The 109032-nt window shown below is 49.5% G+C and overlaps 1 protein-coding gene across 1 annotated transcript; it reads right to left on the reverse strand.

Moving 5' to 3' along the window:
- Window positions 1-4993: 4993 nt before the first annotated feature.
- LOC133097265 (multivesicular body subunit 12B-like) lies at window positions 4994-92670 on the reverse strand. The gene is made up of 5 exons (XM_061199167.1): window positions 92579-92670; window positions 81836-81930; window positions 29001-29056; window positions 26384-26443; window positions 4994-5430 (listed from the first exon to the last, which is right to left on the reverse strand). Exons 1-5 carry the CDS (start codon window positions 92668-92670, stop codon window positions 5344-5346), a joined length of 390 nt encoding a protein of 129 aa, XP_061055150.1. The 3' UTR covers window positions 4994-5343.
- Window positions 92671-109032: the final 16362 nt, after the last annotated feature.

Below are 109032 nucleotides of genomic sequence, written 5' to 3' on the forward strand. Positions count from 1 at the left end.
GAGAGTAGGAGAGACATGGCTGGGGGGTGTGTGTGTGGGGTGGAGTGGGATGGGCTAGACCGTCGGCTTCACGAGGACAGGGACGTCAGTGGTGTCAGTCATTGCTGAGTCCCCAGTGCCCGGCTCCGGGCCTGCATGTGGAAGGTGCTCATACAACACGGCTTGGACGGTCGGGTGGATGTGTGGATGGACGAATGGTGCTCCACCCACCTCACTGTCCTCCCCCCTCGTCACAGAGTGGTGGAGGGCTCCTCCATCTCTCCAGGGAGGTGTCCCACCCCTCTGCCTACAGCCTCACCCCCCCCTCTGTAGCAGATGCCTCTAGAGGGTCTAAACCTACACCTGCTCCAGATGCCTTGTGATCACACGCTCCCCCTTCCACCAGGGCCAGAGCTGCTAGGGGCAGAAGGGGGTCACCTGACCCAGGCAGCCAATCAGAGTCTGTCTTGGGACTCTTGTCTCTGGGTCTTGTGAACTGAGAACGTGCGAACTTGGGTGGCCATGTGAGCGTGCGTGTGCCACATATGCTGGTGCACAGAGCACGGGAGAGGGAGGGCCAGGGTGTGAGAGAACGAGAAGCAAGAAGACGCCCAGACAGAGACAGACGAGGCAGTGTGGGTGAGACAGAGGAGAAACAGGTGTTGCCTGCTCTGGCCCCTTTGAGGCTAGGCTGTGTTCTGCTTTGGGGTCCGAGTGTCCTTTGGGTCTGGCCACTAAGCCCACCCTGGCCCAGGCTGTAGAGTGTGGACTTCAATTTCTTGCTGCCCAAAGGCCCGTGTGTGAGATGCTTCCCTCCAGCGACCCCCGAGCAGTGCTTGAGGCCTCCAGCAAATAGATGCTGTGTCTTGGATGTCAAAGGCTACTACGTGTACTTCCTTGGTGACCCGGCACTAGGAGGGACTCTTCAAACTCCATGTCGAGTGTTCTTCATGGGTTTCTCGTAGAATTCTCTGGGCTGTTCTCCCTCTCCCACTGTGGGGAAAATGACCTGAGGGATGCCAGAGGTGGGGGCCTGGGCTGGAGGTGCCAGTACCCTTTTGGGGACTTTCATGGTCCTAATGAGATGAGAGCTAAGGGTCACCCGATTCTCGCCTGAGTCTGGCATGAACAGGCCTGGAGGCAGTGATGGCTCAGACTCGGGTGTCCAGCCCCAAAATGCAAAGTCACTTATGAAGAAGGTAAAGAGCTATGGTGGTGAAACCTGACCAGTCGTGTGCTCACAAGGAGCCTGTGTGCGTCCAGGGCTGGCAGCCCCTCCCTGGCATTTGGGGTGGCATATTGCCAGCAGGTGAGCAGTGGAGACAGGACAAAACCACCAGCGCTGAAGCCACGTGGTTGCATGTCCCCCGACTCCCGGCAGCCAGACGGCCCCGGCCCGGCACAGACAAGGGTCGGGGCGAGCCGGAGATGGAAGCGCCCCTCTGCATTCCTTGCTGGCGACCCGTTAAAATGCACGCGTTTCACATGCTTTTATGGAAACTGGTGTTTTCTCCCTCCAGAAGCATTCCAGAGGGCTGTTGCCAGAGAATGGCAGGGCTTTCTTCGCTCCTCTTGGATCCTTCTGGCTTGTCACCAGGTCATCTAAGCTAAATGGGGGCAAAGAAACCCACCAGCTCTTTCTAGAAGGCTGGAAGGCCAGGGTGCTGGCCAATCCAGCCAGCAGCCGGGATGAGCTGGAGAGAGAGCTGGAGCCCAGAGCATCCCCTGAGGGACGCCGATCTTGGTGCCTCAGAGACAGCAGCGAGCTGGGGAAAGGTTAAAACAAACGTTTATTTAACAAATTATATTAAGAAGACAATCACACAGTGAAACTTCCCTTTGCCAAGTACTAGAGTCACCTCAAATAAATACACGCGGTAGGACATTGTTCCTAAGCTAGTGACATAGCCACCTGCCTGAGGCCTGTCTTCTGGTGGTGACAGGCCCCGCCAGAACGGTCGCAACAGGTGAAGAAAGCTGGCCACCCCGGGGGCGTGGTGAGAGTGGGCACCCGGCCCCTCCAGGCCCTGGGGAGGCGAGCTCGGCTTTTGTGAGCCCGGCAGGCACGGGGCTGCCATCAAGGCCTCTCTGTGTCCTCACCCTTGGGCTCACCAGCTCTCAGGGGAGCTGCGGGCTGGGACCCCTGTAAACGGTGATGGGCAGCCCACAGCCCCGGGACTGCACCCAGCTCTCGCCCCATGCTCGGCGAGACACTGTCACACCAGCAGGTCCAGTGACAGCTGGGAACCCATTACTGGACTGGAGGCAGGTGCTCGTGATGGGACAGCTGGCACCGGGGGCTCTGGGGCCAGATCCTGCCTCTGCCACTTACCAGCTTTGCGCCTGCGGACATGTCTCAGCTTCTTCATCTGGAACCAGGAGCAAACAGCATATGCTTCAGAGTATTTGTTTTTTTGGTGGGGGGAGGGGTGGTGACAGGAGAAAATGTGCTTCAAGTGCCAGCCTAGCGCCTGGCAAAGAGTAGGTGCTTTGTACGTGTTGGTCCTCCTCGTCCCCCGCCTTCTGAAGGACACGGGGGCAGGTGGTGGCCATCAGAGCCTCCCAGCAGGGTGGCCCTCTGGGGAGCTAGGGCGGGGGCCTAACCTGCTATTTCTCCCTGCCACCGGGGTGCTCATCCCTCCGAGTGGAGGCTGTGGCTGGTATCAGTTCCCAGACTTGGGTGGAAAAAGCCTTGTTATAAATTTGCAAGTGAACTTGGAGTCAACTGCTTGCTCCTTATCACCGTTGTGCTGTTTCCAAGGCCTTTGGAGAGAGACTTGGAACGTTCAGGGGGAAAGAGAAGGCAGCAGGGGATGCTGTGCTCTGGTCAGTCCTTCCAGGAAGGATGGAGGCTGCTGCCCTTCACGTCTCCGAGAGAACCCCTGCCTTCCCTCCCCACGTGGCCAGAGGGTTTGTGAAAAAAAGCACCGTCCCAGAAAGAAACAGAGGTGGCTCGGTCCCGAGGTGAGCGAGCTCCACGTCCACACGGGGCAGGCGGGGCGCGTGGGCACCCACCTCAGAAGGAAAGATGCAGAGTTTGGAGCAGCCTAAAATCTACCACGGACGCCAACTTCTCCTTAACACTGTCACTGCTTCATTGTCTTAAGCTGCCGTCATGGCGATGTTCACAGTCACTGTTAGACCCAGACCAAGTCTGGAACATTGTGGAGGCCTCTCCAGCTTGCCTGAGTCCACAGAGGTTTGCCCTCTTCCCGGAGGCCTTGCAGCCCTGCCTTGCTCTGCCTGTCCCAGAACTGCAGGATGGCCCAGGGCTGGCGGGGGGCTGGCGGCTCCTCTCCCCAACCCCACCCTCACTGCCCTCTTGCTCCCTGACAGGGGATCCCACGTGGCTGTCTTTGGACCTCCTAGGGCCCATCGGAGCTGCCAAAGTGCTTGGTTCTCAGTCAAGGGAGAAAGGCTGTGGGGTGTTACCTGTTGGAGACGATCCCACAGCTGGGGTGTGAGGAGAGGTGCAAGGACAGAGCCCGCGAGCCAACACAGCCGGACAGAGGTGAGCGGAGACGTCACCCCTCTGCTGGTTTCAGACCAGCCACGCCCGTCCAAACGGCAGCAGCAGACACAGGTTCTCTGGGCCCCACGGGGCTCCCCCAATTCCCCAGAAACAGCCCGCTCATTTCAGTGGGTACAATTGAGACCGGTTCATCGGCTCTGTCCTGGGTAAGCACCGATCCCAAAGGGTCCTCGCGGGGACTTTCCATCCCGTGCCTCCCGGGCCCTGGCGGGTTCCACCAACTAACTGCCTTTTCCTACCACCTGGCCACGTGGGAAGGCCAGCCCCACCGGGGATGTCCTCAGGTCTCGGGGACAGTGGGGAGAGGTGAGTACATCTCTAACGCACAGAAATCAGGAGGTATCGAAATGAAGATCAAGGGGCAGCCGTGGGGGAAGAGGGGAGGGCCTGGGGATGGTGGGGCTGATGCAGGTATGTGAGGGACGTTTTGCCCCGGCCTCACTTCTCAGCCAGAGGCGGCGGCTCCTAACTGCTGGCCAGTTCCTGCTGCGCCCCAGCCAGCCCTGTGCCACCCTAGGAACTGCAGGGAGGAGGGGCTGTCCCTGGCTGGGCAGTGGCTCTCCTAGGCTGCCTTCCTACGCCAGCGACCAGACACACATCGAACCTCACGTCCAAAGCGCCAACCATCTGGTGACCCCCCCAAGATGTGAGATACCAAGTTCTGGGGAGTTAGGACAAATTCTAACGGCCAGACAAGGCAGCCACAGGGTGAGGACCGAGCCTCCAGGGAGGACAGCGGCCCCGTTCCCATGGCACCCATGGGACTGGCACCCAGTCCCAGCCGGCACTGTGGGGAATGCCAGCAAGGCCACTGGCCACTCGCGGCAGCAATGTCAGTTCTGGCCCCAGTTTGGTGACCTGGGTCAGAGGGACTTTTCAAAACAACTGTTCCTGTTAGCAGAGGCCACCAAGACACAGCCTGGCTCTGAGAAGCTGGGTGACCGCGTGTCCACGTCCCTGGGCACGGGCTCACAGAGCCTCTTCACCCACGGCCTGGTCACGGTCAGAGCACCGGGCCGGGCAGTTGGAGCTGTTGTTGGCACGTGGGCACTGCAGAGATGAGCCCTTTGTGGGGATGAAGGTGTGAGGTGGGTGAGCCCAGCGTCCTGGCAGCAAAACTCACATCCAAGCAAGCACCTGGCCACACGGCCGTCTCACCGGGAAGGCAAGTCCTCTCTGGGCCAGTGGCTGGGGGATGGCTGTCCCTGACCTCAGGGCATCCAGTGTGTGAATTGAGGGGCGAGTCCGAGGTTGTCCACAGCGGGCAGGGAGGCGGGCCCGGGTCCACGTGGGGACCCACTGGCGTCCTCCTCCCATGTTTCCTTAGGGTCCCTGTGAAATTCTCGGGCACTTGATGCCGTTGGCATGAGCGATGTGTCCCATGGGTCTGGGGCGGTCCGCCAGCCCTGGAGGGCCCTGTGCGAAGCCGCCAGCCCCTCAGGGTCTTCTGGGAGGAAGCAGTGGCTTAGTGGTGGCGACAGTCCGGAAAGCAGGGAGCCGGTGGCGTCACTGGGCGGCCAGAACAACTGTCCAGGGCCCTCGGGGTGACTCCCGTGGTGGGTAGGGTTGTTCGCAGGACAACTGGTCATCACATAGACATGGTAGGAGCCACTGGTCACTACAGCACACACAAATTAGTTGAGATTATGAACAGCATCCCCAGGGGAGCGGGGTGTCACATCAGGCACGCCGATGACCGAGGAGGTAACAGCTCAGCTGCCCAGAGTCTCCCAGAAGCGCCAAGCGGGGCAGTGTGGGTGGGCGGCGGGAGGGACCGGGCGAGGGGGCGCTCAGTAGTCTGGGCAATGCATCTTCTCCCCGCAGGCGGCCCCTCAGGACTGGGGGATCTGCTGGCACCGGGTGGGGCTGGGCGGGAGCCGGGCGGCGGCGCTCTGCTCCGTGCGGAAGCTGTACTCGTACTGCAGGGGGAGGAGGCAGAGCAGCACAGTCAGGGCGCGAGGACAGCAGAGAAGACCCCCCCCCCCCACGGCCTCGGACAGGCAGGCGGAGGCCCCGAGGACACGAGAAGGGCGGCCCTCTGCACGTGCACACGTACCGCAGGCGTGAGCTGTGCACGTGCATGGCGGGCGGGGGGAGACGCCTTTGGTGCTGCAGGTGGCTGTCTAGTTTGTGACAGCTGGTGCCTTCCGGTCCCTGCCCACCCCCTGAAAGGTGAGGTCTCGGCACCAGTAGCACCCAAAGCCGCGGTGCCTGCGGCGGACACACACAGCTGCCCGCATGCGCCCTGCCGCCCCCCGGGGGATGGTCCCCACGCTCCTGCTGCTGGAGGAGTCCCACGGATGGGAAGGGACAGAGCTGGGGCTCCATCCCAGACCTGACCTGGGCTAGCCGCAGCCACCAGGCTTGGGGGACCCCTGGACTTGCTGCTTTGCTCAGCGCTTCCTGACCTGAAGACAAACACCGGCTGACATGGGATGCAGGGAAGGGGCGCCACCCCACAGCCCGAAGCGCGCTCCGCACTGAGCTCCCAGGCACTTCCTCGCATGTGATGGACCTGGGGCTCCATGAGCCTGGGCCAGGGCGGGCGCTGGCAGAGTGTACCTACCTGTGCCCAGCCCGCCCTGCTGCCGGCCCGAACCTGAGCTCAACCCTCCCGCTTGAGACCCGAGCCTACCTACCTGACCCTGGCTCACGGAAATGACAGAAGGTTGGTTCCGAGTCTGGCGGAAATTTAGAGAAGGGGTGGGGACACCTGTGGTTCACCTTGAGGCCAGGCAGGGTTTCAACATCCAAATGTTGGGCAGGGCATGCCAGGCAGAAGAGGGGGCGCAGGTGAGGAGTGCCCGCCGGGCAGAAGGGCCAGGCCTGAGGCTGTGGGGCTGGGTAGCAGGGCTGCAGGAATGGCCTGGACACCACGCAGGGCAGCTACTTGGGTCCATGGGTCTTAGAAATGAGTTGCTTAGATTAGGTCAGTGGTCGTTAAACATTTAAAATATATTTTAAAACTTTTTAGCAGTAGAATTGCCATAAAACAGGCTTCCCTACATAAAGCAAAGTTGAGCTGCCTGACTGAACTCAGCCACTACCTGAAGCTGTCGCCTCGGGGACGCCAGCAGGGGGCTGCCAGGAAGGTGACGTGGAACCGTCCCAGCAGGAGGGTGACCGCTGGGTGCCCACCCAGTAGGGTGCAGACCCTAGCCGCAGCCGTGGGCTCCAAATGCTCTCCCAACCCCCAAAGTGAGCTGCCTGCGGCAAGGAGGCAGTTCTGAGGGCCACGCAGAGCAAGGAGCACAGCTATGGGCTGAGGGGCTTTAGGGATCGTTCTAGGAATGAGGGGAAGCAGAGCTTCTGGAGGGTTTTACTCCTCCCAAGGGGAAATGGTGGGGAGGCCGAGGCAGCCAGCAGACTACCACTGCAGCACTGCGTCCTCAGCCACCCTGCCAGTGGTCCCGGAGGCCGACCCAGGACAGACACAGATCCAGGCTGCCGCTGGGTGAGGGGGCGAGGCCTGGGCTGGCCCTGGCTGGCCCGTGCGAGCAGCAGAGGTGAGCAGCCTTGAGCAGCTACAGGGACCAGGTGACACTGGTGATAGGACTGTGGTCCCTACAAACAGAAGGGGCGTCAAGACGTTGCAGAGTGACCTCAGGCAGGTCTTTCCTCCTCTGAGCCTCAGTGAACTCATCTCTAAAGAGGGGTCACATCAAGAAATAAGTGTTGGCGAGGATGTGGAGAAAAGGGAACCCTCGTGCACTGTTGGTGGGAATGTAAATTGGTACAGTCACTATGGAGAACAGTATGGAGGTTCCTCAAAAAACTAAAAATAGAACTGTCATATGATTCACTTCTGGGAATTTACCTCAAGAAAAGGAAAACACTAATTCAAAAAGTTCTACGTACCCCCGTGTTCACAGCAGCATTATTTACAATAGTCAAGATATGGACCAACCTAAGTGTCCATCGATGGATGAATGGATAAAGAAAATGTGGTACATATACAGTAGAATATTCCTCAGCGATTTAAAAAAAAAAGAATGAAATCTTCAATGAAACTAAAAGCTGGTTCTTTGAAGAATGAAGCAAAATTGATAAGCCTTTAGCCAGACTCATCAAGAAAAAAAGGGAGAGGGCCCAAATCAATAAAATCAGAAATGAAAAAAGAGAAGTAACAACTGACACAGAAATACAAAGGCCCATAAGAGACTACTACAAGCAACTATATGCCAGTAAAATGGACAACCTGGAAGAAATGGACAAATTCTTAGAAAGGTACAACTTCCCAAGACTGATCCAGGAAGAAACAAAATATGAACAGACCAATTTACAAGTACTGAAATTGAATCTGTGATTAAAAAACTCCCAACAAACAAAAGTCCAGGACCAGATGTCTTCACAGGCGAATTCTATCAAACATTTAGAGAAGAGTTGACACCTGTCCTTCTCAAACTATTCCAAAAAAATTGCAGAGGAAGGAACACTTCTGAACTCATTCTATGATGCCACCATCATCCTGATATCAAAACCAGACAAAGATACCACAAAAAAAGAAAATTACAATATCACTGATGAACACAGATGCAAAAATCCTCAACAAAATACCAGCAAATTGACTCCAACAATACATTAAAACGATCATACACCATGATCAAGTGGGATTTATCCCAGGGATGCAAGGATTTTTCAACATCTGTAAGTCAATCAATCAATGTGATACACCACATTAACAAATTGAAGGATAAAAGCCATATGATCATCTCAATAGATGCAGGGAAAACTTTTGATAAAATTCAACATCCGTTTGTGATAAAAACTCTCCAGAAAGTGGGCATAGAGGGAACCTATCTCAACATAATAAAGGCCCTATACGACAAACCCACAGCTAACATCATACTCAATGGTGAAAAGCTGAAAGCATTTCCTCTAAGATCAGGAACAAAACAAGGATGTCCACTCTCGTCACTTTTATTCAATATAGTTTTGGAAGTCCTAGCCACAGCAATCAGAGAAGAAAAAGAAATAAAAAGAATCCAAACTGGAAAAGAAGTAAACCTATCGTTGTTTGCAGATGACATGATACTATACATAGAAAATCCTGAAGACGCTACCAGAAAAGTACTAGAGCTCATCAATGAATTCAGTAAAGTTGCAGGATACAAAATTAACACACAGAAATCTGTTGCATTTCTACACACTAACAATGAAAGATCAGGAAGAGAAATTAAGGAAACAATCCCATTTACCATCGCATCAAAAAGAATAAAACACCTAGGAATAAAATTACCTAAGGAGGCAAAAGATCCGTACTCCAAAAACTATAAGATGCTGATGAAAGAAATTGAAGATGACAGAAACAGATGGAAAGATACACTGTGTTCTTGGATTGGAAGAATCAATATTGTCAAAATAACTACACTACCCAAGGCAATCTACAGATTCAGTGTAGTCCCTATCAAATTACCAACAGCATTTTCACAGAACTAGAACAAGAAAAATCCTTAAAATTTGTATGGAAACACAAAAGACTCTGCATAGCCAAAGCAATCTTGAGAAAGAAAAATGAAGCTGGAGGAATCAGGCTCCCTGACTTCAGACTATACTACAAAGCTACAGTAATTAAAACAGTATGGTACTGGCACAAAAAAAGATATATAGATCAATGGAACAGGATAGAAAGCCCAGAAATAAACCCATGCAATTATGGTCAATCAATCTACAACAAAGGAGGCAAGAACATACAACAGAGAAAAGACAGTCTCTTCAATAAGCGGTGCTGGGAAAACTAGACAGCTACATGTAAAAGAATGAAATTAGAACATTCTCTAACATCATACACAAAAATAAACTCAAAGTGGATTAAAGACCTAGCTGTAAAACCAGATACTATAAAACTCCTATAGGAAAACATAGGCAGAACACTCTCTGACATAAATCGTAGCAATATCTTTTTGGATCCATCTCCTAGAGTAATGGAAATAAGAACAAAAATAAATAACTGGGACCTCATTAAACTTAAAAGTTTTTGCACAGCAAAGGAAACCATAAACAACATATGGAATGGGAGAATATACTCGCAAATGATGTGACTGACAAGGGATTAATCTCCAAAACATGCAAACAGCTCATACAGCTCAATATCAAAAAAGCCCAAACAACCCAATCAAAAAATGGGCAGAAGATCTAAATAGACATTTCTCCAAAGAAGACATAACAGATGGCCAAAAGGCACATGAAAAGATGCTCAACATCGTTAATACAGAAATGCGGATCTAAACTACAATGAGGTATCACCTCACACTGGTCAGAATGGCCATCATCAAAAAGTCTATGAATAATAAGTGCTGGAGAGGCTGTGGAGAAAAAGGAACCCTCCTACAGTGTTGGTGGGAATGTAAACTGGTGTAACCACTATGGAGAACAGTACGGAGGTTCCTTAAAAAACTAAGAATAGGACTTCCCTGGTGGCACAGTGGTTAAGAATCCGCCTGCCAATGCAGGGGACATGGGTTCGAGCCCTGATCTGGGAAGATTCCACATGCCACGGAGCAACTAAGCCTGTGTGCCATGACTACTGAGCCTGTGCTCTGGAGCCCGCGAGCCACAACTACTGAGCCCGCGTGCCACAACTACTGAAGCCCGTGCGCCTAGAGCCCGTGCTCCACAACAAGAAAAGCCACGACAATGAGAAGCCCGTGCACCACAACGAAGAGTAGGCTCCGCTCGCCACAACTAGAGAAAGCCCGCGTGCAGCAACAAAGACCCAACGCAGCCATAAATAAATAAATAAATAAATTTTAAAAAAAGAAACCAAAAAAACCCACTAAGAATAGAGCTACTATATGATCCTGCAATCCCACTCCTGGGCATATATCTGGAGAAAACCATAATTTGGAAAGATACATGCACCCCAAATGTTCACTGTAGCACTATTTACAATAGCCAAGACATGGAAGCAACCTAAACGTCCATCAACAGAGGAATGAATGAAGAAGATGTGAGATGTATATATATATATATACACACACACACACACACACACACACACACACACACACACACACACAATAGAATACTACTCAGCCATAAAAAGGAATGAAATAATGCCATTTGCAGCAACATGGATGGAGCTAGAGATGATCATACTAAGTGAAGTAAATCCGACAGAGAAAGACAAATATCATATGATATCGCTTACATGTGGAATCTAAAAAAAATGATACAAATGAACTTATATACAAAACAAATAGACCCACAGACATAGAAAACAGATTTATGGTTACCAAAGGAAAAGCAGGGGGGAGGGATAAACTAGGAGTTTGGGATTAACATATACACACTGCTATATATAATATAGATAACCAACAAGGACCTACTGTATAGCACAGCAAAATATACTCAATATTTTGTAATAACCTATAAGAGAAAAGAATCTGAAAAAGAATATATGTATGTATGTGTATATATACACACATACATAACTGAATCCCTTTCCTGTACACCTGAAACACAACATTGTAAATCAACTATACTTCAATAAAAATTTTTTTAAAATAAATAAAAAATAAAAGAATGAAATCTTGCCTTTGTGACAACACGGATGGACCTTGAGGGCATTATGCTAAATGAAATAAGTCAGACAGAGAAAGACAAACACCGTCTGATCTCACTTACATGCGGACTCTAAAACACAGCAACAACAGCAACTACAAAACCAAGCTCACCGTGCAGAGAGCAGATGGGTGGTTGCCACAGGCAGCGGTGGGGTGGGGTGCGCGAAACGGGTGAAGGGAGTCAAAAGGCACAAACTTCTAGTCACGAAATAATTACGCCATGCGGGGGGGACATACAGCCTAGTGACTACAGTTATTAATACTGTATTGCATCTTTGACAGTTGCTAAATCTTAAAAGTTCTCATCAGAAGTCAAAAAATTGATACTGTGTATGATGAGGGATATTAACCACACTTATGATGATGATCACTTTGCAATATATACAAATACTGAAACATGTTGTACACCCACAACTAATACAATGTTATATGTCAATTATACCTCGATAAAAAAGGTGGCGTGATGATCTCTACTCCCGGGGCCTATTGTGAAGGTAGGACGAGGTGCGGCAGGTTAAAGGCCCGCCTGCCCCAGCACCAGGCAAGCACTCACTGCACATCTGTTGGCTACGTGGGGGAGCCCATTAAAGTAGCCCCACTTTCCCGCTAATGACCATGGCCTGGGGACTCCAGCTCCCAGGAGGATGGAGGAGCAGTGCAGCCCCGGACCAGGCCTTCGGGCAAAGTTTGGGACAATACCGCCACCTGGTGGCTGCTCAGGCGCATCACGGCTCCATCGGCACCCATCACATTCCCTGCCCCCGTGCTGGCCGCTGGGGCCAGGTGAGAGCCCTACAAGAGTGGCAGGGGATGGACATAGGCACACCGGGGCCTTTAACCCAAGTGGGCAACACAGGACGAAAGCAGCTTGGGGGAGAGAGCATAAGAGCATTTCTGCCAATGGCCGAGGATGGTCCCTGAGGAGCACCCAGGGGTGCCACAAGCCCGGCTGGAGACATATGGAACCAGGAATAAAGGGATGGGAAGTGGAAGCACTTGGGGGGCAGGGTATCTGGAGTTACAGGTGTGGAGCTGTTTTGAGAAAAGCACCCAGGGTCGGAAGACAAGAGGATGGGCCTGGCACTTGGGGCCAGCAAGGGAGGAGGAAACCAGCCCTGACGATGGACCCAGGGGCCAGGGAGGAGGGCAGCAGTGCCTGAGCTGCACAGGCTGGGGGCACGGTAGTTAAAACCACATGGTGATCTTAGCAGGGGCAGTTCTGGGTGGGCAAAGGTTCAAGAGAGCAGTGCTGACGTGGACAGGCGAGTGTGGTCTCTCTCAGGCGTGGGGAGAGGGTGGCACCCTGCTCTGAAGAGGCTGTTAACAGCAGGCTGATCAGCCTTTAACACACGCAGGTCCTGACTCAGTAGGTCTGGGGTGGGGCCTGAGATTCTGCACCGTCAACCAGCTCCCAGGTGACCTGATGCTGTGGGTCGGTTCCGTGGCCCAATCAGTGAGATGCGGGAGCAGATGTGGATGGCAGTGAGCAGAGAGGAGACCAGAGGCATCAGGGCTGAGGGGCTGCTGAAGAGGGGCTGGGGAAGAGGGTGGGGAGGAGGCTGGTGGGGGGGCCTCGCTTTGGCTGCTTTGAGGCCTTGCCTGGGAGACGCCCACCTGGGGCCGCAGCAGAGGTGAGGGAGCGAGCCCAGCGCCAGGCGCCCTGCAGGGGCCCCGTCACGCGCTGGGGAGACAGCTGTGGGCTGTGCCACCTCTGCTCTTCCAGAGTGTTTGCTGTGTCCGGCTCCCAGGGTGGCGGGGTCGCCCAGGGCAGCGAGGCCTCCTTGTTTAGTTGGGGTCTGGCCACAGAGAGCGTGTGGAGGGAGACGGAAGCCCGCGCTCCCAGACGTCCAGAGCCGGCCTGGAACGGGGCCGCAGACCTGGACGCTGCCGGCGTGGGCCCGGAAAGGGCGCTCCCGATGGCGGGACAGCGGGGGGACGAGGGGGCGCAGGTGGGCAGGCCAGGGTGGAAGGGCCCTGGTGGGGGGTCGGAGGCCAGTCTTTGTGGCCAGGGGTAGGGACACGGTCACTGCGGGGTGGGGGGTATAGAAGGGTCTTCAAGGACAAACTGCTAAACTCCTGTTTCTCTCACCCTCGGGGGCGGGGGGAGAATCAGGAGTACACACGGCGCCTCCTCCTGACTCAGGGCCCCGAGTTCGTCGCCACCCCAGGAGGGGGCCAGGGACCCGCCGCACAGATTGCTGTCCGCCCGCCCCTGCCCTTGAGATTCTTCCCTTTGTAGGTTATCTTGGCTGGAGAAAAGCACCTCTTGTTTTCTCTAACTCCCCAAATGAAATTTCAACATATGTCCCCCGTCATAATCCCCCTTAGGCCGTGGATAACCCTTCCCACAGACGCTGTCCTCTGCCTGGGATTGCTGGCCCCAAAGTGTTTGCCCAAGAGACTAGGGCTGCTTCTGGAAGCCCTTTCACTCCCTTGGGCAAACACTGAGTACCTTTGAAGGTGGATTTGGGCCCGGATCTGTTGACTCAGGACATTAGCCTCCTGCATGAGGAAAACCTGCACTCGCGTACAAACAGCAAATCCTTTTTGAATTAAAAAAATTTTCAATTAAAAAGCATTTTGGTTCGCAGAGCTGAGCCCAGCCGAGCGGCGCCCGGCCCTGGCCACAGCGCCCTCTGGTGGGCATAGGCCATTATCACAGCAGCAGGAAGTCCAGGAAAGAGACGTCGCTGTCAGGGGGCTCTGCGGGGCTTCCCTGGGCTAGGGATGGTGGGCCCCTGGCAGAAGACCCTGCCACCAACGTATCAGACCTCTCGAGCCACGGCACGCGATTCCCAGATTCCAAGAGCCTTTTGTCACGGTGAGGCCAGCATCCGGGCGGTGGGAGATGCCGACCTTGGTTTCCAGCTGCACTGGGGAGGCCAAGTCACTCTAGCCCCAGCCTCATGGCAGAAAGAGGGTGATCAAACCCCCCACCCACTCTTGAGAGTGAAAAAGCAATCCTCCGTGTGCATCAGAATCAAGGGTTTGAACCAAAGCCAGTGCTGCCTGGGCCCTGCCTGGGGTTGGGGTGGGGTGAGGGCAGGGCAGGCATCAGCATTTCTTAAAAGCATCCAACAGACTTTAATGGTTAAGCAGATAGAGAACCACTACCTGAAACCTTTTGCTAAATAAAATAGAGGGGAAAGAAGTAAAGGCAAGCATACACCCTCCCACCCTTCCCTCCCTGGGTCTTGCAACTATCAAATCAACAAGAGGGCTCCAGACAAGAAACAGCAGTAAGGGATTGTTTTTAGAACTCGAATTTTGAGATGTGGAAGCTGAGGCTCAGGGAAGGATCAAACTTCCCAAGGTCCCCGAGGGCTGGATGAGGCCCACAGTGGAGCGAGGGGCGGGGACAGGCACAATGCTGGTGGGGCAACCAGCCTCAGGACCGGTGTCTACACGCACCTCTCATACGGGTGGAATTCCGAAATGGGGGGCAGGTGGGGTCACAGAAGGGCCTGGAAGGATGTGGCAAGAGCGGGTCTGAAGGAGCCCAGGCTGGGCCTCAGGGCCCTGGCCAGGTGAGGACAGGTAGGGGGAAGTAAAGGAACAAGACACCAGCCAACTTGAAGTCTGGCTCAGGGCTGGAGTGACAGTCACGGCGGCTCCCCAGGGCAGACGGGCGGTGGGTGAGGTTCTGAGCAGTGGCCCCGGCCGTCCCCACAGCCTGCCTTTCCCAAGCCTGTCCTGGTATCTGTCCTGGCCCCATGGGCCATGCCATGACACCTGCTGTGTCACCCCGGGTTCATCCCCTCTGGGAATTTCAGCTCCGGGAAGCTTCCTCTCCTCACACGAGGACTCTGTGTCCTCCCATCTGCCTGGCTGCTGGATCTCGGGTACCCCTGGAGAGGAAAGGGGCAGGTGCCACTGTGAGGAGTGGGCCCTAAGGGGCCCCCCGTGCCACGGCGCAGGCCTCCTCCGTGTGCTGGGAGGGCCCGTCCAGCTGATTTGAATACTCCACCCCTTCAAGCTATCAAAAGGGCCACTGAGGACCAGAGGGGCAGGGACGAGCCTGAGGAGGGGACACTCTGTGGTCTGAGTCTCCTCATTTCTTCCCACAGGAGTGCTCGTTTCATACTTGGATCATGGTTCCACAGAGACATCCAAAAAACTGGATGAAATGGGGAGGCCCTGGGGTTGACAAGCCCGTACAAGGGCTCTGTCCAGAGAAGGGCTGTCACGTGCAGACTGGGGCCCGGGGGATGAAGGGAAGCCAGGACAGCCCCCCAGACCTGGGGCGGGGGGTCCTGAAATACCCCCGAGCTGGGGAGATGCCTTGTTCATCCCCTCACTTGCTGAGAGCCCACAGCTGGGCCTGGAGGTCAGGGCTCCTGGACTACAGCCCATGAGCCCTGTGGTCACTAATAAGGGGACAGGAGGGGCAGGAGCCGCCAAGTCCCAAGCCAGGGTCGGGGACAGAATCCTCACGCCCAGTGAAGCTGGTACTGCTGTCCTTCCCACGCGAGCACAGCGGGGCTCAGAGAGGGGAGTAGCCTGACCGAGGCCACCGGGGTCGGGAAGCAGGAGGGTCCCACAACAAGCCCACAGCGGGGTCGGTGCGACCCTCCCGGGAAGCCTCTTCTGTGTTTCCCTTCCGGCTTTCCCGTTGGGCTCCTCAGCTCTGACCCGAGAGCAGCAACCCCCGAGTCAGAACCCCTGAGCCCCGCCCGGTCCCACTGCTCAGTCCCACCCTAAATGAGGGGCTGAAAAAGGACCCCTCACGACCCACCTGCTCCAGGAGCAGGCACCGCGTCTGTCTGGGCACGGGGCACGGCTGCCGGATGAATGCATGGACCACGTGCCGATTCAGGCCTTACCTCTTTTGACTCCGGGGCACCCAGGTCATTTTCATCAACCCTCATCAGCACCCCCTCCCCCTTTCCTGCTCTAAGCCGGGGACTCCCGGGGGGGATGGTGACACCCACTAGCACCCTATACGGCCTGCTGCCCTGGGCTCAGCGCCGCGAGAGCCCCCCACTCTCAGGGCACCCTCAGTTCAGGAGCACCTCCACCTAGGAACCGACAGAGCATCAAAGAGCGGTGAAGTGACTCCCACGTCCCCACCCGGGCGGAGCCCCAGCCCCTGCTCTGAGAGTGAGGCGTCAAAGGTTTCTGCACAGACCTTTCCCCACACATGGCTTCTCAGATCTCCCCTCCCTCTTCCTGTCAAGCACCACACCTTTGTGCCTTTCCGAATGCTACTCCCTCTGGGACATTCGTCCTCCTCCAGGGAGGATTAATCACTAGCTTCCAGAGCCCCACATCACTTTCCATTTCCTCCTTAAGTGCAGGGTCGGGACGGGGCCTCAGACATTTCTGTAGCTTCAGAGGCTCGTAGAGGCTGTGGCCCAGAATAGATGAATAAATGAATGAATGAATGATGGATGGATGGACGGATGGTACAGGATGTGGGGAGGGGGGAGGTGAATGGGTGGATGAATGAGTGGATGGAGACACAGGTGGATGGATGGACGGGTGGATGGATAGGTGAGTGAAGGGACAGATCAGGCTCTGGGGACAGCTCAATGCAAAGGAGAGAAGACAGCTAGCTTAGGGACTCAGTTCTCAGGCAGGGGGAGGTCATTCTGGTCTTCAGTGTTTGGAAGCAGCAGTGTGTCGGTCCAGCCCTGGGTCCTCTGAATTACCACAGCCTCTGAGCGTGATGGTGTGATGGCCCCTAATCAGTGGTATTTAACTCATGAAGGCAAAGTGCTGACCCCAGGGCTTGTCCACATCACGCCTGTGAATGGTGAAATTATGAGTCAACATGTGATCTGTGTTTGTATCTCCATGCACAGACATGGGCAAGCTAGAGGTTCACACACTGGTGGCCTATGTGGTGTTTAAATATAGTTATAAACATTGAAAAGTTGAAGAGACCTTGCATACAATGCCAACATTTTTCCAGATTTTATAAAACAAATAGGGGGCTATGGCAATTTTGGACCTTCATTCTTGCACCCCAACCCTTAGCCTCACACAGGTGAATGGAGGCTGCTTCCTTTAGAGAGAGGCGTGCTTTCCAGTTTGCCGCAGTCCCCACCATTCCCTACGAACTGCCCAACCAGAGTGTCAACTGCCATTTTATCACTGTGAGTGCATTTTGTGTGGGCACATGGGGACAAAGCAAGAAAGTGAAATATTTCTTGCACCCATGACTCTTAAAAGTAGAAACATGGAAGACAGAGAAGGCCAAGCATTTTAAGGAAAATGGGGGAAAGCACATTCTGTGGTGGCACCAGGACTGCTGCGTGATTAATAACAAGCTTACTTCTCCTGGCCCCTCCCAAGCTGCAAGGCTGGGGGCCCAGCGGGTACCTGCGGGTCCAGCCAGTGGTGTCGGCATGGGGCTCTGGGCAGGGCTGGGGGCTGACGGACGCCTTTGCGGCTGAATAAACACTGGTTCTGTTGGCAAAGAGCCATGGGGGCTCACCCCTCAGTGAGTCAGCATGTCAGAATTCATCTGAATGTCACCTAAAAAATGGATATTTGTATTTTCCCTCTCCTAGGTTATTTGTGGATAATATTTCAAACAATGCTGCATTCTGGCACTGATTTCTGAGCGGAAAAGGAGAAGCCGTGGGGTCACTCTGGGAAGGTGCCCTACCCATTCTTTATCTTTCTGCTCATTTTTTTACCTACATGCCAGGCAACCTTCTAAGAGTTCAACTGGTGGGGGGGGGGTGGTATTACTTTCAAACTTGGGGGATGAGAGTTCCCAAAAGGACAGAAAATGACAGAAAAATCCTTTTATGATGGACTTCAAAAGACCGAATATTCATCTTGACCTCAGTTCTGCATACCCCGGTTTACAACTCATGACAGTATCCAGGGCAGGTAATTCTGTCCACCCAACATCAGCTCTGGCTCAGCCTGGCTCCCTCATTTATATGATGAACGCCCTGGGCCGCTGCAGGAGCGACCTGGTGACCTGGGTGGCGGCTGCTGCTTGGCGACACCGCTGCCGACAGAACCAAAGAGGGTGGGGGGGGGAGGGGGAACGCAGACTCTCAGAATTAGGAACTCTATTAATGTAATCTACTGTATTAATATTCCTGCAGAGGAAAAATATGATCATCTCAATGGATGATTAACAGACATTTATCAAAAGCTACCATCTAATCCTGATAAAAACATTTAGGAAAATAGAAATAGATGGCTAATTCTTTAACATGATAATAAAAAAAAAGATATGTCTATATGCAGCAGGCCAAAATGCAGCATTATGGGTTAGTATAGAAACTAGAAACTTCCGTCCAGACAAAGCGGCCCAGTGACCTGACCGAGCTGGCCGCAGTGCCAGGCGAAGGCACAGGAAGAGGGACAGGAGGAGGCGGTGTTGGTATTTGCAGATGACATAAACTCCGGCCTGCAAAACTGAAGAAAAGCAACTGAAAAACCGTCCGAAACAATAGAAGAAGTCAGTGGGAGAGCCAGCCCACAAAATGATGCAAAAGTCAACAGCTCTTTGATACATAAATGACAGAAAATATAATGGAAGAAAAGATCCTGTTCACGAGAGCCATGAAAACATCAAACACCTAGGAATAACCTACAAAGAAGGGTGCAAGCTCTCCACAAAGAACGCCCTTCCACTCTGCTGAGCGACAGAAACAAAGACCTGGGTGGAGGCTTTTCACCAATTGTTCCTCTATTAATCTATATGCTCAGTGCAGTCACAATAAACATCTAGAACGGAGTTTCTCCCCCTGAAAAGATTCTCAAGTTCAGCTGGAAGAATAATCATGTGAATATAATTAGAAAAATTGAGGTGGGGCAGACGGGAGAACTAACCTTATCATATAATAAAGTTGATTATAAAGCTATCAGATTCAAAGCAGTGTGGCAATCATATAAAAAGAACAGAGATGAACAGAGTCAAGAAAAATGTCCATTGATCCACTTACAGATGGAACTGTCCGATAAGAGTAACACTGAAAACTCACTGAAGAAAGTAAACACCGTTGTGAAAACTGGCTAACACTTTAGGATAAAATAAAGCTGGTTCTAGATCTTACCTTCTAATAAACTTCAGATGGATTCAGTAGTTGAAAAGTATTTAATATTTTAATATATTAAAACAAAGGGTATGAAAAAATATGCGCGAATATTTTTATAATCTTCTAAGTAGGACATGAAGTCAAAAATAAAACATTAAAACAAAGACAAAATTGCCCATGAAAAAATTAAAAACCATTGTATAGCAGAACACATCTTTAACAAGCTGAAAAGCCACTGGTTGAGTGTGTGTGTGTGTTTGAAAACAGGACAGAAAGAAGGTTGTTGCAAAGAACATAAAGAACTCAAAAATGAATGAAAGAAGCTAAATAAGCCAATAGAAAAAACTGGGCAAAGGGCACAAACAGAAGAGATTCACAAAAGAAATACAAATGGCCAATAAACATATGAAAAGATGTTCACCTTTAAATACCAGTGATGCTTAGCTATAGTGAGGATGTGGGAAACAGGTACCCCCTCACACACCACAGGATGGGGGAGGGGAGGTTTAAATGGGCACACTCTTTTTGGAAGGCAAAATGGTAATACCATGCATTCTTCTAAAGAAACACCCAGGGAGCAAAGACACACGTACAAGGAAATATACACTGCACCGGTGTAATAGCAAATAATTGGAAACAACTCAAAAGTCAATCAATAGTGGATTGCTTAAATAAATTATGACATAATCATAAAAGGGAACCACATGTAGTCATTAAAAAGAATGAGGTAGATCTGTGTGAAATGACATGGGAGGTTGTGCAAGATACACCGGTCTGTGTGAAAGCAAAATACAGAATATTATGTCCAGTGTTGAACTCCTGTGATCTTTGTTTCACACGTGTGTGTGTATGTGTGTCTCTCCCAGGAGTGGACCACGGGGGACTCTCATCTTTGACATGTTTCTGTAATGTTTGCATTTTAATAAACACGCACAACCTTTGCACTCGGAAAGAAAACACTAAATATTAAAAAATCGATTCTGATCGGCAGGGTAGCTGCTTAAGATGACAAACTGCCCAGGATGTCTGCCACAATTTATGGGGAGAGAACTAATCTCGTCTGTGGCATCAAATAGTGGTTCCCAAGCTGTGGTCAGACTCCTGAAGAGTCCAAGAAGTGGAGGTCCCCAGGCTACTTCCCACATTTCAAAAGAAGCCTAACACTTCTTTTATGCGCTTGGAATGGCTATCCATTAAACTAATTCATTAGGTTCCTTTGTTTTTGGCTGAAATTATCTCAACTCAGTTTGATAGCTCTGTAAGAATTTGGTGGCAGCTCTATGTCTTTGAACAATATAAAAAAGGGGAGCGGAACAATATATAAGAAAGGTTAACTTCTATTTAATTAACTAACTTTTATTTAATAAATGAAGTAAGCAAATTTCTTTCCCGAAACATATCAGCTTCCTGACTGCAAAAGAAAGAAGAAAACATTCTGGGTGTTGAAAACACTAAGTCTCACAGATAGAAAACACCTTATTTCCTGTTGCAGTTTAAGACCTGACCACTAGATGGTGCAAAGAGATCACACATTTTGCAACATCTCCCTCTACAAAATTCTTTTTAACATTGATAAGCACAATGAAAGCTTTCCAAAAGTAGAAAGAATGAACAATTGTGCTGGGATATGAACATTTTGCTTTTATAAAATTGGACTCTGCCATTTCATTACTGATACAAAAATCTTCTGCCTCACTTTCCTCCTGCACAATGCAGATCCCAAATCCACTCTAATCTCATATATTGGAAGGGCTTGCAGAAGTCCATGCAAAGTGGATGTACAGAAGTTGGATTCAAAAATTCTTTTTACCTCGCAATGCCAAATGTGTTTCCATTAATTTCACCTCAATGTCGTGACGTAAATGCTAGTGTAATCTGCCCCAAGCTAAATAAGCAATAAGCCCCATTTTTCAATACACAAACACATAAAGATGTCAGCTCAAACTGTTTACTAATTAACACTTAAAAAGACACAAATTAGATATGCGTGGCTAAGAGCAATTATAATCAAGACGAATTTCTCCAGTCATTTGGGAACTGAAAAAAATGCCTAATTGCTGGAACCAATGTTTTAAAAACTGAAATCACGCCAGTTAGCAAATATGTTCATTTAAAGAACATTCCACGTGACTACACTCTTGAGGATTGACTACAAACATAAGAACAAGGAAAATATTTAGGTATAAAATTAAAATTTTAAGCTCCTTTAGATTTATAATTTCTTCATTAAATACGTCTGCAAACAGCAGCCCATAAAAACCTGTAGCAATTAAGTGGTTAAATGAACTGCCTCCCTTGTCAGTTTTAAAGGAGTGATTAATATCAGATCGTCCCTTTACTAATTAGACTCTCCCTTGTCTTTCAGCCTTAAAGTCGAGTGAAAATGGAGGCTGTTTGCTCCACCAGGAAGTGTGGTGGGCTAATGACGCTCCCTTGCCACGTTTTTGAGTGTGGTGCCCACAGAAGGCAGGGTGAGCATTGTGGTTTTCCATGGAAGGTCGGCAGCAGGTGGGGAAAGGGCTTTGTGTGCGGGTCTGGAAGGCACTCTGGATGCCGTTTCAATCACAGGAATTGTCGGCTCCTATTTTTAGAGGCTTGCAGTGTTATGCACGCGGCATGGAATCTACAGTCGAGGCCACTGTCTCCTGGCCACCACTCGTGAGACAAGGGACAGGGCAGTCTGTGAGGGAGGCGAGGCTGGGGATGGACGGGCCACGAGGGACGGTGGGGTAGTGGGCGGGGAGGGAGGATAAACAGGCTGCAGGAAAGGTAACCGAGACACAGGAATTATTTTAGAAGCTGCTGCCCGAACTGAGGAGCTGGGGAGCTCTCACCCTGGCTGCAATGGGGCATCCATCAGATGGAGAAATAGGGTGACTGCTTACAAGGGAAATAAAGAGCGGCAGAGACAGAGAATATCTATATGCCCATCTTCTCACTCCGAGAGAAGATGCTTCATCACGGGGTCGGCTGCGAAATAACACTTTTCCTGACTCTTGAACAGAGAGAACCTTTTGTTTGGGCAACAGGGAGGACAATAAGGGCTTCACTGGGACACAGCCCTCTGGGGTCACGGTCACCCTCCTGCAGAGCCAGACGGCTGCTCCCCAGGGCAAGGGGGCCAGGTCAGGGCCAGAAAGCACCCCCCGGCCTTTGCTGCCGACAGCTGCCACTGGCTGCTCCCCGGTCGCCTCCCAGGGCGGAGGAGAGGTGAGCAAACACACACTCTCCTGCCTCGGGGTAATGTACACGGCAAAGCCCCTGCTCTGAGCCTCGGAAGGACATGGATGGCAGGGGATGTGGCTGCTAGAGGGCGGGGTCGGGCAGCAAGGAGGCTGGGCTCAGCGCTGGGGACCAGGAGAGGGACAGCTTCACAGCGGAAATTGGTTTACAACCTTGGCTTTTTCGCTTCAACAGCCCATGCCACCTGAGCGCGTCTGAAGAATTTTTTCCCCCAAATCTGCCGGACGGCATGGGCACTGATTTTAATCATGACCTTCCTTGGGGGCCTTTCAGGAAATGTAACTAGGTGCTGCGTACACGACTGCCGGGGCCTCCCGTCAGTGCCACAGCAGCAGCCTTGGGACCAGCGCTCCGGCCAGGGTGGGATCCCTGGGCCTGCACGCCAACCTGAGGAGGGGGAGGCCAGGGGACTTGCCCCAGGGTCCAGCCTAGGTGGCACATTTGGCATGCTACCCCGGGGGTCTCGACTTGGAAACTGTGTCCCTCCACTATGCCGTGTTGCCTCCACTGTCTACACTGTCCACAAACATCCCCGCGGACACCCGGTATCTACACACCCACGCGGCAGGCGGCTCCGGCCCACACCGCCAGCGAGCCTCGTCCCACCTTCCGGCTGGCGGGCCGAGCGGCACACTCCTGCTTGAGCTCGTCAGATTCTCGGGCTGGCGGGCTGGAGGTGCACTGTCACCCACCGGGGGGAGGCGGCACCTCATCTCTTTGCATCTGTTACTCAGTTCACGGCGGGTCCGCGCTGTGATGAGGGCCGCTGGGGCAGCACTCCTGGGCTGGCTGTTGGTGATCCCTCGGGTCCCTAATCACCAAGCTCAAGGCTGATGGGGTGATGGGGCTTGTTCAGGGGGTGACCTGTCCGGAGGCTAGATGGTGGTGACAAGGTGCACGCAGGCTAAAATTCAGAAGCATCCCCCAGGCAGGGCAGGGTGAGTAACGTTCAAGTTGGCAGGAGAGCGAGCCCACGCCAGTCCTGGACGGGAGGCAGCATGCTGCCTTCAGGGGCGAGCACTCTCACTTCCTTTACAGCCGGGGTCACCCAAGCCCAGGTTTCTGCTGTGAGCTGGGGTGACACCACCTCTCCCAGGGGGCATGGACGGATAAGGGAGGGGAGCGCCTGCCCCAGACAAAGCAGCCCCCACTGATGCTGGGCTCTCCCAGCTGCTTGGGAATCCCAGGTGAGATCCAAGGGGGTGTTCAGGATGGGCAACGGGACAGTGCAGGTCATGGGCAGCCCTGAAGTCTCCCGCCTTCTTGGGGGAGGGCGCTTGGCTTGATAGTGTAAATGTGAGCAAAGCAAACCCCCAGTGGAGCACCCCTGCCCCAAGACCCCTCCCCAAGCACATCCCCCCGCCCCCACCAGGGCAGCCAGACTGGGAATGGAAAGGGGCAAAATCATCCCGACTAGGGGGACCCCCAGCTGCTCAGGGCCAACCCACGGAGTCCGAGTGTGAGGCCAGGGGGCCGTGGGCAAAGCTTCTCCTCGGCCTCCAACCCTTGGAGCTATGCTGAGTTCAGCGGCTAAAAGGGGCAAGTTCCAGTTTATTTACGGAGAAAATCCTCTGACCTTGTTGCAGAAGGAGGAGCCCATTCACCAAAGTGTGTAGATGTCAATATACTAATCACCATTAAATGCACGTGGATGGCTGGTGGAAGTAACTTTTAAATCCTCAGATTAAATGAAAATCTCCACAGCATCCTTGACTGCAGTGGTATTTGTGATGGTTTTACACCCTATTTAGCGTTTCTAACCTCTCCCCGTTTCCCTACATTTTCTTTAACTCTAATTTCTTTCAACAGAGAACACAGACATGTGTTTTTAACTCATCACTGAAAACAAGGAAGCAAGCCAAGCTTGGTCAACGGGGCTGTCTCTGCTCCGCCACCAGCAAGAGGGCAGCTCGCCAGGCTGCAACAGGACAGACTTACACCGACTCTCCCCGCTTCCTGTGGACCAGGGGAACAGTAGTAACAATGACCATGACGGCAGCCGTTGATAGCTAACCGGGTAGTAGCCACAGCAGGTGCTGCTCTAAGCCACTTCCATGACTGTCTCGGTCAAACCCATAAATGCTGCAGGGCACTTTTATTACTATCCTGATTTTACAGAAGGGGAAACTGAGGCTCAGAAAGGTTAAGTGGAGGAACTGAGGATTCTGCCCCGCCAGGCTCTGTTCAGAGCACCTGACATCAAGACGACGCATTCAAACCAAACACATTTTTGGCCCTTTAGTGGGGAAGAGAATTAAGAGAACTTAGGGTGGTTTCCACCACAGGTACTGGCTCTGCACTGGGCTCTCTCCTATTTCACCGCGTCCTGGTAGCCTGAAGGCCCGGCTGGGGTCAGAACCCAGGTCGACGGGCCTCCCAGGTACCACTGTCACCATCAGCCCCATCAGAGGACAGGGAGCAACAGACTTTACGTCGTAACGGGGCGGATTTGGAGTATGACACGCTAGATCTCAATCTTGTCTTGGGTATTATTATTATTACTATTTCACCGCTCAGTCTCAACTTCTGCCCCATGAAATGGGGAGGAACAATGCCACCTGGTCAACTTGGGGTGAGAATCGGTGATGACGGAGGTAAAGCCCAGGCCCAGAGAGGAGCATGTAGCAGGTGCTTAAATGAACGGGGCTCTGGTTACAGCCCAAGAGGATGGGCGGGGAGAGAAGGGGCGACATTCACAGCTGCCCCGCCTCTGGCACTCACCACCCACCCCGCCTACCCAGGGCGATGAGCAATTGCTGTCCGCAGTGCTTCACACATCTATCCATTTACTGTTCGTGAGACAGCTTCTACTGTTATCCTGGCTTTAAGCAGAGAGGGGGCGTGACCACCGGACCCCCAAGTGCGCCCCTTAAGGTCTGTGTGACCTTGTCCATCCTGAAAGGTCACAGGCCACGCGTGGCCCTGCTTCACTGCCTGCAGCCAGAGCAGGTCCCGGCAAAGGCGTTCCACATAGGCTCGCTGGCGCCACTCTGTGTGGGACCCCAAGCAAAGGCAGTCTGTAAGCGGATGGCCGCCTCAATTTTGAGCAGGGCTGACCTGGGGCTCCATGCACATGTATATTTCTGGTGTGGTAGCCAGACATTCTTTTTCCTAAGTTTACCCCCACCCCCCAAAATCTATAGATGACAATCACGTTGGTTTTTATCATTTACTGAAAATCAAAGACAAAAGGGGACTTTTTTGTCTTGTTTTTGCTATGACAGGTTTAGAAATTTGTTGTACTACATTGATTCAATTTTCCTTGATTTCAGCCATCTTTCAATAATGCAACCTGCTTCTGCAAGCTGGGTACACAACAGAAAACCCAGAGGAACTGAGAATATTGAAATGGTTCTACCATTTCCATCTTTGAGACAAATGTGCCTCTCAGAGGAGAGCTGGCTGCAAGCATGTGACCGCTTAACAACCGTCTACATGTGAAAGACGACACACACGCTAACGCTGTCTTATGAAAGTGGGGAGACCACCGGCAGATCTGACCTCTAGCTTGATTCCATTATCTCAACTCTCTTTCTTCGGAGTTGTCACATGTGCTCCAATCCTGGATTTCTTTCTTTTTTATTAGGAAAACATCCAAACTCTTTCAAAACAGGCTGCCAAGTGGGGTCTGGCTTATCAAGCACGATGGAATGTACCATGATCCTTCCTCTAAATCACGAAGAGCCTCTGACATTTCCCCAAACTCCTACTGGTGGCAAATAATAAAACAGAAGGAGGAAAAACCAACTCTGCACCCACGTCCCCAACCTCTACCTTCTTTACGCCATGACATTTTTAAAAAAATGAAGCAGAACTGATTGTTCCGTGTATCATGTAAAATCTTCTCTCATTACTTTAAGTAATATACACATTAAAAGTGAGTTTCTTTTTCTCAGAAATAAACTTGAGTGAAATGAAAGTATTTTTCTCAGAGGGTCACCCCACACCTAGGTCCCTCCTGTTCCTGGAACACAAACCCTAATGGGGATGGGAGACCCTGGGTCGAGTGAGTGATGACCCAGGCCCCCCACCTGTCCCACTCTGGGAAGCTTGCTTACCTCTTTTTCAATTTCTGCCAGAGATTTGATGGTGATTCCCAAGAGATCAAAGGGCTGCATCTGAAAATACAGATCAAGTCATCCTTTTAAACGGCTGGAAAAATGCTGCTTCACATTTGCTCTTATTCACAATTGTGACACTTCAAACCCCCTTGTGATCTGGCGTTTTCTCCACTCCTTTTCCATGGAAACCATCAGTGTGACTATAGTGACGAGTGAGGGTAAATGGACCAGTAGCAGGAGCAGACTCAGAAAACCTGGCCGTCACCGGGGTCCCTTCTGGTGGGGACCCCGGCCTAGGCACCTGTCTACAGCACCCGGGGGGCGGGTCACGGCTCTCCTGAAAGACCATGACTGTCACCAATAATTTCTGCCTCTTGTCTCTCCCTGCCCACAGGAAAAGCCGGTGTGCTCTTTCTGCAGCCGCAGGGATGGAGGTGCCCACGGCTTTCCCACACCGCCCTGACATCCGCGTCTGTGTGCTGGAACGGGTCTAAGGAACTCCACGAGGCAGGCAGCCAATCTTCTGCCTGGGACTCCTTGGCATCAGAGAAGGAGCTGGAGGGAATTCCAGGTCTTTGAAAATGCAAGGTAAATGAAGTAACTGCCCATCAACTGTCGTTTAAGAAGTCAGTGGTGGTGGAAAACGGTAACACTGCATTTTAATGGGTGTTTCTGTAACTTCATAGAGATGGGGATCTTTCTTTAAAAACGCTGGCTTTTCCAGACAGCATGAAAAATCAAATACACATGGCAACAAGAGTCAGCTGGAGGCCCAGAGAAGCCTGGGCTGAAATAATGCACGGTGAGGGGCCGAGGGAACCTGGTCTCTGAGGTCCCTGGTCCGAGTCCCCTCAGGGATCATCAGTGGTCTGTATTCCTGAGGGGTACCAGCCCAGCCTTCTGCAGCCCAGGCCAGCAGCTGGCAGCCGGGGATGAACAGGTGAAACCTGAGAATCTCTGACAAAACCCCGGGGCCTTCACGGTTCTGAACTGCAGCCCAGAGGCAGGGGATTTCCTGGGAGGGGTGGTAGAAAGAGGCCGGCTCTGAGCCCACGGACCTGGATTCTAAATGGGCTCAGTGCCCCTTCTTGATGCAGCAGCGGCACGTTAATCACTCGAGCATTTCCTCTCCGGTTACAAAGCATTGCGGGAGGGCCCTGCCGGCTGGGCTGCTGAGATTAAACACAGAAGCGCAGGGAAGCGCTTGCACTGGGCTTGGCCCGAATCCGCCTGCCTGAGCACTTGCTGAGTCGGCAGAGCCCGATCTTGGGACAGGGCCACCGAATTAGGCATTCAGCTCCTGGGGCTGCTCTGCCAGTAGCCGCAAAACAGTTTGGCTTTCTCCTGCTGCCAGCCCGAGTGGTGCGAGAGTGGGGCTGCCTGCCCGAGCGGCCTGGGATCCAGCAGAGGTCCAGCTGTTGTATCATTAGGCTCTAACTGCCCCACTAAACTTTCCTGATGGGAGCCGGTGCGCAGGACAGAACAGCCTCTCCAAGGGAGTGGGCGGGAGAGGCGCCAGCATCTCCATGGCAACGCGGCCAAGTGGAGTCAGCTGAAGTTACTCTTGCTCCGCAGGTCAAGTCACGAGCGTTTTTCAAGATTAAGCTGCTTACCAGAAGGGTTCAGAGGAGGCCTATTATATTTCATGAAAATGGAAACTCCAGCGCAGGTCAAATCGCGAGCTGGGTGGTTTTAAGCTGGGTCCAAGAAAAACACTGAAGGATTCTTTAGCTGGTGCCCAAACTAGGGCCTTCATGTTTATTAGCTACTCAAAGCAAACTTCTGCAGAAAGGATTTTAAAAAGCCCAGAAAGCAGTCTACTGAGCCAGCATGGACCAGGCCTGCACAGCTGAGGGAGGGCCACTGCCACACTGGGGGGCAGGCGCCACCGGAGAGAGGGCACAGGGGTGCCAGGCGGGGCCCGCATAGCTGTGCGTGCTGGGTGCCTCTCACGATCTGGGTTCTGGCCGTCAGACCCAGCTAGCTCACTCAATCCCTCTGTCACTAAAGATGGCTCAAGGGCCCAGCCTGGCCTCAGTTGCCTCACGTGTATCATGGGGTCCGTGCTAGCCTGCAGTGGGTGGGAGACCCACAGCTGCAGGGCACCCAGCACTAGCAGGCCCAGCCCTGCCATTCGGATGCCTGCGATTTAGAGCAGAGAACGTGGTCATCACGGAATGCGGCAATGACAATGGGGAAGCGAGGCAGCTTTCTTTCTGCTGGACATTGACTTTGTTAAATAAAACAGAACAGAAATTAATAAGGTGAGCTTGGAAAGCAAGAACATTTACAGCCGGTGAAGTTCAGTACAATTTGCCATCACATTTGAATCAAAAAGCCTTGGCTGCGGCTGCGTCTGAGTTTGCCTGCTAGTCTGTCTCGCTCCCTCCCCACCCTCATCCCTTCTTTCACTTCTCAAGCACCCACTATGTGCAGCATTAGCTGAAGGGGCCCAGGGAGGAACACGACCCACTTCCGGCTCTCAGGCAGCCCTGCTGTAGGCTGCAGGGTTGAGCTTCTAGCTGGGGGAGAACAAGAGGACAGCAGTGATTCTGGCAGGGACAGGGGAAGGGGAGTGGGGCAGAAGGGGAGGGCGATCGTGCTTAAAACTTACACTTTCTGGAACGCAAGAAAACTTCTCTGAAATCATAAATGGCACACCATCCATTGCTGCAAAAGAAGAAAAAAAAGAAAGGAAATGGCATTGCAGACACCACTGATGTTCAGCACCTTGAGATACTGACACAGACAGTACAGGCCGGTCAGGGGCTGGAGCCGGCCGACACGTGCACAGGTGAGTGGGGTCGAGGGCAATTGGTGCCCAGGTACCATTCCTGCTCCCAGGAAGGACACACCTGGTGAGCGAGGCAGACGCCCCGCCGAAGTGCAGACGAGCTGTTGAGAGCAGGGAAGGGTCCAGAGCCCACCCGGGGTCCAGCCTGTAAGCGGTGGGAGCCACCGAAGGGCTGGTGGCAGGACAGGCGCACGAGGGCTGAGGGGACAAGGCCGGGCTCGGCGAGGAGGTGGGCAGTAAGCGTGTTGGTGAGATGTCCTTCCAGCTGAGCCTGATCACAGCCAGGCTGTCAGGCTCCCGGGAAAGGTCCAGGTTGGAAGAAAGAGTGGTTCTGGAGTCAGACACACTGGGTTTGGACCCTGGCCACGGCTTTGGGTGCGCTTGAGCTTAAAAGGAAGACGGCGCGGCCTGCGAGTAGGTGCGAGCGGGCTGTGTGTGAGGCTCCGCCCCCGGCGCCCAGGTGCTCGGCAGGCGGGGCTGCGCGGCCACCATCGCCGGCTCCTGGTCCGCTTTCCTGGGCTGAATCGCGGCTCCCCTGTCTGCTCAGTGTTAACAGGACACAGAAGAGGCGGGAATGGGTCCCCAGCAAAGGAAAACGGGGCGGGGGTGTGTGTCAGCGGTTCAGTTCCTTTCCCACAGCCCCGCGCCCACAGAGTCCCCAGGTCATCGCTGTCAAATCACGACCGGGAGCTGCCTCCCCGAGCGTGCGCTCTCCCGGGAGGAGCGGCATTATGACGTCAGTGTGGACACCTCGGCACACGGAGAAGCAGGTCGCACTGGACCGAGCGTGACGCCAGTACCCCGCACCGTGAAGGCCCGGCAGCCGCGGGCTGCGGGGCGGGCGGAGGCTTCTCCTGGGGCCCGGCTTCGCCCTCAGGTCTGAGCAGAGGCCAAACCCGGCCTCCCTGGTCCCAGCCAGTGGCGTGGCGTGGAGCGTCACGCCGAGGGCAGTGGTTTTCTGGTAAATTGTGGTCATAGGAAGAAACGGAGTGATGAGTTCCCTGGGAAACGATCATCTCTGCCTCCCCCGACATCTAAGATGGGGCCCTCTCTAGTACACAAGTGGTGGACAATTTTTTTTCAGTCCTAAGGAATGAGAGTCACAGAAGCAGAAAGAAGAAAAGGAAATAAGAGAAAGAAAAGAAATCTGGGACAAAGCCTCTCTGATCAGCAAGATGAGCCAAATGTCTCATTTTAAGCTACATTCACAATTTCTGGGAAGATAAAAATGGAACCTTCTCTGGGAAGTTTGAGGAAAAAGCAATAGCACAGCTGGCCGCAGCTGCTGCACTGGAAACTTCCTCCTTTCGTGGGAAGCCTGCTTGGCCACGGGGCTCCGACAGAGAAGTCTGTGGTCAGAGACCTCGCATCACGGAGGCCCTGCGAACTGCCCTCACTGCCTGGAAGAGGACCAGCTAAGCACTGGGGACAGTGTGACAGCTCCCCAGAAAGGCAGGGGAAAGCCCACAGTAACCTTCCACAGTACAGCACACATGCAAATATACAAATGAAGTCTGAGCACCTACGCTCATTTACAGCTGGGAAAACCCGTCCCTGAACAGATGATCCCTGAAAGCCCACGACGCCTTCTAGAAAGAGCAGGACCAGGCCCACCCAGGACCCAAGGAGAGGCCAAGCTCCCTTCCCAGAAGTTGCCACTGTCCACTCAACGCGGCTGGGAGTCAAGGCTCACCCCATGCGGCACTCTGACCCCAGCCCCCTTTCAAAAGCCACGGAGGCGGAAGAGCACGCAGCACTGACAGCATTTCTGATCATTCACAGTTTGGGGGTCAGAGCCCACACGGGTGCCAAGCAGTGACTCCAGTCTTTGGCCCTTCCATGAGGTATACATGAAATTTCTGAGAGCAAACCTGCTTCTTCCACACCAGGGCCTTTCACGGTTTTGACATTACCAGTCCCCCCGCAAGTGTCTAGCTAGCCCTTCTACCAGCTCCTTCCCATCAGACCTACGGGGCAGGAGCTGGGCTTGTGTGCAAAGAGCCCCATCAGACCCATCGTGGTCTTTTCGAAGCCACTCTTCCCTTGGCCATCCCCCTCACCGTTAAGGCACCGCCCCCATCCTGGCCACCCCAAGTCAGGCGCTAGAAGCCACAGCCTACTTTACCTCTCCTTCAGATTCTCAAAGCCCCCTGTTGTCACCTGCCCTGGCCATGTCACTCTCTGCTCTCTGCACACGTGTCTGCACACACGCACCTCTTTCCCAGCTTCTCTCTGCCCAGGAGACAGACGGCGGGGCCCAGGGCAGAGCTCCCTTCCTGCGCTCGGGAAGCAATCCGACCCAACGCTGGAGAGCGGTTTCCAGTGAGCACATCTTTGGCCACATTGCTAAGCGGAGAACCCCGCTCGTTCATTCACTAGGCTTTCTGCCTTTGGTGTTTAAAGACCTCCTTAGTGTCTGGGGGTTTCTGGTAAGATATGGTGAAGATCTCCCTTCTCCCTGGTGACAGTTGTTTCCATCCAAATGTCAACACATGTTCAGAGAACTGGTGTTCTGACAAGGTAAGTGACCTGCAAAGGCCCGACGACCCCGGGAAATGAGAGACCTGGGGAGCACTGGCCGAAAGTGAGGAAGGCTAGTGACCCCTGCCCAGCACGAGGCTGGCAGTCAAGCCTGCATACAAAGGGAAGAGACAGGAGGGTTTCCAAGGTGGGGTGCTTACTGCCCCTCCGCACAGGATGCCCCTCCCCTTCGCCCTACGTCCACCCACCGCCATCCCTCTGGGATCCGCTCAGAGTGGCCCCCTGGGTGCCTAGCCAGGGCCGCATCTCCTCTCTCGGCTGAGGGTTCTGGCCATCCACGTGTGAGCCACCTCTGCATTCCTGTCCCAGCACAGGGGGTTCCTGGGGCGCTCAGCATCCCCTGTAACGGGGCTCCAGCCTGGGGACATTTGGAGAGAAGAAAGGGAAGATGCCTTCCCAAGACTGTCTGCGAAGCAAGAGGCAGCAGTGAGGGTGGCCCTCCGGACTGTGGGGCTGATGCCCTCCTGACAGGGTTTAGCAGCAGAGGAGACGGTGTGGAGATCCACTCGGACCTAATCCGACCTCAGGGGAGCTGTCTGGGGAAGGGAGAGAGATGCGAACTTGGGGATAAGTTACCACTTTATCTTAGAGTTCAGGACAGAAAGACGGGCACAGCCGGATGCTCCTTGTATTCTAGAAAACAGACTTTAACAATCTTGGAAGAAAAGAGAGTGAGTCCATAGGGTCCCAGGGGCTGAAGCTCCCGAATGGGAGCTGGCTCGAGAGGAACAGTCGCCATGGTGACACGCCCGGAGTCCCTGGAAAGGGGAGCCAGAGTCCCCAGGAGCCAGTGAGAGTTTGCTAAACAGATGATATGCCAACCAAGTTCCACTTATTTAAAAAATCTAATAAAGCCAAGATTATGGTAGGCTGAGAAGAACATGGATTTTAGCAAAGCACTTGACAAGTTTCCCATGTTACTCATATGGACAAGATGGATAAATACAGCTGGACAACGATAAGGTAAGAGAATCCGTAACTGGTTGCACTAGACGTTCAAGAAGCTGATTAATAAATTGATGTTGACCTCAAGTGACCTCTCTGGAGGGTGCCCAGGGCGCTATCAATTACTCTAATGAAGACGTGCATAGTGGGCTTATCCAGTATGTGGCTGATGAGGACAGTCTACAAACTGGATAACAGAAGACCAATAAAGATCTCAAAAAGCTAGAGTCACGGGCTAAATTTAACAGATGGAATTTACTAAAGGTCAGTGCTAAGTCCTGTACTTTAGGTCCAAAAGACCAAGTGCGTTAGATGGAATGAAAGAGATGTTCATCCTGGAATAACAGCAGAAGACATGAAAAAAGACTGGTCTGTAGTTGAACAAGTCAACAGCGTGACTTGACTGTTTAGAAAGGGGGAGGGATGGCATTGTAAGGGACAGTGCAGCAGTCCTGGTGCCAGGGTGAGGGAGCCACCACCTTGGTCTACTCCGGGCTCAAGGGAGGGGTTCAGTGCTGGGACTGCACTCTCAGAGGGTCGTCCTGGGCAGCCTGCCAGATGGTGAGGGACCTGAAGCTAGCTCATAGGAGGGAAGGAGAGGAAGCCATCAGACCTGCTGCTCCGGGAAGGCCTGATGCCGTCCACTTTTGTTCATCGTTGCACCCCACCTGGCACCCGAGAGCCCAGCGCCGTGCCCGGCACACGGGAAGTGCAGCAAGATGGGGTTTGGTCCAGATACGAGAGGCCTTGAAGGCGAATGTGGTCAAATGTCTGCACATGTTCTCAGAGCTGTCACAGGAAGAGGGGCTAGAGAGACGGGGCACGATTCAGAGGGGGGACCCTGTCCTCCTCGGGGAAAGGCAGAAGGCAGGACCAGCAGAACGGGCTGACAAAGGTCCAGGTGGACGGCCGCTCGTCAGGGAGTTAGGGAGGGATTTTGTGTGTTGGTAGAAAGCTGATCTGTGGGACTGCTAAATCCCCTTCTAATTCCATGACATCCATTTCTGTTCTCCTTATCTGGGCAGCCTTTCCATATTTTAAGATATCTAGAGGTTTGCCAAACATAATTCTTAAAATCAATGGCACACATTTTTCATGCATTCCAAAAGAAGTTCATAGGTCATCTCCATCTGGGCTCCTTGTGGGGAGCCACGTTTACTTCCTTCCTTCCTTTTTTCCCAAGCTGAGGCCAGTGTTTCAGCCTCACCGTGATCCTCCTTCTAGCCTTCAGCCTGCTGCCGAGTCCTACTCAGAGTGACGTGCAGTGGAGGGGCTGGAGGGAGAGCCGTGACGAGGGGGCAGCTCTCATGGAGCCACTGCTCAGGGGGTACATGTTCGCCCCCCAACTGGCCCTCCCAGTCAGCCTGGGGTTGTACAGGGTTCTCACACGGGCACGGCCTGACTGATCCACGGTCACAACCCAGAGGCAGGACACAGAAGCCTGTCCTTTCCTCACTGGCACCAAAGGCGGCATTCCCGGGGCCCAGAGCAGTCCGATCTCCAGGCCCCTCGGCTCCCTTAAACGTTGGCTGTAACAGAACTTCTCCCCTAGCCCAGTTCTAGGCTAGAAAGAGAGAAAAGGAAAGGAAACCACATTTACTGACCACATACTAGAGAGTGAACATGCACCAAATAACTTAACCCTCAAAATGATCACGTGCAAGTTACATTTAAGGAAACTGAGGCTGCAGGAGTTACATAGCTTGATGGGGCCAGGATTCAAGTCCAGAGCCGTGGGTGTGGCGCTGCCATGGGTGTGGCAGGGAGGAGGGGCCTGAACTCCAGGGGGCAGCACGTGTGGCCGAGAGGCAGTCTCACCTCTCTGAGCCTTGGCTGCCCTGCCTGTAAAGCAGGGACAACACAGCCAGCTGTCCTAGGAGGTGCTGTGAGGGCTGGAAGGGGCACACAGCCAACGTGGGCTTCTGCGACAACCCAGAGCCCTGTGCCAGGCAGGCTCCCTTTCAGGACCAGGACAGTGCTTTCTTCGTCGTCTTCCTTTTTTTTCCTTTTTCTATTTTATTTTTGGTGGCACTTTTAACAAAACGCTGATCCTCTGCACCGAGCGGCGAAGAGCAGATGAAAGCGAGGATGTGCCGTGGGCTCCGTGGTGCAATTAGCATTCTCCTAAACAAACGAGCTTCAGCAGAGCTGTAATTAAGCAGGCCTGTAATTAAGTATATGCCCTTTATCATAACGATCATGCTTAAAAATGGCATGATGCATGGAACTCTGTTATTAATGCTGTAATCCCAAACTGAAGTGCGAGTACATAGAAATCAGTGTGTCAGGCCTGTCACCAGAGTGTTTGTAAAATACATTAAAGAAAAAAACCAGGAAACAATGAGCTCATTCAACTGTTCTTTTTACAATCAGGCACTACAAGTCAAGAGGATTGTGAATGCTTACAGAATCTGCAAGGTTTAAACAAATAAAGCTCTAATCTGCTACTGTACTAATACCACCCCCTATTCTAAAGAAGGAAAGGAGGGGGGGTGATTTTTTTTTTTTTTTTTTTCCCCAACTGACCGGGATACCTGCCTTTGCTTTCCTAGGAGAAGAAGTCCAATTTGGGTGCCGTATCTGTTTGGACATAAAATTGGATTTCGGCTTTTGCACAGACAGCTCTGCCATGAATCTGTAGGAACTCTGCCTGGCAAGGGGATAGGGTCACAGCTCCTGCATACGGGAGCTACTGTGTAACTGTACTTGCCAAGGCAGTCCCTCAGCACCTTCCCTTGATTCTCCCCTCCAAATGCACACCCCCGGACTTCTGAGGGCTCAGCACAAACCCACCGCTGACCAGCTCCCAAAGGCACCGGGCCAGGACCAGCCCATCACCTTGGTCAGGCCTGCCGATTCCTTCCTCAACGGGGAAATACTCCAGTCGACACATGCGTTAATTTCAACGCACTTGATAAAGAGATTTGTAAAGTCATGCGGTAAAAAAATGTAAAATTTTAAAAAAGACTCCATTACTAGCATCTCAACTGTTGTCTGCTTATAGTTGCCAAGTGCTGTTAAGTGAGCTTGGTCATGGTTCCTCAGAAGTCCTTGCAGAGATGAGGGTGAACAACGTGGCTTATTGGCAGGCAGTCATTTTCAGAATAAAATTAAATGCAGTTGGAACGGTAGGAGACCTTTAATTCTGTGGGCCTGCTTGGGGTTCAGAGCTGTAAATAATCAGCAACCTGACCCTTTCTTCTCCCCTTTCCTGCGGCATTTCAAAGGTTCTTTACAATTTGTGATGGGAAAAATGCCAGCAACTCTAGATTTCAAGGCCATTTCTCAAAACTCATTTGTAAACCAAAACACCAAGCCCATTCGGCTTTCCTGGTGATTTCACTTTGGGGATATTCCTTGGAAGACATTTGTAGACGCCCCAGAGCTGTCTGCTAGGTGACATTCCAATTGAGTTTACACAAGGCCAACAACTTCCTTCTAGATCCCCAAAGTAATTTGTTTTGCCACGTTATTCATAAGCCAAAAGGAGTGATTTATCAGCCACAGCGAGAGCCTCCCAAGTCCCACGCATGAGGTGGCTCCGAGGGAGGAAAGAGGGCCCTTACGCACGTGAGCACCCTGGGGCCTGGGCAGGTCACTTAGCCTCCGCGTCTGCCTGTCCTCGGGGAAGGCTCGGGGAAGGGGGACAGCCACGGCCGCTCCGCAGCATGGCTGACGGGAAGGGGCCAGGGGCCTGCAGCAGGCACACCAAGCAGCCCACTGCTTCTTCAGATGAGTGAATTCAGGTCAGGCTCTCTGCCCCAACTCTGACTTGGGACAAGCGTTCAATCTCTCTGTGCCTGATTCTTTGACTGTAGAAGGAAGGAAATCATTCCTGGATTGCTGTGAAGTTTAAATGAGATAAAAGCATAAGGCTCAGCAGGTCATGGAAGCAACCTAAATGCCCGTTGACAGACGAATGGATAAAGAAGTTGTGGTACATATATACAAAGGAATATTGCTCAGCCATAAAAAGGAACGAAACTGGGTCATTTGTAGAGACATGGATGGACCTAGAGACTGTTATACAGAGTGAAGTAAGTCAGAAAGAGAAAAACAAATACCGTGTATTAATGCTTATATGTGGAATCTAGAAAAATGGTACAGATGAACCGGTTTGCAAGGCAGAAATAGAGACAGATGTAGAGAACGAACGTATGGACACCAAGGAGGGAAAGTAGGGGTGGGATGAATTGGGAGATTGGGATTGACATATATATACTAATATGCATAAAATAGATAACTAATAAGAACCTGCTGTATAAAAAATAAATAAAATTTTTTAAAAAAGCATAAGGCTCAGGTACAAACTAACTGCTCAGTAACTGTCATCATCACGGCACTAGAGGAAAAGCCCTTCCAAGGTAGACCTTTTTCTTCTCCCTGCTTTTACATAAAAACACAAGTGCATCCACATTAAATTATGTAACCCGAGGCTGTAACTCCTGATCCAAAGGCTTTTGGAGGTGCGGAAGTGAAGCCTACCCAGGAGGGCTTCCCTTGGTGTCCGGACCATGGCTCTCCTGCCATCTGCCATCCCTGCTGTCACAGGTCAAGCTCAACGGCAGGAGCAGGGCCCAAGCTGGGCCCAGGTGCTAAATGTCCCCTGGAAAAGAACCCCCAAAGCAAAGAGAAGAAAACTGCCCCTGGGTGTCAGGAGGCTAATTCACCAAGTTAGTCAGAAATACCATACGCTTCAAATAAAGGCGCCTTCACACCATAAACGAATATTCTCTGAGGTTCTATTTCGCGTGGGCAATTAGGAAGCCCCCCCCCGCCATTTCTCTGCCCACCCCGCCCCCCGGGCCTCCAAAACGCGGAGCACCTGACAGTAACTGTCACTTCAGCCCTGCAGCCTGCTTCACCCTTCCACGTCCCCACATCCTGGGAGGAAGCTGAGGGCCCTCCAGCCCTCCTACACCCCTCCTTCTGGAGTTAACTGCCCAGCGGGCCCCCGGGGCTTTGCAGCAGGACGCCTCGTGGGTCTCTGCTGGGAGGCGGGAGCCCACAGAGGCTGGGCCACGTGCCCCGCAGGGACTCCAAATAGATGAAGGAGAACATCCTCACTCTGCTACAGAAACGCATTTTAAAACTTTATAAGTACTTAATGGCTTGCAGCAGAGACCAACTGCATTTTGCTCAAAGTAAAGATAAAATCCAATTAAGTGAGACTTTTCCTTGTTGCTTGTTGAGGGGCTCCTGGGTGAGTCACCATCACCATGTGTTCACACCTGCTTCCCCAGTGCACACGCACAGAAACTCCTCGGTGAGCTCGAGACCAACAAAAAGGGCTTTGGGTGTGCAGAATAAAAAGCTGAACCGAGGGGCCAACACAGGGGTATTGCCACCAGGCACATTCTTGGGGAGGCAGGCATGGTCTAAACCCACTGTCCTCCTGAGACTGAGGCAAAGCCTTGACGGGGACGGGACAGGCTTGGGCAGGGCTCAGGCCCCAGCGCAGGAAGATGCACTTTCATTTCCAGAGCTCTTTTCACCTTCTCAAAACCAACTAATACATATTTTTAAGTTTTATTTTTTTTAACCCCTCAAAAAACGAATACATTCTCTAAAGAAACAATTCCAATAGTCCAGCTATGTTAAGCACCCCTTGACTCCAGAGCCGCATCTCAGGGGTCTCCTCGGGGGAAGAGCCGGGGTAGTGGTCTGTGCACAGTCCTTGGGGTCACCCCCCCAGCCCATTTCCTATGGGCTTATGTGTATGTTTGCATGTACAGAAGAAATGTAGAATTTTCGGGGGTATGTGTTTGTGTTTTTAATAAAAATAGCATCACAGCATAACTAACTGTTCTGCAACTTGCTTTTTTCACCTGTCAGAGGGTTTCCGTGTCGGGGTAGCTACAGATCTATCTCAGTCTTTGTTACACTTGCATAGAGGTAAGGGTGGGGCGACAACCGAGGGCCAGCTCATAAGGAGCCTTGATTGCCATTTAAAGTGGCCTGAATGTCCCCGTGAGGCCCCTGGGGAGCCACTGAAGGGTTTCTGAGCTGGAGAGTGACACATTGTATTTGTATTTGAGGGCTGTCTCCTGGTCCAGGCACATTAGAGGGAGTTAGGCTGGAGGCAGGACCACCAGGAGGAGGTTGTGACAGTAAATCAAGGGGGGCTGGTGGCCTGGACCAGGACTGTGACAGTAGCAACGGAGGGAAGGGAACACATGGAGGAATATGTAGATGGCAGAATCCAGGGATCCGGCAACGGGCTGTGGAGGGGTAAGGGAGGAGGGGGCGGAGTCAGGGGCGTCTGAGGTTCTGCCTCAAACAGCTGGGAGAAAGGGATGCCAGGCATGGATGTGGGGGCCAGTGGGGTGGAGCAGGAAGTGCGGGGATGAGCCGGTGGGTTCCATTTTGGATGTGCCAGGTTTGAGGGGCTTTTGAGACATCCAAGGGAAGACCCTGGCCAACACTGGTGGGAACACCATGACCAAGAATGCAAGACTGGTTGGTGAGGACCGCCCGGATGCAAGTACAGAAGTGAGTCCTGACGGAGCGATTGGGAGTTACCAGCATGGTGATAACCAAGGACATGAGAGAAGGAAAGGTGTTCTGGAAGAAAACACGTGAGGATAGAGGCAGGCCCAGGACGGAACACTGAGGGATGCTGACAGTTAACACTCAGGTTGAGGAAGAGAAGCTGGCAAAACAATGCGAAGGAGATTAGAAGGTACTCGGTGATGATGGATCAAAAAATTGGAGGTGTTAGTATAAACTTGGTTTTAATAAGCAGATATATGTCTGTGAGTCTGTTTCTGTTTTGTAGATAGGTTCATTTATGCCATATTTTAGATTCCACATGTAAGTGAAGTTATATGGTATTTATCTTTCTCTTTCTGACTTACTTCACTTAGTATGGTAATCTCTAGGTCCATCCATGTTGCTGCAAATGGCATTATCTCATTCTTTTTTATGGCTGAGTAGTATTCCGTTGTAGAAAGAACAGACTTGTGGTTGCCAAGGGGGAGGGGAGGAGGGAGAGGGACGGACTGGGAGTTTGCGGTTAGTAGATGCAAACTATTACATTTGGAATGGATAAACAACAAGATCCTACTGTATAGCACAAGGAACTGTATCCGATCTCCTTGTATAAACCATAATGGAAAGGAATATTTAAAAAAAAGAATGTGTATATATATATATATATATATACATATATATATATGTATAACTGAGTCACTTTGCTCTACAGCGGAAATTAGCACAACATTGAAAATCAACTATACTTCAAAAAAAGAAAAGCAGGTATACGTGTAAATACATGTAGATATGTATATGTAAATACACATGTACATTTACATGCACGTGTATGTGCTCCAACACACACACACGTAATATATTTCCATTTGCTGAGGCCCTAGAAGCAATGGCACCTCGAGAGTGATGAGCATACCCAGGGCCCAGCTTTTGGTTTCCAGGATTCTCCTCTAAAAGAAATTCTCCTCTAGGGCTCTTTAGAGAAATGGCTGATTCAGCACTGAGCAGGGAAGGAACACACGTGGGACATCTTGTTGCACCAGAAAGTAAAGACGTTCTCTAAGAATCGGGGAAATGCATCAGAGGGACCCAGGAGCCAGGGTTCCCAAGGGCTAAATATGGAAAAAATTTGAGCATCAAAATAAATAATGATAAGAATGAATAAGAATCCACTAGTCCACATGAATACACACAAACTGGGGATAAGGGAAAGCTCTTCCTTATAATAAAATGCCAAGTAAGAAATACTGAAGGAAGGATGGAGTTATAAAATGAATGGGTGCTAAAACTAGTAGGTGAAAATCTGATGAGGAATGAGCTATTTACATGGTCCTGAAGTATCTCCCACAAATTACATATTAATTACAAAAGGAAAACCAGAAATTTCACAGTGAAGAAACCTGGCAAATAGCACTTCAACCACATGATCCCAGCTAATTTTCCCAATGCTGGGTCATGCCAACATCATGGACCTCCTGATATGATGCACTGAGAATAAATAACAGTGAAGAGAACTGTTCTTGGAGTCAGGGGGCCCACGTGTAGGCCAGTCAGGTCTCAGCGTCCTCATCTGTGAGCGAACGGCTTGGGCCACGTCAGCCACTCGGCTGGTAGCTCATCTGGCAACTTTAAAAAATTATTACTGCTGCCTGCTGTTCCTCCCCCAGAGGTTCTGATTTACTTGGTCTGAGGGTGGACTCCGGGCACCAGTCGTTCTTCAAAGCTCCCAGGTGAGAATGTGTGCAGCCCTCGGCCATCAGATGATCTCAAAAATCCCTCCCAAGCAGCCGCATAGCACAGGGAGATTAGCTCGGTGCTTGGTGACCACCTAGAGGGGGGGGATAGGGAGGGTGGGAGGGAGGGAGACGCAAGAGGGAAGAGATATGGGGACATATGTATATGTATAACTGATTCACTTTGTTATAAAGCAGAAACCAACACACCATTGTAAAGCAATTATACTCCAATAAAGATGTTTAAAAAAAAAAAAAAAATCCCTCCCAACCCTGACATTCTCAGTCTCACAAACCATAACAATCACCTTAAGTATTAAATACGCATTGGTGATTTGAGACCTGGATTTAAACCTCAGAAGATACAATGTACAAAATCCACCAAGGTTGGCCCATTGTAGGTAAACTGATTTCTCTAGCCCTCCTCTAGATTCTACTCAAACAGCCTTCTCAAAAGCAACAATCAGGAAGAGTTATAGCAGGTTCTGGGCCAGATGCCTCCCCTCCTTCCCCTCCCCTCCCCTCCCCACCCCTGGAGTCAAAGGGCAAGGAGAGAAGGTGTCCCAGGGCGTCCGGGTGTCTACAGCCAGTGCTGACCCACGCTCCAGAGAGCACTGCGCCAGGGGCGTCCGTCCAGGGAACAGCGTCGGGGCACTTACACATGTGCCCTCTTAAACCTCCCAGCAGCCCCGTGGGTGTCGCCATCCCCACTCTGCCAAAGGGACCTGAAGCCCAGGAGGGAGGGGCCTGGCCAGGGCCGCAAAGCTGGTACAGAAAGGGAGCTCTTCCAAGTCCACTGCCTTCCCACCACTTGAGGAAGAGGTGGGAACACCTCCCTACGTGGCATGAAGGAGTCATCCAAGGATGGAAGCAGAAAGGTATAATCGAGAAGGGCGAACGTGTGAACGGAAGGTACGCAGAGCTGGAAGGTGTTAAGAAGCCAGCATGTGCGGGGTCTTCATGGTGTCTTCTGGGCTCTCGCCCCAGGGAGACAGCACTCGTGGCCCAGACAGACATACCTGCCCCAGGGATCTTTGGAGTTGGCTTTCAATGCAGGTCTCCTTAGGCTATTCCTTTACTTAAAATCTTCAACTGTTTCCTCAAGTTTAAGGGGTGATGTCCAAATGCCTCAGCCCAGGCCCTCACAGGCTGACCCCAACCTAGCTTTGTGGTCTAGCTGCCCTCCCACCCTGGCTCCCCACACCTTGGGATCTAGCTATGCCAACCTATTCACCATTTCCTGACCAAGCCATGCATTCTGTATGCAATATGCCCTTCTCCTTGCTGTGTGCTCGGCCTGGAGAGCCCACTCCTGCCCGTGAACCCCCCAAACCAGCTGAAAGTTACCCATGTGGGTTACCTTCCGAGCTGTCACTCATTGGAGTCAGTGGCCTTGCTCCCACTGCCACTCTGCTGCAATCATCCATCCCAATGCCTTTCCCCAGATGACAAGCTCCAGGCTAGCCCAGGGCCTGCAAGGATGAGGCGATGGACAGATAAATGATGCAAGGCCACCTTTCAGAAGAAAGCTGTGTTTCGAGATGGGAATTCTCTAGGACTCTGTGAAACAGAGACATTCTAACTCCTTTTCTTCCGATTCCATGATCAATGAATAAGCTTTTAATTACTTGTTTGTTTGCCCAAGTACTTTAACAATAGGATAGTAGGCTTGAGCATCACACAAACTGGAAAGGTATAACCTCGTTATAAATTTTAAGATTTGAAAAAAGATTGCCCACAGGTTAAAGGAAAATGGTACAAAATGTGACACTTTGGTACCACAGCACAGAGATCTTCTGATCGTGATTAGTGGGATCACATTCTCCAGGGCCTGGGCGCCCCTGAGTAAATGGGAGAACTTAGGATGAGTGCCCCGGAGCCAAGGCCCTGAGCCCTGGGGTCGGGGGTGGGCCCTGGAGGGGCAGCCACCATGGGAGGCCCCAGGCTTCATCCTCCCCAAGCTGCCCAGTGATTCCAAAAGCCCCGCCACAGTGACAGTCAGACATGGACCAAATGAAGAGCGACCTGCTACGGGAAGTCTCACAACAATCGAAATCCAACCTATGTTTACATAAGACTGCACTGCCTGTGTGCCTTCGAACCAGGTTGTAACTTTATAATAAAACTTAGGGCTTCCCTGGTGTGCTGTGGTTGAGAATCTGCCTGCCAATGCAGGGGACACGGGTTCGAGCCCTAGTCCGGGAAGATCCCACATGCCGCGGAGCAACTGGGCCCGTGAGCCACAACTACTGAGCCTGCGCATCTGGAGCCTGTGCTCCGCAACAAGAGAGGCCGCGACAGTGAGAGGCCCGCGCACCGCGATGAAGAGTGGCCCCTGCTTGCCGCAACTAGAGGAAGCCCTCGCACAGAAACGAAGACCCAACACAGCCAAAAAAATTAAAAAAATAAATAAAATTTTTAAAAAAATTAAAAAAAAAAACAACTTAATTTGAAAAGAAAAAAACCCCATTTCTACACCTTGTATTTTTCTCAAACACTGAACTTCCCAATTCAAAACCAAAGGCCTGGGCTTCCTCCCCTTCATGTAGCTAGACTTGCAGCATCTGTGAGGAGGGCAGGCTGCTGGTGCCCACAGAGGGTGCGCAATGACAGGAGACGACAGAATTACCACCTGTAGTTGGGACAGGGCACAGGCGGGCACACTGACCGACACAGAGGTGCCTTTCCAATCAGCAGAACTGTTCAAGGGACTTTTCCCTGGGAAACAGCTTCTCGGGAAAACAGTACATCACATCTCCAAAATTCAGCTCGAGTGGACAAGCTCCCTGGACCACGGTAATGTGAAGAAAACGAGCAGCCACAGACAGAACTGACGCCTCGGCTGACACCCGATTTGATGTGGAATACTGGGGAGTGGGCTCCCTTCTATCTGGTTGCTGTGTCTCTGAAGTACAATGCCACAAATTACCCAGATTTCAGATTTAATATTAACCTTTAAAGGGCATGTCACAGAAATGTATTCTCTAAATATTGGTTGTGAGCTCACTTTGTAAGTCTATCACAGAAAATAGGTGTGAGGCTGCCACCCAGCTCTGACTACATCTGTCATGGGCATCTCCTGCCACCTGACAGTAATTCCAACGGAACCCAGCAGTCGCACAAACGAACAATTCAGCCATCCTCGCTAACCACAGTCTGAGCTCAACCTTAAGATTTAATAATAGAGCCTGATAATATTGCTCTCATTTCTAGAGCTGATGAACTTTCAGAGGCAACATGAGTTGAAATAATGAGTGCGGAGATGACAAAGAATTTTAATCCAAGGTTCTTTGAACTATCCAGTATAATAAGCACTTGTTCCTTTCTACAATGGGCATATAAAAGAGAAATCTAAATAATAATTGCTGTAATTATCTTGAAAAATATGCAGAGATTAATGGTGATTATGAAAATCTGTATAATTGTTCTCTGAAATCATCACTGATGAAGTGGTATCTTGAAATGGCCATAGCCAGAGAACTTTTAACACCGAACTCCATGTGGGCATGGAAACGTGACACTTTGGCTTTGTCCTCGTAAAATTATTATTCTGTGTTTACGAAATTGTTTTTCATCATTTCCAATACCTTGGCCTGCATTTTAACTCTTCATACCAGCGCCCTGGAAAGATTTTAAGACGCCCTTAATGGGATGCATATGTCATTGTGGTTCAAAGCCCCAAGTTCAACTTGTTATTTATTCAAATAATTAATTACTCTTGTATCCATCGAGCAGTTTGTCATGACACATTAATGACTTGATAGACTTCTATGAACTGGTGAACACAGAACAGCAGAGCGTTTTTATCGTCATTTAATTTTAAAACGATCCTGTGTGAAATTATCTAGTCGTGAGTGATGGGAACATAAAGGACAGACTCAGCAAAGCCCCTTTTGGATCACTGCTTTATTAATGGTAACGTCAGGGAAATGAAAAATGTTAACATTGTCATATTCCGCTGCTGGGGGGAGACGAATGGCTGGGGGAGTGGGTGAGGGTGCTGAGCGCTCACGCCAAGTGCAGAAGCCCCTCCTGGCGCCAGGCGGGGCGGGGCTCACGCCTTGCACACCCATAACCGCCAGCTCGAGAAACCACCTCCACGCCCAGGCTCCCTTCTGAGTTTATGGCTCTCGACGTCTATTACTTTTGTGTGTGTGGTCTTTTTTTTTTAACTTGAATTTTCCGCTAGTGATATAAAGCAGCCTCACGAAAACATTTCGCTTTATTGCTTTGAACGTTAAACGTTATTAATCCAATAGAAAAACGTTAAAGATATTGCTGTCACCTTTAAATGTGAAATGATATTAGGCGCTAAAAAAATGCTGGGTTAGGAGAAAAGATGTTCCCTTAGTTTCTTTTGAGCTTTGAGATAACTGCTGGCTTGATGATAAGATAATATTTCTACAGGGCTCACAGCACAACATCTGCTTAAAAGAGATTTCTTTTTTTTTTTATACAGTAAAAATTGTTTCTCAATTGTTTTAATTACAAACTTGGGAATCTATGCAAACTACTCCCCAGCAGTGTGATTCAAAGACAATAGACCGCAATCCCTGAAGAGCCGCAGCGTAGCCGGCGGGCGGGAATCACGGGGGCTCTGCCTGCACGTGGCCAAGCCCGCGAGGGGACCTTGGCAGAGGCAGCAGGCATTGTTCTGCCCTCTCGGGAAGAGAAGCAAGCAAGGGTGGATCTCTTTTCCCTTGGGAGCTTCCTGTTTTGTCTTCCCAATTCCGGTGAACGGCTCTACCACCCACCCCGGGGGCCTGGAGCCACAGGGACCTGCCCCCTCCCTCACATCTGTCATGAGTTTCTTTAAATCCCAAAGAGGGCGGTCAGTGGTGGCAGCTCACACTTAGTTGAACTGCTCTGTGCAAGCCCTGGTCTAGGTGCTTTCTGTGTATTGACTGATTTCTCACGACAATCCCATGAGGTTACATATTATTATTTAAATCATCATCATCAACCCCATTTTACAAGGAACATTCAGGCAAAGAGCAGGTAAGCAACCTGCCCGAGAGCACATGGCCAGCAAGATGCGGAGGAGGAACTGAACCCAGGAGCCTGACTCTTTCCTGCGACACCACGGTGCCTCTTAATTCTACCCAGGGATCTCTCTGGCACCTGGCCCTCCTGCCCACCTCTGCTGCCCTGGACCCAGGGGGATGCCCACCCTTCTGGCCCTGACATTAGCTGCTTCGCTACCCCTGGCTCCCTCTAATCTCCTCTCTTACAGAAGGGGATGTGGAAAGAAATGGGGTCCAAGCAGTCGCTTCCACAGTACATGGGAAGTGCAACAAAAGCGGAGCATTTGGGGCGTACAGTGGGACAGCTGAAAACACAGCTGATGTGAGTTGAAACAGGGGTGTTAGAATTCTGAGGATAAACAAGTCAAGGGACAAGGGAAGGCCCAAGCCAGCAGTTCGGTGGCCTATTTTGCGGAATGCCCTCCTTTTTCAGGTGGAGACACGTGGGTCAGAGTCTCATGATTTTCACAGGGACATTTCCAGCAAGGCGGCCCCAAAGCCAGAGCTCAAGCCAGGTTGCCTGAGGCCCCAGGGCACCTCCGCCCAGGTCCCGACTTGTTAGGCAGTGAGTGCCGGCCCCACCCGGCGGTCAGGGCCTCGTTTTGCCCTGGCAGGAGGTCTGAGCAGAGCCACAGCAAGCAACCGTGGCTCGGTGGAATTCTGCCAGGTTTAGAGGTTGTGAGGTGTATCACAGATTCATCTGGGGGACTGCTAGGGGGCCCTCAAAGAGACAGAGCCGCTGAGATGGAGCTACATGAGATCACAGATGCCACAGGCAGGGGAAAAAACAGTGGTTTCAATAGGAGCCCCAGATGGAAAGTCCAGGCAGTTAATCTCAATCGTAGGGTCACTGCTTCTCAACCAGGGCACCTTCACTCAGGAAGCCGACCACAGGGGCCCTCTCTTTGGAGAGCAATCGCACCCTTCGAGATGACAAGTAGCACCGTCATGGGAGACATGCTGGTCCAGAAGGGGGAGGCAGGGAGGGTGGGCACCGGTGAGCCCGGCCTTTGTTAGTGCTTTAAAGACAGTGCCTTCAGAGCCGGCCCCATACTCCAGAGGAGGCATCCTCTCTCTCCAAACCACAGGTTCTCGGACTTAACAGGTGTGTCAGAATGGCCGGGGATGCTTGTTAAAAATGTGAATCCCTAGCCCCAAACCTCCAGAGACGGGCTCAGGAACTTAGGAACAATGGCATCAGGAGAAACTCCGCTCTGTGCTTAGAGCCAGAGAGCGCTTCGCTGAGGGTCTCATGGACCAAACGGCTACGAAGGTCTCATGGGTGCAGCTCCGTGAAGCTTTTCTGCACAAGCAGGGCTCTCTGTTATCTGTAAGGACTAACCACGGCAGGGAAGGCAGCACCGGAGCACCGGTCACAGCTGTCATTTGGTGAAAGCCTTGGACTTAGTGCCAGGCACTCTGCTCCACCCTTTCCCGGTCACAACCCTGCCAGGCGGACACGATCACCCTGTCCTATGTCCACCAGAGGCAAGGGAGCCGTGCTTCCAGTCGAAAGGGAAGCCAGCACTGTAACCCACGTCTGTCGAGCTCAGGAGGCCGGGCTCTCGACACTCCTACAGAATTTGGTGTCAAGAGACACCAGTGCCAAAGTACAACCAGGGACTCTACTCACTAATGGATTATTCCCTATGCTGTAACCTAACCCTGGATTTCTCTTCGGTCCAGACCCTTTGTGGACTGAGCCTCTAAAACTCACAAGGGAAAAGGAACCCAGAAAGGTCCTTGGTTTTCCTGGCTCTACATCTGTAGTGAGGTTTCTGAGTACTCAGGTTTCTATGGCTTTTACCTTCACTAGTAGGTAAAAAAGATTCACTTAGCTTGTGACTGTCTTTCTGGAATCCAGACAGAAGGCTTCTCTCTCTCTCCCTCTCTCCCTCCCCCTCTCCCCCTCCCCCTCCCCCTCCCTCCCTCCCTCTCTCTCTCCTTCTCTCTCTCTCCCTCTCTCTCTCTCCCTCCGTCTCTCCCTCTCTCTCTCTCTCCCCCTCTCCCTATCTCTCTCTGTCCCCCTCTCCCCCCCTCTCTCCCCCTCCCCCTCCCTCTCTCTCTCTCCTTCTCTCTCTCTCCCTCTCTCCCTCTCTCTCTCCCCTCCCCCTCCCTCTCTCTCCCCCTCCCTCTCTCCCTCTCTCTCTCTCCCCCTCCATCCGTCTCTCCCTCTCCCTCTCTCTCCTTCTCTCCCTACTTCTCTCTCTCTCTCCCTCCCTCCCTCTCTTTCTCTCCCTCTCTCTCTCCCTCCTTCTCTCTCTCCCCCTCCCTCCCTCTCTCTCTCCCTCTCTCTCTCCCTCCCTTTCTCCCTCCCTCTCTCTCCCTCTCTCTCTCCCTCTCTCTCCATCTCTCCCTCTCTCCATCTCTCCCTCTCTCTCCCTCTCTCCCTCTCTCTCTCCATCTCTCCCTCTCTCCCTCTCTCTCCATCTCTCCCTCTCTCTCCCCCCTCCCCCTCCCTCTCCCTCCCTCCCCCTCCCCCCCCTTGAACTCAAATTGAACTCTTCACATTTTGAAGCTGAAGAACACATTTCTCACTTGTACCGGATTCTTGAGTTTCCTTCCTAAACCTTTCTGTGCTTCTCTGAGTGATGACTTCCAGCCACTTGAAAATCTGCCCTGGATTTTTTAAAGGGACCCTTTGGTCAGAACAAAGTGTGAAAGTCCACATTTCAATGGGAGCAAACAGCTCAAAAAGACACACCTAAGTGACTTCTCCACCAGGAGGCTTTCAGGGCTGCTGCAGTAACTTGGGAGGAAAAGCTGCATGCCAGGAGCAGGGAACCATCGAGAAAGGCAGGTCAGTAGGAAACCAGAGGCCTGGTCTTAAAAATACTTTCCTTAAAGCCCCAGGGGAAGGGGAATATTACATGAATTAAAAAAGAAAAAAAGAGACCAGACCCCTCGGGGGAACAGAAACCCTGCAGGTGGGCACAGCTCTAGGCCCGTGGGGAGGGAGGGCTCGGCCGCGCCGGGGAGCACGGACACCACAGTCCTGAGCAGCCCCGGTGGACACCGGTGGTGCCTTGCAACTGTCCTCTGGGCCGCACGCCCATGATTTCCTTTAGCCTAGTCTCCACCCTGTGCCCGTGAGGCTGACCCTGTCCCAGTTTCGCCATGACGACACCAGGCTCAGAGAGGTTTACTGGCTTGCTCGGTGCGACTCAGCGGGCCGGTAACAAAACCGGGTGTTGAATACGGGTCTCCCGACTGCTATGTAATCATTTATTGGGTCAGTGGAAAAACCATTTGAGCAGAGGCCTGGAACAGATCCCAGAACCCAAAGTCAAAGGCTGCCTCTTGGCGAGAGAAAGTTCAGGGCTGCTGGTCTAGCGGCCCTGGGGGCTCTGAGGACACGGGTCATTCACAGTCTGCTCAGTCCTTACTGTGAAAGAGTTTCCAAATTGTCTTCTGACAGACACACTTTGAAAGCACACCTTTTTCACTCATTTTTATTGTTTAGTTTTTGGCAGAGAGCAAAGCCACGTGCTCACTGGGGCCCTTAGCTTGATGCCGTCCAGGCTGCCGGACAAGCACCAACCTATGATTTCATTTTCACGGAGGGTTGTGAAAACACCAGGTGGCTTTAACTGTTCTGCCTGGGGTCCCCAGTGGCCAGGGGTGAGGGGTGCCCCTCCAGCACACCTCCTCTTCCCTCTGGAGCGAGAGGTGACACTTCCCCGTTTCTGGGGTCGTCTGCAGTGTGATCGGAAGTAGAGAAGGCAGAAAGGGGAGCTGTCCTTGCCCCTGAAACGGCCTCCTCCTCGGTACTCTCGGTATTTGCGGTGGCTGCTATGGGCGGAAACCCTGCAGGCCGTGACGTGAAATAATCTGTCCTTTTGCTAAAAGCACAACTGGAATTTCATGAGTGGGGCGTTTGGCCAGCAAGTAAGCCCGTCAGACACTCAGCACCTGAATTTCGGCCCAACTGGGATACTTGCCACTTTCCTCCTGCAAAAGCAGCAACTATCTATCTATCTATCTATATTTATTTATTTTTGGCTGCGTTGGGTCTTCGTTACTGTGCACGGGCTTTCTCTAGTTGCGGCGAGTGGGGGCTATTCTTCGTTGCGGTGCGTGGGCTTCTCATCGCGGTGGCTTCTCTTGTTGCGGAGCACGGGCTCTAGGTGCGCAGGCTTCAGTAGTTGCAGCACGTGGGCTCAGTAGTTGTGGCTCGCGGGCTTAGTCGCTCCGCGGCATGTGGGATCTTCCCGGACCAGGACTCGAACCCGTGTCCCCTGCATCGGCAGGCGGATTCCTAACCGCTGCGCCACCAGGGAAGTCCCCAAAGCAGTAACTTTCTTGAATTTTCTTCATTTTAAAAAACTGAGCCCCACAAAGAGCCACCTGCTGCTGCTGGTGCTGGAAGGGGGAGGGGGAGTCAAAAAGGTCTAAGAAAGTGAAGGGGCTTCTTGGAGGGTGAGGAGTGCGGGTTTAATCACAGAGTGGGCTGGGGAGGTGGGACAAGGGCGCAGCTGGACTCCGGCGCCGCCAGGCGCTGACCACGTGAGGATATGCACAGAAAGTACAGATTCTCAAAGGTGGTTCAGGAGCTTTAAAGCAGGGACCCGGGAACACTTCCAAGACTAAAGGCAGCTTGAGAATTTTTGGAGGCCTTTTTGTCTCTTGCGTATTTTACAAAGGGAAGCCGGAGAGGGAACTGTGGGCAGAGGAGGCTGCTGGTGATGGCATCACCACCTGGCTTCAGGGCTGAGGAGAAACAGTGGTGCAGGTGAAACTGGCCTCTGTTATAAGCAAACGCCGTCCCAGACCCAATATCCCGGAGCAAAGGAAGCTTCCGGGTTCCATGTGGCCTAAGAACAACTGCTCCTTGGGCTCCACGGCTGTCTTTATTTTTATTTATTTATTGTTTTTTGGCCGCGCTGTGTAGCTTGCGGTATCTTAGTTCCCTGACCAGGGATTGAACCCAGGCCCTGGCAGTGAAATCGCCAAGTCCTAACCACTGGACCACCAGGGAACTCCCTCTGCAGCTGTCTTTAGATTCACGCCATCATTTTGAACATCCTGAGCTGGAGCGCGGGAAGGGGCAAAATGGGAACCTGGGCCACCGACAGCCTGATTAGCAAAAGCCTGGGTCTTGGCCCAATTCTTTTCTACATAAACAAAACCCACAGTTAAAATTATTATTAATGGTGATGTAATATATGGAGGAATTTCCTTAAATGACAAAATTTATTTTAAAAACTTTATAAATGATGTCAGTTTTTATTCATAGAATCGTTAGTTCTAAAGGTTCACCAACACACTTCACTCCTACATTACTAGATTCTGTGGGAGAAATTATGTGCTAAAGAGCTGTTTTTAAATTTGGGCATTTGGGAATGTCTTGGGGAATCGTCCCATGAAAACATTTATGGTCTAATTACTGTATTCAGACGAGATGTTCAAGATGACCTATCAAAGTTCACTAGTCTAGAATCACCCATGACAACAAAAACACAACATGGAGCATTAGAAGCACAAAAATCCACCCTCACCCCAATTATTGAGTTGGGTCTTTGTGGGGCTAAAGCATGCAGTGGTTAAAATCAACCATGCCCACACCCCTGGCCACTGCAAACTTACCCCTACTCTTAGATGGGAAATCCCTTTGGCCATGACCAGGGCCATCACCCCTTTTGCCCAGCACTGGACACTGTGGCTGTCTCAGTTACTGAGACTGGGTTCATGGGAGGACCGAGAGCTGTGAACAGTGCCCAAATACAAAATATTTCTTCCAGTAATAAAAAAATCAATTTTGCCCCATGGGGCTCTAGCTGAACAGAAATCAGCCTGGGGGACACTGGGAAGAGGCTGGGGCGATGCGCTACGTGGTGGTGAGGTAGCTGGTATAACATTTAAGGGAACAAAGTGGGGGCGGTCTCAGAACCTTTATAGTTAAGAGAACCGAGGGGCAGACAAACACATTTTAACAGCCAAACTCCTCCTTTCACATATGTGTAAAACCTCTGGAATTTCATAGGAAAAACTATTTCAAAAGTAATCTTTGAAGTCTGAAAATAAAAGCAGAACGGCAACGTCTCGGTATAGAAAGATGGCTTCAAACTACTGAAGGCACCAAGGGAAGGCGCTAATGGGCGGCGAGTCACACCAGATCAGAGCTACACGCTTGCATGTTTGTCTCCGGATGCCTGCCTTGGTTGTACTGCATCTCCTCCTGGCTTAGCTTTTCCGTGATGGGACAAGAGACATTTGTTTTCTCTATCTCGCTTTGCCCTCTCGGGGCCTGGATGGTGACTGGGTTGGTAATGCTGATGATCCAGAGAGACGGCAGGGCCAGGTGTGCATGTGTGTGTGTACATGCGTGTGTGCGCATATGTGCACACGTGTGTGGATGAGAAAGTGGCACAGCGAGAAGAAAGAAACCACTCGAGCCTCACAGGTGTGACTACCGACCTCTTCCACAAAGCCCCGGGCACACACAGGGCCAGTGATGTTGGAAACCCAGTTCCTTTATAGTCCGCAGGGACAAAGAGGAAACAGTCACGGAAATTTCCAACAGTAGAGTTGACAATAAAACTCCCAACTTGAGAACGTGGCAGGGGCAAATGGGGATGGCCCTCGGGGTGTCTCTGCTGCCCTGGCCAGGTCCCTGGCCCTGCCCTCCCCCCACCGCTGCCCGCACCGTTCATGCACCAGGAAGTTCTCACCCTGTGGGCAGGGATGCCGAGGACCAGCTGACCTGGGGAGGGTTCACAGGGAGGTGGCGCCTTCATGGGGTTTTGTGTACATGACACTGGCACAGGCAAAAATAGATGCTCAGTAAAAACCTGCTGCATTGAGGAAATCGGGATTCCATCCTTACGCATCTCACAGCTGACCGGGCACTTTAGCACATCTTCCTCATGGTCTGTCCCACAATCCCCATTTGACAGAAGATGAGCTGAAGCTGGAAGGTGAGTGACTTGTCCTAGGAGCAGAGCTGCGACGCGAGTCCAGGGCTTTTAAAATGAAGCCACGCTGTCCTGCAGCCAACCCCCTGTCCCCCCGCCCAATGCTAGCAGGTCACTCGTCCCAGAGAAAGAGCTGCACCATGGCCTGCAGAGAGGCCTGGAGTGCTACGTGCTTCACGGTGCTTTTATTTTGGCCTCAGTCGGCATCTACCCTTGAACTTCTCTTCCTTCCTCCCTCCTATGATATTTCAATTACTATTTCAATTATTACTGCAAGCACTTCGGCCAAAAAGCTCACCCCAACCCCAAATCACTGCACCCCAAACACACAGGTCTGAAAAAGCCCACGTGTGGTGGAAGAGGGTTCTGACAGCTCTGTCCTTCTCTGGTTGAAACCTTTTTCGCCTATTCACCAGCACAGAGGCTGACAGCTCCCCTGTTATTTCCAGAAATATCTGGAATAGAATCAATTTCCAGGACAGCCAAACAACCTGGAGGCCCCGTGAAATTTGTTACTGCGGTTGTCCCCAAATCACCACACAGACTGTGCTCCGTGGGGGACACGTCTCCCCAGCCCCAGGCCCACGTGCACAGCAGAGCCGTGCCGCCTCCTGAGGGACAGCCCCCGGCCAGGGCAGGGCCGCCTTCTCTGCCTTTTACGGCCCAGAACCAAGCAGAGTGACTGGTGGGGAGCAGAGCTTCAGGGTTTAATAAACGACTGGCTGAAAGGCCTAAACCCAACACCAGGAACAATGCAAATTCTACTCGAGAGCCCCGGTCGTGTGTAGGTGTGCACCTGCGTGTATGCACATGGCCACACAAGCATGAAGCATACAGCATACGTCTGTACGGGCACACACGACATGAAGACCCTCCCGGGCACTCGGTAACCTCTCTCCTTCCTTCATCTTCCAGAGGTAAACAAGGCACCTCATTTCGAACGTCTGCCCAAGGCTTTGACGAGCTGCCCTGCTCCCCCGTGCACAGGGGCTGAGGGAACGGGGTTTCCTGTACAGACCGTCACACGAGCGGTAAGCGGGTCCGAGGAGTGAGGCAGTGGGACTCTCATCACCGCCAAGCCCGGGACATTCCAGGTGGCTCCAGTCAGCCAGCCGGCCTGGAATTTACACAGAGACTCAGCAAACAGCTCGGGACCATCACACGGCTCACCTAAGTTGCTTTTCACTGCTTACCTGTGACCAGAGGCTGTGAGTTCCGGGGCATCTTTAAAGTTAAATCAGAAAGACAGATACATTAGGTATCTGTGCATAAATCAGGTGCATCCTGGGCACCCAGCCAGGCCCTGAGCGTTTTCTCTGGAAGGCAGGGACGAGGGCAGTCCCACCTCGACCTCCCCGCCCCCGCTTCTGAGAGCCCTGCTGTGGCCTGGCGCCCGGCCGCCTCCTCAGAGCACTGAAGGACCTACAGGTGCAGCCAGCCCTCAGGGTCATCCCCTCAGCAGGGGCCCACCGTGCGTCCCCGATGGCTCCTCCGCCTGAAAGGGTCCCGAGCCTCCTCCTCGCTGCCGCCCCCGGCCCACTCTCTGCTCCTGCTGTGGGCCAGGCCATTTACCTCGCTGAATCCTCACTGTATTCTCTGAGGAGGTTTTTCGTGCCTCCATTTCTGTTTCTACAGCTGAGGAAACTGAGGCCCAGATGGTGAGGGACCTGCCTCCTGATCACGGTCTGGGGTGAAAGGCAGAGCTGGGGGAGACTCGACCCCCTGGGCCCCTTGCACCTCCTCTGACCCCTGCCCTTCCAGTGATGCGAAGATGTCACCAGCGAGGAGCTAGGCCTTAGTGTCTCGCATTTCAGGCTGAGGGGAGCGGCTGGTCTGCACCCACAGGCAGCTGCCCTAGTGACCTTAGCCCTGGGTGCCAGCCCCGAGTAAGGGGCAAGTGCCCTTTCAGCCTCCACCACACACTGGACACTGGAGTGTGGCGACTGAGCAGCTGCTGGACCAGCCTGCCTGAGCTGTGTGACTATGGGTAAGTTAACTAAGCTCTCTGTGCTTTCATTTCCGCATCTGTAAGCTGGGATTAATGATACCTACACCCCTTAGGACTGTTACGAGTATAGAAATGGTTTGGGTAAAGCACTCAGAATAGGGGCCGACACTTCATAAATGCTAGGTAAGTATTTGTTCTTGTTATTACTATTCACTTCCCAAACATGAAAGAAAATGACCAACATCTATTCTGGAAATGCTCCGTCGCTGTGCCCTCCCCCCAACCAACAAAAATCAGTTTCCTGTAAATAATCCTCACACAGGGAGGGAATAGGACAGGGAGGGGGGCGTCCCTGATCCACAAGGCTGCTGTGACATGACAAATAAGCTGCAGGCTGACAATGTCTCCAAGACATATTGGAGTTTACTTTGTCGTTTGGGCTTGCCATCTGTGCCACCCCGCCGGGGGCCGGCTTCCCAGGCTGCTCTGGGAGCACGCGGGAGAGTCCACCAGTCCCTGGACAGATCTGCAAGCTCAGCAGGCCATCAGTTAGGCTGCCTAATGAGAGGAAATGGAATTTCCCCACCACCTCCCTGGCAGCCAGGCCTTCCTTCCCAGGGAGGGCCTGGGGTCCTGGCTCTACTGCTCATCACCTAGTGAGCCTCCCTGCCTGGGCCGCTCTGCTGCCGCTGTGCTGTGGCGCAGGTTGTCAGCCGGAGGGGAGACCGAAAGGCGGTAGGAACTTGACCGCAGAGCCCTCACAGTCAAAGCTATAAACATCAGGAGGCTGGGGGTACAAAGACTGACAAGGCCAAACACTTTCCTCATGGAGTATCCAGTCTAGGAAACGAGAAAGAAACCTGAAACCAGGAGGAGATGGTGAAAGGCTGCGACGGAATTCTGCAGAAGGCACCATGAACGCACCCTGGGGCACTGCCGTGATTTACTGTCTGACCTTGGGAAACCCACTAACCTCTCTGAACCTCTGTGCCTCATTTATAAAATGGGAATAACTGTTAAATAAATTCCTGTAGGAAAGCAATTTCACTCAATGAATATTATTATTCCTGAAACCAAACAGAAGCGTGTCGCTTGCTCCTTCGTGGGACGGCTGGTTCAAGGAGGAGAGGAGCCAGCCCTTCTCAGTGTGGGCGACGATACAGCAGTCATCCCAGCCCGGGCACAGCTGCCCACAGGGCTCAGGGCTTACTGGGCCCAGGCCAGGCCTTCCAGGTTCAGAAAATTCTGGGGTCTCCGGGCAGGAAAGGTAGGAAGTGTCTAAATCTGCCCCAGTTATAGGCTCTCCTCACTCTTAACCATGAAGGATGAGCCTCTGCCTTCCTGTGGAAATGAGCCTTAGCAGGGAGGTGCTGGGGCACATCCACTCTCATCCGAAACCACGCTAATGACAGGAAGCCAGGGAGGCCGTGCCTGCCTGTCAGACACCCAGCCTGAGAGAGAGGGCCCGCGGCTCTCTGGGGCCGTCCCCACCTGCCAGGCTCACTCTGGACGCGGCGCTGTGTGCCTGTGGCCGCCGAGCCTTCTTCAATGACACATCCACAAGCTGACGAACACGTCTGATTCCCAGCGTCTGATTCGAACGTTTCTGGTGGTGGGTCACAGCAGTGTGGTGGGCGGTACACCTGCCCACCGTCCCCAGGGTCTGCCAGGCACTGTGTGTGTCACCTACCACACCTGGCCCCCAGGCTGGGCCCTCAGGAGTTTCTCAGTGACTGCTTGCTGAATGAGTGGACGGCTTCGTGAATTCTCACGGCCCGAGTGTGACACGGGTGCAGGGAGCCCTGCGAGCCTGAATGAGAGCAGCTGCAAGTTACTGGACGGCGGGGGTCTCCAAAGCCCCCGCGCTCTCCCCTACCCAGCCCCCGCCCCGCGCCTGGTATTCTTGTGTGTGTCCCTGGAGTATCGCCAAGGAATGTGCAAGGCTTCAATAGCACTTCCGATGATCAAAGTTTTAGAGTAAGGGTCTTAAAGTAATTTTTGAAAGATGAAATAGTTGGTGTTTCACGATTGCTCTCTAAGCACAGAATAGCCAGTAGCGGCAATCAGCCCCTTTAGTAACAAGGTAACTATGTGGCAAAGAAAGACTGAGCAGGGCTAGACTTGGTACCGTGTGCCAGGGTTGGGAGACTCCGAGACCAGAGTTCCTGTCCGCAAGCAGTGGACGAAGCCGATGCAGGGCAGCTGGCGTGCACGTGAAGGACACTCGAGAGACTGTGCTCACGCCTGCGTACAAAGGTGGGCTGGACGCACTTGTAGAAGGAGCCAGGGGGCAACAGGAGTCACCAGGGATAAATGGCTTCTGGGAAGAGCTGGGGCTAGGGTGCAGGGCAGGGGCTGGTGAGGATGTGGAGGGGACGGGAAGGCTCTCTGGGGCAGGAGGAAGCCCAAAGCAAGGCCCCTGTGGGCAGCACCCTGCGGAGCCTTACCGGCCAGAGCAGAGGGAAGAGTGACCAAGCCCACAGCCTCAGGGCCCGTGCTAAGAACTCGAGAGCCAACGTGGGACAAGAACATTATAGAACTTAAGACCCCAAACACAAACTGGAACAAAAAGGGGGAATTTTATTTTGATGAAAAGTAAAATACACAACCATAAACCTTCACGGCGTGAATAACACTACTTTGAAAAAAACAAAATCGATGATCGAAATGATAATGACACAAGAAGAAATTTAAAAAACAATAAACGCTACCATCTTTGGTCAAACATGATGGATGGATGTATATATGCATATGGATATGGATCCATTCTTCCTATTTGATCAAAGAACGGTAGTGTGTATGTCAAACACTGTGCCTCACAGAAAGAAGACATAGTTTCAAGTGACAATGGAACATTTACTAAAACTGTTCATGTACTAGATGACAAAGAAAGACCCAATAAATGTGAAAAAATAAAAAAATTATAGAGGTCATATTCTCTGACCACCATGCAATAAAATTAGAAATTAATTAAACAAAATCCCAATCACTCAGAAAAAAGTTTTCTATTATTTAAGTCAAAGAGGAAATCAAAACTAAAATTATTATGTATTTATAAATGTGAGTACTATATATCAGACTACCATCAAAGCAATACACAAGAATATTTATATAGCTTTAAATACTTTTTACAAAAAATCAAAAAGAACTGAAAACAAATGAGGTGACCTTTCAACCCAAGAAGCTATAAAAAACCCAGAATAGGCCATAAGAAAGTAGAAAAAAGGAACTAATAAAGATAAAACTAAATGATGAAATGTAAAGCAAAATCCTAATGCCTTTACAAGCAAATAAAAAACTGGTTACTTGAAAAGATAAACAAAACAAGTCTTTAGTAAGGATAACTAAGAAAAAGGAAGAACAAAGCTCATTTGTGATATATATTACCACAGGTATGTTACTTTTAAAATCAAAATAAACTCTTAGGTGCAATTTTGTACCACTAAACTTTAACATTTAGGTGAAAGGGCTGATTTTTCTTTCAAAGAAAATGTAAATAACGAAACTGACCAAAAAAAGCAGAAAGCCTGAAAAAAAATCACTGTGAAAGAAATTGAAATTGTTGTCCTTCCTCCCAAAGCACCCCTAGCTCCCCCAAATGCTTCCAACTCCATTTAGTTTTTACAGGGTATTGTTTTTTCATTTTCTTTTTCCCCCCAAGAACAGAAATTAAAATATTTTAAAAATATTCTTTTATTTGAAAGAAAAAACTGATTCTTAGATCACTCAAAAATATCTTAATAAGCATTAAACCCAACCTCACATATAAAATACCAAAATCCTAACTTAAATAACAGCAGCTCAAATCTAGTACCATAAAGAATAATGCACCATAGTAAAGTAAGATTTATTTCAGAAATATAGCAATAATTTTCTAAATGCTAAGTCATCAAAATAAAAGGATTCATATCAATAAATTAAACGAGTATGAATACAATAATACATTGATAGATTCTGAAGTTATTTTTATATGAACCTGAAATTAGCATCCGAATTAAAAAACAAAAACAAAAACTGGGACTTCCCTGGCATTCCAGGGGTTAAGACTCCGCACTTCCAATGCAGGGGGTGCAGGTTCAATCCTTGGTCGGGGAACTAAGATCCCACATGCCGCCGTGCGGTGAGGCCAACAAACAAACCCCCCAAACAAAAAACAAACGGAAAGCTAAAAAAAAAAAACCTCCCAGGAAAATAGAAGTAGAAGAATCATTCCTTTAGCATGATCAAACTCTCTTTCTTAAATTACTAGCCTACCTTAAACCTGACTGCAGGACACTAGAAACATCTTAATTGAGGTCGGGAACCAGATAAGAATGCAAGCTATTGTTACTATCATTTGCTGCTTTGGATATTCTGGCCAATAATATAAAGCAAGAAAAAGAAATGAGGTATAAATATTATTGAAGAGACAAAATCATATTTGCAGATGACGTTGTCTACAGAGAAAACCCAAGTAACCAGTTGGAAGCTACTGGAAATAACAAGCAAACAGAGAGGTGGCCAGTTACAAAATGAATATTCAAAAACCAACAGTAGCTTTTAAAATATATATAAGCAATCCCCAGTTAAAACATAATGGGCAAAGCAACAACAACAACAAATTTAAAACCTAGGAATTAGACAATCAGGAAGAAAACTATAATACTTTACTGCATGATATAAAAGAACATTTGAATGGATGGAGAGTCATATTGCGTTTCTAGAAGGAAAGATCAAGTATTTTAAAGATGATCATTCTCCCCAAATTAAGTTATAATTTCAATATTTTCTCAGTCAAAATCTTGAAAGTATTTTCCTTGGAACTTAAAGTGATTCCAAATTTCAACTGGGTAAAAAATTGAGATAGAATTACCAGGAACATTTTGAAAATCAACTACAAAGAATAATAAGACAAGATATCAAAACATACACATGTGTAATACTTAGAGGTGTGATTCTCTCATTAGAATATGCCTTCAAGCCAATGGAACAGGACATAAGCCACAAAATATATCATAGTAGACAACAGGAGGTTAATATAAGATTGTTTTCAAGTAAGTTGGTAAAACAAGATTATTTAATAAGTAGCACCGGGACAATGATAAATAATTTGGGAAAACACAGTTAGATCCTTATCTCATGTCATATATCAAGTTATAGAAGAAATTCAGATTTAAATGTTAAAGAAAAGGAAGGTACCAGAATATACCATGAGATAGAGAAGGTCTTTCTAAAATGTGATGGCAAAGGCACAACAACTAAAGGAAAAGCAAAATTAAAGGTCAAACCACAAACTGGAAAAAGGCAGTAGTAACATGAGAGCATGTCCTTAAAGACCCTGTCCTTAGGGAGCTGCTGCAACTCAATAAGCAAAAGCCGGACTTCAACAGAAGAGAGGGAGGGCGGGTACAGGAAAAGACTGGAGGGATCCGGGTGGCCAAGCCACATGGGGAACAGCCCGCTCACTATCTCACCTTCCAAATTGATAAGGAGTTGGGAAAACAACAGCCAGTTGGTAAAGGCTTCAGGGAAAGCAAGGGTTAGGTGGAAGTGTAAATGGATTCAACCATTTTGGTGGGTAATCTGTCATTACGCATCAAAATGTTTAAAAATGCACACTTAACCTAAGGAACAAAGACTTATCTAAAGGAATGCTCATCAAAGTATAACTTTGAGAAGTGAAGACAACAGAAGTATCCAGTCACAGAGGACTGGTTAGAAAAAGTGCACTGGATCCATGAGGAAGACTGTGCAAACGTTCAATTCGCCCTGAGGAAGGCTCTGGAAATGATGAGTAAAAAGGAGCGGGTCTCCAGATGGAGCGGACATTCTAAGGAATAAAAAGGAGCTGCTGATACATTCAACAACGAATCTCAAAAACATTACACCGAGTGACAACAAAACTACACACTGTATGATTCCATTTATGGTACATGAAACACATGAGTGACTGCCAGGGACTTGGGGGGAGGTGCAGGAAATGACTGGAAACAGGAAAAAGAGAACTTTGGGGGGTAATGGAAAAATTCTATATCTTACTTCTGGTGGTAGTTACATGACATTTATCATGTGATTTGACATTTGTCAAAATTCATTAACTGTACACATTATAGTTTTAATAAATACACAATAAAATTAAGGGTGAATTTTACTGTATGTAAATTATACCTCAGTAAATCTAACATAAAAACCCGTAATGGATGGTTAGGTAGAAATATACTTTTATATATAAATATATATGATATATACCCTAAAATAACTGTTTCTCTGGATAACGGGATTATGAGTGATACTTATCTTCTTCCCTATGCTTTTATATATTTTCCAACTTTTCTACTTTTATAAATCAGAAAAGTTTGTGTCTATTTTGATAAAAAATATCAATGAACTGTTCTGTCTAGCAACAAACTTTTTCTTAGGTTCTTATAGGAACCGCTGAGTCCCACCAGCCCTGAGGCAGAACTTTCTGGAGCACCTCTGCTCCAGTCCCTGCAGGCGCCTGGCTCTCAACAGGTGCTCAGAAGGGGTGGTGGGAGGGCCGAGCAGCAAGAAGGACCACCTGGCTCGAGAGCTTCATTTTGCAGCTGGGAAAACTGAATCCCAGGCAAAAGGAGCGACTTCCTCAAGTTTGGAAGTGGTCAAAATGAGCCTTAAATCCCAGAGGGCAGTGCTACTTCCGCCACACTGGGACACCTGTGAAAATCCCTGAGCGAATCCCTAACCATCCCAGGAGAATTCAAGCTCCTGATGAGCTGAAGATAAGCAGCAGACACTCTAGGCCAATGTTTCCCACACTTCAGGAAACAGTATCTCATGTCCCAGATTCACCTACTTTTTTCTAGTATTATTACTGACTTTATATTTTTCTTTACACCTGAAAACTCACTTAAAATTTTTTTAAATTAAAAAAATGTTATTTTATTTTTATCATTTTAAATTTAACTTTTCTAAACTACTTTTTAAAATTCAAAGTTACCATTCCTGGGTGTGTGTTCCCACTTCCCTGTGAGAGGTGGGAGGTCAGGGCCTCCTGCGGAGGAGGATGCACCCTGCACACTGACATGGCTGGGCTGGACGCCTTGCCATGTCTGACCAGAGGCTTTCGGAGCCACTGGGTGTTTCTTCCAGGTCTCCTGCTCTTCCCCTTTGCTCTGAGAACAGCATGTTGCAGATGGGAGCTGCTCCTTCATCCTGGGTCCCAGAAAGAGATGACATATGGAGATGACATATGGAGCATTAACCTGCAGTCACCAACTTGGAACTTGAGTGACATACAAAATGGTGGTATGGTAAGCCACTAAGGTTTGGGGGGTTGTTTGCTGACTGCAACATTACCCAGCAAAGACTGATTAATACACCTGCTTTAATCTTATTCTCAACAATACTATCTGTTGATATGCTATTATGGTTGAAATAAAATAATTTTAAAGGCCATCCGCATCTCACACTCCCTCACGGGCATGCACCCCATCTTCTGGGAAACACTGCTACAGCCTGAGGAGGGAGTAGATGGGTACCAGAGGAGATGTAGATAAAGAAGCAGCTCCGAAGGGAGGAGACTCTAGGACTACACAGATAAAATTCAGAAAGCTCTGAATTTTCCCCTGCGAACTGTAAGCTGCACCATCAACTTCGTAACTCACTACGCTCATGTGTGTGTATAACTGTTTTAAGAGTACACATCAATTGTAAGACAGAGCCAATATTCAGAAATGTTAAAATATATAGGGAAAGTACATCTAAGATTCAAGGGATATTGGGAAGCATGGGGAAATCAGAGTCAAGGAGATGACTATATGGCCAGCTATTTCCCTAAGCAGTGAAGTGTCCCGGTTTAACCTTCCCACTCCTGATTCTCCTTAAAACAAAAACCACTCTGACCATCTAAATATAAAAGGTCCTTACCTACTCTATGACAATTACTTAGATACTCTGCATAATGGATAACATTTAGCTATCTAGAACTTTCACTCAGCTCTGTCATGTTCTAATCATTAATGGTCCAATTGCTTGGCTCAGGTAAATTACATTTGCATATGCAAATGATGTCTAAATACTCTGTACTATTAATGTTATCACTAATTACATAATAATAGTTACCAATTTCCACACGGATCAAACTTACAGTTTTGTAGCTGTTAGGGAAATTGTGCTTTGTAATTAAGATAATCCTCATTTCCAGATGCTAATTAACTATATAATAATTAGTCTCATTCACTAACGCAAATTAAGGATTTTCATCTTTATTGATAAAGGAGTTGCTTCTTATCAGTTAAGGAAAGATAGCCCTAGAAACCTTGCAGAGAAATACTTTTCCCCTCTAAAGGTTAAAAGGTAAATCCATTTTTATCAGTCTCATTTGAGAATGCAAATTAGGTCTGATTAATCAAGTCAAAGATAAATGTGCTAGTCTGATTTCAGGACAGAATGTATAGCTTACCGAGTTCATTTCTTTTCCCCTTATAAATACCCAGATAAACAGAGTCACAAGCAGAAGTCCTCCTAGCGGAAGTAATTCATCTATGGTCAGAGGAGAGCCGGGCGACACGTATGTGTCCCTCCACTACGCTACCTTGTGTTCCCCCATCAAGGATCAGGGCAGCGTCTCGAAGGACCTGTGTGCTCATGGATCAGCCACAGTGGGAACAGGCGAGAAGAGAGTTTTGGGAGTAAAAACAGAGGAAAATGGGAAAGCCACATTTGCTTGGATTATTAAGTTTTCTGTGCTCCAAACAGAATACAAACTGGCACCTCCCATCGTGACTAATGAGGGCTGCCTCGGCGAGAACAGAAGGGCTGACAGCCAGCGAGGCCTAGTTGGCAGGTCCCAGCCCAGGCCTCGCCACATTCATCATCCGCTAAACCAATCCACCAATTCTGCACCACCATTTGTCATTAATTATGCTAATCAGCACACCATTACTCTCTGATGACACTGTAGCTGTTATTAGCTAGTTATGGCTTTTCAGAAGCACGACTTATTGTGCACGCAGGGGCTGTGCATGCATTAGCCTACAGGGAAGAAACGTCCAATTATGAAAAGAAGAAATTTGCTATTATCTTTTTTATAACAAACCAATTTAGTAATTAGAAAAGTCTCTGAACTCATAGGTTCTTTTTTTTTTCTTCCCCTAAAATAACTGAACCACCCCCCCCCCAAAAAAAAAGTGCTTTTCAACATTTCTCTGAAAGAAAAGGAAATACCAACAGAGACTTTTTTGCAACACGTCTAGAAGTGGGGCCTGGGGAACGACTGTGCACAAGCGCGGGGCACACAGGGACTCCTGGTGGGCTGGGTTTTTCTTTCCAATTCTGAATTTGCAGGACCACTTGATTACGTATATTTCAGTCACTGGGAATGCCTACGAAAGCACACCCACGCGACCTTTTACAGTTCACTTACGGCAGATTGAAGCTGTTCACGTAACGCTGCCAGGCTGTGCACACCTTACCTGGCAGATGCTTCCAGGAGAAGCACAGCAACAGCCCCCTTTAACCCTCCCGTGCGTGCCCCAGCGATAACGCCAAGGGTGTCGATGCCACTCAGATGACCTTGGAGACAGACGATCCGGCCAAATTAGCACATGTTCTGTGCACGGTGTGGGACTGTGCTCAGGGCTGGCAGAAGGAGGGAGTCGTCTGGGTCAGCAGTCAGACCAAGTCAGGGGAGACCGTTTTCCAAAACTTAAGGCTCCACAGAGGGTCTGCCCTGACCCTGCGTGTCAGCAGGGCTAACCTGTGGGCTCTTGTGCAAACCAGGTTCTAAGCCCAAATTGTTGTGTTCGGGCTGGAGTCGTTACCATTAGTTTTAGAAGCTTAGTCTGTATTAAGAGCTCATTAATATCATCAGAGTAAATGGGCCTATTAAAACATCTTTAAGCAATATCTGAACATAAATCTCCCTAAACTATATTTAATGACTGTACTTAAGATACATTATATGCAAGTCTTAATGAGACATTAGATAGCATTTTGAAGATTAAAATTAGAGAACCCATATAAAGTCTGTCCACTTAATGTAGCCTTAAGCTATACTGATGAAAGCATTACTACCAAATTATTACTGCGTTAGAACAAATATTTTTAATCATGTCTGATTTATGCATTTTCTTTTTCATATAATTTTCATTTTCACAAAATACATTTTGAGTTTACAAAAGAGGGCATGCAAAAGGTTTGAAGTGTTTGAAGTACTCTGGAGGTACAGCGAATACAGAATTTAGTTAGTACTGCTTATTGAAAGTGCTCTGGGCTCCGAATCACATTTCTTTAAGTTTGGTTTAATTAGTCATTCCAGTACTACAGGCAGCCAAATATATTTACCTTACCATTTAACTTCTTTCACGACTAGACTAGATACAAAGTAGACCTTCACCGAAAATATTTTGAAGACTAGAATACAGTACAATCTACACTACACTGGCAGTAGTAACATCTGGGCATCTAACTGAATCTGTTTTCCTGGGCCCTCTGGAGAGCCCACGCTCCCAGACAGCACCCCTGCCCTGCACCGTGTGCTCCCACCCTCAGCAGACAGCTGGACAGACAGACATCCTCTGACCTCTGAGGTCTGCAACCTTCTGTTTGTCTGTTTCCATTGAGCCTGTCACGGAGGCATCAGTGAAGTCCTGCTTCTACTCCGGGGCCCTCGCTGTGAACAGCAATCAGTGTTGCTAGTAGAAGGATATTTTTTAAGAGAGTTTGATTCCCCCAGGGCTAAGGGAATTGAACCTTTTAAACAGATCCAAATCCACCTCAAGTCTGTTCAAACAAGGAAGCATTCTCAGGGCCTGCGGGAGGACGGCGGCAGGTGTGAGGTGCTGATGCACAGAACTGAACTAACTACCCAGAGCAAGCAGTCGGGCTACAGAAAGATCTGTGAGTCTCCCTGTATGAGGGATTCTACTCTATCTGAAATAGAAATGTATATCCCGAGTCTATAAAAATCCTGGTAAGACTTATTACCCAGCGGCCTCTTGAAAACAAGTCAAACTTCAGATTATATACATTAGAAATGCGTTTCTTCTTTATGTACTGTATTTAAAATACTATGCACCTGAACAGGATTCTTCATGCAACAGAAAAATCTATCCCCTTCCCCCTGCTCTTGGGAGGAGTTCTCCCAAAGGAAAGAAACTGCAACTACCCCCGCATCAAGATAAGAGCCTTATAATCCCATTTTGGGGTGCATATGTTGAGTCCATCATATCCCACTACCAGCTGAATTGTAGAGAGAATGTTATCTGAGAACCTGGACACGGATAAGCCTAGATTAATGTCACCCGGTAGCACGCACAGCCTGGACTTGGATCTGACACCAGCGCGAGATGCTTTGCAAAAATTGACGCTATAGAAAACGTTAGAGACGAATTATCATTGGAGCTTTTTAGACTTCTTTTTTTGATACTTTATACCAAAGTATAACCACCTTTTATATATGCTATTCAATTATGAAAGACTTCTGGGATTATGTAAATCAAGACAAGTCAATTGGTGACACCTCTCTTAATAGAATGAGATTATCTAGCCTTTTTTTTTTTTCCTTCACAGAAGAAGAAAGTAGCACAATTTAAACACTCTGGTCATTAAAAGAAGACCTCTCCTCTAGCATGTAAAATCTGTAGCAACAAGCCTATTTCCATTTGCTTCTCCCAGATATTCTCTCCCCAAAAGGAACTACTACATAGTACAATTTTGCATTTTTAACTGTATGAATTAGGCATTCTTCATAAATAACAGCTATGCTCTATACACAGGAGCTCCTTTTTATTAGGGACACAGTAATGAACAATGAGCAATGTGCTCTATTATTCTTTGTCAAATCACAAAATGCTACATTAGAACAACTGTGCTGGTCAATGTAATATAGTAGATTAAATTCAACTTCTGTGGAAAAACCACTGTAAAGCAGCATGATAAGAAGGCTATAAAAAATTTAATTTTACTCCAAACTCCATCACAAAAAAAATGGTGTGAAAAGTAATTTTGCATAATCAGTACACGCCATCTGGAACAATTAACCGAGTTCTATAGAACTATGAGGATCAGTCATATCTGCTTATTAAAGATCAGAAATTATACAAGTAATAAATCCTTGAAAAAACTAAGCGTACTCCCGCCTGTCAACGCTATTTTAACTTCAAATACTGAAGAACGCCTGATAAGGCTGAAAAGAAGAGATTAATATATGCAAATTACATCCAGCATTTAAAATCCCCACAACTGTCTCCGGTTTTCTGTCCCTTATTGCTGGCTTTATGTTTTATTCATACACCAACTCACCTGTCACTTCATACGCTATAATATTATGGGGGTATTATTAAACAGCATAAAGCCGTGCTTTAATTGGAAAGCTTCATTGCATTTTCCAATTATTTGGAGTAAATTAAAAGCAGATGCACATAGTTTAATAAGGAGTCTAATATCAGTTCCGGGAAATCAAAATTCATTGTCATTACTAGGCCGTGATAGTTTTGCAAACTGTACTCAATTTCAGAGGTTTTCAAAAGAAAATCTGTCTATGCAATCTGTTAATTGTCATTCGGTTAATAACTGTTTAAATATCCCAACTACACAGCAGCTTCCTATTAAAAAAAAATTAAACTATGGGGTTTATGCAAGCAAACAAATCCTGCGAGCCACTCCCGGGCTGGGCTGGGTTTTTCAGACTTGCCAGTTCCCCATAAAACAACGGAGGCCCGGAGACACCCACCCACACGGCAGCTTCCCGGGACGGGAGGACAAAGAACAGTGGTTCCGTACTCTGAGCACCAGGGATTGCAGCACGATCAGACAGCTCTCGGTGGGAAAGGGCAGAAGCTGTGTTATAAATTGTGCTTCCAGAGGTCTGCGCTACTCAGCAAAAAATTAGCTTCCAAAGTTTTAATTGGTCCACCTAAAATAAATCCTTTTAATGAGTGGATTAACGGATTCAGGATGCAAACATGGGCAAATCAAAGAAGGCAATCGTCGTGAGCAATTTGTTTTTAAAAAATTGACCCCTGAAGGGCCATCCCTTACTGGTTCATGACCCGGGAGTGGAGTGTCCCCGAGGCCCTGCAGGGGCTGCCACGGTGCCTACAAGTGGAATGAACCGCCAGACAAAGGACTATATTCCAAGCGGTTATGGATTTAAAGAATGAAATCTTAAAGGTTACTTTTCCTGAAGAATCTTGCTCACAGCTGTAGTAATAGTAGAACTCCGCAGCTACAAGTTGCATACACACAAATATGTGTAGCTAAAGCATTTACAAATGAAAAGTCACAGGAATACTCCAACTAGTACACGTAACCTTTTCATTTTTATACCAAGTGACAGACTTTTTCAAATCCTAGGTGTGTAAATTATAATAGGACAAGCAGTAATTGACTTTTAAACTCCACCCACTGCGAGGGCTACAATTAATCTGTTTTTAGCATAAGAACTGCTGCTCTGCAAAGTTCATAACTTGTAGGCTCTTTTCCCCAATCCAATTAAAACCTAGGAGTCTTTCTAAAAGGTAACAGCACAGAATTTATTCTTCACCTCCCGGTTCAAAGGGCATAGAGGCTAACAACCCAATCATTCAAGGGCAAGCACCCCCAGACCAGAGAGTACACCAAATGCTTGAACATGAGAGAGCTTTTTGGCAAAACAACCAGAAACTATGCTCAAAGATGAAGATAAAAGCAATTCTTGTGCAGTGATCCAAAAAATAGCATCTCTCTCTCTTTTTTTCCAAAATTACCTGTTTTAATAAAGTAGACACACTGTGCCAACTGAACCATTTAATTATCTGCAAAAATGATGAATCAAAACAATAGTTTGCAAAAATAAATGACTAACCTCTGATTAAAATGTCTGTCCTCATTAAATCCAAATAAAAGGTACAATATCTTTTTAAAATAATGTAGTCTGAAGAAAGGAGCAGTCCCTTAGCATCGATACATACCCTGGCTTCCTCCCCTAAGATGGGGACATCTAAGAACGTTGTTTAAACTATTCTCCCAAACCCCAGGAAAGATCGTCTTCAGTGCATGGTGTGTCCTGTGGCTGCCGAGCCAGCCCTCGGCACAAGCCCTGGAGCCGGGACCCGGCCTGGCAGCAGCTCTGGAGCGCGGGGAAGCCTTCACGGTGTGCTCGGTGGGTGGTGGGACTCTCATGGACCCTGAAACCAAGCCCTGGCTCACAGTTATGTAAGGACTCTGGCTCAAGGGTCCTGGGATGACAGGGGCAGGAAAGAAAGAGGCACAAACCAAAAGGCAAAGAAGAAAGAAGTCAAAGTGCTTTGATGGCTGAGCACGGATATGCTCCTTTCTCAGTCAGAGCTGATTCGATGAGAAGGGAAGGGGAAAATTGGAGGCTCATTTAAACGTTGAGATGTTCTCTTTTAAATTGTTTTACCCAGTAACAAACTTACATCTCAAGCAATTACCAATTTCTGAGCTAGGATGGGGGGTTGGTCTTATATGACACCAAGAAGTCCCCTGAACTGGGCAGGGTCCCTCCAGGTGTGAGCTGTGAGTTCCCCTCTGGCCCTGCCTAGTGGACCAGCTGCCCCTCCTGACTGTATTTGAGGCGGGGTGGAGGTGGGGGTCTTACTGCAGGTGACTAAGACCATGGAACGACATGTGTCTGTGACAGTCATTCAGCTGCCATCTCTGCGGGGCCCGCTCAGTACAAGGCACTTCACATCCATTATCCCTAATCCTCAAGATTCAGAAGAGGAGACGAGTGAAATGTTACACAAACTGTCCAAAGTCACGCAGCTGGGAAGGGCGGATACAAAGGGTGGATTTCAAGAAGCAATCCAACGACAAATATCACCGAGCGCCTCCCGCGGGCCGGGCCCTGCTTGGACACACACCAGTGAATGAGGCTCGTGGTCCTAACCTCCCGGGACGGACCCTGGACTCCAGCAGAGAACTGAGCACTGACCAGACGTTGTAACCAAAGACAGGTCGCCCTTATTAGAACTGGGAAACCAGTCAGACGGCCAAAGTTTACAAGCAGCATGAATAGCCAAGAGGCTTATGGCCAAAGAAGCTGCCCACGTTGGGCCTATAAAAGGTCCAATCACCTTTGGCAGAAGAAGGGTGAGTGGGGGCTGTGTAATTCGTGAGCCAAAGGACCCTCTGACAGGAGTGACACTGGCATTTTGTTAGCACAGGGCATATTTAAGGTAAACACAGGAGGCAATGGAACAGAAAGATGGGTGAGTTTATTGCCTCCAGGTAGGAAGCGATTAAGTACTTCTAAGTGTGTCACCAGGAGCGATGCTTAGGGCCGACGAGGCACGCTTTCCTCTCTCCTTCAAAATTATGGATGTTGCCTCGCCAGTGGATCATGAGATCGTTCACACTGTAAAACGAGCCAGGCGCGAGAAACTGCGCTCTAACAAAGGATCTCAAGCTTGGAGGAGAGTTCTGCATCACTCACCGTCTCAGAGACAATCAAAACACAGATCTGAGGAGTAAGGAGCCTCGTCCTCCGGGGTATGTGATAAACACATCCCGTCCAAACCCTAGGCTGGAGCAGTGAAGATTGTGTTTTTAAACATAAAAGGTTAAGACCACCACCGGCCATTTATAAAAAGAGGGAAAAAAGCATTGGGTATTCAGGACACAATCACCAAATGCACAACAACGGATGGATTCAGGTATTCTGTCCAGAGGAAAGGTGGCTTCACTGCTACAAAACAGATCAGAATGTCTTTTGTCCTAATGTTAGCTGTTAAATGCATTCGTCCTGACATCCTGTGTGACGGACAGAGGATAACTCCTGATCTCATCACTGAATTCCTTGCAGCCATCCAACCTCTCCCTGAGTTCTGCCGACGCCCACACCTTTACTCACTAAGTCTTCAGGAGTTTAAAGACGCTCACCTGGAAGCTGATCCCCTGTGACTACTGTCATAAGTCAGCCAGGCTGGAGCCTGGGAGCTGGGCCCACGTGAGAGCAGGAGAACCTAGGCAGTGGGGGCAGCAGGACGGGAGCTGGGAACAGGAGCTAAGGAGAGGGTCGCACAGGGTCTGGAATGGCTCCGTAACCTCAGCAGAGGCTGGCACCTTAGGAGGCCCAATCTAGAGAATGAAGCTTCAAAGCGGATGGGACTGAGGTGACTGTCAGTTCAAATAAGAGCCCTATTGTGGGCAGGGTCCAGAAAGCTGGGACAGGGGAAGAAGACGCCTACAGTTCAGTCCCAAGATGTGAAATGGTGTGTTTGTGCTGCCCACTGCCACCACAGGGCTGATGGAAGGCCACAGCAAGGGGACATCCAGATGCCCGGAGCTCCACACCCCACCCTAGCCCCCAACAAAGGTCTCCGTCTCCAACACAAGACCAGCAGTAGGCTTGTCTACTGATGGAGAGGAGGTTCCTTGAAGCATCTGGAGTATTCCCTTTCCTGGTTGGGAAAGAATCTGAGAAGGGGCGGGAGGGAGGGGCTGTGGAATAACTACAATCATAATCAACACATCTATAGCACCTTCCATGTACCAGGCACGGTTCTAATCTTCACTACAAACCACTGTCATTCCCATTTAACAGACAAGGAAACTGAGGCCCAGAAAGGTGAAGCTGCTTGCCTAAGGTCACTCAGGTTTAAGTGAGGGGCTGTGTGCTCACCTCTTCACTGTTCTGCCCAGCAACGGCCAACAGGAGCCACACCGCTCCTGGCAGTGCCCTGCGGACTGGGGGGGGTCACTGCCAGTCAAGCGTCAAAGGCCTCAGTCTGATGCGGTCCCAGAGATGAGGGGCCAGGGATCATCTGAGATTGAAACAACACTGAGACCTAATAAACCATGAGCCACTCTGGGTGTGTGTGTCCTTCCAACTTCAGTTGACAAAAGCAGGGAAATGGTCCACAGCCAGAAGGAGCGTCCTTCATGCAGGGGCTGGGAGCTTAGGGTCTGGATGGGCTTGAATCTCAGCCCTCCCGCTTACTGGCAGTGTAACTGTGGGCAAATCACTCTCTCAAACCTCAGTTTCTCCACCTGTAAAATAAAGATACTTATTTTATGAGGCTCGAAACAAGGCTTGAACATAGGAACTCAGCAACACGGGCAGCTGTGATGTATCTGTAAAATAGAGAGAGTAGTAGTAATAGGACAAATCCTAAAGGTTTTCTGTAAGGTTTTCTTGGTAAGGATTTGTTGGGATTAAATAACAAAATGCATGGAAAGGGCTTACTACAGAGTCCCGTACACAGTAAGTGCTAGAAGAAGGCTAGGTATTATTAAAATAAATTAATGCAATCCATTTTAATAAAAGCAAAAACAACTTCAGCTCCCTAAACGTGTTTAAAGAATTTTCCTTAATTATATCATTTTCCCCTCTCAGCTGATAGTCTATTATTGCGACATAGGGATAGACAGAGATAGAAAAAGAAACAAAGGGCTAATTTGATATAAGCTGCTCCTAGGCAGGAGTGTTTGGTAAACCTGACGACTTCATTCGCCCCAGAGAAAACCTCTTAAGAAGTGCTAAGAGCAGATGAGGAGCTGGGATTAAGCGTCTTCCCTCTGTTTTCAGCATTTCCCTGGCTAGGCCTTCAGAAAGGACCACAATCATGCTGCCTGCCAGGAAGGGAATTACGATGGGGAAATGGAGGCATATTTCTGCTTAAAAACTAGACAAAAAAGGTAAACACGCAGGGAGAAAGGTGTCAGAAAGTTGGTTTTTCTCTAAACTGTCCGTGTCTGGGAACTTTATAGTCAAGACAGCGTTTGGATGGAATTTCTCTGAAGTCTGGAGTCAATAAGTACACATTTGCTAGTAACACCTCAGGTATCCCAACCCGAAAAACACACAGGCTCCTTCCCACACAACCCCAGCCCTGGGAGGCGGGTGTTACCACCGCTACCTTAGATACTAGACAACGGTTGACACAGAGGAAACTTCCAAAAAATATTAGCTGAACTACTGTTACATTTGAATTACTGATGTTGTTATTGCAATTACTGATGTCGAGAGACGTGGGCATTTAGATCCAGAAACGCTCGGCGCCGAGCCTGGCATCACCGGGCTAGTCAGCAGGAGAGGCTGGGCCTGCACCCGGCTCTTCCGGCTCCTGCCCTGGCTCTTCCCGCTGCCTCTTCGCTGCCTCTCTCGAGGATTTAAGAGGGGGACGTGGCCCATTAAACCAACGCCGCCTACACTCTGCCGTGCCTAAAAACGAAGAGAGGCGGAAGGCACAGCAGGGGGGTGGCCACCTTTTAAGAGCACTGAAGTATCTGTCACCTAATAATATTTTTATTTTTCACGATGACGAAACTGGAAAAAGTCGTAACTTTCTCCTGCTGGTGGAGCACAGGAAGAGCAGAAATGAAAGCCTGGAGCAGAGGGCAGCCAGCCCACCAGCACTTTTCCTCCAAAACCACCAAAGTCACGTTGGAAGATTTCATGGAAGTCTCCAGCTCACCCTGCCAAGTGCGTCTTTCCTTCCTGCTCTCAAGCCAGCATCCTGTCACCTTCCCGAGAAGGGCTCATGGGCTGCCTGCCACGGAAAGCAGCCAACGTCTAAGTGATGATGCGTGACAGTGGGTCTCGGTTTCCAGGGGATGCCAAGCCGAGCCCTGCCAGAGCCTTTACTGCAAGTTTCTCTGGCCTGAGGAAGATGTTTTCGCCGAGCACTCAGAGCACTCTGACTGCTGAGAAGTAATCTTACAAATAAAATCATATAAGGGAGCACGGGGCTAAGAAGATGCGCCAGTGATAATTCTCATCAAACCTTTGAGAGGCTCCTACTCTGATCACAGCCCTGCAGGGGAGGCGAGGATGGAGGGAAGTGACATTCCCGCATTGCTTCCTGATTTATAACATACTCGTCCATATCCTGGATCCTCACAACAATCCTGGGAAGGCAGTGGGCGGTTACTGTATTATCTTCCAGGGGTGAATAACTAGCGTTGAGTGACTTGCCCAGGGTAACATAACGCAGGGCCCTTGCACAGCTCCAGCCAGGAACCATTCACACGCGTCGTGCGGTGCGGCCATTCACAGTGGCTCTGTGTGATGGCCACACGTGCTTCTGACCCCAAACGCCCCGTCAGTCACATGCTGAACCTTCTTCCACACGCCTCCTTCGAAGAGGGAACACGGCGCCTGGCACGTGGCAGCGCTATCTGCTGAATGAACAGGGAAGTAAACAGTCGTTCTGGTCTCTTTGCCTTTAATTACAACCTCATGGATTCAAAAAGGATTGGAGACAGCCTCCATCGTCTCTTCTAAACATAGCCTCTGCTGCCTCAGAGTGCTCCCAGGTGAAATCGCTCTAACACAAAGCAGTGTGGGAGGAGACCAGCAGCCCCGACTGGAAGGGACGCAGACAAGCTTCATGAAGAGGTAGTGTAGGAGCAGGCCTTCAAGGATGGGTCAGCAGAGAAAAGGAGAAGAGACGGTGGGGCCACCTGGGCCATGGGACTGGCAGGGGCAGATGCACAGAAAGACACAAAGGTGAGGACACAGGGAGCGACCCCGGCTGCCGGGCACAGAGGAAGGGACACCGGACAGGTGGAGACTGGCCACCGACAGCCCCAACGCCGGGCAGGTGAAGTATGGAAAGAATGCAAGGTCTGATCTGAGAGGCTGTGCTTTGGGGACATGAGTCTGCCACCTGGGCAACTGGACTGAGGATTGATAAGCCAGGTCCAGCAAGTGCGAGGCACCAACACCTGGTACCTGCCGGGCCCGAGCCCAGCCAGCCCTGTAAGCGGGGACACAGGAGAACACCAGAGGACCACGCCTGATGGTCAGGTCCAGAAGATGCGCCGGGGGGACTGGACATGGCTCTGGACCTCATCTGTCGTAAGATGACCCAGAGCCCAGCCAAGGGGTTTCAGGGTCTCTCTCCGCAAAATCCTAGCAGAGGCACTTGCAGAGCGGAGCACCTCGAGTTCCCAAGCGCCCTGCGTGTCTGCCCACACACACCGTTCATTAACTTCAGTGACCACGGTGGCTGTATGAAAGCACGTCCAATTAGCCAGGCCTACATGAATATTTGCACTCTTAAATCTTTTGCATTTCGAAAGGGTTAAAGCTTATTATTAGCATATAATTTACAGTCCTTTCTCCCAGGAAAGGAATAATGCACAGTAAATGCCACATTCATTTTAATAATACATGTTACAGTCTATGCCCAACATCTGCACAAAGGTAAAGGAGACAGATTTTTTTGACGTGTCCCACTCTGCCATCTAAACACAGGCTTTTTGTTTCTTAAGTGACGGAAGGTTTAATCAAGAAAGCAGGCAATTCATCAATCGAAACAAGGCAGCGTGTGAGCGCCTGACAGCACACACATGGTTGTGTACAGAGCAAACCTGGCCACCTGTCACCCGCACCTTTACGTCAGGATGTACAGATACACTATGCAATAAAGTGCCCACCCGCTCCCATTCATTTCTGCTTTTTCTTACCCTATTTTCCTTTGTTGTCAGGGCAGGAATAGATGGATAGACAAGGGACGCAATGGCTGTTAGAGGGGATGATAAAAATTTATATGTCTTTAAAATGACTTATTTCCTCCTTGATTTGAGCACCGTTATTATAAATATTTTTTCACTTCATTGAGGAATTTTCCCCATATGCTATAATCTGGGGCTGCATCAAATTGATGTTCCTCCCTCGGATCCCTGCTTCCCTCCCACGTGCTCACCCCCCACCTCTCCAACTAGTCCTAGGTGAGTCTGAAAATCCTCATCGGAGGATAAAGGAAAGCAGGGGTCTGAAGTTCAAGGCCACAAAAGCTGCTTGAACATGTCCATTAATGACAGAGGCCACAGGGGTACCTGCGAATGCAGGGGGCGATTCACATTACTCCGGGGCTCCCACTAGAAGCTGGCGGCCCTTCCTCTCCTTTGAGGTTGTCAACCCAATCGCAGGCTGACACTCACCCACATGCATGGGAAAAGGAGAAACACACACACCCCCACACGCAAACTCTGCAGCATAAACGTGACATGTGGAGCAGCTATCTGTTAGAACACCTTACACAGAAAAGAACAGCATTTCTCACACACCCTATTGTTTTAGCCCTTTGGTCTTCATTTTCTGACCCGGCAGTGCTTTATGATCATTACAGTATTAAGTTTATTTCCGATATTCCAGGTGAGATTTTTTTTTTTCCTAATTAAAAGATAGAAATAATGTAATCACCAGAAATGAAAGGAAAATATGTTTGCAGTTGTTTGGTATGCTGCAGATGAGTTTTTAAATGATCACACTGTGAAATATACAGATTTTCTTTCATAATAAGATGAAGAGCTGATGGCAGAAATTTTATCCAGTTGGATGAAATATATAAATCATGAATTTCATAATACTGATAATTAAATGTCCATCTTCCAATTTAAATGAGGACTAGATTAAAACTGCATGGAGAAGGCTGATATTCAGAAATCATTAATTATTTTTAATTGCTTTGCGCTTTCCCGGTCTGATGTCAGAGTTACACGGCTCGTACGGGGTTCTGTGTTTCAGATAAAATTCTCCTTCTCTCTGCACGAGTGTCGTGGCTAAACTGCCGGCCGATGGACTCAGGCTTGTCCACTCCCACATGCTTCCTGATGTCAAACATCTTGAAAAGAGACTGGTTTTTAAGAGGCAACAGCTGTGCAGGGCAATAAGCTGGCTTTTCCAGCAATCAAAAAAAAAAAAGCAAAAACAAAAACAGAAACAAAAAAAACTTGAAAGACACAGAAAAGCTAAAGGCAAGGTGACCACAGCCCCTGTCTGCCGGGTCGGTTCCAGGTTCCGGCTTTGTCCTGATGCAACTCTGTGCCCCTTTCACTCTCAAAAGTGACGAAGTAGAAAATAAATCACGTGGTCAGCCTGGTGCTGACGGACAGATGAAGATGTCAGGCGCTAAAAGGTGCTTCCCTGCACCACGAGGCCTCAGCGCATTTCTGCATGTGGCTCATCCTGAAACTGTGGGCTGAGTTGGAGATTTTTGGTTTTATTACATGCTGGTTTTTTTTTTAAAAATTTATTTATTTGTTTATGGTTGTGTTGGGTCTTCGCTTCTGTGCGAGGGCTTTCTCTAGTTGCGGCAAGTGGGGGCCACTCTTCACTGCGGTGCGCGGGCCTCTCTTGTTGCGGAGCACAGGCTCCAGACGCGCAGGCTCAGTAACTGTGGCTCACGGGCCCAGTTGCTCCGCAACATGCGGGATCTTCCCAGACCAGGGCCCGAACCCGTGTCCCCTGCATTGGCAGGCAGATTCTCAACCACTGTGCCACCAGGGAAGCCCTACATGCTGGTTTTAATATGCATCTGCTTTACTGTACTAATTTATACGACTGTGTCAATTTTTTTCAAAACGGAGAAAAACAAGTTCTTTGGTAAAAATTCTTTACATGGAGCTATAAATCAGTTTATAACCACCAAAAAAACAAAAGACTCTTACAGCGTAGTGTCCCATACCTACTGTCACCTGTTCCTTAAGTAAAACCTGCCATGTGGCTGACAAGACATTCCTAGGTTGGAAAAAGCAATCCTGGTGCCTCTGGGCTGAGCTGCTTGTTACGGGGACCCTCGGCACAGGTGGCCCTCAGGTTGGACAGGACGTCGGGGAGCTCCTCTTTCCTGACGTGCCCCGAGGTCCCCAGCCTCTAAGGCACATGACGCCCAGCACAAGAACATTTCTTAAGAAACATCTCACTCAACTTCCAAACATTTTAGGGGTTCAAACATGAGTGGATCTGCCTCACATGGCCATACAGTTTGTCCTTATCAAACTCACGGAAAAGCGGCTGTTCTGCTGTTCCCAGCACCTTACAGGGCCCTCTGTACAAAGAAAAATTCATAAAAGGAATAGTTAGGCTCTCCTCGAACAACCAGCTTATTTTTAGGTTGTCCGTAAGGAAACTGTTGACTCAGAACCAAATCCAGAATCTCCGCTTCATGCAAAGCCTCACCCACAGCTGCACCCTACTTTGCTATCCTGTATTTTCATTCACTCTTACTTTTTCCCTTCCGTTTTCACTTTGTTACATGCATTTTTGCAGCTACCTTAAATCTTTCTGGAATAGGTGGAAGAGAAATGAGCAAACGGTCAGACACCTAAACATCTAAAAAAATTATAAGGGAAAAAAAAGGGAGGATACCATCATCTGGGACTAAAGTAGAAGATGTTCAGGAGAGAGAAGATATTCTTTAAAAGAAAACTAACAGCCACTAAAAGTTCTGACAAGGAAACTTAGGAACTGGGGCTTTGGGACAGAATGTAGAGAAATCAACATGGCCCTGCAGAAAGTCCTCCCAGGAGAAGATCTTAAGGGCATGTAACTGAGGGAGACACACCAGTAAGAAGATTGCCAGGAAAGCATGAGCCCATGAGCTGCCATTTATCACAAGTAAGGACAATTTAAAAAGTGGTTTGCCAACCCTACTATATGCAGGTTACAGAGTGAGACAAACCAGGTACCCACCATTTTATTTCATCTCCTCTTTCAAGAAAAACCATCCTCAAACCCTAAGGAGTGAATAACATGGTGATGGGGAATTTGAGGGGCAAGAAAGGTGAGGGGACGGCTGGAGCAGCCTGGTGCTTTCAAGCTCAGTCGGTGTCTGGAGGGCCACCGGGCGCAAAGGATAAGTCAGTGGTCTCTGAGGAACATCAGTGGACCGGAGGTTCCAGGGGACTGAACAACAGAAAAAAATCATGTCCTCGAAAAGGGATAAAAAGATAGTTATTGATCTGTGGCCTGGAAGTGATATCCACTAAAATCTGAAAGCATATTATGAGTCCGAAGACTAGCGAGCACTCAGAAGAGATGGCGATCGCTGGGATCAGCAAGGCTTCCCAAGAGCGTGCCAAGTTAACACTGGTCCTCTATTTTTCCTTCTTACGAGAGCAATACGTGCTATCACAGAAAAATGAGACACCGCAAAGAAACAAAAAGAAGAGCAGGAAAATCCAGTGAAAACCACTCTAAACACCTTGGCATGTACCTTCCCGGACCTTCAGATATATTTTTAAAAATGAGATCACACTGCACATCCTGGCTGTCACTTAACAGCATTCACGCACATCTTTTTATCTAAATCAGAACTGTTTCTGATGCTTGAAAAGTTAAGGCCACTGTATGGATGTTTCATAATTTAACCACTTGCCTTTATTTTAGACATTTACGATATCCGCCCCCCACCCCTTTTTGGGGTATTATATTTAAAAAGCAGCAGTGCTCGCCCTTGTGGATAAATCTTTTTTGCACATCTGTATTTTCCAGAGGAAATTCCTGGAAGAGGAAGTGTGCGGATCAAAGGTGTGCTTCATGGCCATTGTGATGAGGGTACAAGATGGCAGAGAAGGGAATAAGCTGCTCAGGATTTCAGCACGATGTTCCTCACCCCAATTCTGTGGGCAAGAGAGAACTACCCACTGGCTGGACAGTGCGGAACAGTCGGCATGCAACGCTGACGGGACGCGTGGTACCCCAGGTGGCTGGATGGATATGAAGATACAGCAAGACAGCCCCGCTGAACACGGGAGCACCGCGCAGAGATGGGCTGGGCTGCTCAGAGATGGTGGCCCAGACACTGTAGGGTTGGAGCAGCAAATCAGGACGATCACCTGCCCCAGAGGTCAGAGGGTACTCCCAGGCAAGGCAGACACTAGGCTAAACGCTTTCCTTCCTCCCCCCTTCCTTCCACAACCATTTCACGAGCACCTCTGAGTGCTGGGGACAGAGCTACATGCTGTGTCCACTGGTCTCTCAGCAGCTCTGAGCAGTGTCTCTCCCTCTGCAGGCAGGACAGAGATGAACTGTCTCAGTGAAAGGTACAGAAGGAATATATTAACAGGTATGCCCTTGGGAAAACATTTAAAAGTACATATTACTTTAATAACCATACGAACAAATTAAATGTGGGCTGCTCTTCAAACTTCTAATTACATTGTTTGGAAACCTACTTATCTTAGGAAGGGACCGCAAGCAAGGGGCGCAGTAATCAAATGGTTTCAGGAACGAACCAGAGCAGACCAGGAGTTCGCACCAAAGGCTCAGTGCCTGACGTCCGCAGCGAACGTGTGCCAGAGCTGGTTCGGGAGGAGAACAGTTTGGTGATTCGTTCCACTACCAGCAGAGCGCCAGACATCATGGCTTTGGGCACTGTGCACGGGCTGGGGGCTGGGGCACATGTTGCCTTGCCTGTTTTTGGAGTGAACCACTGAAACCATAACTTGGCAATACCAAACTGAGACATGCCATTCAGTGCCAAATACTGTTGGAATGGGGGGGGGGGCGGGATGGGGGGGGGTCTCTGCTCCCTTCTAGCCAGAATGGCTCGCAGGCAGACTGCCGCTGGGCAGGCTTCCCAGCTGCACCACGGCTGCGCAGTGCTGAGTTTGCAGGCCTCATGGAGCCCGCGGGTCTCACGGGGCACGCCTGGCAGCATCCCAACAAAGCAGTCCTGGACCCTGGCGGGGCAATTTGGTGCTGCCACCACCGAGGAGGCCCGAGCTGCCTGCTGCCCTGGGCCACAGCCTCAACTACCTCTGTCTGGAAGATAAAATCCAGTTGACTGCCACTTACGTAAATGTAACAGGAAGTTTCTGAATGGCTTCCCCTGCGTCTTGAGGCTGTTACCTCGGTACTGCTAAACTAACAGCTGAAATGAACCCAGACAACACCTCATCAAAGCCGCGGGGTGAGGAAGCAGTGGCCCAGAGGCAGACAGGAACACTCCTGCCAAACCAGAGGAGATTTCACTCTGTGGGCCCTTCTCTGCAGAAACGTCAACAGCTGGGAAAGCCATCAGAGAATCCAGGTAAGGTGGGGGCAGCCGAACCCCGTGGATGGAAAAAGATTTGCGAGCTGGAGGGGAAAAAAAGTCATCTGCTTTGATTGAGCTTTCCTTATGTGCATTCGGAACGGGGCCGCCCTGCTGGATTTCACAGACCTATTTTGCACCACTCTGCCACTAGGCATCTGGGGAAATATTCAGCTTTTCTACAAAATAGGTCATCTTTCCACACTTGTTATGCTCCTTGTCGACTCTGCTGAAATAGCCAGCGCACAAAAGAAATTCTCCCTGGAGATGCTTCTCTTAGACAACACGTTCCCGCTGCCCTGGGGAGCTTGGCTCCTGGAGAAAAGCCAGGATGAGGGCTTTGAGAACGTCCCTGTCCTTCCCCTTCCCCTTCCCCAGCAGGAGCGCCACCCAGAAACGGAACAACTGGCCTTTGCTTATACTTCCAAACCTATTAGGGAGTGATCATAACAAGAAAAAGTAATACTGACACGAATTATACCATTGTTCTATTTCATCTATTTAGTAACCTGAAGTTGCAATTTTTAGAAAAAAGATTACCTTTCAAATAACCGATTCATTATGGTACATGAATGAATGCCATGTTCCTGTGTTCAAAACGTCACTCACCATTAAGGGTATGTGCTGGTAAGTGGCACCGATTTGCCATTTCCCCCTTATATACAAACGCCCCCCAACTGGAGGCCCCGTATAACCAGAGTCAAGTTTGTGGGTCTCCTCAGCTCTTAGCGAGTCACCTGCCCTGCCAGGCACCTAATGAATCTCAATTCTGTAATAAGGCTTGTAAGTTTTTTGAAAAAGGAAACTAGGACTGACGAAGTTCCTGCCAAGGTAACACCATCCATTTCAAGGCCGAGTTCAGAAATCACAGACTCATACGATGGGGCTGGGGGTGGGGGAGACGCCAGTGCACCCGCTGGTCACAGACCTGGCTTTGAGAAATGAGAGACAAGGACAGACGTGGATACGGAGGGCAGGTGGCACCAGGTCTCAGGTCTGCGGGGTCCCCTGTCCCCGCGGGGAACCTGCCCTGGATCTGGCAGGTGAACGATGTGGTAACTATTCTCTGGAAACCTCCCTTCAAGCTTGTGAAATCCACGCATTGTTTTTCATCATTAGTTTCAAAACATGCTGAGTACCTGGCCCTTCACTAAGCGCTACGGTGACACAGAGGAAAGGGAAGGCCTGGTCCCTGCAGGGAACAGGCCCCCTGCAGGGGTAAAAAGAGAGGCAAGACACACGGATGCCATTAGCAGCCAGGAAACACGTAGCGGGAGGCGGTGCCTGGGACACAGACGCGCTAGCTGGCCCTTCGCAGCGGTCCCACGTACCTGAGATGGCATACAGACTGGAGTGCTGGTACTCGTAGTCAGCCCGAGCGCTGTTCCTGCCTCGGAAGGTAGCAGGGAGCGTGAGAGAGATGTGCCTGAGAAAGACAGAGGAGAAAAAGGAGGTTACAGGGTGCACGGAGCAGTCCCCACGGCTCAGAAAGCACAGGCGCCACCGACAGCCCACAGCACACAGAGCACGGGAAGCGGGCAGTCCTGGGGACCTCCGCCTTCTCAAGCAGGACTTGAGCTGCCCCACCAGCTCGAGTCCCGCTAGGAACTCATAAGTTTCCAGACATCAGTGGCCACCTTTTTCCATACGGGGAAGGACATCCAAGAGGAAGAAAGGGTTTCCCAAGCCTTAAGTGATGTGGCAGATGCCCCGAGGAAGTGGGTGATTGAATCCTGACCTCTACCCACTGGGCAAAGTGCACCAGTGGGACCAGGACGCTCAGCTCTGAGCACAGGACTTGGTTTGTCCTGTTGTCTTGGTCCCATTACCCATCCAGTGGCTTCCATGCCTGTCCCGCGGGGCTGTGGAGGGTGACAGCCCAGGAAGCACTTTGTGAACGAAGGCGTTAGGTGTTATTACCACGTGTGTCCAGGAAACGAACGCCCACTGAGAACCACAATGGCACGTTCCCCTGAACTGCTGTGTCCGCGTGTCCCCCTCAGGTGGGAGCACACAGTAGGTGCTCAGAAAGTACCTTCCATCGACCCAGCTCGTCTTTTATGGTGCAGGTGTTGGCCATTAAGGCTCACGATGCCCACACGTAAGCAGGTATTCGATCGAAACACATAATCTGCTTGTTGTGGTCATCAGCTGCCTTTAGCCAATGCCGAGAAGAAAGGTTACAATAATAGGAAAACCATTTAAAACCCAACAGGTCTGGGGGACAAAAGCAACACAATTACCTCTTCGTGGTGTGACTGGAGGTTGGTTTGAAGTAGCTCAGTAGCCTGAGCTCTGGTCACACACGGTCATTTCTAAAACGGAAGAGGGGTGGGTAATGATCCCGTAAAGAAAGCTTACGTTCTACGTGCTGCCCTTTCCACACAACAAACGCGTGACCTCCCATAATGACTCTGGGCAGGGCCTGTTCCCACAGGCCCCGGAGGAGCAAACATCTGTGCCACCGGCCGGCCAGCTGGACCAGGGAGTGGGGCCTTGCTGAGCGCGAGTCCTATGTCCACGGCTCAATCCTGATGAACTGAGGATGCAGAGGTGAGCTACCCCCTGAAAGGAGCTCTCAGGCTGGGGGGACAACGGGGCAGGAACAAGCCACTGTGCAACAGGACACGTGCTCAGAGGAGAATAAAAACCACGTGCTGAGTGAGCACGAAAGCAGGCGGGTGGGGCTTCGGGGGACACCGCCTCAGAGGAGGTTGCTGGTCTTACAGGAGGAGACAGGAGCGACGGCAGTCAGGGAGAGCTGACTCTGCTGCAGGGTTAGGCTGTCTGTGGGAGACAAAGCCAGGGCCAGACCGAGAGGACACCAAACGCCACACCAAGGGCTCATCTGCTTGGACGAAGGTTCTCACACTCCGTTCTGCCCGTCACAGCACAGATGCAGGCACTACTGCTAACCATACAGATTCACAGTCCCAGCTCTGGGGAGTCTGGTTCAGTGGGCCTTGGGTGCAGCCCAGAAATCTCTCTGACAAGCCCCAGCAGTGCCTCTGAAGACAGGCCGCGTTCGGGAACCCTGGGAGGGGGAGGAGCAGCTGCAGAGGGTTTTTACGCAGTTGATCGATGCCTCTGACCACAGCACTTAGTCAATGAAGCTGAGCAAACAGAAGAATGAGTTACTGACTGTGGTTGTGGGTGAGCAGAGCTAAGATGGTGACAGGCGACCCTGCAGGGAGGGCTCGCCCTGAGCTGGGCCCCGGGGCCTACAGATCCCAGGGTTCTCTCGTGGCCCCGCACGTCGCCCCCGCAAGGCAGGTACAGGGCCCGGTGCAAAACCATGGGGGGACCTGTCAAATATCATTAAGAATTTCAAGATGGCGACAGCGGAGCGTTAAACCAAGCGCGGGGCCCTCCTGAGCGCGGGGCCCCGTGCGATGCACTGACCGCACACCCGAGAAGCTGGCCGGGGGCAGGTGTCGGCCCTGCACCCGCTGTACGCCGAGGGCTTTTCCAGGATCCGGGAAAGAACCCACATCCCGAGACTGCTGTGCCCCGAGAGCCCTAAGAAGGTGTATCCCACCTAACTAAGGACACGGAACATCTGCACGGAGCGACAGCCGCTCCAGGAAGCTCGCAGAGGAGGTGGCGTGTTGGCTGAACCTCGGACGACAGGTGCATCTGGGTGACTGCACAGAGGGCCTCCTCCTTGGATGAGAAGACAGGGTCAGCCCAGCCATTCAGCTGTCAGAGATGGCTGAGCAAGCCCTGGCCCACATCAACCCAGATGGCGGGGGAGGGGGGGACTTGGGGTGGCAGGACAGGCAGGATCGCTGCTTTTGCAGAGCTCACGCTGCAGCAGGGGACACAAACACGTCCATGAAGTTACAGGAGCAGCGGCTGACGCAGGGCAAGCAGGAAGGCTCTCCGCACTCCCCCGAGGAAGTGCTGTTCCGGTGGGGAACTGGGGATGGGCAGGGGTGGAGGGGTGAGGCAGGGAGGGGCTCTGGGGCATCTCCTAAGCAGCAGGAGGTCTGGCTGAGGGGGAAGGAGGCCGGGGTGGTCAGGGCCTGAAGGCTAGGGAGAGGGTAGGGGACCAGGCTGAAGAGAGCTTCGGGGCCACGGCACCCAGGACCCCACACAAGCTCTGACTTTATACTGAAGGGTTTGTAAGCAGAGAAGTGACGAGATCCAATTTACAATTTTAAAAGATGACCTGCTTGCGGGAAAGTGAGGGAAAAAACTGAGATGCCACGGTAGATGGGTACAGAGCAGCCAATCACGATGAGGACTGTCATGGAACTGCAAGCAATTATGAGGCACCTACTGCATGCAGACTCAACAGTTCCCGTCAATATCACCTGCTGTGACCCTCTAAATGAACAGTTTTGGGGTAATTCTACGGCCCACGGAACTTAAGAAGTGTACGCTAGATAATCAAGCTGCCCGGCTCCTTAGCTGCCCTGTCCACAGGCACCTCCTGGCCGAAACTGCCTGCCTTTCTGGGGCAACAGGTTTTGCCTGGCTGACCCCACTCTGCAACTCCTCCTCCCCTGGCCTAGTTCCTTCTGTCTCGCAGCAGCCCCTCCTGGATCCTCCTCCAACCTCGTGAGGGTTGCTGTTGGCAAGGGTTCTGGTTTAGTGTGTTCTCTCACTCCACACACTTTCCCTGGGCAACCTAACCCACATCTGTACCCTGGTTTTAGCCGTCCTCACACACCAGCCCACCTCTCCAGACTCTCTTGTCACTGCTTACCCCTCCCTCCACCGGGAAGAGTGAAAGTCTTGTACATCTCTGAATCTGCCACGTTTTTTCCTGCCTCAGCCTGATTCTTTAGCCACCCCACTCCCTCCTCCTAGAATCCCCATTTCCTCCTTCCCTCCTCTTCAAACTCCTGTTCGTCCTTCAAGACTCCACCTAAGCATCCTCATTTGGTAAAACCCTTGCTGGGCTTGTCGCAGGCTAGATTGGGTGTCTGTGCGTCCTCTCTCACTCCAGTTATCCCAAGACACCTTCTCAAGAGCAGGACCAGACCAGATCAAGTTGGTACCCTATTTTCCAGGACAATTTCTTCCCCAGAGTAGACAATCACTGAACAAATGGCCGTTGAACAAATCGAGTGTTGAACCTATGGCATTAAAACCCCTGTATCTTTTCAGACATGAACTGCTGTTGCCTCTACTATTGCATTTTCGCCTGTGTGTTTGCTGAGTTAGACTCAGGGGGTCTCTGGGAGACCCATGACACCACACATCCCACTCCCCTCTGCTACGGAGGAAAACAGGTATGACATAAGAAGTCAGTGGTGGCAGCAACCAGGAATTTACAAGGGAAAAAAAAGAAAAAAGAAAAAGTTTCTGATCACATATGATAGACAATGTGGGGCTGATGTGGTAAATGGGAAATTAAAAGAGAATTCAAGTTGCAGGCCTGACTCTTTTACAGACCAATTGCTCAATAGGAATCCATCAAATTGAAATCAGGTTGCCAAAAACTCCAGCTCTGGTGGCTGACGGTGAGGGGGACGGGGCAGCATTAAGACCAGACAGTGGGACGGCACCCGGCCAGAGAGGGCCGTAGGAAGAGGAGTCCCTGCACCACAAATAGCTGCTGCTTTTGCATTTTCACTTCTATTGTTCCTGGACATAGGGAGGAAGGGACGTGGGGACAGGAGAACGAAAAGGCACACCGAGGCCTCCCGTTAATGAGAGTGGACAGTTTGGGCCGAGGAGACAGATCACCTGTGGTTAAATCAAACGAAAAAGTCCCCTGCTGAAGGAGAAGTGGCCCAGGGGCGCTCAACCTCCTATCAGCCTGAAAGTGAGGACGGACAGGAACGGCCCTGCAGCCAGCCAAGCCTCAGAGCGAAATGAGATTCTAATTCCTCGGCATCTGGTGGGGACCCACCTGCCAGGTGCTGGGCTGGGTTCCTTCACGTTATGTCACCTTGCCTAATCCTCTCAGCAACCTTTTTAGGCAGGAACAATCACTTTCAGTTAACAGAACAGGAAACTGAGGCCCTCCGAGACGAAGCTGACAGAAGCGAGCTAGAATTCATGAACAGGTCGGTCCACGTGTCCTCTGGAGGTTACCATCATCATCTTAAAGTTGCCCTGATGGGTCATCTTCACCATCAGGTACACAGAGTGAGATCACTCAACCAGGAATCTGGGGTCCACCCTGAGAGGCCCGGGGAAACCGATGATGCCAGGGACTCGACCTGTCTGCCACTTACTAGCTCAGTGACCCTCACAGGTCACAGTCCCTCTAATATGGGAAAAAGGGAAAAGCTACAGGCCGATTTGGACACCCAGTGGAGGCAGTGCTGGTGTAGTGGTGAAGAGTACCGAGCCCAGAGTCCACCCGACATAGGTTCAAATCCCAGCGCCACCAGCAGGGGCTGGGTGCCCTTCAGCAAGGGGGTGTTGCCTCCCAGTGCACAGACGCAGGCAGAGCCGACAGCACACCACCAGGACGTGCCAAGCACGTGGCAGTACGATTCCTGCTCTGCTTCTTCCCCTTCCTGCCCTCCCTGGCACTGTTTTAAGCCGCGCTCGCGAGGGCCTCAGTACAGGACCACTATGAAACGCCTGTACCTTCCCTCTGCGTTAGAATGAAACCTGAGCTGCCCCACAGCTGGCAGGTCCTGCCAGTTCTGGCCCATCCCTCCTCTCTGACCTGGGCTTGTCTGTGGTCCCTGCACTCACACCCTCCAACCTCACCAGCTGCTTTTGGTCCCCTCCTTCCCTCACTCGCATTCCCTCTTTGGGGCCTCTGCACTTGCTGTTCCTGCTTCCATCAGGCACCCCTGGGGAAGCACCCCACCTCTCTCTGGTGGCGCGCCCCCTCGACACTCACTTCCCTTTCTGCTGAGCCCTTCCCGCTTAACAGGACTGTCAATTTGTTTATGTGTCACTAGGACACGATCTCCGTGACACTTTCTCTTTCCACCGTATCCTTAGTGCCTACAACAGTGCCCTGCACACAGTGGGCACTTAAAAATTATTAGGGAGAACCCTGTAAGATTACCTAATGCTGTTGAATGAACCAATGAATCCAGTTCTGACCTGCAATTAGAGATCATTTGGGGAAACTTATAGGAATTACCTTCGTCATGGCATTGCTTATAAAGCCAAAAAATGGAATCAAATTAAATATCAAATAATAGGGGACTGCTTAAAAAATTACAGTACAGCCATCCGATAAAATATTTTACAGTCATTTAAAATATTTTAGAGACTACTTAATAGCCTGAGCTCATGCCCATTACCATAGCACCTACTGAGAAAAAATATAAAACCCTTATTTTTACACTTGGAATTATAATCAGTTAACCCAACACTCTTTGGCTTATTGCCCATAACCTGATGATCTAATAAGATTAAAGGGATGCCCCACTCATGACACTGGGTGATGCTGGAGGAGGAAAGAAAGAAGAAGCCAGGCACTTCAGTAGAACATGGCCACTAAACACTCAGCTTTTCTGAAGCGCCTAACCCAGGGGAGTTACAAGAACAAGTATCAAACAAGGCTGAGACGAAGTCCATGACCATGATGCTGGCTGGGACCCACCCAGACAGCAATTTCAGTGGAGTCATTTCAATGAGCCCCAAAGTTGTTGATCACTCTGTGATCCCTCTAGATCACTCTGTTGATCTAGAAGAGTGTATTTTAGATTTTAAGAGAGTTCATAAAGATCACCAGCAGGCCAAGGAGAAGTAAACCCAAGAACTCAGGAAATTGGCTCTAGCTGGGGTGGCACCTAGAGATGAAGACCCTCTGGTACCATCCCCGGTAGGTCTTGGACCACTGGAACAGGGGCCTGACCGTTAGAGGCCAGCAATTTCTGCCACTTGACTCAAATGATGGATCATGATTCCAAAATCTGTTTGGTAACCAGAGAATTCCAACTAGGACAGCCCCTGAATCCTAGGGCAGCTTTACCAAGCTTTCCTCCCTGTCCCCCACCCCCAGAATGGCCCAGAGAAGACAGGGCACATCCTGCAAGCCATCACGTCTCTCTGCACGGGCGCTGGCTGTTCTGTAACAAATAGGACAGCATCGCATGTGCTGCCAACCACAGCTCCGGCTAAATAGAGGCTGAGGGAAATTCCGTTTTTGTCCCCCAAGTCAGTCTTTGGCACCTTATTCAATTAACATGGCCACTAAGCCGCAGACAGCTCCATATAAAAGCCCTTCAGTTATAGAATACATTTTATTATGTGACAATAGTTGCCAGCACGATTTATTTCCTTTGATGGGATTCTGCTTTTTCCTTGTTAATTTAAATCTGTATTTTCTAGTGCTGATTCCAGGTCTGTGTGAATTTTTAAAATGTTACCATTAATCTTCCGAACCCAGTGGCCACGTGTAATGAAGATGGCTCTGCCCAGGCAGCTGCGATGCAGGCTCTCCTCTCAAACCGTTGGAGGGCAGCGCTGAGGGGCCCGTGGCTGGTACGGCAGAGGTGGACTCATGGTTAGAGACAGATGTCACTTCTATCTTCCATCCCCTGCGTGCGCGCACGCGCGCACACACACACATGCAACCAACAAATTGTGTGGTGTTAAATCACAATTCCCATTCTGTTTTCTGGCTATATCAAAACCACCTTCTGCGTGCGGCAGCAGTTTTCCGTGTGTGCTCCAGGGACCTCCAGGGGTTCCTCAGACTCTCTCAGGGAGTCCACAAGGTCACCACTACTTTCATAATAACACTAAGACATCACTTGCCTTTTTCCCTCTCATCCTCTCACGAGCAGACAGAAAAAACTTCCAGAAGCTTATGAGATGTCATCACTCTGTCTCGTGTTTTACATTTTTCTCGGTTTTAATTTTTAATAAGGTAAATATAGATAAACATAACCCACATCAACAAAAGCTCTTTTGAATCCTCATTTTGTTTTTTCTCCAGCAGGATGGAATCCTCAATTTTTAAGACTATTAAAGTCCTAGACCCAAAAGTTTGAAAACCACTCTTCTAGGACAATGTGTTAAATGTAACTCTGTGGAGGCAGATGTCTGGTTGTATTACCTCTGGGTCAGGATGTTCCTTAGACACAAGGCTCCGAGTCAGAATGACAGACTACTCTAGATATTTAAACAGTATATCACCCAAATAATGAGAAAAACATTTGTTTACTCACTTTCACTGGTATAAAGAATCATTAGTTGAGGGCTTCCCTGGTGGCGCAGTGGTTGAGAGTCTGCCTGCCAATGCAGGGGACACGGGTTCGAGCCCTGGTCTGGGAGGATCCCACATGCCGCGGAGCAACTAGGCCCGTGCGCCACGACTACTGAGAGTGTGCGTCTGGAGCCTGTGCTCCGCAATAAGAGAGGCCGCGTCAGTGAGAGGCCCGCGCACTGCGATGAAGAGTGGCCCCCGCTTGCCGCAACTAGAGAAAGCCCTCGCACAGAAACGAAGACCCAACACAGCCAAAAATAAATAAATAATCTAATTAAAAAAAAAAAAAAAAAAAAGAATCATTAGTTGAAAATATTTAAAAGACTGAAAAAAATTCAAACTAGAAGGATGAAATGATACATGTCCTAAAAAGACATCAGGACTATATGACTTGTAGGGCCAGACGTGGCTCTAGCCAGACTCCAGTCACCAAGGGTCTACAAAAACTAATGAGAACAGAGAAAGGTAATGATGGTTCAGAAGATTACCACCAAACAATGAGCGCCCAAGGGAGAGGAGGGGAGGGAAGGAGCAACTCACACATCCTGCCCTTTGGCCAACACCCGGTCTAGAAATATATATCCTCACGAGGGCCTGTAAAAAATGTCACAAAACAAGATAAAAAGAACATTACCTCTGGGAAAAAAATGTACTGTAGGATACAGAAAAAGCTATCTGCATTAGAAATAATGTGGAAATAAAATCTCCCAAACTGAATCAGCAGTATCGTGGATAAGCCCCCCACTATTTTCCAGAATGCAGAGAAGGAAAGAACACAGAGATGACAATGTTGAGGAAAAATATGATAAATATGGAGAACTAAGACCAATCTAAATATTCTAGGTGTTAGAAAGAAATCAGAACAATTAAAAGAGAAGTAACAATAAAAAAGTTTAAAGTTTGCCTGATTAAAAACCAACTAAACAACAAACAACAAAATATAGAAGCCGATAGGGCTTCCAACATTCCAAGCAAAATCAATAGAGACTCACAGCCAAATAAATCCTGATTTCAAGACTACCTAATTTCAAGACTTAGTGTAAAGCTACAGTAATCAAGACAGTGTGGTACTGGCATAAACACAGACATATAGATCAACAGAACAGATAGACAGTCCAAAAACAGACTCACACATATACGATCAATTGATTTTCAACAAAGGTGCCAAGACAATTAAACTGGAAAACAGTAATCTTTTCAACAAATGGTGCTAGAACAACTGAATAGCCACACACAAAAAAGAGAACCTTGACGCTTACCTCACACCACATACATAAAATAACCCAAGAGATTCACAGAACTATTCTAGAAAAGAGGAAAAGGAAAGGGTAAATTATTAAGTCCAGGCCCTGGGGTTTGATACTTTTTATTTAAACACATCTTGATTGACCAGACATAGCATGGCCTCTTCTCAGAGAAAAGACAGGAGAAAATCTTTGTGACCTTAGGTTTGTCAAAGACTTCTTTAATAGGACACAAAAAACCAAAACTCTTCCAGAAAAAAAAAATCGATATATTGGACTTCACCAACATTTAAAACTCTTGTTATTCAGAAGATGCTGTTACAAAAATGGAAAGGCAAACCACAGACCCAAAGAAAATATTTGCAAACACATATCTTACTTATAACTAGGATATATCCAGAACTTACAACCTAATAGAAGACTAACAAGCCAATTTAAAAAAGACCATATGATTTGAACAGACACTTCACTAAAGAAAATATACAAATGGTAAATCAGCACATGAAAAAAATGTTCAACGTCACTAGTCATTAGGGAAATGCAGATTAAAACCACAATGAGATATTACTAATTGCTCCTACATTACTGAGGAGCAATTAGAACTCTTATGCACTGTTGGCAGGAATATAAAATGGTACAACCACTTCAGAGAACAGTCCGTAGTTTCTTAAAAAGTTCAACGTACCCTATGGTACAAGACAGCCATTACACTCGTAGATTTTTACCCAAGAGAAACAAAAGCATATAATTTGTATACAAATGTACCAAGCAGCTTTATACGTAAAACGTAAAAAACTGAAAACAAGCCAAATGTCCAATATCAAGTGACCGGATAAACATATTGTGGTCTAGCCATACAATGGGTACTACTCAGAAATCAAAAAGGAACCAGTGATACATGCAAAACGGATAATCTCAAGATAAGGATGCTAAGTAAAATAAGAAAGATCAAAAAGAGTACATATGGCATGATTCCATTTGTATAAGACTCTAGAAAATGCAAACTAACCTATAGGGTTAGAAAGCAGATCTATGATTGCCTGAGGAGAGAGGATGTATTACAAAGGAGCACAGAGAAATTTTTGGGGGTGGTGGATATATTCATGATCTTGATTTTGGTGATGGTGTCACAGGTGTATACCTACCTATGTCAAAGCTCATCAAATTACACTTTAAATATGTGCATTTATTGCACATCGAGTATACTTCAGTAAAGCTGAAAACACTTTCCTGATCTTAAAAAAAAAAAAGACCTAATAAAGAAGCCAACGGGGTTCACAGTATTCCAGAAAAGGCAATGAACAGAGACCCACGATAAATCCTGGCAAATACTAACGGTGACTTCAGACCTTTCTTCCGTCATACTACATGCTGAAGGCTAGGGAGCCACAGAGTTAGGAAGGGAAAGAAAGCTGAATGGATGAAAAATTTCTGAATCCCTAGTTGCCTTTCACATGTGAAGACAACAACAACAAAGATCCCGTTCCTTTCCCTGAAATAAATACATTAAAACATGCTCCAGGTGATTCAAAATTAAGACCTAAGAATAGGGAAGTAATGAGACAAAAGGACTGGCGTTTATTCTTTTCCTCTGGAAACCTAGCCTGAGGAAGCAATCTGAAACATGAGAAATGACTTATTTAAGATAAAAACAGTAAAATAATGTTCGCTGACATTTTCGCAGGGCTTACCCTTCACATGCATCATGTAATCCCACCCGGATCCTATAACGAGGCGCTGAGATCATCTCTATTGGACAGAAGGTCTCAGAAAGGTTCAGCATTTTGCCTGAGGGGGCAGAGCTTGGATCTGAACCCGGATGAGGCAAATTACAAAATTCAGCTCTGAGTCATGACTCTCTCCTCAAAAACAGGAAATAACATTATAAGATGTCTGATTCAGAATATTTTACAGACGTGAAATGATGTTTACAGGTTTTCTGGGTGGAATTGGGGGAGGGTGCTTATGACATGATGCTGAGTGAGGAACTCGGGCGCAGACTGTGTTGAAGACAGTGATCTCGGCTGCAGGAAGAGGCAGAAACCGGATCCTTGGGGTGGCGTTTGTAAGAGCAAGGGGTTGGGAAAGTGTTCATGCAATGCTAGCAGGACAGACCAAGGAAAAGGAACGAGCCAGACATTTTTGTATCAACATGGTCAGATCTCAAGGACGTGGCTGTAAGGTCAAAACAAAAGGGAATAAAACAAAAACCAAGCTGCAGAATGACATATATGTAAGCCACCACGCAAACAATATATTCCTACGGGTACGCATACATGTATATCCCAGGACAAAAAGGACCTGGTAGCTTAGAGCAGTGATGGCCCTGGGCTACCGGCAGGACTGGGGTGCAGGACGGTGTTTGTGGTGTGGACAATACAAGTCTCTGAGGTCAGGGTGTGGATTTTTTTTCCCCCTGCTTTTTATATATTTTTATATGTTAATTTTTTCAACGAGAAATTATTTTTCTTTTTATCAGAAAAAAAGATGGCAAACGTTAGGATGAGAATTCTAGAAGAGCAAGGGTATATATAAACACGTCCTGCACAGCACTTGGTGCTAAAGGAACATCTTGTTTTCCAGCTAATGTGGCTGCTGGTGGACAAGGACCAGAGGTGATGTGCAAAAGAAAGTAACGGAATGGGGGGAGGGATGGAGGAGGAATATGCAAAAGCCACAATAACTGAGTGAAGGTGGGCAGGGGGAGAAAGAACACGGCAAATGGCTAAATGAAATTCCACTTCATTCCTGCAAAACACCATTGGGAAGAAGTCATCTGTGACACACAGCTTCTGTGCCAGGTGTAAGGACATGCTTAATGAATGCCATTTAATGAAGAAAAAGGCTCTTATAAAACACCTGGCACAAGCAGGGTGAGGGAGTCACAGGAAGGGAGACCTTCGCCGCACCTGCTGGCATTTTAATAAGCACCTTCTAGAGCGTCCGCTCTCCAAGGCTGGTCAACAGTGTCAGAACCAGGTCCCTGACCACTGCCCACACTCGCTGACAGTTTGGGGAAGCTGATTTCTTAAAGACCATATGCTCAGGTATTGGAGCGCTCTGGAAGGTAATTAAAATGGATCACTTTCAGCTGGAAGGGTCTGACCGGCGCTCACATCCTCCTCTAAGACTTCACAGACAGGATTCCTGCGCCGGGTCCCCTGTGCTTCCAAACCGCGATTTTGAGTTACCATTCAGATCTGTGCAGACCCGGAAAGGTGAGAAAACACTGCGTTTTCTTGTAACCTGGTTCTACTAAAACAGAGAGTCAGTTATGACCCTGGGCCCTAAAATATTTTTAGGTGTGGCGATTTTTTTTCTCACTGATTTTGGAGCCAACCTCAGAAAGTGCAAAGTTTACTACCCTTTCTCGTGATCTGATGAGACATTTTGTTTTGTTCTGTTTTGTAAATGACACCAGCAAAGTCAAGTGTGGTTTTATGAAACCTAAAATGGACCTATTTCCTCTGCAATGATAATTCACTATCTTAAACCTTCCATGCCCAGACCTGAAACTTAATTCCAAATATACCCAATAAATTGATGCCATCCAAGGGGAGACAGACTGTGGGATCCAGAGGCACACAAGGGTACTAGAATCAATACGTTGTGACCAATTCAGTCCACCAGTTTTTAAATGAGCTCCTACTGTATGCCAAGCACTGTGTTTGGCCCTGGGATCGTTTTTTAAAAATGATAAGTGCATATTACTAAATGAAAGAAGCCAATTTGAAAATACAACATACTGTATGATTCCAACTCTTATGACATTCTGGAAAAGGCAAAACTATGGAGACAGTAAAAAGATCAGTAGTTGCCAGAGGGGCCTCAGGGAGAGACGAACAGGGAGAGCACAGAGAATTTTTAGGGCAGTGAAAATACTGTTCATGATATTATAATGATGGACATATGTCATTATACGTTTGTCCAAATCCACAGAATGTACAACACCAAGAGTGAACCCTAAGGTAAACTGTGGAATTTGGGTGATTATAATGTGTCAATGTAGGTTCATCTTAAAAAAAAAAAAAAAAAAAAAAAGAAGGAACCATTCTGGTGAGTGAGTGACATTGATCATGGAGGAAGTAAGGCATGAGTGAGGGAAGGGGGTATATGTGAAATCTCTGTACCTTTCTATTTTGTTGTAAACCTAAAACTTCTTTAAAAAAATAAAGTCTTTTAAAAATAATTTTTTAAAAAATCCCCAAACCCAAATAAGACTCATATCTTTCCCCTGTAGTTGTATCTATAAGTAAATTGAAAAAATTGAAACACATACATAAATCCCCTCTATCATAAAGTAAAAAGCTCTAAGTATCATAAGCTGTAAAGAGAAGACTGTAAGGTTATATGCTTCAATTTTAAAGCAATGGCATAAAACAAAACAAACATCTGTTGAGGGCCTACCACACACCAGTGCCTCCACTAGAGCCTATGAAGTACCCAGGGACGTGGGAGCTGCAGTGCCACCTGCCAAGAGGGAAGAACGTGGTGGGGGAGGAAAGCCCGGGGCAATGAAACAGCAATTCAAGAGTCAAGACAACAACCTAAGAAATGTCACAAAGTAAGGGAGGGGCAACAGAGGCTTCTGCAGTCAGAGACCTGGGAGGTCACTGCCGATTCATGATTGGGAGTGGCTTTCTGGAGGCGGGGGCACTGAATGCTTTGTTCCTGTTATCACCTGTGTTTATGACAGTCACCACTTACTGAGCACATTCTTCATGCTTCTCACTCATCTCTAATCTTCACAACCCAGTGGGTTCTACAGGTAGGAAGAAAGAAGGTTCAGAGAGGTTAAGGAACTTGTCCAAGGTCACACAGCCAAAGGAACTGGCTGAGCTAGGATTTGAGTTTATGCTTTTTCCACAAAGCCATGTTGCTTTACCAAGACAACACAAGCACAAAAGTATAAATGCAGACTTGTTCATTTTCCATTCAGGAAACCCAATTGCCATGATCAATATAACTTCAACCTACCAACTTGACTATATAATGAGTCTTCCTCATGGGCAACACAGACACACACACAGACACACAAGCACACTCCAACCAAATCACTCTGCATTGGACAAGGGAAAAAAAGCTGCCACTGGAAGACTAAGGAAATCTCAATTCCAAACTCCCCAAGTTCCTAAACGCGTAACTTTAATGTATGTTACGACAACATACTCGACAGCATATGGCAAATCAATTACTAGTTTAAATCTTAAAACAGAAACATGGCAAGTGTGGTGCAGAAATAATCAAGAACAACGGTTCAGTTTAGATTACAGTGGGCCACTAGAGTTTTGAATACAATTAATCATCATTCCAGGCAATGGGAAGCCATATTGACACTTATTCCTAATTTGAATATTTAATTAGGGTGAAGTTCTTCATCAAATTACCACAGAACTGGGAGAAAGCCTGGAAGACTTACACAATTGCTATCTTAACCCCTTCCCAGCTGCTCACCTGTGAGCGCAGCTCTGCGGGGGAGAAGGCCTGTGCCCAGCCTGATGCCGTGGGAACCCAGGGGGGATGCTGGCGATCGAGGCTGAGAGGGGCCAGATGGTGACAATAGAATGGTCCAAGGGAACGAACTGCTCGTGCCCAGAGTGAACTCTGAAACGAACCCTGGACCAAGACAGAAAGTCACATGCGCGAGTGCCCACTGTGTGCCCGGCGTGGCACTTCCACGTGTTTCCCCATTTGGTTCTCACAGCAACCCTGCAAAGAAGGTATTCTTATCTCCATTTGATAGACAAGGAAACTGAGGCTCAGAGGACTGATATAACTTACTCAAGGTATCACTGCTTGTGAGTGTTATCAAGAAGGCCAAGTTACTCATCACACACACACACACACACCCCTACCTTGTACTCTCCAAAAGTGACAAAGAAAACACTTAACAGTCAATAAAAATGTATTTAAAGCTGTATTTTGGATATTCTGCATCGTGCAAATAAATTGGAAGGAGAGGGCAACCAAACCCAGGCCTCCTCAAGCAGCATTCTAAAATTCATCTCTTAGATTCAAAATGCACCACTGAGCCCCCCGAGCTGGGACATCACAATGACGCTGTGTCCAGCTGCTCCGGAGCCGGGTGAGGGCATGGGCAGCAAAGCTCAAGTGAACAGCCTTGGACTGCAAACTTGACACCTGGTGCTGCCGCCCCGACCCTGCACGAGGAAGCCTTGCCGAGGCAGTCACTGCACACCACCACTGGTGGCCGGGGCGGGCTGGCGGGGTGGCCGTGGTCAGTAACAGGACAAGAAGATGTGAATTTGGTTTTCTTTTCTTTCAAAATGGCAATGGCTCAACAGTAGCATTTATAACTATCTGTCAGTTTGGACAAGAGATTACACTTCCTTAAGGTCCTCTTTCTCACTGTATGAAAAGACTTTTATTGACATTTCACAGGTGCCATGTGATTCTGAGTGACCAAAAGTAACACATTTTCCCATGCAATCTCCCCCAAGACCCCCAGGATGGGGCCAAAGGCTGGCTGTGCACACTGCGCTTGGCCATGGTGGGTTCAGAGATCTTTCTGCTTCCAGACTCCACCGAGGTGCTGAGAACGAGGGGCATCCTGATGGTTTCTGACTAGCAATTTTCTTTTAGAAGCTCACGACGGGTTCAATTACCCTCCTGTGGACGTGGCCAGAGCTCCATATGCAGCGGCCACTCTCGGCAGGAAGCGGATTACGGGACGGAAGGGAAGAGCCGGCCGCGCAGCCCCGCGCTCGGCCCCCTGCCCGGCGGGCGGGCTGCAGGAGACCCAGGATCCAGCAGCCCTGCTCCGAGCCTGCTCCTTGCGGGAGCAAGTGGCGTCGGGAACTTTGAAACTTTCCTTTGTATATTACATTAATCCATACAAGAAAATCTCTTTTAATGAGGAGTGATGTAGTTACAAACTCTCCAGAGCCATAATTAGAGCAAACTAATTGAAGTTGTGTTTTGACACACTTTCCAAATTCACGGGTGCCGGATGACATATTCACAACACTGCTGCCGCACAACCATGGCGACGGCAAAATCATTAGGCTAATAACACTTATTTGCATTCTTCTCACGCCGGCAGCTCTCCCTTAAATACTGTTTCTACTACTGCTCCTTTACTGTAAGTTTCCACTGAAAGATATTAACAGTAATTATTAGTACTTCAGTGGAATTTTAACGTTAAAGAATCGCAACCTGCATTAACATACATCGAATGCCAATTCTTTTCCGTAACCACCGCTGGAAGGTTGGGGGTATCTTCCTCCACCCCTCACCCCACAACCTGATGGCGACACAGTTTCACAGCTTCACTTGGGACAACCACTCCTAGCCCACCCCCGGTGGGATCTGAAGTCCGGGCTCCTGAACTATTCTGTTTCAAATGTTTGACGAGGAAAATCTTTTTTTTTTTAAAGTACGTTAAAATGAAATAGTTCAGGAGAAATTTTTTCCGAGCAGTTAAAAAAAAATCAACAATTTACAACACGGTCTTTGGTAATAATACTAATGAATTCCAGGAGGACGTGCTTTAACCACTCTGTCACCACCCTTTCAGTGATGAAAGAGACTTGGAATAACCAGAACGTGAGAAAGGCCAGCACGGGCGGGGCAGGTCTGATATGTCAATAGGGAGGCCCTGTTTGCCACCAACAAGGCCAATTTTTTGGATGCTTAACTCACTCACACACAGAGAGGAAGACTCGACAGTTCTGAATAATGGTTATTAATGACTCCCTCCTCTAAAGTGACAAATTACTTGTGAAATTTAGAACCGGAGAGGTATGAAGAGTGAAGGGAGCATGCCAGGAAATGCCAGCAGAACGGAGTTCCTGCTTACTCCACCGCGGGGAAGGGCTGGGCCCTGGAAGACAACTCGGATCAAGGGCCCACCTCTCTGGGCATCTGGTGGCTCTGCCAGGGCCGTGAGCACAGCCATCCCCACCTGCACCTCGTGTCAGTGGCCAGTGTCTCACCTCCCAGGTGCACTGTGACGGGGAGGTGAGACACTGGTTCCAGCCCTGCTCTCCCCACGTGCCAGCCTCAACAAGTCACTGCCAAGAGCCCCTCGCTGGATACTTAGGGTTGGGCTAGACAGTCACTCAGGTTCTGGGCTTCTATAAATAACTTGGGATCAAGAAAAACCACCACCATGTCATTTACCTTTCAAAATTCAAGAGAAAATGGGGGCACAGGATGACACTGTCTTAACTAAAAATGGGCACTTGTGTAGAATTTCAAACTACAGTATTCAAATATGTATTTCAGGATAGATGTCTAATCTCAACCAGGGAAGATTTAATTGAGTGAAGAAAAAGTTTTCTTAGAAAAATGTCAGAGGCTATACTCCTTTAACGCTTGGGAGTTTTCGGTTTCTTGAACTACCATTCTTGGACCACTCTGTTATTTTTCAAGTCGCTGATTACTCATAAAACAAAAAAGGGGGAAAAAAAAGGGAAACTAATTTTCATAGCTGCAGCAACATTCCAAATCATGGTATTTATTCACTACATATAAGTTTTATTACACTTGAACCCTGAAATGCCAAAACACCTACCTCCATTATAAAAGAAATGAAGAAAAAAGCCAAGCCTGGCTGAGGGCACCGCACTTCCATTGCAGATGATCTAGTCTCATCTTATAAACTGAAATATTTAAAGAGTCTCTAAACCTCACTGACCCTGCTTTTAAAAACAAGGAACATATGGGCACTGCTAGCTTTTCATCTTCTTCCAGCCTACTAAAATACCCGCTTCTCCAAAATTCAAGAGTAGCGAGGCTGCCAAACCCAGATTCATGAAAGGCCCCGTGCGTGAGAGCACAGGGCAGGCAGGGAGCAGCCTGGGCAGAAAACAAACCCCAACAAAGACCCAAGGCACATTCTTCCCCTTGTTGCCCAATCAATCTCCAGAGCTGTGGAAAACAATTTGTTCAGCAAAATGAAGCAATGACTAATTAGGAGGTGGAATGTGGGTCCTGGTCTGGAAGCATTTACGGCTGGGTTTGGTCCCGGGGGAGGCCTGCCACTGGCTGCAGGGGACACTGAGGTGGAGGGTCCTAAATTCAGGAAGCCCTGAGGCTTCTTGAAGGCAGGGAGGACAGGACGGTGGGGCCTGGGCTCCGATCCTGGCCCTTGGGTAAGTCACCGTCTCTCCAAGCTTCGGGTTTCTCATTTCTTAAAATAAGGACACGATTATTCACCTTACTGCATGGTTGTAAAGATTAAAACGATATACATGAAGTGTTTACACAATGCCTGGCACAAGACGCTCAAAAAATTGTAGCTGAAATAATGATGATGGTGATGATTGTCTTTATTCTGATAATTATTAATATTATTATTCAACTGGAAACAAAACATCTGCTGCTCAAGAAGGAAGTTCAAGTTGAATGCTACCCTACCCACAGGCAAAAGTCCCACCTAAATAAATCCAAAAGGCCTTTGAAAAGTTACTGCAAGCAAACGATTCTATTAAATATCCAAATTAATAACGGAAACCCTGCCTTGAAACAGAACAGCATGGGCGAGGGGCAGGGGGAGCGGTGTGCATGCAGAGGTGGTAAAATACCAGGAAATTTCACTTAACACTCATTTTTACTTTGTTTGGAGGCTAGATTTACACTGAGAGACCCAGGTGAAATATTCCATAGAGCCACCTGCAAACAGACTATCAGCTTCCACTCTGATAAAAGGTAAAAATATCCTCCTCTAAATGGTCTGGTTCACAAAACCGACCCTGAAGTGAACTGATAAATCTGTTCTGACACATGGAAAACTATTTTCATAATCCTGAAAAAGGCCTTTCTCCCACCCCCCGAGCTCAAACCCACTGTGCAAAGAGCCCTCGCACATTTGGGAACCAGGCATAGGAGGGAATCATTTCACATTTATAAAGCTGCTCTCTGGGACAACAACAAGCCCACATAACCATCATAACCACCAAGAAAAATAAGACACTCACAGTCACAAAAATTACAAAGATAACACATTTACAAGCAGCATATACCTTGTCAAAAATCTGATGCACGAGACTGAAAGCAGGGAAGGCCAGCTCAGAGGTGGGAGCCGTATTGACTACTACCTAATTGTTCATTAAATAGAAGCTCTGACTTCCCAAGAAGCCATATCAAAAATTAGTATCAAAAATAATATCGCTCAGCCTAAACTCATCATTCATATCTAACAATACCAAACTGCATTCTAATGAAATTTCACCTTCAAAATAACTCTGACACCAAAACTAAGTTTGATACTGTTACAAAAGCAGTGTGGGCTTTGTGGCCCACGCATTTTAAAGATATTCAAATAACCCTGCTCTGTAGGTTTCTCTCACACCACTCTCATGATCACCAGAATAAATCAAACTGCTCGCAACCCTGCGTAATCGCGGGCTTGGAAGCCGGTCGAGGGGACCCTCTGGTGTATGGCCCCCACAGGTTCTCCTCAGGCAGCAACCACAACTCAAGTGGACTGGCCCCCCAGCTCCCGCCCACACGGCAGGCTCTGGGAAGTCCTTCTCTCCAGCGCGCCGGTCGGGAGCCTGGAGAAGCTGCGCGTGAAGACGGCTGGGACACCTGGGGCTGCACCCAACCACCGCTCCGCTGGCCAGCGAAATGCTTCACACCAGTGAGCCTGTGACCACGAGCATCAGGGCACAGGGACAGTCTGCAAGCCAGGGGAAGCTCATCCGCTTGGGTTCAAATCCCAGCTCTGACACTTAGTAGCTGTGTGACCTTGGGAAAGGAATTTAAACTTCCTTGATTTCAGTTTCCTCACCTTGAAAAGGAGGAAAAAATAGTACCCGACTCACAGATCTGTTATGAAGATTAAATGAGCTTTTCTTTGTAAAGTACTTGAATAGTGCCTGACACCCAGTAAATAAGTCTCGGTTGGTTGGTTGGTTGCATGGATGGATAGATGGAAGGAGAGACGTAGCAATATACGATACCTGGTCCTATGTGTCTAAATCAGCTCACTTTATACATTCAATTCATATTTTCTGAGTGCCGCCACGTGCCAGGCACCTGGAGTTCAAAGGTCCCTACCATTTTGGAGCCACACATTTTTCACTGAATACTTACTGTATCAAATGAGATGATGCAGCTCAAAGTACTCGGTAAATTTTGATACACAGTGATGCAACATTATCATCATTATTTTTGTGACTAGCCTTTTCTGAGGTTTTAAAGGAGAAAAAGGAAACATGAGAACCCCTGTCGTCAGTAAGCCAGCAAATCTATTCATAAGACCAAACATAAATAAACTCGGCAATGACAGGGAAACGTGAAATGCCAGACTGTACGGTGCAGGCAACTGGAGGAGAGGAAGGCGGAAAACGATGTGGCCAGGCTTTCCAGAAGAGGTGAGGGCGAGGCAAGGGCTGGAGGGTGGACAGGACGCGTCCTCTGCACTCCGGAGCCCAGTCTGCGTCTTTCAGGGGGGCAGGGGCTCACAGCAATGGCCCGAGCAGAGATGGATCTGGGATGAGGACAGGGTGCCCAGGCGCCGAGAGGAGACTGGCCTGATTCGAGTGAGATGATGTGGGAGGCGTGTCAGGCAATAGGAAGCCAGCGAAGGCTCCGGACAGGTAAAAGAGCACGTGCATGCTTGAGAACCCCAACAGGATGGCAGGCAACCCAGGACTTTAAAGTTCCAGACAAAGAATGTAAGTGTGGGCTATTTAAATGAAATAATACCGAGCCCCAGGAGCCTCTAATCTAAGTTTGATTTCATGTTCTGGTCCCACCCCTCCAGCAGGTTCTTCTTTGGGACACCCCTGGCGGCTGGTGCTTTCACTTGGAGCGGGTGGAGGGTACCACGAGCGGAGTGAGGATGATTCCCGCACCCACGCTCCCTGTGCCGGAACAGCAAAGCTGTGTTACTGTCTCCATCTTCAAAGGAGGATCATAGCAGGAAGGATACGAACACGTGTGTCCTATCTTCAGAGTTAAACAAAAATGTGTGTGGTGTTCGCATGAACAGAAAGTAAGTCTACTTCTCCTAAGTAAAGCCAGACCCGCAGTTGTGCCTGGCCACGGCCTGCAGAGGGGCAAGGTCCTGCAGGCCCTCCCTGGGCTCACGTACCCCCAAACTGTCTCTTGTGACTGTGGAGCTCAAAATCCATGTCATAAATTGTTTACTATGGGGGGAAAAAAAAGAATCACTGGAATCAGCCCTTGGGCTTGCCTTCTAATCTTACCTTGACGTGGGACACATCTAACCCTTCTCATAAATGATGAACCCTTATTAAACAACAGCTTTCAATTCTAAAATGAATTCCCTCCAGTCCTCTGGGCTGAGCCTTCTACTAAAACCTATAGAAGAGGAAAAACTGCTGGGCCTCCTCATAGGCAAATGCCCCCGCTCCAAGCCAGCTGCCCCTCGGGGAGGGGCAGACACCTCGGCAGGAAAGGGAGAACAGCCTCCCTGATCTGTGCAACTCCAGGCCTCCCGTTCAAGTCCTGCCACAACAGGGCGGGTGACAGATGTCGTCTGTGGTTCAAAGAGCATCTTATGACTGAACACTGACAGAAGGCAGCCCGAGCACTTCAGGCCGTCAGCTCAGACGACAGGACTGCAGCTGGTGAGCAAAGGCTCCGTCCCCGCTGCCGGCTTATTCCGTGGGTGGATCAAGTGGCCCCGTGGATCCCACACCCGCGGGAAGGTGGGGTCGGGGGGCCAGGACGGAGCACGGCAGCCCACAGGCTCCTGACAACGGATGTGACAGGGATGAGCCCGGACGTGCGTGGCCTGAATGCTAGATCACCGCGGAGGGATGTTTCCTCTCCTTTAGGAAGAGCTATTAACCTTTCAGATGACAGCCCCGGGACGGGAGTGACGAAACGATTTCTGAGGTCAGCAAGGATCTCTGTTCTCAGAAACTGACATCGACGTGCAAAAGTTGTGACTGAATCCTGGTGTCCCTGAGTGGAAGACTAAATGCACGTGACAGATCTTCTGCCATCAAAATGCCCCATTTCCCAGAGTATCTGTCACAGATTGATAACATCCACGCAAAAAGTTAAGTACAATTATGTCTGTCACTAAGAAACATACTTCGGAACCTGTGACTGACAACTTGCTGGAAGCTGACAAATCACCGGAAGATTCCTGAACAACTCAGAGCAGCGCCGCGCACCTTATAAGGGAAGCTCAGCCCCAGCGGACACGGGGAGAGGCTCCCGGGAGGCTGCGCCCTGTGTCTCTGGGAGGGAAGATGACATTTTCTCCTGGGGGGACAGTGTCAGTGAAGGGTCACTGGAGGAGCCCATGGCCTGAGGTCTGGGGGGCAGAGTTCAGGACCCCAGGCCAGCGGGAAAGGCAGAGTGGCGCTGCCGGAGCCATGGGGCCCCGCCCAGCCCTTGTCCGCAGAGCCGTGAAGTGCCCGGACAACCCAGCACTCCGGGGTGCAGACTACTGGCTTCAGCTGGACTCCGAGAGCGAGCGCCTGCCTGCCCACGCTGGGACGAGCCACGGGCCGCAGCGCGTGGGCCTCTGTGCCTCCGTCTCGGGAGGGCGCCACAGTGGCCACCCTGCAGGCCCTGAGCTCCGTCCTGACACTGGCTCCAGTGCGCGGGAGGAGGCCCGGCTGCAGGTCAGAGGACGAGGAAGCGCCGACAGCGGCGTGAGCAGACCTGGGTGACAGGTGCCCGCTGGAGCTCCCCGAGTCACCCAGGGCAAGGTGTCTGCGGCCCTAACGTGCAGGTCTGCTGAATCTGTATTTCTGAGGGTGGGGCTAGGGAATATGATGCATTTCAAGAACCACTGAAGGTCTGAAAACCCAAACGCTGTTTGAATACTGCCAGCAATTGGGTGCACATGACCTCGCAAGCCGGCTTCTTCAATGCCACGGGGGTTTTATTACCCTTGGGAAGTTCTCTTTATTAATTTTTTAAAGTGTTAAGCCCAAACCTACCTCCTTATAACTTCATCCCACCTGATCTAATTTTGCCTTCAGGGGCTCCCAATGCCCCAGCCCTACCTGGAAGCACTTCTACTTTCCCTTCTACACGGTGACCATTTAGACATTTGAAGCCAGCTGCCTCGTCTTGACTCCGATCAAAACTCAGCGATTCCTCACACTCAAGCTCAATGCTCGAGTCGGGTAACTTTGACAAGGTGGTGCGTGGCAGTGGACGTGACCCTCCTGATGTCCTGACAGGCACAGGACACCGGGTCAGGGGGCATGCCCCACTGTGCACGCCAGGCTGCACTCGAGGCACCCAAGCTCGTGCCCAGCCTGGCTACTTCACACGGACTGCTGCTAAGCCACATCTCCGCAATTTGGTGCCCGAGCAGTTGACTTTTTGAACCCTGGGGGGCCCTGTCCATTTTCACCCATCACCTTTCATCCCCCGGTAGCGGCAGGGTGTTCTGGCTGTAGAGGCGATGCGGAGTATTGATTCTGTCACTCAGCACATCAGCTCTCCCTAATGACTCTGTGTCATCTGCACATTTGATATGCATGCCTCTGATGTCTTTATCAAGCCACGGGTTCTGCTGTTCGGCAAGCCGGGGGCCAGCAGCCCCCCAGGGCCCCTCGTGGGAAGGCAAAGAACCGTTCACTCAGCCACACTCTGGGGCTACTGGTACTCCATCAACCGCGAGCCCACCTGCCTCCCCGAGCTTTTCCGGACCTCGGTTCCAGCAGAAGCTGAACCTTCTCTTCCTCACAGAATCATATGTGAGAGCCAGTGTGTGGGGGAGGAGCGGGGGCTGCTCTGGCTGAAGGGGGAAGGTGCTTCCTCTGTCTGCACGTGCCCCAAGGCAGCAGCACAAAAGCAATCGGAAAAGCCCAAATCCAGGGACCCCAATGTTTGCTCACACACACCAGGCCGACTTGCAAAGCTGAGGCCAGCCCGGGAGAGAGGTGGGGACGTGGGATCATGCCCGATGCCCAAGGCCAGGCCCACCCTGCTGATCAATGTGTGTGAAGCAGACGGCAGAGGATGGGGCAGCGCTGGGGCCCAGGGAGAAAATGGAGGCTCCAGGCCCCCGGAAGAAGTGGCATGCCCTTCTTCACGTGGGAAAAACTGTCAAGAAATGAGCGCAGAGACGTGTGTGTGTGATGAAGACTTGCTGGGTGAGGAAGAGGAGCTCTGCCAACACATCTTATCCTGCCTTTGGCTGTGAACTTGGACCACTGTGTCCCATTCACCGGATACAGCCAAGGCGACTGCCCATCCTGAAAGGACAACGCCACATCTGGCCCCGCGACTAGCATTCTCTGCAACAACAGGGAGGAAACAGGCAGGAGGTGCTTGTTCTGAGGGGCAGTACCGGCCTCTGGAAAGGGAAGACGGCTCTGCCAGGACCACGAGGGCCTCAGATGATGGCCCACCATCAGAAACTCCACCAGCTGCCCCTTTTGTCTGACATAAGCTGGGGATGACAGCTCTCCAAAAAATGGCAGGAAATTCTTTGATATACGAGTGACAACAAAAGAAATGTAGGCAGCGAACACGTTTTTAGCTTTTGAGACATAAGCTCCGGCTCAAGAAGGCAAGAAGGTCGGCTACTGGCCCTCCCTGACTCCCTTCCTTCCCCCTGGGGATTGGCTGGGAAAACGGCCCGCTGCCCGCGGGGGAACCGGCCTGCCTGTCCTCCAGGCTCCTCCAAATCTGGTCAGTAGAGGGCGCTGCGTCACCGCACTCTCTCTCCAGCCTGGGCTTTGCAACTTGATCCCTGTGTCCACACAAAGACCACAGCTGAGGTATTTCTTATGCTTGTGGTTTAATAGTACAGGAGAAAGAAGCAGCAAAAACAAACTTGCTATTTTATGATATGATCTCACCTATGTAAAAAGTACACAGAAAAATGACTTGAAGGAAATACAGCCAAAGGTTATGAGCCTTTGCTCACTGGAGATGGAATTCGTTTTTTTCATTATTTTCTATACTCTGTCAGTTTTCTACAAGCTTGTATTCCTCTCATAATCAGAAAAACCTGAGGAGTCTTCAGGGACTCAGGAGCTGTCTGCGGGTGGGAGCGGAGAGGCTGCAGCCCAGGGTCTGAGGCTGTTGGAGAAGCATTTGTTGCAAAACTGAATATATGCCTGCACCTGGGCTGAGCTCTGGGCAATAAAAGGCACTAGACACAGTCCCTGCCTTTAAGGAGTTTACAACACGAGTGAAGGTGTAACAGCTGAGAAGCGCTCTGAGGGGAGAGCCTGGCACAGGCACAGGGCACTCAGGGAAGGCTTCCTGGGAGAGGCGGCATTTGCGCTGACATCTGAGGTAGGGGATGGGAGACACACCTGACGCACAGGTGTCCACATGAGCAAAGGCACAGAAGCACAAAACAGGAAGGGGAAAAGAGGCTATTGGTTCAAAGTTTGAGGCATGGGGACGAGAGTGAGAAGACTAGTCCTGGGATCCAGATCTGGAGGCCTCCATCCTACAGGCCCACTGCAGACCCCCAGCGGAAACAAAAGCCTCATCCACAGCTCACCGCCAGAGAGAAAGCTGTTAGGTTCCTCTGCTGGACAGATTACAGGGATCCGAAGCCTCAGGGAATAGCATACACGTCATTTCATAAATCTTCAGTGGAAAATTTGAAAAGTCAGCATTTCATTTCTTATCAAAGATGCACAATAGGAGAACAATACAAAAACTGAAGAACATGAAAAAAACCCTGATGAATTAGGGGGCTCATGTAGGTGTACAGGCCACCTGTAAATTACTGCATAGTGAGAGGAGAGCTTGGGACAGACAAGTGGTTTTCACTGAGAAGCATTAATGTAACATTCAGTTATCCTACTGCATACTGGCTGACTTAACTCAGTCAAATTAGAATACATTTTATATTGACTATTTTGACATTTCCTTTATTTGGCAAGTAAAACAAAACTGATCCAATTTCCTTGCAGCCAGTGTAAACCATAAACTGTACAACAAGAGGTTATAAAATACATAAGCCTCATAAGGCTTGTTCCCACGCACTCTCTCCAGTTCTGCGTGGCTCTCTGTGGCCTGTGTTCTCGGGTCCCCTGGCTTCAGTTCCTAGAGCCCGTGTGCCCACGCTGACCGGCTAGCTTCTGGGGAGATCGCTCTTCCTGCCTTAACTGGAGAAATCAGAGCTCTTCCTTTATCTCACAGAAAGTCAAAACCTGCCCTGAGGTGGTGCCTATTTCTAGGCCCTTCCAGACCATATGACGTCAACAGGGAGCAGCTGGAACCTCTCCAAGGCGATGGGCCTGAGCTGACCCTGAGCACACGTGACGGGGATCGCAGCCTTGACGGTGCCCTGGGCAGTGAGAAAGGAACTCCAAAGTGCTGAACTGAGCTGTGCGAGCCTTGCACTCCTAAACCAAAGACGCGCAACTCTGGGAAGCTCATCAGCTAGTCCTATCTCTTCACACCAAAGTGAAACTGAAAACTGTCAATATTCCTCAAGCTTCAGGCGATGGCAGGGGTAGATACGATTAAGTACCGCTCTTGGTTTGTGAAACTGTCGAGAGTGAGAAAGGCCAGACTGTCTTCTGGAGAACACCCCGAAGGACAGGCTCTGAGCTGCCGGCTCACGACCGCGCATTCGTCCGAGACAGCGGGAAGCCCAGCAGAGGAACAGGGCGCAGGGGACCACCTATACCACCCCCTCCCCTGACTCCCGGGGGCAGGGTGTGGACCGTGGGGCGTGGGGAGGGGGAAGCACCCAGTAATGGTTTTGTCCTGTTCCTGACCGATTTTGCTCATCTCGAACTGCCCACATGGAAGCTCTGAGATCCGTCCTCATTTATGTTACGTCCATCTCCAAATGGCACCACCTCACCACTTCTTACTGGTTTTATTTACTTTTGTAATTCCTTTCTCAAGCTTAGTCTATCATTGCTGTTTGTTCCCTGTCCTCAAGTAATTTACTGCTAATGACGCAGAGGTTTTTGATCGGACAGAAGGTGTTGAGACCACTACTGCCTCTGCTCCAACGGAAATCAGGTAAAATCTGGTGCAGAGACCAGTTTGCTCACCCAAGTTTCTTTGTGGAAACAACTATTAAAACTAACAGCCCCTGAAAAACTTCTCACTATTCTCTCCTACCCAAAGTACCTATCTCTTAGTTTGCAGCTCTTTGGGAACAGGAACAATATGGAAATGAACAATATTACTTACCAACCCTCCTGGAGTTGAAAGAGTTGCTGGCCAAGGCAGAGAAGGAATTCCACCTTTT

This window comes from Eubalaena glacialis, chromosome 9 (genome assembly GCF_028564815.1).
Source record: "Eubalaena glacialis isolate mEubGla1 chromosome 9, mEubGla1.1.hap2.+ XY, whole genome shotgun sequence".
NCBI classification, from domain to species: domain Eukaryota; kingdom Metazoa; phylum Chordata; class Mammalia; order Artiodactyla; family Balaenidae; genus Eubalaena; species Eubalaena glacialis.

What these genes read in the sequence shown, in the direction of transcription:
- LOC133097265 (XM_061199167.1), bottom strand. Translation starts at nt 92,670, where the DNA reads ATGCTGAACCTTTCTGAGACCTTCTGTCCAATAGAGATGATCTCAGCG. An exon ending in TTTCTTGCGTTCCAGAAAGT is followed by an intron (nt 26,444 to 29,000) that starts GTAAGTTTTAAG and finishes CTGTATTTTCAG; the next exon opens with ATGCAGCCCTTTGATCTCTT. An exon ending in TGGCAGAAATTGAAAAAGAG is followed by an intron (nt 5,431 to 26,383) that starts GTAAGCAAGCTT and finishes CTCCCCCTGCAG; the next exon opens with TACGAGTACAGCTTCCGCAC.